This window comes from Cetorhinus maximus, chromosome 14 (assembly GCF_964194155.1).
Source record: "Cetorhinus maximus chromosome 14, sCetMax3.hap1.1, whole genome shotgun sequence".
Lineage (NCBI taxonomy): Eukaryota > Metazoa > Chordata > Chondrichthyes > Lamniformes > Cetorhinidae > Cetorhinus > Cetorhinus maximus.
Window position 1 is genome coordinate 97,607,287 of NC_135892.1, and position 121,896 is coordinate 97,729,182.

General features: G+C 41.5%; 2 protein-coding genes and 1 non-coding gene across 3 annotated transcripts; 2 read left to right on the forward strand and 1 right to left on the reverse strand.

The window, feature by feature from the left end:
• Window positions 1–3,011: 3,011 nt before the first annotated feature.
• Window positions 3,012–26,520, reverse strand: LOC144689850 (glutaminyl-peptide cyclotransferase-like). The gene is made up of 7 exons (XM_078557289.1): window positions 26,261–26,520; window positions 22,551–22,697; window positions 18,423–18,704; window positions 14,425–14,598; window positions 11,203–11,302; window positions 9,410–9,526; window positions 3,012–3,556 (listed from the first exon to the last, which is right to left on the reverse strand). The coding sequence occupies exons 1-7, from the start codon at window positions 26,375–26,377 to the stop codon at window positions 3,411–3,413; spliced, it is 1,083 nt and encodes a 360-aa protein (XP_078413415.1). The 5' UTR covers window positions 26,378–26,520; the 3' UTR covers window positions 3,012–3,410.
• A 29,068-nt stretch (window positions 26,521–55,588) lies between these two features.
• On the forward strand, window positions 55,589–119,158 carry mocs3 (molybdenum cofactor synthesis 3). The gene is made up of 13 exons (XM_078557290.1): window positions 55,589–55,821; window positions 58,062–58,197; window positions 63,018–63,110; window positions 64,195–64,315; window positions 71,332–71,405; window positions 71,486–71,604; window positions 74,891–74,999; window positions 85,301–85,363; window positions 87,279–87,442; window positions 94,426–94,473; window positions 94,759–94,855; window positions 98,366–98,476; window positions 116,726–119,158. Exons 1-13 carry the CDS (start codon window positions 55,729–55,731, stop codon window positions 116,881–116,883), a joined length of 1,386 nt encoding a protein of 461 aa, XP_078413416.1. The 5' UTR covers window positions 55,589–55,728; the 3' UTR covers window positions 116,884–119,158.
• On the forward strand, window positions 90,904–91,067 carry LOC144690191 (U1 spliceosomal RNA). The gene has a single exon (XR_013578793.1). It is a non-coding gene; the product is annotated as a U1 spliceosomal RNA (small nuclear RNA).
• Window positions 119,159–121,896: the final 2,738 nt, after the last annotated feature.

The following is a 121,896-nucleotide window of genomic DNA, read 5'->3' on the forward strand; positions in this document are numbered from 1 at the left end:
CAAAAAACGTAATACACAAGGAGATGCTTTCCAGTACATGGTAAGGGCCCTGGAAATAGAATAAAAGATTTGCTAGCATTACTGGATACAGACTGTTTGTGGTCGAAATTGCATTGTGCACCATGTTTATTCTTCTAACATTTTAATAAACCTCTTGTCCTCTTTTTAAATTTCTTCACTTAAAATAAGCAGAGTAAATTTCATGCAACCCAATGTATTGTTACTGATATCACACAGTGCAATTACAATTTATTGTTTTTAAATCTCTGTTGTTTGGTAATTTTAGTCAAAATTAGAGGCAAATGCAAAGCAGATTTTTTCCATTTTACACCCACATCCACTTTTTACTAAAGTTAGGTAACAGTAGATAATTATGCCCAACTCAATACTTGTTAAACCTTGCAGTTGTTACTTCCCATTATGTAATTTCTCAAAGTTGGGCTTCTCAATTAGCCATTTTTTCCTGAACACTCTTTCCATTTAATAATGAAGTATAAAAAGAAATGTGAATTGCTGTGTTTAAGCTTAAAAACGAAACATGCACAGAAAATAAAGGCTTCACTGTTGGTTCACATCTTTACAAGCAAATGGACAATTTTTATGGCAATATTGAATGTGAATTCATTTAAAAGCTAGATATTTTAGAATTATTTTCTTTAAGTCCTGTTTACCAAAACTTTGTCCACATGTGGAAAAAGTGGAATCCTCTGGTATGTTGCTGTGAGGTATAGCACATTTGCCCATATTAAAAATGTTGTTGTCAAGCTGGTAAATTCAGAAGAAAAAGGAACAGTGCACCTATCAGAATTTCAATTATGCTTAATGAGACTCTTAAATGCTTTAGGAATGCCTGGAACATACACAATTTATTAACCTCCATTAGCTCACATCATGTGTGAGGAATGCTGTTTGAAATCCATGGTTCCTGTTCAAATTCTGAGATGATAAAAATAAAGTGAGTAGAAGAGAAACATTTTAAAAAGAAGGGAGATGGTGTGGTGTGGGCAAGGAAATTTGGACTGGACAATGCTGTAAGAAGGGTTTGGCAGAGGAGACAAATAGATTATATATGGAAATAGTACAGCTACATACCATTAGGAAAGGAGCTTTACAGAGGGAATAAACTGATATGGGTAGCAATGTAAGTAATTAAGGATTAAAGGCAAACAAAACCTTAAAATATAAAGATACAAGTCGGGTCGCAGGGCACAAGAAAAGAAATGGCATTTCTGTAAATATATTCACAGCAAACAATTGAGAAAGGAAATCATGATCCAAAAAGGTGATATTAAGTGAGTAAGAATAGAAAATACCCTAACTGAATGCTTCTTTTCTGTGTCAATAGAGTAAACCACATGGACACTGAACCTCTAAGTGGCGAGGTTGCGGGAGAAGAGGGCATGGTGAAAGAAATAAAAATTTCAGATAAGGTGTGATCCAGACTTAGCTGGTCTCAAAAGAAGTGACTAGCCTAAAATAAATCAGTCACATCCTAGATACTATCTAGGATGTAAAAAGTACAATTTTGTTCAGTTGAATTATGTCAGCTACAGATTAGATGTAGGGTAGAATGATATTTTTACTATCAGGAGCAGTTCACCAGTGTGGAGTTTTGCCTCATCAGTGAATATTCCCCTTAAGATACATCACTAGCAATGTTAATAGCCCTCACAACTGAGAGAAAGGGATGGCCACTTGAAATAATATTAAGCCCCACAGAATTAGGAACTAGAGTCCTTTCCTATTTTCTGCACTTTTTTCATTATAACATATTAAAGGTAAGTAGCAGTGTTTTTTTTTAACCATGGCACCATAAGTATCATATCATGGGCTGAATTTTGCCCTTGACGGGCGGGCGGGCCCGACCAACTTGGCAGTGGGCGGGCAGCCGATCGCCGCCGCCGAAACGGGCCCTGCCACCATTTTAAGTGGGCGGGCCAATTAAATCCCACCCAGCGTGACGCCCGACAGGAAGCGCTATGCGCTTCCTGTGCGGGTGGGGGGGGATTCCCCAAATGCGAGAGTGCGCTCTTTCGTGCTTGCACGCGAAAGAGCGCACATCTCCCTGAAACTAAATGCTGCCTCAGGGAGATCACTGAAAGTTTTTGAAACTCTAAAAATAGAAAAATAAAAAAATCATTAACATGTCCCCCTCATGTGACAATGTCACACGAGATGGGACATGTTAATAAAGTGCACAAAAACTTTATTAAACTTTTTTAAAACCGAAATTAAACCTCATCCCGTCGGTGGATGAGGTTTCATGTTTTTTCAGAAGCCCGTCGGGGCTCCTGGCCTGCCCACCAACCTTAAGGTTGGACGGGCAGGGCCTTTAATTGTTTTAACTATCCTGTCAATGGCCTCAATTGGCCATCGCCAGGTCGGTGGGTGGACAGCTGATCACGCTGTCCCTCCGCCTTCCTGAATATTTAAATGGGGCGCGATGACATCGGGGGTTCTGCCTGACTTCATCCCGCGTCATTTTCGCGTCAGCGAGCAGGCCCCACCCCCAGCTTGCAGACGGAAAAATTCAGCCCCATGTGTGCAGTCAAAGCAAAGCTCTTCCTATAGATAGATTTTAAAACAGAATCACGGGGTCAGGAAACAGAATTTCTTAACTTGGAAGCAACCCTCTTTCAAACAACAATACTGTTGGTAACAGCTTTAAATAAGAGTGTTGATGAGTCAAATCAGAGAAAAAGCTTTGTGCATGTGTACTTGAATTTATATTGTTTGAAAAGGACTAACGGGATAATCTGCTCATCTCTCTTTCTCTCTATACATTATCTATATTTTAAATTTTTAACTCTCAGGTTTGAAAGAAAGAGTTCTACCAAACTTTAATTACAAAGGTTTTTAAAATTGACTTCATACCATTTAAAGTTATGCTTCAACTGATGCAGTACACAACCAGTGTGAGTTCACATGTTTCAGGTGCATAATTGCCAACATAAAATACTCAACTGATGATGCTTGTCGTGTCAAAATCATACTTACATCCACACAAAATGTATAGTACAACTGTACCATTTAATGCTACCACCACAATGGACAAATGTAAAAATTACAATTGAAATATATATTTTAGATGCAGTTAAATTGTACATGTCACCAAAAGAGTTTCAAATGTCTACTAAACAAAATTGCCAAGAAAACTATCACCGATATGCATTGTTAATAAAGAATGAACACCATAAGCTTTTATTGGTTAGCAACTATCAATATTGATTCAGTCGGCACATTGAATACAAACTGACATTAACTTGGTGAGTAAGTTTAGCTACTTTAAGCAATGGTTTCCCAATTGCATTAAGGCAGCAGGAACTGCTATTTACTGAAATCTGCTTGGCCTGAAGTACTTAACTTGATCATAACCATTCATTTTGTGTACTTTGTATACATTTTGTATACTAGAATCTGAGATACTCCAAGACAAACAACTGCAATATTTTATTAAGGTTATCAATTGCTATTGGATCCAGATTGTTCTCATTGTCCTCCATGCTGTGCCACACTTGGGGGAAAGGCGTAGGTATGAGGTGCAGAATGGGGACACCTATGGAACATAAAACAGTGAAGAATTATTTGATGTTTAGACATTCATTCCTTTTAATGTCACACAGTAGGCCAGAATTTGCTGTCAAAATAATAGTGAGGCTTTAAGAATCTGTTTACTTGGTCAAGAATGTAAAATTCTTGAGAAATTTCACTCACATGCTGCCATGACCTCACAAACACAAGAAGAAGACCAAATGTCTCATGCCGTTCCATGGAAATGCTCTGTCTGCCTCGAGCAATGTCAGAGGGTGACATTTAAGCAGAAATCAAAGTCCTGAAGATAATGAGCTCAGGTACTTTAAATGCTGTGAGACAGACCAAAAAACAAACAACTGCTGGCACCATATAAATCCTGTATTGCAAACCAGTAGGTCATGGGAGCTGCTAATATATCAGATGGCCAGTTGTAATGTTCACAACTGATGCAGAAATAAAAGAAAGATGTGTACTTTTATAGTGTGTTTCATGACCACTGGACATCTCAAAGTACGTTACAACCAATGAAGTGCAATTTTTTTGAGTGTGGCCACTTTGTAATGTAGGAGCTGTACAGCCAATATGCGCACAGCAAACTCCCATGAACAGCTATGTGATAATGACCAGAGAATCTGTTTTTTGTGATGTTGATTTAGAATTGGTCAGGACACTGGGGATAACCCCCCTGTTCTTCGAAATAGTGCCATGGGATCTTTTATATCCACCCGAGCAGGTAAATGGAACCTCATTTAAGGTCTCATCCAAGAGATGGCACCTTGAACACTGCAGCACGCTCTTAGTACTGCACTGGAGTATAAGCCTTGATTTTTGTTCTCACTTGAACATGGAACCTAGTGACTCCGAGCCATGGCTGTCACTATGTCAGTTGACTAACAGAACATAAAAACAAGTTGCAAAACACTAGGCTGCTCTCTTACATAATAGTAATTTCTCACCTAGCTGTCATGCACTTTTTTGAAAGGGCAAAATTGCCTGCGTTTGGGGTTTATGAACAACCAGGGAAACTGTCGCAGCCAGAAGTTGCCTGGAGAAGTTTGGTTAAATCAGGATCGTGGAATAGGAATTTATTTATCCATGTTATCCAATGTTTAATAGAAATGACAGATACCAATGGAGTTATAGACAAACATTTCAAGAGATGTCTGGAGCTCCTCATACCTGGGGAGCACAGAGAACTAGGGCATTTTCAGCCAGAGGTTTTGCTGGATTCAGTTCTGAGCAAGCAGGGTGATATCTAATTCTAAGGGAATGCCATGTGATAAACAACCAAGCTGGAGACAGGCCAAGCCAGTCACTGGGCACAGCAACCTTGCCTAGTAGGCAAATAGGAAAAAAAATCTATCTCCAGATGGTAGGAAGCTGATAACTAAATAACAATATTAATATTTGTAATGTTCATAACAAATTCACAATTTATTCTATGTATTGAAGCTAGGCCAGAGTGACACTACGCATGATGGTGTGCAATTCTTCATCATTCTCAAATAGTTGGTAGCAAGAAACTGCGAAGACTGACGTAGAGGAGTGGAAAAATTGACTAATGTTGACATGCTACTAAGTTTTTCCGAGGTCAATAACTGGCAGTACAGTTACAAAGGTCAATCCCGGGCCAATAAACAATAGTTTGTTGCTGTAAAGCAACTGAGATGGGAAAGTCGAGTGCATTGTGAGCAAGAACTTGACATAATACACAATGTTGGACAGTAACGAATGCACAGCAAAGCTTCTAATGATCAAATTATATTGTTGTTTTGATCATGTCTATATCATAAAGAGAACTTCAGCTTTAGGAGAGTCCAAGTTTGAAAAGAAAACACACTGTAAAGTTTATAAACTGGCTGCTTTGACTTTACTTAGTGCAGCCAACAGATTCAATCACAGATTGAAGCTGCGATGTCAAGAATATTATGATCAGCACAGTAGAGTGTTTTTCATATTCAGGTTGGCAGGGGTTTGAAAGGGAAAATATGTCTTGACTGTGGACAGCAGGAAAAAGGGTTAATAAGAATTACCTTTGACCAGAAACTGAACTGGGTCAGCCATATAAATACTGTGGCTACAAGAGCAGGTCAAAGGCTGGAAATTCTGCGACGAGGGACTCACCTTTTGACTCCCCAAAGCCTGTCCATTGCCTGCAAGGCACAAATCAGGGGCAGAATTTTGCCCTTGATGGGTGGGCGGGCCCCACTGGCTCGGCGGCGGGCGGGCAGCTGATCGCCACTGCTGAAACGGGTGCCGCCGCCATTTTGAGTGGGCTGGCTAATTAAGGCCCGCCGCCCGACAAGACGCACTATGCGCTTCCTGTGCTGGGGGGGAGGGATTCCCCGACTGTCAGAGTGTGCTCTTTCACGCATGTGTGCGAAAGAGCACACATCTCCCTGAGAATAAGTGCTGCCTCAGGGAGAGCATTGACAGTTTTTGAAAGTTGAAAAATAGAAAAATAAAAAAATTATTAACATGTCCCCCTCATGTGACAATGTCACACGAGATGGGACATGTTAATAAATATCACATAAACTTTATTAAAGTTTTTAAAAACAGACGTGAAACCTCATCCCGCCGGTGGATGAGGGTTCATGTTTTTTCAGAAGCCTGCTGGGGCTCCTGGCCTGCCCGCCAACCTTAAGGTTGGACAGGCAGAGCCTTTAATTGGCTTAATTATCCTGTCAATGGCCTCAATTGGCCATTGACAGGTTGGCGGGCAGACAGCTGATCGCGCTGTCCGCCCGCCTTCCTGAACATTTAAATGGGGCGGGATGACGTCAGGGGTTCCCTCGACGTCATCCTGCGTCATTTTCGCATCGGCGAGCGGGCCCGCCCGCTGCTCGCCAACGGCAAAATTCTGCCCCAGGAGTGTGATGGAATAGTCTCCACTTGCCAGATTGAGTGCAGCTCCAACAACACTCAAGAAGCTTGGCACCATCCAGGACAAAGCAGCCTGCTTGATTGGCACCTCCTCCACCACCTTAAACATTCAGTCCCTCCACCACAGACGCACAGTGCACTGCAGCAGCTCACCAAGGCTCCCTCGACAGCACCTTCAAACCTCCAACCTCTGCCGTCTAGAAGGACAAGGGGAGCAGATGCATGGGAACACCATCACCTGCAGGTTCTCTTCTAAGCCACATATCATCCTGACTTGGAACTATATCGCCATTCCTTCATTATAGCTGGGTCAAAAACCTGGAACTCCCTTCCTAATAGGACTGTGGGTAAACTGCACCACATAGACTGCAGCGGTTCAAGAAGGCAGCTCACCACCACATTCTCAAGGGCAATTAGGGATGGGCAATAAATGCTAGCCTAGCCAACGATACCCACATCCCATGAAAGAATTTTAAAAAGGAGGTGAAAGCGAGAGAGTATATCTTGAAAAGGGTGTATTTTAGAGAAGTGATAGCCTGGTAGGTATGCTGAATACAGATAAACCTAATGTGACTTATTTTTCCTAAAAAATTACAATCCATTAATTGAATAAGAAAAAATAAAACTTAATCAGAATGCATCATTTTTAACGTGAACATCTTTGGGCCGGATTTTTGTCACTGAGGCGGGATGCTCAAGTTGGGAAATCTCCCAACTTGACAGACCCATCGTCTTGGAAATGTCCTCCACATGCACAACTTTTGCTCTGGGGGAGGGGAGAGGACATGATCAAGTAGGGCTTGCCATCTCTGGAAGCATCCGGAAGTGACCATGGAGGTGGGCAAGCCTCAGAAATCTGCCTCAGTTTTATGACACTTTGGTCCAGTTCAATAAAAGGCTGTTAGGCCCTCTAATCCTCACCCTCATGCAACTCCCCTCAAAGACACCTATATACCCCATGCCACCTCCATGCTCCCTTATATCCTGATGCCACCTCCATAGTCTCTCACCCCATATCCACTATGAGCAGACCTCAGGAAACATTTGCAGATGAAAAAATAAATACATTTCTACCAATCTAAGAGAGTTCTTACTCATACACACTTGATATTGAAAATATTCTCATTCATGAAATCCATTCAAAAAATTTAAATCCCTCAAATGGTTAATCTGTTGTGAAAACAAAAAAATGTCTATTCACCAACCACATCAGAGATGACTAATAATTTCATAACCTCTTAAAACTATCAAATTAAATGTGAATTCAGCTCCCCTGCTGAGATTAATGGTGTTGGAGCTTTAGAAACTCAGTCAAGCATTCATAATTGGCTCAGCTGTAGTAACAGACCTTGGGAAATGTAAACAATGAAGTTTATTGAAACTACAGAAACAGATGGCTAATGGGTTGATGCTCTGAGCTACACCATATGGCCTGTCAATCAATGCACTCCAACAGTGGGTGTTTTTTTAATGCATATACAGGATGTGGGCATTGCTGGCTAGGCCAGCATTTATTGCCCACCCTTAATTGCCCTTGAGAAGGTGGCAGTTAGCTGCCTTCTTGAACTGCTGCAGTCCCTTGGTGCAGGTACACCCACAGTGCTGTTTGGGAGGGAGTTCCGGGATTTTGACCCAGTGATAGTGAAGGAACAGAAAAAATGGAATCTATTTGAACTTAGCATTAATTTCAAATGGTCCAATTGAGTTTGGGTTTCCCACCTGTGAGATTCACGCCCTGCCTCCTTCCCCTGCTGACTAAAAACAGATCTGTTAGAAATGGGGGTGGGACCTCCACATCAGGGTCCCATCCACCATTTTTAAAGGCCTCCAGAGTTGGCCCAACTCCATGAAAATCTGTCCCAAAGTGTGTATAATTCTAGATTTGCTTTCTACATGCCCAATTGGGGGAGATAGTGATGAAGTGGTAACGCCACTGGATTAGTATTCCAGAGATGCTGGCTCATGCTCTGGAGACATGGATCAAATCCCACCATGGCAGCTCGTGGGATTTAAATTCAATTCATTAATAGAAAAAAATATGGAGCGGAGTTTTACAGCGCTGTCGCAGCCAGGTAGGGCCATAAAATGCAGCGAGCTATTCGAAAGTCCATTGACCTTGGCGGGACCCTAAATTCCTGCCAGAGTAATATTCCACCCATGGAATTGAAAGCTAATTTCAGTAACAATGACCATGAAACTATCATCGATTGCCATAAAAACCCATCTGTTTCACTAATGTCCTTTTGATTATGAAATCTGCTGTCCTTACCTGGTCTGGCCTATGTGTAACTCCAGACCCACAGCAATGTGGTTGACTCTTGACTGTCCTCGGAAATAGCCTAAGAAGCCATTCAGTTCAAGGACACTTAGGGATGGAACAAATACTGGCCTTGCCAGCGACACCCATATCCCATGAAAGATTTTTTAAAAACTTATGTGAAACATTCCACTGATATTTATAGTAGATTAGTTAACAGGCTCTGAGTAAACTGTTTATTTCACCATTTTATCCTTATTTAAAATCAGTTAACAATTTCATTAAAACAACACAAATGTCATCCCATTGTATCAACCAATTTGTTACAAATAATACACTGGTGGCTTTAGCATTGGTTTTACATTTTTCTGTTGCGGATCATTGTAAATAAAGGACAGGAAAGAAAAGGATAAAAACACATTCTGTAGAAATAGGTTCCCATCAATGCACCTAGGTATGTCATGTAGATGTTAGAAGAATAATTCTATTTTTGTGCCAAAGTAATGTATAAAACAATTGGAAAGTATTATAAAACCTTACAGCACGGAAGGTCATTTGACCCATAATGCTCGTGCTGGCTCTTAGAGAGAGTTGACCAATTATTTCAACTCCACTACACTATAAATAGACACAGAGTACAAAAACAAGGAAACAATGCTAAGTATCAATAGATCTATGATTTTGTTACACAGGACAGGGGAAAAACTTTGTCACTAATATAATACAACATACCTCTTTGCAAAAATGGTGTATGGTCATCCTCAATATGCCCAGCTCGCATTTTGGTCCAGAAATATTTTACCTCGTTGGGATGGTTGTTCAGTAAACCCAGTCGATGCAGGCGACGTTCTGTTGGATGACATTAAACAAGTTCTAATGAAAAGTTATTGACCTGAAACATTAATAATGTTTCTCTCTACAGATGCTGGCTAACCTGCTGAGCTTTTCCAACATGTTTTGTTTTTATTAAGCAAGTTGGTTTGGTTGCATTTTATAGATGGCCTGGTAAGTTTCTTGTGAATGTTGGCAGTAGATTGAAGCAGAATAAAGTTTTAATCACAGCATAGAGATATGTGTACTGTTTTCTTGGTATTTTTCACTGATCCTTAATGAGGCGGCAGACAAAGCCCTGTTTGAAATTTCAATGGCCAGCCATTGCACACTGGAAAATTACTTAATAAGGTAATTCCTTCAAGATATTTGGAAAAATTCAAGAATTATTTGTTTTCCACACCAAGTTGTTCTGATCTGGAATGGGCTGCCTGAGAGGATCATGGAAGCAGATTCAACAATAACTTGTATTTAACCTTGTAAAACATCCCAAGGTGCTTCACAAGAACATTATCAAACAAAATTTGACACTGAGCCACATAAGGAGATGCCCTAAAGCTTTTGTCAAAGAGGTAGATTTTAAAGGAGTGTCTTACATGAAGAAAATAAGATAGGGAGTGGAGAAGTTAAGGGAATTTCAGAGCATAGCATTTTTGTGGCTGAAAGCATGGCAGCCAGTGGTGGGAGTGATTAAAATCGGTAATGGTTAAAAGGTCAGAATTGGAGAAGTGCAGATATTTTGGAGGGTTGTAAGGTTGTAGGAGGTTACAGAGATAGGGAAGGGAGAGGCCATGGAGGGATTTGAAAACAAGGATGCGACTTTTAAAATTGAGGCATCACTTAAGTGGAAGCCAGAGAAGGTCAGCAAGCACAGGGATGGATGGGTGAATGGGACTTGGTGCAAACTAGGGAAATGGGCAGCAGAGTTTTCCATGAGCTCAAGTTTATGGATGGTAGAGCATGGGAAGTTTAGGGTTTCAAAGACCTGGATGAGAGTTTCAGCAGCAGATGGGCTGAAGCAATGGCAGAATTGGTGGGGGGAGTGGCAATCAGGGCAGAATTTTGCCCTTGGTGTGCGGGCTCGGCAGGACGGTCAGGAAGCAGACCGCCACCTGCAATTGGCCCCGCAAGTCAATTTCACACTGGCGGGCCAGAGAGCTGCCTCAGGAAGATGAAGATATATGTAAAAATTTAATTAAATAAATAAGAATGTAATGAAACATGTCTCCTCATGTGACTCTATCACATGAGCAGGGGCATATTATCAATGAAATGCTTTTGGAAACATCACCCCACCTGTGGATGTGGTTTCCAAAAAAGTGCAAAGGCCGCATGGCCTTTTCGCCTGCCCACCAACTGTAAGGTTGTACAGGCAGTGAAAAATTTATTTTAATTAACTTGTTAATGGCCTTAATAGGCCTTTTAATTGTCAGCGGGTGCGCTGCTGACTCCAGCATGTGCCTGCCAACCAAAATATTGCGTGAGAGCATGCTAAAGTCGGGAGCACACCTGACGTCATCATGCGTCATTTTACACTCAGTCGGGTCAGGCATGTGCTCGCCCGCCGAGCTAAAAATTTTACATATACAATTCAGCAGGAAAGAGCAAAGCAAAATATAAGACAAGAAACAAATTTGCAACGCGCAAATGTATGACAATCTACATAACTAATATTTCAGTTAATTTATTGTTACCTATTAGCTGTAGTCTTTTATGCCATCGAGCTGTATTCGGAAAATAACTTGGAAACCTTGGATCTTGTGCACCGATCAAATCCAATAACACAAATAGGTCCTATAAAGAACATACGCAATTTTGTCAAATTAGTACATTAGCAAATCAACAGGTTAATTACTTCAATTCTCTGTGACTACCAAATAGATCTTGTAGAATTAAGAAAGAGGTCCCATCTGGTATAAATTCCATCACTAAAATGTTTAGGAGTTGATAAATTGTTTTCGTTTCAGATTAATATCTTCTCTAAAGGGCAGAATTTTCTGCCTGTCGGGCGAGTGGGCCCGACCCAATCTCTGGCAGGCGCGGAGCCGATCCCCGCCAGCAAAGCGGGCCACACAGCCATTTTATGTGGGCGGGCCAATTAAGGCCCTCCCAGCATGACATCTGGTAGGAAGAGCTCTGCGCTTCCTGTCCAGGCGGGGGGGATTCCCTAAAAGTGAGAGTGCGCTCTTTCGCGCATGCGCACGAAAGAGCACACATCTCCCTGAAGCTAAGTGCAGCCTCAGGGAGATCGCCTGGACTTTGAGAAATATTAAAAATAGAGGAAAAAAAATCCCTTACATATGTCACCATCATGTGACAATGTCACATGAGTGGGACATGTTCATAATTTACAGAATAACTTTATTAAAATTTTTAAAACCCTGCGTGAAACCTCATCCCGCCACTGGATGAGGTTTCATGTTTTCTCTATTTGCCGCTGGGGCTGCTGGCCTGCCCGCCAACCTTAAGGTTGGACGGGCAGGTCCTTTAATTGGTTAAATGATCCTGTCAATGGCCTCAATTGGCCATTGACAGGTCGGCGGGCCCGCAGTTGATTTTGCTGTGCCCCCGCCTTCCTGAAAATTTAAATGGGGTGGGATGACGTCGGGGGTTCCACCCAACGTCATCCCGCGTCATTTTACGTGTCAGCGAGCAGGCCCCGTCCCCTGCTCGCCGATGGCAAAATTCTGCCCAAAATCTAACATTTGAAACTTGTTTATTTGTATAATTTCTCTGCTTTCCAATTCTATCTGTCTAGAAGTGAAACCCAGTGCCTTGTTTTTATATAATGGCCTTATTAAGCAGCATCACTATTTTAATAATGTAATTTTTAATAATTTGTTTTTTCTGTACCCTAAATCTCTTTGCATGTCTACCACATTTAAAGAGTTATTTTCCAAAGAGTATGTGGTCTCCTTATTCTTCCCACGAAAAGGTACAACCTCATGCTTATCTATCTTGAAGTTCATTTGCCAATAACTTCCCAATTCTGCAAGTTTATTTACATTTTCCTGTGTTTTGTCATAATCCTCCTCCGTATTAATTGTCCCCTTAATCAAAGTATTGTCCATAAATTTTGAAATGGAACATACATTATTGAGCCCAAATTATTTACATAAACACTTAACAACAGTGGTCCAAACACTAGCCCTTCCCACCTTTTAGCAAAGATAGGCAGCTTTAAATGAAATTACATTAATGCTGGGTTCCTAAAATCAACACAATTAGCTTTGTTTTAAAGTTTTTAAGAGGGATTAGTAACCAAAATTCTGTTGTGGGAAATATGGTCATTGCCTAATTTTGCAATAGATTTACCTGGTAATGCCTAGACAAATAGTAATAATTATCCATTAAAAGCCACAAAGTAGCATCATGTTGACAATGTAGGTAGTTAAAGGTAATTTGGGCTCAATTAAAGAGCGCAGAAATCTCCCTGAGGCACACAGGTGTCTCATGGAGATTAATTTTAAGTTTTAACAGTTCAATAAAGTGTTGAAAAAATTTTTATGACATGTCCCCTCATGTGAAACTGTCACATGAGCTGGGACATGTGCATTAATTTCAATAAAAAATTTTGAGAAACTTTAAAATCATTCATGAAACCTCATCCCGCCTGTGGATGAGGTTCCATGAAAAATGCAAAGGCTGTCTGGGCTCTTCGCCTACCTGCCAACCTTAAGGTTGGATGGGCAGCTCCGTTAATTATTTTAGTTGTTAATTAAATGGCCTCAATAGGCCTTTGACAGTTCAGCAGGCACGCGGCTGACTTGGCTGCGCACCTGCCGAACTGGAAATCTAAGTGACGCGGGGTGACTTCGGGACGCACACCCAATGTCACCCCGCGTCATTTTACACCTCAGCGAGCAGGGGCAGAGCCCGCCCGCCAAGCCGAAGATTCTCCCCCAAGAGTTATCTAGAACAGCATCACTCTGAATTTTCTTAGATAGTCAGGAAGGGCAGCTGAATAACCATATGTTCCCAATGTTGTTTTATATTAAAAGTTAGAAAGGAAACCCTTATGTCATGTAGCCAATGTGTTTGTTTTACTTTACAGTTCTTGCATCTTCCACAATGAGTGGAGTCATGTCTTCAACAGAATAAGACTCTTTGTGTGTGGACATGCCTTTCAGGAGATATAATATTTTAAAATATTTTTGTCATTTTGTACACACTTCATCAATGGCCAGATGGCCTTTTCCCCTTTATTGGCTGTCGTTATTCCACATATAGGGCTGAATTTTGCATTTGGGGGTGGGAAACAGGAATCAGGACTATATGGGTCCCAAACCCACATCCGAGGGGAAACAGCCACTCTTTGGGATTGTCACAGAGGTGCCCCCTTAATTGGCATGGAGACTGGTTCCCTGCTTAATAAAGGGTGGCAGGTGGGCTTTCAAAGCCTTCCAGCTTGAGAGGAGCAGCAGGCTGCAGGAGAGGGTAAATAATTGACAGTGCACTTCATAATGGAGATGCATTCTCCAACCTTTTTAAAAGTGTAAATAAAAAATTGTTCCGGCAGTCAAGCCAGAATTGTGTGGGAGAATGATGAATATTCCCAGTTCGGGGCAACCTTGCTGCTCTCTCACCCAGGCAAGGTGCACCTCCCCACCCCAGGTCCACTCCACCAGCCTGTCAACCCAGGGAGTTAATGTGCCCCCGTCATGTCAGGAAACCATGGGCTGACTGGAAAATCCCAGTCAGCCTGGTTTAACTATGGTTAACAAGGTTTCCTATTGCTATTAATCCATGAGAAAAAAGAAATTTATTGAATTGAACCTTTATGAACACTACTTTAATCTGTAATTGAGAAAAGCTGCCTTATTATTTAATTTTTATTGGCATACATCTTGTCAACTGTCAAGAGGACAATTGTTTCTTGTATTTTTTTTCCTGTCTTGCAAGTGGTCAGTACTTACAATACCATGCAGCTGGTTGGTTTCTGTGGCACCAGGTGGATGTGCCTCCTTCTCCATCTTCTGCGCCAAATGTCGAGAGCCATATAGTGAATCAATATCAGACCAATATTGAAATGCTTCTTCTCCATCAAAAAAAATTAGCTGCAGGGTAAGATCTGGTCTGTCACTATTATCCTAGTTGAAAGAGAAATAATTTAAATGTAAGCCTATAAAAATTTACCTACACTAAAATTTGAATCTCTTGAGGATATGAATAAGCGATATTTCTGCTGAGACGTTTTCAAACATTAAAACTCAATGAAATATTGGAACATAGAAAATGCATGCAAATCACATTTAGAAAAAATAACACCAATCTTGGCTAGTCTCAAAATCATAATACTTTGGAATGTACTGTTATAGGTGCTATTTTAATGTGAGCCTATTTAAATGAATCACTATTTTCATGATGTTACCAATTTAAACTGTGGACAATATGACCAAAAAATTAACTGCTGTTGGGTGAGATTCCTAGGAGAAGTATTTTTCTCCCCAGTTGTTTTGACATAGTAAGATGATAATACATTTGCTCAGGCCTTGGCGTTATTAGAACCATACCCTGAATAACTGTATTCATTATGCTAGCTGTATGGCGGCTATTTACTGCACAAATTAAATACCACTGGCCTTGAAGTACTTCAGGCAATTCTGCCTAATTTCTTATTGCATCACCTATCCATGGTACTGATTGGTTTCAATTTTATTTGTTCATTTTTCTATTCATCTGGTGCATGTTCATTCGTTTCTCACGAAACTGGAAAAGCCTGTCTTTTGTGGTCTTTCAATTTATCTGCAGGTAGCTCTATTTAGTTTTTTAAAAATAATTATAGGATATAGGCATTTCTGGAAAGGCCAGTATTTGTTGTCATTAACAAGGATGTGATTTTTCTGTTTTTTTACCGGATTTCTGTTTCTCTGTTATTACAGTGTGCAACAAGCTCATCCATCACATTAAGTAAAAAAATGTATGGTGGACATATGTTTAAGTTAGCTGAAAAGGGAAGGGGTTTAAAGTATTGTGTATGGACAGTACATTAGACACAAATGATTATACAGGAATTTGGTCAGTTTGAAGGGTTTTATTTTGACTTTGTGGTTCTTTTTTTCCAATAAGTGGTAATGATATACATATGTATTGTATGATTAATCTCAGGAGTTATATTTGTCTTTAGAAATGCCAGGTTATTTCTTCAAATGCTGCTGAAATAATGCACCAGAAAATCCCTTTCCATTTCAAAGCAAATATTTTAAAAAGTCTCCACACTGTGGGAGGGGTTGTCCCCCACCTACATCCTCCCGATTGGTTGCTTCGCTCCCTTGCAGAGCTCACCCATTTTCAAGTTTTTTTCTTTGACTCACTTCCCTGCATTAAGGAGGTGATGGTGACCATTTCCTTGAACTGCTACAGTCCGCGCAGTGAAGATACTGACACACTGTTGTCCGGAAGGGAGTTCCTATATCTTGCGGGAGACAGTAGCGTAATGGTAACATCACTGGACTAGTAATCCAGAGACTCAGGCTAATGCTCTGGGAGCCATGGCAGCTGGTGGAATTTGAACTCAATAAATAAAATTTGGAATATAAAGCTAGTCTCATTAATAATAAAGGCAAAACTATCATCAATTGTTGTAAAAATCCATTTGGTTCACTCGTGCCCTTTAGAGAAAGAAATCCAAACCCGCAGCAATGTGGTTGACTCTTAAGTGCCCTCTGAAATGACCGACCAAGTCATTCAGTTCAAGGGCAATTAGAGATGGGCAACAAATGTTAGCCTTGTCAGCGATGCCCACATTCCAAGAAAGAAAAAAAGCATTGACAATGAAGGAAAGACCATACATATCTAAGTTAGGATGGTGCATGACTTGTAGTTGACTTTGAATATAATGGTGCTCACATGCACCTGCTACCTAGGTGGTGGAGATTGCAGGTTTTAGAGGTGCTGCTGAAGAACCTTGGTGACTTGCTGTGGTGCATCCTGTATTCTGCAGCCGCAGTATGCGAGTAGTAGAGGGAATAATTATTTTAAATGTACAAGGATTTCCAATCAAGCAAACTGCTTTGTTCTGGTTGGTGGTGTGCTTCTTGAATGCCATTACAGTGAAATCTATCCAGGGAAGTGGTTTGCATTCCATTGCATTTCTAAATTGTATCTTCGAGGTGGTGGATTGAGGCTTCAAGGAGTCAGGAGGTAAGCTATAAACTGTAGAATATCCAGCTTGTAATGCCACGGTAATTCAGCATTTATGTGGTTGTTCCAGTTGAGTTTTTGGACAATGGTAAACCCCATGATGTCGATAGTGGGGAACTCAGTAATGGCAATATTCTCTTGTTGGAGATAGTTATTACCTGGTGTAGTGCAATGGTACTTGCTACATATCATCACAGGTCTGAAGTTTGTCCAGATCTTGCTGCATGCATGTTGTACAGCAAATGTCAATTTTGTGCAAAACAAGATCCCATAATTGCAATAGGATAAATAACCAGATAAACTGTTTTAGTGGTGCTCGTTGAAGAATTACTGTTGGCGGTGATAGCAGGAGAACTCCACTTCAAATAGCATAATGGTATCATCTACATCTTTTTGAGCTGACACAGAGGGCCATAATTTAACATCTCATCTGAAAGATAGCAACTCCAGTAGCGCAGCACTGAAGCGTTAGCCAAAATTATTTGCTGAAGCCCCAAAATGCACAAACCCCACAATCTCTGAGAGTCAAAAATGCTACCACGGAGCCATGCAGATTCTACAATACTCTTATCCTTGCAGATTTGTCCAAAAATTTCCCTCATAAAGTAAATCAGTTAATCATGTTCTGGCTTTAGTTCAATTATTTAGGTTTGTTTATCATATATTTGCTATTGTCAAAGGCATCAGTGCGTAGTTTTTGCAAATGATTAATATCTGGTTAAAATTACAGCATATACTTTTATGACAGATGATACATTACTACAGGTATCAATATTTTTTATTAACTATGGGCACTAATATACCCATTCATAATCTTGTCTTGGCAGGCTGTGATGTTAACAGGCTGTATGAATGCAAATGCCACAAAGCACATCTGGGGAGCACCACAGGAAGAGCAAATCCAATTGAAATCCCCTCCTCCTAAATATCTGAATTGGTTTCATCAGCAACGAGTCTTTCCTCAGCTTCTGTCAGACTTCACGGGCAGAATCTTGTGGAGGCAATGAGGGTCTCGGCCACCAGCTGGAGAGCTGGCAAGACCCCCACATCGCCTCCTTTCAGGAAGGTCCACTGCATCCTGTGCCACTCAGGCACCTGGCAGGCCAGTGGTGGGCCTTCCCATGGGATCAAGGACCCCAGTGGGCAGAAGTCCTGCCTGCCGAGAACTCTTCTGTTTGCAGCAGTCCCACGAGGAAGGCGGTGGCTGCTGCCAGTACTACACCCATTGCGACCTTGGATAGAGGAGAGACCCAGATAGAAGTGAGCAATGGCAGGAGTGGGGAGGGTCCTGGGGTGCAGTTCACAGGGGAGGGGTAGTGAGGGGGTTATGGCAGGAAGTTTAGGGGGATTGCTTTCAGTGGGTCCCCCCTTTCCACTGAATGCCTGTGAACCTGGGCTTCCGCACCCCTCCCAAACCAGCACCCTCCCACCCAATTAAATGTTGGCCTGCCACCAAACTTGCCACAAGGGAGAGCACAAGTTTCTGCCAAGCAGTACCTGAGTAAAGCCTGAAATGTCATTATATCATCCTTTAGGTGAACATCTGACACCAGAAAATTTGTTAAAATGTAGAAAAAAAGTTAATTATTTTGATTTAAATGGGACAAAATGAGAATTTTCTTAAAATGTGTTTTTTTTTTGTTTTTAAATTGACATCTTAACAACCTCTTGATATAAATGGCTTGATACATATGTAAAATGTTAAATAACTGAGAATTTTATGTGATACTTTACCAAGTTAATTATTTATGTACCATATATTAAGAAGTACCTTCATCTGAAGAAGCAGATTGTCCAGTGCACGAGCTAGCTCCAACATCATGGCACATGGTACAGCAGAATCAGTGGCACCTACGTACACTCTACTATACCACCATTCATTATAGTATTTTGAGTCATAGTGACAAGCCAGCACCAGCCTTCGCTTAGCTGAGGGATTTAGTGTACTGATGATATTTGAAAATGTGACTGTTCCATAGGGTATCGCATCCTGGAAAGTGTCCTCTTCAGTTACCCAGCCAGCCTGGAGTTCACCTAACCGACTTATGATGTGCTATGGAGAAAACAGAAATTAACAAGGGTTAACCCTCACACAAGCTAAAAAGTAGCAGGTTAAAAGGCATTTTTTTGGCTTTCTTTCTTGATAGAGGCACTAAGTAGGATAGTGAATGTCCAGGGCAAGCACTATTGGACTGTTTCGTTCCAACAGATATGAATTCTTGTGTTCAGCTTTATCGAGGTTCCAGCCTAAAGGAGGGACTGATAAAATGAAAACAAAATTGAAGGGAGACTTTTATTTGACCCCTTTACATGCCTTTGTTAGCTGCCCTTTGCAATTCAGAATGACATTTGCAGTGGCTCAGGGGAATTTTACCTGCTCTCATTTTAATTCATAGACTGGGAGAAATTTTTTTATATTCATTCTTGAGATGGAGGCATCATTCAACATTCCGGGATATAGAATCTTTAGGCGAGACAGGGGAGGGGGTAAAAGAGGAGGAGGCATTGCATTGTTAGTTAAGGAGTCAGTTACTGCAGTAAGGAGAGATGATATCTTGGAGGGGGCATCGAATTAAGCTTTGTGGGTAGCGCTTAGGAATAAAAAAGGGGCAGCCACATTGTTAGGTGTTTATTATAGACCCCCAGATAGTCAGCGGGAAATTGAGGAGCAAATATGTGTATAATTTGCGGAGGTGTGTAAAAACAATAACAATAGGGTAATCATATTAGGTGATTTCAACTTTTCCAACATTAATTGGGATAGACATACTGCTAAGGGCTTGGATGGAGTGGATTTCTTGAAATGTGTATAGGAGAACTTTTTAGGTCAATATGTAGAGGGTCTAACAAGGGACAGCGCATTCTGGGGAATGAAGCCAGACAGGTGGCTGAGGTGGTGGTGGGGGAGCATTTTAGTGATAGCGACCACAACATGGTACAGTTTGAGTTTGTTATGGACAAAGAAATAGACAAGTTGCAAAAAAATGTTTTGGATTGGGGGAGAGCGGATTTTAGTAAAATAAGGCAGGATCTGGCCAAGGTAGACTGGGAACAGCTACTTGTGGGGAATGAGCAAAAAGGAAATGGGGAGGGTACAGGCTCAACATGTTCCCTCTAGGGTGATAGGAAGGAGTAACAAGCCCAGAGAACCATGGATGACCAGAGATATTCAGGATACGATGAGAAGGAAAAGAGAGGCTTTTAGCAGATACAAGGGGAGCAAATCAGCGGAGGCATTAGTGGAGTACAGAAAGTGCAGGGTGGAGCTTAAGAAAGCAATTAGGAGAGCAAAGAGGGGATATGAGAAAGCTCTGGCTGGTAAAGGTAGGGAAAATCCCAAGATATTCTATAAGTATATCAATGGGAAGAGGATAACCAGGGAAAGAGTAGGGCCCATTAGGGACCAAAGGGGCAATCTATGGGTGGAGCCAGAGGACATCGCTAGAGTGTTGAACGAATACTTCACATCCGTCTTCACCCAAGAGAATGAGGATGAAGGTATGGAACTCGGGCTGAGAGACTGTGAGGTTCTCGAGCAAATTGATATAGGGAGTGACAAGGCATTGGAGGTGTTGGCAGGCTTAAAAGTGGACAAACCTCCAGGTCCGGATGATTTGTGTCCCAGGCTGCTGAGGAAGGCAAGGGAGGAGATCGCAGGGGCTCAGACCCAAATTTTTAATTCCTCTCTGGCCACGGGGGAGGTGCCAGAGGACTGGAGAACAGCTAATGTGGTTCCGCTATTTAAGAAGGGTTGTAGAGATAAGCCAGGGAACTACAGGCCAGTGAGTCTCACATCAGTGGCAGGGAAACTATTGGAGAAAATTCTGAAGGAGAGAATCTATCTCCACCTGGAGAGGCAATGTTTGATCAGGGATAGTCAGCATGGCTTTGTCAGAGGGAGGTCATGCCTAACAAATTTGAAGAGGTGACCAGGTATGTAGATGAGGGTAGTGCAGTTGATGTAGTTTACATGGATTTCAGCAAAGCCTTTGAAATGGTCCCACATGGGAGGCTTATAAAGAAGGCAAATGCACATGGGATACAGGGTAATTTGATAAGGTGGATTCAAAATTGGCTTAGTTGTAGGATACAGAGGGTGATGACAGAAGGCTGCTTTAGTGACTGGAAGCCCGTGTCCAGTGGCGTACCACAGGGATCTGTGCTGGGTCCCCTATTATTTGTCATTTATATAAACGACATAGATGACTATGTGGGGGGTAGGATTAGTAACTTTGCGGATGACACAAAGATTGGCCGGGTGGTTAACAGTGAGGTTGAGTGTCTTGGGCTACAGGAAGATATAGATGGGATGGTCAAATGGGCAGGTAAGAGGCAGATGGAATTTAACCCTGAAAAGTGTGAGGTGATACACTTTGGAAGGAGTAATTTGACAAGGAATTATTTAATGAAGGGCATGACACTAGGAAGTTCTGAGGAACAAAGGGCCCTTGGCGTGTGTGTCCATAGATCTCTGAAGGCGGAGGGGCATGTTAGTGGGGTGGTGAAAAAGGCATATGGGACACTTGCTTTTATCAATCGAGGCATAGATTACAAAAGTAGGGAGGTCATGTTGGAGTTGTATAAAACCTTGGTGAGGCCACAGCTGGAGTACTGTGTGCAGTTCTGGTCGCCACATTATAGGAAGGATGTGATTGCACTGGAGGGGGTGCAGAGGAGATTCACCAGGATGTTGCCTGGGATGAAACATTTAAGTTATAAAGAGAGGTTGGATAGACTTGGGTTGTTTTCGTTGGAACAGAGAAGACTGAGGAGTGACCTGATAGAGATGTACAAGATTATGAGGGACATGGACAGGGTAGATAGGGAGCAGCTGTTCCCCTTAGTTGAAGGGTCAGTCATGAGGGGACACAAGTTCAAGGTGAGGGGCAGGAGGTTTAGGGGGATGTGAGGAAAAACTTTTTTACCCAGAGGGTGGCGACGGTCTGGAATACGCTGCCTAGGAGGGTGGTGGAGGCGGGTTGCCTCACATCCTTTAAAAAGTACCTGGATGAGCACTTGGCATGTCATAACATTCAAGGCTATGGGCCAAGTGCTAGTAAATGGGATTAGGTAGGTAGGTCAGGTGTTTCTCACATGTCGGTGCAGAATCCATGGGCCGAAGGGCCTCTTCTACACTGTGTGATTCTGTGATTCTGTGATCTGGCATAACCAGCATTAATTTCTCATCCTAATTGCACTTCAGAAGGTAATCACGAGCCATCTTCTTGAACTGCTGCAGTCCATTTGGTACACCTATGGTGCTGTTAGGAAGGGAGTTTGAGAATTTTAATCCAGCAACAGTGAAGGAATGGCAATATAGTTCCAAATGATGTTGGAGCTGCACTCATCCAGGCAAATGAAGAATTCCTTCACACTCCTGACTTGTGCCTTGTAGATGTGGACATCCTTAAGTCAGAGGTAGCTGGATTCATGATAAGCAAGAGGGTGAAAGGTTTTCGGGGATAGGCACGAAAATGAGATTAAAATCAGATTAGCCATGATCTTATTGAATGGCGGAGCTGGCTCAAGGGGCCAAGTGGCCTACCCCAGCTCCTAATTCATATGTTTGTATGTACCTTAGCTCCATTCCCTTGGTACCCTTATCTGAAAAAAAATATCAATTTCAGTCCTGAAACTGCCAATTGCTCCAGGGCTTTTTGAGCGTGTGAGTTCCAGATTTCAACTAGTCTTTGTGTGAAAAAGTGCTTCCTAATTTCCCCCCTAATGGCCAGGCTCTAAGTTTATGATCATTCCCAGCAGAGGAAATAGCTTAACATTTTAAACACCTCAAATCAGATCACCTTTCATTCTCCATACTCAAGGGAATACAAGCCAACTTGATGCAAGCAAAACTAAGCTTCCAAGGTAGATGAAACTTGAATGGATTATCTGTACTCACCTGGCGCACAGCTACATTTCCAACAGAGCCTGGATATCTCTCCCTAAGAATTGGTCTCAAATCATTATACCACATCAGAGAAATGTTGGTCAGTGATGTAACATTCCGGGTATCGGTCGCAGTCAGGTACTTGGGCTTATGAAGCAGCTGGTGATTTAAAGTCATTGAGAGAATAAGAAAATTTAAAATTTATGCCATCCTCACCAGTTTACATCATTTAACAGGAGTCTCAGGACTATTAACATTTCGAAACCATTTTAAAAATTGCCAAGAAGCTAAGTGTAAGCAGTTAGTAGAGACAGATCCTAAAAGTAGTTCTCTTAAATTAACTGCTAAACAGTAAGCTCTGCTAAAATTATCAGTAGAATCGAAAGGCAGAATACTGCACAATACACACTTTGCATATTACTACTGAAAAATCAACCCAATAATTGTCAAGAGGGCAGTTGTAAGTGACTTGAGGAAATTATAAGTATCGTTTCAAAATCATAAAGAATAGCAGTATCAGCAAGGGAGTAACAAATCTGATATTTAGTTTTGGTTTGTTCTTATATTATCATAAACCATGATTCCATTTAAATTCCTCTACAAGAACTGGTTATTTTATGGCTTCTTCACACTTACAAGGATCCTGCCATGTCCTAATTTTGGAAGTACTGCTGTAATGTAAAGAAAGCTAAATGGACAGGAAGTTACTGGAAAAAAAAATTAACTGCTCTGGAGGCAGTAGTACTACTGGTGACAAATTACTGGCAACAACATAGCCAGACTAAGCTTACAACCCCTTCATCACCTGCCCACATGCGGATGACAGCACGTGCTTTTCAAACTCTAGGCCTACAAAGAAGCTTCCTAAGGCTCAGCGGGAGATCTTGCAGCCAGAAAATGAAATTTTCGGTCACAATTTTAAACCAAATATATGCAACTGGTGCGTGGAAATTCACTGCACGATGTGAACAGGCCTGATTTCAGAGCCCCAATGTATTACACAAAAGCTTCGAGCAGAGAGATTCTACAATATAAAGGGAATTAGCTTAATCATAGCACTCCCCATAGCATTACTATTGGTTAGAGCAGGAACCAACAAAACAATACTAATGACTGCTGGAAATAGTATCCTGATGATCCCAGCAGGATATAATTGCTGATGCTGACATCCATTCAAAATATATGACTCACACTGGGATGTAATAAGGCTGTTTTGTTTCCGATAGTGAGTGCCTGCATACACAGGGCAGAATTTTACATTTGGTGTGTGGGGGCGGCCCCGACACTCCGGAACGTAAAATGGCGTGGGATGATGTCGGGCGTGCATCCCAATGTCATTGTGCTGTCTCGTGATATTTCATTTGGTGGGCGCGCACCGCAGTCAGCTTCCCGACTGCCCCTGCCCGCTCCCGCCAAGCCTGCCTAACCAATGTAAAATCCTGGCCGCAGAAGCCTTACACAGAAGTATGGCACAATAAAGACTACTTCTTTAGGAAGTCATGAAGGAACTTGTTGCTAAACTTCCCCTGTTTATCTGCTTGTACTAGGACAATTAATGCTCTTTTGTTTTAATTGTTGAAGATTTTAAAATACTTTTTGTTTAACTTTTCCTTTCTGTTCTATTTTCTCTTTCTTAATCCAATCTCTTTTTTTTTCTTTCTTTTCTTTTTTTTCCTTTTTTTCTTTCTGTACCTGATTTTACAGTGAATTCACCCATATAACTTATAATTCCTTTTCTATGCTTGCTGTCAATTTCACAATCCTTCAGTCTGATTGGTTAAAGAGATAAGCAGTTGCTTTGCTCATTCACTCAGATTCCAGATGCCCTGTTTTCCTTGCTGTGATATCAGCTCCCACTTTTAGCAACTTGCCAAGCGAAAACTTTTAAAAATGATACATGCAAGGGCAAGTCTAACTAATGGCAGTCACTGTTTTTAATGCCTTAACACAGCAAATTACAGGCAATATTCTCTACATTCAGAATAAGCCACAGTGACAATTATAATGGTTCAGGTATGCACAAACATTTTCATCATAGCAGCAACTGGATTGAATGAGAAAATATGCTGCCCACATAGCCTTAAGGGTTCAGCAAAATATGGAAATTACTGAGACGTGGCATTCTTGGAAATTATCCAGTACCCTAGGCTAATGTAAAAAAGCATAATTCCCCTTGGCAAGAAGTCAAACAATTTCATCTCAAATTTCATTCTTTCAATCCCTATATTTATTAAGAATTTGAGCAAAATAACTTAAACAGTGCCTTAGTTACTCAAATGTAAATTCTTTGTAAACATCCCAAAGAATATATATCATGATGCAATTGAATTCCATGTTAAGTTTGAAAGTGACATACTCCAGTCCCAAATAAAAATCTTCAGTTTAAACAAAGCCAATTACTTATACGTGAGAGGAGAACTAGCCAAGGTTGATGGGGTAAATAGACTAAAAGGTGTGGCAGTAAATAAACAGTGGGAAACATTTAAAGAAGCAATTCAAAATGTTCAACAAAAATACATTTCATCAAAAAAAAATCAGCAAGAAAGACCCATCATGGCTCATTCAGGAAGGTTAGGACAGGTTTAGAGGGGATGTGAGGAAGAATTTTTTCACCCAGAGGGCAGTGGGAATCTGGAGCTCACTGCCTGAAAGGATGGTAGAGGCAGAAACCCTCATAACATTTAAGAAGTATTTGGATGTGCACTTGCGATGCCATGGCATACCAGGCTATGGGCCTAGTGCTGGAAAATGGGATTAAAATAGTTAGGTACTTGTTTGACTGGTGCAAACTTGATGGGCTGAAGGGCCTTTTTCTGTGCTGTAGACCTCTATGACTCTATGACTATTAGATTAAAAGAAGAGGGGTATGATGTTACAAAGAAAGCATGTTCCTGATGTGTTTATTTCTGCCTCCAGTTTACCAGAATTTTAGCAGCTTTGGGCAGCTTGCTGCAGGCAGATGAGAGTATTATTAATATTTAAAAGTTGTGAATCAATTACATCAGTCAGACCCTGATGCCATTTTTGATCAGTATCAGGTAAGTAGGACACAATCCCAGACCTGTCAGTGAAACCTAGCAGAATCACAGCCATAAGGGGCTGAGGTAAATTTGAATCTTCAATTATTTGAGATTTCTTTGTAGACCAGGAGAAGCAGGAGTGCTCCTCCAGACCATTGAATGAAAGCTTAGTCCTCTATTGCCCAGGCCTTCTGTCTTCCTCCCCTCGCCACTTCCCTTGTGCTGCCCACTTTGAACCCTGGCTGTTGCTCCATCTTATCACCGCTGTCCTACTCCCATCTGCTAGCCAAGTCATGATTCCCTCTGGTTCAAGTGGGAGTCCTTGCTGAAACATGAGGCCAGGGATTAAAATGTCCAGAGCTTCACATCTGCCTCAGCCCCACAGTCACAATCACACTCCAAGTTAAAATTGGGGGGGTTTATACTAGTTTCAATCTTGCATATAATGTCAGATTGCTGACAGAAAAAGAAGACAGGATGAATGGGCTTTATTCAAAACCTCCCTTCCCTTTCCTTCCTAAAATATGGTGGGTGATTATTTTAGAGAAGTTATGCCTTGTGACCTTCTAATGACAGGCCCCAGGGAGATAGAAGCTCAGCTTAAAACTCCTTTGCTTTTCTCCATTTTAAAATGTAAAACTACAACCTCTACCTACACATTTGCACCACAATGAGCCCCCAGTCTATAATCTAAAAACCTACCTTTTCTTCTGTCCATGATACCTTATATTGTCCTTGCCCGTGGGTTTGGCAGAAGATTGTTGTCAAATGAAATAAAACCACAAAAAGAGGATAAATCAAGCTCTTGCTACTAGCCATCTCTAGCTGTTGTAACAAGCACACACTTTTGTCTTGCTCTCTCTCCCTCTCTCTCGTCACAGACTAATGTGCAATCTTGTGAGTCTAATCAGAGCCACAGTGCACTTAAAAGCCTTTCTTTTTTATTTACGTCATTCCAGACTTCCTTTGATTGACAAATAAGGAATAAATAAGAGACTATTTTCACCAAGATGTACGATGATCATTGGCTTATCTGTCTTACATTTTTTTTTAAATGTAACCAATCCAAATTGAGCATAACAAGATCTTGGACATTTCAAGCTGTTTCTGTCTCCACTGGGAAAACAACTGACTCCAGCAAAACCAGAAAGATTTTCCTAAAATTAAATGGCAGTACAACAAAGCCGAATAACAAACATTAAGAGTTACAGTTTCTGTATCACAAAGATCAATGAAAAGATCCTGATGAATTATTGTTGTCTCAGCAACAATAACAACAATAAAAATAACAATATGTATTTATATAGCGCCTTTGATGTAATAAAACATCCCAAAATTCTTCAGAGGAGCATTATAAAACAAAGTATGATACCAAGCCACATAAGGAGATGTTAGGTCAGGCTTTGTCAAAGAGGTAGATTTTAATGGGTGTCTTAAAGGATGAAAGCAAGAGGAAAGACAAACAAAGAGCTGTGGGGAAAGAATTACAGACATTGGGTGCAATGCAACTGAAGGTGTGACCAAATACGGTGGAGCAATTAAAATTGAGGATACTCAAGAGGCCAGAATTAGATGAGTACAGATATCTCAGAGGGTTGTGGGCCTAGAGGAGATTACAGAAATAGGGAGGGGCGAGGCCATGGAGGGAGTTGAAAATAAGGATGAGAACCTTAAAATCAAGACATTATTTCACCAGTAGTCAATGTAGGTCAGCAAGCACTGGGGTTATAGGTGAGTTAAGAGATGAGCAGCAGAGTTTTGGATAACCTCAAATTTATGGATCGCAATGTCTGGTTGTTCTCCATCAAGTTTAGCACCTATGGGCATGGGCAATAAGCCAAAAACTCAGCAGAGCAAAGAGCATCGGATGATGCAAAGGTTAGATAAAATGCAGCATTCCTCAATTCAAATGAACAGCATACACTGAAATTAAGTTCTTTCTTTGGCCAATCTACTACCACAAAACTGAATTTGAAATATATTTATCTTGAAGAAGAAGCTTGAATAAGTTCTACTGAAGGAACTAATGACATTTTTCTTTACGTACCACTTTGCTAAATAAATAAGGTTTAGTGAAACAGATAGGGGTAGAAACTGGGCTTCTTTATGGAGGTAAAGCTACAATGAGGCCCAGTTTTTGGACCAATATTTTGTGTTGAAGGACTCATGTAAAACATCTGATCTGAAATTGGGTTGGGTCACATTCGCTGCTGGCTGCCTAAAACTGATTTGTCATCGTCAGTCCCTTGGAGTGAGGATGGCACCTGCCAGGCTGGAGCCCCTTACATATGTAAAGGACCAAATGCCAGATTTAGGTCCCCAGTACTGAGTGGGCCCCAACATTCATCATGCATCCTCTGCAAAAGTCCGAGCTGTCTGTGGAGGCAAGACTGTCACTGGCACCTCACACTAAAAATGTCTATGAAACCAGGGGTCCAGTTTTGTGCAGGCATTGGGTCTCCTGGTTGCTGTTGTCTGTGCAGCCCTGAATCTGGGTCCAAAAATGGGTCCAAACAAAATTCAACCCCAGATCCTTAACATGTATACTTCTGTCAGTGTCATGAATTGCAGTAGATATTTAGATTAGTAGATCTGAGTACAAACTCTCCCCACTTGTGTTGCCAAACTAGAGTCTCCAGTACTCCTTACCAAATAACTGTGAAGCAACAGACCTACTGTGCTTTTTCACACTTCTTCACAAAAACATTTTCACACGAGTTGTTCAAGTCTGGAATGAACTGCCTGGGAGTTTGGTGGATGCAGGTTCAATCGAGGCATTCAAGAGGGCATTAGATGATTATTTGAATACAAACAATGTGCAGGGGTACAGGGAAAAAGCAGGGCAATGGCACTAGGTCATAATGCTCATTTGCAGATACGATGGGCTGAATGGCCTCCTTCTATGCCATTAAAGTTCTGTGATTCTGTAGAATGTGGAAGATCAGCCAGGATTACTTAGGAATAGTGAAATCCAGAGATAACAAAGGCATGAATGAGGTTTCAGCAGCAGATGAGCTGAAACAGGGGCAAAGCTGGATGGTTTCCAGAGATGGAAATAGACAATTTAGTGATTATGCGAATATGTGGTTGGAAGCTCATCTTACACAGAAACATAGAAACTAGGAGCAGGAGTAGGCCATTCATCCCCTCGAGCCTGCTTCGCCATTCATTATGATCATGGCTGATCCTCTATCTCAATGCCATATTCCCGCTTTCTCTCCATACCCCTTGATGCCCCTAATATCCAAAAAATTATCAATTTCTTTCTTGAATATACTCAGTGACCTGGCCTCCACAGCCTTCTAGTAGAGAATACCACAGGTTGACCACGCTCTGAGTGAAGAAATCTTTCCTTACCTCAGTCCTAAATGGCCTGCCCTGTATCCTGAGACTGTGGCCCCTGGTTCTAGACTCCCCAACGAGGGGAAACATCCTCCCTGCAGCAAGTCTGTCTAGCCCTGTTAAAACTTTATACGTTTCAATCAGATCCCCTCTCATTCTTCTAAACTCTAGTGAATACAGGCCCAGTGGAACCAATCTCTCCTCATACGACAGTCCTGCATCCCCGGTATCAGCCTAGTGAACCTTCGCTGCATTCCCTCTATGGCAAGTATATCCTTTCTTAGATAGGGAGATCAAAACTGCACGCAATACTCCAGATGTGGTCTCACCAAGGCCCTGTATAACTGCAGTAAGACATCCCTACTTCTGAACTCAAATCCTCTTGCAATGAAGGCCAACATACCATTTGCCTTCCTAATTGCTTGCTGCACCTGCCTATTTACTTTCTTTGACGGTATACAAGGACACCCAGATTCCTTTGTACATGCACAGTTCCCAATATGTCACCATTTCATAATACTCTGCCTTTCTGTTTTCCACACCCAAACGTATAACTTTACATTTATCCACGTTATACTGCATCTGCCATGTGTTTGCCCACACACTTAACTTGTCTAAATCGCCCTGAAGCCTCCTTGCATCTTCCTCACAACTCACAACTCCGCCCAGTTTTGTGTCGAGAGCACTTGGAAATATTGTATTTGGTTGCCTCATCCAAGTCATTTATATATATTGTGAATAGCTGGGGCCCAAGCACTAATCCCTGTGGTACCCCACTCGTCACCGCCTGCCACCAGGAAAAAGACCCATTTATTCCCACTGTCTGTTTCCAGTCTGTCAACCAACTCTCAATCCATGCCAGTAGATTACCCCCAAACCCATGCGCTTTAATTTTGCCCACTAGCCTCTTTTGTGGGACCTTATCAAAAGCCTTCTTGAAATCCAAATACACCACATCCACTGGTTCTCCCTTATCTATTCTACTAGTTACATCCTCAAAAAACTCCATTAGATTAGTTAAGCATGATTTCCCTTTCTTAAACCCATTCTGACTTTGCCCCGTTAATGCTTTCCAAATGTTCTGTTACCATGTCTTTTATAACAGACACTAGCATTCTCCCCACTACTGATGTTAGGTTCACTGGTCTGTAATTCTGTTTCTTTTCCTCCCTCCTTTTTTAAATAGTGGGGTTACATTTGCCACCCTCCAATCTGTAGGAACTGCTCCAGAGTCTATAAAATTTTGGAAGATGACCACCAATGCATCCAATATTTGCGGGGGCCACTTCCTTTAGGACTCTGGGATATAGATTATCAGGCCTTGGGGATTTTTCAGCCGTTAGCCCCATTAATTTCTCTAGCACCATTTTTTTACTAATACTGATTTTCTTCAATTCCTCTCTCTCACTACACCCTTGGTCCCCTAACATTTCTGGGAAATTACTTGTGTCCTCTTTTGTGAAGACAGAACCAAAATGTGTGTTCAATTCTTCTGCCATTTCTTTGTTCTCCATTATAATTTCCCTCTTTTTTGACTGTAAGGGACCTATGTTTGCCTTCACTAATCTTTTTCTCTTCACATATTTATAGAAGCTTTTACGGTCAGTTTTTATGTTCCTTGCAAGTTTATTCTCATACTCCATTTTCCCCTTCTTGATCAATCTTTTTGGTCCACTTTTACTGAATTCTAAATGTTCCCAATCCTCAGGCTTGCACACGAAAGAGCGCAGAAATCTCCCTGAGGCACTGAGCTCAGAGAGATTCATTTGATTGTGAAAAATGGAAATAAAGAATTAAAAAAATTATTCAGACATGTCCCCTCATGTGACAGTGTTACATGAGCTGGGACATGTCTATGATTTTTAATAAAAATTTTTATTAAAGTTATAAACCCTTCATGAAACCTCATCCTGCCCGTGGATGAAGTTCCATGAAAAATGTGAAGGCCATCTGGGCTCACCGCCTGCCCACCAACCTTAAGGTTGAACGGGAAAACCTGACAAGTACTTCAATGAGTTGATAAATGGCTTTAATAGGCCTTTGACAGTTCGGCAGGCACGCAGCCGACTCCAGTGCGCGCCCACCGAACTGAAGATCGGAATGATGCGCGGTGATGTCGGGACGCAAGCCCAACGTCACCATGTGTCAGCATGCAGGGCCCACCCCCAGAAATCCTCCTCGACAGTATTATTGCTAGTTTGGTTTGTCCAATCCATATGTAGATTAAAATCACCCATGATTACAGTTGTACCCTTATTGCATGCGTCTCTAATTTCCTGCTTAATGCCTTCCCTTACATCTCCATTACTGTTTGGGGGCCTATAGACAACCCCCACCAACGTTTTCTGCCCCTTGGTGTTTCTTATCTCCACCCAAACAGATCCCACATCATGATATTCTAAGCCAATGTCCTTCCTCACTATTGCATTGATTTCCTCCTTTACTAACTATGCTACCCTACCTCCTTTCCCTATTTGTCTGTCCTTCCTAAATATTGAATACCCCTGGATGTTCAGTTCCCATCCTTGGTCACCCTGCAGCCATGCCTCCGTAATTGCAACTATATCATAACTGTTTATATTTATTTGCACTGTTAATCAATCTACCTTATTGCAAATGTTCCGCACATTAAGATACAATGCCTTTAGACTTGTCTTTTTAACCTTGTTAGTCATCTTAGCTTTATTTTGCACTATGACCCCATTTGTTTTTCGCCCTTGTTTTTTTTGTCTTCCACTTTTGCTTCTTATTTTTCTGTCTTTTGTTTCTATCCTTGTTTCCCCCTCCTCAAGTTCCCATCCCCCTGCCATTCTAGTTTAAAACCTCCCCGACTGCACTAGCAAACACCCTCCCCAGGGGCATTGGTCTAGGTCCTGCCCAGATGTAACCCGTCCTGTTTGTACTGGTCCCATTTTCCCCAGAACCGGCCCCAATGTCCCAGGTATCTGAATCCGTCCCCACTACACCATTTCTTCAGCCATGTATTAATCTGATATATCCTGTTATTTCTACTCTCACTAGCACGTGGCACTGATAGTAATCCTGAGATTACTACTTTTGAGGTCCTACTTTTTAAATTTACGTCCTAACTCCCTATATTCAGCTTATAGGACCTCATCCCTTTTTTTTACCTATGTCGTTGGTACCAATATGTATCGTCACCACTGGCTGTTCACCCTCCTCCTTCAGAATGCCCTGTAGCCTCTCCGAGACATCCTTGATGTCAAATTTGATGCCAAGGTTGTGAGCAGACTTGTTTGGTCTCAGACTTTTGCCAGGGAGAGGGATGGAATTAGTAGCTAAGAACAGAGTTTGGACCGAGGACTGAAAGCAATGTTTTCTGTCTTCCCAGTATTTAATTGGAGGAAATTTTCTGCTCATCCAGCGCTGGATGTTGGATAAACTGTCTGATAATTTAGCAACAGTGGAGAATTTAAAAGAGGCGGTGGTGAGGTAGCATTCGGTGTGGTGAACTTACATGTGAAAACTCATGCTGTGCTTCTGGATGATGTTGCTGAGGCGCAGCATGTAGATGAGAAATAGAAGGGGGTCAAGGGTCTATCATTGGGGGACACCAGAGGTAGCAGTGCAGGAGTAGGAAGAGAAGCCATTGCAAGTGGTACTTTGGCTATGTTTAGATACATAATAATAGAACAAGGTGACAGTGGTCTTACTTAGCTGTAAGACAGTGAAGAGGCTTTTGAGGAGGGTCATGTGGTCAGTGGTGACAAAGGCTGCAGACAGTTTGAAAGGGACAAGAAGTGAAGGTTTACCTTTGTCACAGTCACACAGGATATCATTTAAGACTTTGATAAGAGCTGTTTCAAAATGGTGGTAGGGGTGGAAACCTGATTGGAAAGATTCAAACATGGAGTTCCAGGAAAGATGGACACTGATTTGGGAGGTGACAACAGATTTCAGAACTTCAGAGAGGAAAGAGAGGTTGGAGAATGGGTGGGAGTTTGCAAGGACTATGGGGTCAAGGGTTTTTTTTTGAGGAGTGGGGCGGTGATGGCAGATATAAAGGAGAGAGGAACAACACCTGAAAAGGGAGAACCATTAACAATAGTGGCTAACATGGGGACCAGGAAGGAAAGTTGGGTGGTCAGCAGTTTAGAGGGAATAGGGTCGAGGAAGCAGAAGGTGTGTCTCATGGACAAGATGAGCTTGGAGAGGGCAAAAGGAGAGAAATTAGAGAAAGATCTGATTTTCAGAACGAGAGCAGGGGAGCTCTACAGGGAGTTTGGCCCAGCGGATTAGTATTATGTCATAGCCGATGGTGAATGCTGAGTTGTTCAAATCCCAGAGGGAAACTTGAAATAACTGTCATAACCAATTTTTGCAATTTGTATGTTTCGAGATGCAGGCTTTGAATTCAGTTATAATAAGACCAAGTCTCAAGATGTTTTTATAAAACTAAATTAAACATTTATTAATTAAAAGATTGTAAGCACATATATATATCTACAAATTACTCAGATAATAACATCTAAAAAATCCCCTAATTAATCTGACTCTCAGTTACACCTCCATTAAGGCAACAGTAAAACACATAGGGGAGAACTTTAATGTTGGCGTGCCGGGGCGGGCCCGGCACGCCGATGCATAAAATGACGCGTGGTGACGCCAGGCATGCGTCCTGATGTCACTGCGCGTCATTCGGATCTTTCATGCGGCAGGCGCGCGCAGGAAGTGGCTGCCAAACTGCCAAAGGCCTGTTAAGGCCATTAAGAAACCAATTAATGTAATTATCAATGCTGTCTGTCCAACCTTAAAGTTGGCAGGCAGGCGAAGAGCCCAAGCGGCCTTCACATTTTTCAAGAAACCTCATCCAGGGTGGGATGAGGTTTCCAGAAGGTTTTATTAAATAAATAAATAATTTTTTCACATTTCATAAACATGTCCCAGCTCATGTGACACTGTCACATGAGGGGACATGTGTAAATAATTTTTTTGTTTCTTTATTGAAAAATCTCAATATGTACTTCATCTCCCTGAGGCAGCTCTGTGTCTCGGAGATTTCTGCACATGCATGAAAGAGCACAGGCTCTGACTCTCCCTCTTCCCCCAACCTGAACAGGTAGCGCTGAGTGCTACTGGCCTGTGTCACGCTGGGTGGGCCTTAATTGGCCTGCCCACATCCATCTCTGCGCCCGCCTGCTCCCGCTCCCAACCGGCCCGCCCAACTGGGAGAAAATTCTCCCTATACGTTTAAAGAAACTCCTGGCAAAGCACATTCTGAGCAGTCGCATTCAAAATAAGTTTCCTTCTGCCCTGAGTCCTTACAGACAGCGGCTTGAGGCTTACAGGCTGGAGGCTTTCGATCTTAGAATCCCTTTCCTTTTTATCAACAGCCTTCTCTTCCTTTATACATATTTTCCTCTTTGAATGCAAATTTTCATTGTATCACTATGTCTTTTGAACTTTACCTCTTCTAATAATAAATTCTAAAAATTTCTTCTAAAAATAATCTTTCATTGTAGCCACTTTATTAGTAATCCTTGGGAAAAATAAACAAACACAGTTTCTGAGCTTCACCTGGTTAGATGTAATATTTCACTCCCTCTCTTTGTATCCAAGCTACATTAGTTTGTTTAAAAGAAAAATGCAAATTGCCCCCAGGTTCACCTAATCAACATTTCAAACCTACTTCTCTTCTATACATTAAAGTCTCTAGGCCAGCTGGCTTTAATCCAATTAAGACACACACACATAGGCATGGACACCATTAAACTCTATTTTAAAATAATTTCCAATAACACTATAGACATTATTATATCTTCTTGACACTAGTGGAAGGAAGGGATGCAGCAGAGGCAGCTGATCAGATGGTCTCTGTCTTAGTCACAAACACATCCACGAGTTCCATGCATTATTATTGGAGTCTCTGGAATAAAATAAATACAGCCATTCACAAAAAGCCAAAAAGGAGACAGTCAGGGTGCAATCGCAATTAATACATTTATTATTGTCTGTTGAGTAATAAGTGACCATTGCTCCTATTTAAAAACTAAACCACCCTCTTATTCAAAAAGGGGGGGAGGCAGAAAGTAAGAAACTATAGACCAGTTAGTTTAACGTCTGTCATTGGGAAATTGTTGGAATCCATTATTAAAGAAGTAGTAATGGGGCATTTGGAAAGTCAAAATGCAATCCATCAGAGTCAGCATGGTTTTATGAAGAGTAAATCGTGTTTGATTAATTTGCTGGAGTTCTTTGAAGATGTGACAAGCAAAGTAGTTAATGGGGATCCTGTAGATGTAGTATATCTGGACTTCCAGAAGGCCTTTGATAAGGTGCCACACAAAAGATTAATACACAAGATAAGATCACACAGAGTGAGGGTTAATATATTAGCTTGGATAGAGGATTGGCAAACCATCAGAAAGCAGAGAGTCAGGATAAATGGCTCTTTTTTCTGGATGGCAAGCTGTAACTAGTGGGGTGCCACAGGGTTCAGTCCTTGGGCCCTAACTATTTACAATCTATATTAATGACTTGGGATCAGGGATAGAAGGCACTATAGCTAAATTTGCAGATGACACCAAAATAGGTGGGAAAGTAAATTGCAATGAAGAAATAAGAAATTTACAAATGGATATGGACAGGTTAGATGAATGGGCCAAAATTTGGCAGATGGAGTTTAACGTGTATAAGTGTGAGGTTATCCATTTTGGTCGGAAGAATAAAAAGGGGACTTATTATTTAAATGGAGAGAAACTTCAGAATGCTTCAGTGCAGAGGGATCTGGGTGTCCTTGTGCATGAATCGCTGAAAGCTAGTATGCAGGTACAGCAGGTAATAAGGAAGGCAAATGGAATTTTGGCACTTATTGCTAAAGGAATAGAGTATAAAAATAGGGAAGTGTTGTTGCAACTGTACAAGGCATTGGTGAGATCGCACCTGGAGTACTGTGCACAGTTTTGGTCCCCTTACTTGAGGAAGGATATAGTTGCATTGGAGGCGGTTCAGAGGAGGTTCACTAGATTGATTCCAGAGATGCGGGACTTGTCTTATGAGGAGAGACTGAGCAGTTTAGGCCTATACTCACTAGAGTCTAGAAGGATGAGAGGATATCTAATTGAGGTATATAAGATGCTAAAGGGGATAGACAAAGTAGACGTGGAGCGGATGTTTCCCCTTGTGGGGCATTCTAGAATAAGAGGCCATAGTTTTAGGCTAAGGGGTGGTCGATTTAAATCAGAGATGAGGAGGAATTACTTTTCTCAAAGGGTCGTGAATCTGTGGAATCAGAGCCATACGGGTCATACAGACTCAAAACGTTGACTCTGTTTTTCTCTCTACAGATGCTGTTAGACCTGCTGAGTTTTTCCAGCATTTTCTGTTTTTGTTTCAGATTTCCAGCATCCACAGTTTGGATAGCAATCTTGGATAATGGATAAGGAATCATACCTGATGGTGCCTTCCAGCACAGGCCCTACTGGTGTTTGTGAGGTCAATGGGATGAGACCTCAAGTGAATGGGTCAAAAGGGTGGAAGCACCACTGTAGATATATCTGAGCAAAAGAGCTAATTCTTCAGGGATCCAGACCATTTGGATCCCACTTGTTGGGCTTACATATAACCTTGTGGAAGTCCGTATGCCAATTCCTGACTGAGGAGCAGGAACAGGGACTCCCAGTGAAATTTTCCCTGAAACATAGAGGAAAATTTTGGAGTCAGCGAGTCCTTTGCCACAGTTAAGGCAGGATCTTGACAGAATTTCAGGGCTAAAATCTACAGCTGATTATATAACATTTCAAATCAGCACTCCTACATTAAAAAGGATTTTGTACAAAGTAATGTACTAGAGAACATGACTGATACGCTGTTGGCCTTGTTTTAAAATTTAAATCCAGATAATCTCATTGGAAATTTTAAACAAACATGGCAGGTTAAGGAATCTAATTATTTCCACAAATAGCAAAATTATGAAGCATCAGATTTCATAGCAATTTTTATAATGTTGGATTTTTTTCGTCCATGTCGCCCCATCTCAAGGTATTTCACATATTCTGAAAATGCAGCAGAATTCTACTTTCAAATTAAACTCTTCCAGGGCTGCTGTCACTTTGCAACATTAAGATGACACTTTGTTGTTAATTATCAAAATAGTGTGAAGTGAAAAAAGACATCTTTGTGAAGGGGTAATTGGCAATCTGTTTTGTATTTGTTTGCCTGCACACAATGTAATGATATGAAGTGCATCATCAACTCACTTACGTATGGTGTTTTTGTTACCAGAATTATTTTTTTTATATTCGTTCTTGGAATGTAAGGCCAGATTTATTGCTTTTTAAAATATTTGTTCATGGGATGTGGGTGTTGCTGGCCAGGTCAGCATTTATTACCCATCCCTAATGCCGAGACAGCATTTAAGAGTCAACCACATAGCTGTGGGTCTGGAGTCACTTGTAGGCCAGACCAGGTAAGGACAGCAGATTTCCTTCCCTAAAGGACATTAGTGTACCAGATGGGTTTTTGTGACAATTGTTTCATGGTCATTATTAGACTTTTAATGAACTCAAATTCCACCATTTGCCATGGTAGGATTCAAACCAGAGCCCTCAGAGCATTACCCCAGGTCTCTGGATTAATAGCCCAGCAACAATACCATTATGCCATTGCCTCCCCTCAATCCTTGGTTGCCCAGAAAATGGGTTGTGAACCTCCTTCTTGAACTCTTGGGTAAGGACTTGCTTTCTAGTCCACTTCAGAGAGAAATTAAGAGTCAACCACATTAATGTGCGGCTAGAGTTATAGAGGGCAGACAAGGATAGTACATTTCCTTCCTTAAAGGATATTAGAAAACCACCTGAGATTTTGACAGTCCAACAGCTTCATGGTTTCTTTACAATGCCAGCTATTTATTTTCAGATTGAAAAAGATGAATTAGAATTCTCAGACTGCCACAGTGGGACTTGATCTCAAGTTTATTATAATGTATTAAGAATTATTAGTGCAGGCTTCTGGATTACTAGTCCAACAACATTATCACTACACACTCCTGCTCCCCAAAATAGTACACAGGCTATTATTGTGGCTCTTCTTTGTCCCCAAAGAAAAATAAATGACCATAAAATTACTATAATGAAGTTGCTGTCCCTTTAAGGAATGCTGCTTTGCTCCATTCCTCTCTGATCCTTATAATGTTTACAGTAAATTACTTCCTCAGGTGTTATATGATAGAAACCATATGTGCACTGTGAAAACTTCGTAAGCCATTTTTCATTGAAAGGACTTTGCTCATGAAATGTTTGACCAGCCAGTTTTGATGTGCTTAAAGGGCTCCCAGTTTTTGTTCTTGTGGGGTAAGTTTTATTAATTTGTGCTGACAAAGAGTTTAGCTTGCTAGAAGGACATGTTAGGAGTTTGGATAGCAGCTGAACTGCTCTTACTGAATGGCCATTCATAATTTATGACTTTGACTTGGGTGAACTCAGCCCTGTAAACAATGCAGCATTGGGAATGATTGGGAAGAGGGAGTTGGGAGTAGAGGCAGCAGGTGGTGTAGGGGGCCAGCAAAAGCAGGTACATGGATGCTCTCAATATTTGAGAAAAAGGAGTAGAAAATAATTTGAATGATCCATGTGCTGGAGCAGGTAGGCCCTTGGCTCACTATTCAATCTCAAGCCTTATTTACTTGAGACTGGTATACTGAAGATACCTGCTAGACTTTTCCATGTAGCTTGCCAGTCAAGAGGATTGGAAAGTGATTGGGATAGATGGATGGGGCTAAATGGGGAAGTGATCAGAAGGGAAGGAGGAAGCCAATTAAGGGCCATTGATGGTGCCAGTGGATTTCAGAATTTTTTAAGATACAACTTGCATTTGTGTTACGGTTTTATTATTTAATAATAGCCTGCTGTTAGAGGAATGAAGAGTACATGTGGAGATGAAATGACTAAATTACGCTTCTAGGTGAAGAATTGTAAAACCAATGAATCAAAACAAATTTTAAAAAACTTCTTCCCACACTCTAATCACTAAATACTTTTAAAACAAACACATAAAAGACACGCAATTTTGAAAAAAGAATCATCTTGTCTATAAAACTGAAAATTCAATGTTAGAAATACCTGTAAGTGATTTTCTGGCACAAACCTGGCCCTCTTAGGGCTGGGGAAATTTCCACTTGGTCCTTGGATGCTGAGTATTTCCAGCTCCTGTTGAGAATGTCTTTGTGTGTTGCTTCATAAGAGGTGTAATTTTCACCTTGCAGGTACTTTTCAATCCTCTAACATCAGGCTTCTCTTTGTCCTCACTCCCTCTACCCCATTATTCGTTAAGCCACTGTGTTTCTAGCCACTGGAATTACCTCCCCAGTTCCTTCTTTCTTGCCACCATTCTCCTTTTTCTCAGAACCCTTTTCTTTGCCTTTAGTGCATGCCTGAATCTTTCCCCTATTCCTGTTTCATCTCTGATTGGCGTCCATTGTTGTCTCCCCAATGTTAGATGCTTTGAGACTTCTTCCTGTATGTGAAAAGTGTTACAGAAACACAAGTGTTGCCTGCTTATTGCTGATTAGTAGCTTTCCGATCTGTTGCGAGGAAAGAAGTTAATTCTTATTTCTTGGAATTTGGATTAATGGGATATTTTGAATCCATCAGTACATTAACTGACAGTGGCTATATTCTCTATATTTGGTTTGAGATTTGATGCTTTACAAAGCATTGACATTGGACAAAAATTCTGCTAGACATCCATCCCAATTTAAATAGTATTCACTAGTTCACTCACTCAAGTTATAAGACAATAATTTAAGCAATTGTTAAACAAACTGATCCTGTTTTACAACCACAACAGTGTGCTTTAATGTAGAAGAGTGTACTAAGGAGCTTTACAGAGACATGTTCAGAACAGGAGGTTAAGAATATAAGAACATAAGAATTAGGAGCAGGAGTAGGCAATTCAGCCCTTCGAGCCTGCCCTGCCATTCAATACGATCATGGCTGATCTCATTTCGGCTTCAACTCCAATTTCCCGCCCTCTCCCCATAACCTTTCAACCTGTTACTAATTAAGGAGTGTCCTAAGAGAGGAAAGAAAGACAGAAAGGTGGAAAGGTTTAGGGAGGCAGTTCTAGACCTCAAAGCCCTTAGCATCTAAAGGCAGAGCCACCAATAGTGGAATGATTAAAATTGGGGACGCTCAAGAGGCCAAAATTATAGGAGTGCAGATACCTCAGAGGGTTTTGAGACTTGAGGAGATTACAGAGATAGGGAGGGGTCAGGCCATGGAGGGATTTGAAAATAAGAATTTTAAGATTGAAGCATCCCTTAACCACTAGCCAATGTGGGTCAGTGAGCACAGGGTTGATGGGCAAAAAGTGCTTGGAGCGAGTTAGGACACAGGCAGCAGAGTTTTGGATAACTTCAAGTTTACAGAGGGTAGAGCATGGGAGGCCAGCCAGAAATGCATTCGAGTCAAGTCGAGAGGTAACAAAAGCATGAATGAGGGTTTCAGCAGCAGATTAGGTGAGGCAGGGACAGAGTTGAGTGATTAAAGAGGTAAAAGTAGAAATTATAGTAATGGCACAGGTTTATGATCAGTAGTTTATCTCAGGGTCAAATATCACACCAAGGTTGCAAATAGCTTGGTTCAGCCTCGGACAGTTGCTGGAGAGAAGGATGGGGCTGGTGGATAAGGAATGGAGATTGTGGTGAGAACTGAGGCAGTGAGTCTTCCCAATATTTAATTGGAGGAAATTTCTGCTCATCTGCTGCTGGATGTTGGATAATTTAGAGGAAATCTGCAACAAAGAAGCATTGGAGTGGTCAAGGGAGGTGGTGATGAGGTAGAACTCATTGTCACCAGCATCCATGTGGAAACTGATGTTATGTTTTTGGATGATGTCATTGCGGGGCAGCACCAACACGAGACATCGGAGGCATCAGAGGTAACAGTGTGGGAACAGGAAGGAAGCTATTGCCTATGATTCTCTGGCTACAATTAGATAGATAAGAATAGCAAGGAAATTGATGGAAACTCAATGTTTAACTGAAAGACACTGCAAGTCATCCAAGACTGGTTGCCAGGCAAGCAGTAAGGCAACAAAGATGCATTGTAGGAGTCAATTGAGAGATAATGGAGACACAGAGCTGAATGTCGTCAGTGTATGTGTGTAATCTGACCCCATATCTTGTGAAGATGTCATCAAGGAGTAGCATGAGGAAGAGGGGAACAAGGATGAGTGAACAAATTGATCCTATTCTAGTTCATAGGAAAATCTGTAAACTTTGTCAATGATGTCACAATGTTATGTATTGTTATGATTGCTACTTCTCAGGTCACTCTGTACTACCGAAAAATATTAAGAAAGAACAGAAAACTCCACTTGCAGTAGATAGCATTCAGTACCTGTCGAAACTGAGAAAATGGTCGTCATGTGTTGCACACTGTTCACATTACAAAGATAGATGCAGAAGTAGAAGAATAACTGTGTAGTTTTGTTTACTATTTTGTGTTTTTAGTTTGGAAAGTGTGAATGTTCTAACGTTATGTTTTTCTATGTTTCCCTTTGTGAAATGTGATGGAAAGAGAAAAGAAAGAACTTATATTTAAGTAGAGCCCCATTATATCCTCAAGGATAGAGACAAATGTGCACAGTTTTGGTTTCCTTACCTAAGGAAGGATATAATTGCCTACTGGAAGTGGTGCAGAAAAGGATTACTAGATTGGTCCCTGGGAAGATAGGGATGGCCTATGATGGGTACTTAATTAGAATAAGCATATACTCTGTGGAGTTTCGAAGAATGAATGGTGATCTTATTGAAACGTATAAGGTTCTGAGGAGGCTTGGCAGGGTAGATGCTGAGAACTTGTTTCCCCTGGCTGGAGAGTTTGGCATGAGGGGGCATGGTCTCAACTTAAGGGGCCGATCACTTAAAACTGAAGCAAGGAGGGATTTTTCGCTTAGAGATGTGAGTGAAGAAATTAATCAGAATGGAATTATGTGAATCTTTGGAATTCCCCATTCCAGAGGGTTATGGATGCTCAGTTGTTCAGCATATTCAAGGCTAAGATAGATAGATTTTTGGATTCTTGGGAATCATAAGAACGTGGAGTTGAGATCAAAGATCAGCTATGATATTATTAAATAGTGGGGCAACTTGAGGGACAACATGACCTACGCTGCTCCTATTTCTTAGAGTCATAGAGAGGTTGATAGCACAGAAAAAGGCCCTTCGGCTCATCGAGTCTGTGCCGGTCAAACAAGTACCTAACTATTCTAATCCCATTTTCCAGCACTAGGCCCATAGCCTTGTATGCAAGTGCACATCCAAATACTTCTTAAATGTTATGAGGGTTTCTGCTTCTACCACCCTTTCAGGCAGTGAGTTCCAGATTCCCACCACTCTCTGGGTGAAAAAATTCTTCCACACATCCCCTCTAAACCTCCTGCCCCTTACTTTAAATCTATGCCCCCTGGTTATTGATTCCTTCACCAAGGGGAAAAGTTCCTTCCTGTCTATCCTATCTATGCCCCTCATAATTTTATACACTTCAATCATGTCCTCCCTCAACCTCCTTTGCTCCAGGGAAAATAACCCTAGTCTATCCAATCTCTCCTCATAAAACTCTCCAGCCCATGCAACATCTTGGTAAATCTCCTCTGCACTCTCTCTAGTGCAATCACATCCTTCCTATAATGCGGATTCCAGAACTGCATGCAATACTCTAGCTGTGACCTAACCAGCATTTTATACAGTTCCAGCATAACCTCCCTGCTCTTATATTCTATGACTCGGCTAATAAAGGCAAGTATTTCATATGCCTTCTTAACCACCTTATCTACCTGTCCTGCTACCTTAAGGGACCAGTGGACATGCACACCAAGGTCCCTCTGATCCTCAGTACTTCCCAGGGTCCAACCATTCATCGTGTATTCCCATGCCTTATTTGTCCTGCCCAAGTGCATCACCTCACACTTATCCGAATTAAATTCCATTTGCCACTGATCAGCCCATCTGACCAGCCCGTCTATATCCTCCTGTAATCTAAGGCTATCCTCCTCACTATTTACCACCCCACCAATTTTTGTGTCATCCGTAAACTCACTGATCAACCTTCCTACATTCAAGACTAAATCGTTTATATATACCACAAACAGCAAGGGACCCAACACTGATCCCTGTGGAACCCCACTGGACACAGGCATCCAGTCACAAAAACACCCCTCGACCATCACCCTCTGCTTCCTGCCACTCAACCAATTCTGGATCCAATTTGCCAAATTGCCTTGGATCCCATGGGCTCTTACCTTCGTTGTCAGTCTCCCATGCAGGACCTTATCAAAAGCCTTGCTGAAGTCCAAGTAGACTACGTCAAATGCATTGCCCTCATCTACACACCTGGTCACCTCGTCGAAAAATTCAATCAAATTGGTCAGACATGACCTCCCCTTAACAAAATCATGCTGACTGTCCTTGATTAATCCCTGCATCTCCAAGTGTAGATTAATTCTGTCCCTCAGAATTGCTTCTAATAGCCTCACCACCACTGAGGTTAGACTGATTGGCCTGTAGTTCCCTGGTTTATCCCTTCCTCCCTTCTTGAATAACAGTACCACATTGGCTGTCCTCAATCCTCTGGCACCTCTCCTGTGGCCAGAGAGGTATTGAAAATTGTTGCTAGCACCCCTGCTATCTCCTCCCTTGCCTCACTCAACAACCTGGGATACATTTTATCTGGGCCTGGAGATTTATCTACTCTTAAGCCTGCCAGACCACTTGGAACCTTCTCCCTTTCTAAGCTAATTTCTTTAATTATATCACAGTCCTTCTGCCTGATTTCCATACCACGTCATCCCTCTCACTTGTGAATACCGACACAAAGTATTAATTTAGAACTCTACCTACGTCTTCTGGCTCCACACACAAATTACCACTATGGTCCTTAAAGGGCCCTAGTCTTTCCCTTGTTATCCTCTTACTCTTAATGTACTTGCAAAATAACTTTAGATTTTCCTTTATTTTCCCTGCCAATGTTTTTTCATTCCCCCTTTTTGCTCTCCTAATTTCCTTTTTAAACTCCCCCCTACACATTCTATACTCCGCTAGGGCTTCGGCTGTTTTGAGCCCTCGGTATCTGCCATAAGCCTCCCTTTTTCTCTTTATCCAATGCTGCATATCCCTCAACATCCAGGGTTCCCTGGATTAGTTGGTCCCATTCTTTATCTTTACTGAAATATGGCCCTGTACTCTCCCTATTTCCTTCCTGAATGAGTCCCACTGCTCTGATGCATATTTACCTAAAAGTAGCCGCTCCCAGTCCCTCTGACCAAATCATATCTGATCTTATTAAAATCGGCCTTCCCCCAATTTAGAACTCTGATTTCTGGCCTATCCTTGTCCTTTTCCATAACAACCTTGAATCTGACAAAGTTATGATCAATATCTGCAAAATGTTCCCCCACTGATACATCTACCACTTGCCCAGCTGCATTTCCAAAATTAAGTCCAGGACCGCCCCCTCTCTTATGGGACCTTCTACGTACTGGCTTAAAAAGCTCTCCTAGATGCATTTTAAGAATTCCGCTCCATCTAAACCTATCACACTATAACTAACCCAGTTAATCTTGGGGAAGTTGAAATCCCTCACTATTACTACCCTATTATTTTTACACTTCTCTGAAATTTGCCTACATATCTGCTCTGTTATTTCTCTCTGACTGTTTGGGGGCCTATAGTACACTCCCAGCAATGCGATTGCTCCTTTTTTGTTTTTAAGTTCTACCCATATGGCTTCATTTGAAGAGCCTTCTAAGATGTCATCCCTCCTTACTGCTATAATTGATTCCTTGATCAATATTGCAATACCCTCTTTTACCTCCTTCCTTGTCTCACCTGAAGACCCTATACCCTGGAATATTGAGCTGCCAATCCTGCCCCTCTCTCAACCATGTCTCTGTGACAGCAATGGCATCATACTTCCATGTGTTAATTTGTGCCCTCAACTCATCTGCCTTATTCATCAGAGTCCTTGTATTAAAATAAATACCATTCAGCCTTGCCAAACTCCCTTGTGCCTTAACTAACCTATAATATCTTATGTTCTTAAGATCAGATATTACAACAGCCAATCCTTCTCCATTCATCACTTCTTCCTATCTATGATAAGTGATTCACCCCAAGGTCTCCAAATCACCAAAAACGCCCAAAATGCTGTTACTTGTGTTAATGCTTGCTTCAAGTTATGCTGGTGATGCAGAATGCAAAACTCATCCAAATGTTCAACTTGCTGTTCCTAATCTTCAGCCGCACTTGTGTAAAGAGCCTTGTAAATGTAAAGAGAAGAGAGCTCTTTAAGAATATGTGATGTTGCTGCATAAACAATCTATGCTACTTTTTGTTATGTAGATCAGTTACTGCTTTATATACTCATAAATAAACTTCACTCATTTTTAGTTTTAAAGTACACCTTATTTTCAATTATCCTCACTTAGGGTGCCAAACTTTTGTTGAATTCAAGGCAGTGTAGGAGTGAGGCAAGAGTGCAGCTTGGAACAAGGTGGGGGGAGCAGGTTAAGAATGGAATTGATGTCCACAATATACAGTGTTGAAATCAATTAAACAAAAAGAAAGGATAGTATATTGCTCACACCAACAGTCAGACGACAGAAAATGCTTTCTGTAACCCAGCCTGCATTTCTAATGTGAGTATAATCAAGATATTTACCAAACAGCTAAAAACAGACCTACGTTTTCAAAAATGCACAGGTGGTTATTCTTCCTTATTTTAATACTTTGATCATTGCAATCAACAGAATAAATTGGTATTCAAATCATTTGCAAGCCACATGTTTCCTCAGAATCTTAAAAGTCTTTAAACTTACAAAAAATCAACTGCAGAACCCACTGCACCACCACCACTTACCCCCCCCAACCCCAACCGACACTAACCCCTGCCCAAAATCAAGAAGTAAAAGTAGAATATTCCAGTGGTTTAAAATTTTTAAGAGAACAATGAACCCACACAATGCAGCAGTAGAACCCAACATCCTCACCAGCCTGCTCTATATTGCTTTGTTTTAATAGTAGTTTAATAGAGAGAGGCGAGGTGGGGCGGGAACGGGGGCGGGGGTGGGAGTTGGGGGTGGCGGTGGGGGAGAGACAGTGGCAGCAGCAGTGTACTAGTATTGTCACTGGGCTAGTAACCCAGAGACTGAGGACTTGGGTTTGAATCCCAACACAGAGGGTGGAAGTTGAATTCAATCAATAAAAATCTGGAATTAAGAATCTAATGATGACCAAGGTGTAAAAACCCATCTGGTTCACTAATGTCCCTTTAGGGAAGGAATCCTGCTGTTCTTACTTGGTTTGGACTACATGTAACTCCAGAACCACAGCATTGTGGTTGACACTTAAATAGCCTAGCCACCTCAGCCTAGTTGACCCTGCAAAGTCCTCCTTAATAACATTTGAGGGCTTTTGTCAAAATTGGGCGAACTGTCTCACAGACTAGTTAAGCAACAGCCTGACATTGTCATACTCATGGAATCGTATCTTACAGACAATGTCCAAGACACCACCATCACCATCCCTGGGTCTGTCCCACCAGCAGGACAGAGGTAGTGGCACAGTGGTATACAATCGGGAGGGATTTGCTCTGGGAATCCTCAATACTGACTCTGAAGCCCATGAAGTCTCATGGCATCAGGCCAAACATGGGCAAGGAAACCTACTGCTGATTACCATGTACCACCACGCCCTCTTCAGCTGATGAATCATTACTCCTGCATGTTGAATGCCACTTGGAGGAAACACTGAGGGTGGCACAGAATGAACTCTGAGTGGGGGATTTCAATGTCCATCACCAAGAGTGGCTCAGTAACACCACGACAGACCAAGCTGGCCAGGTCCTAAACGACATAGCTGCTAGACTGGGTCTGCAGCAGGTGGTAAGGGAACAACCAAGAGGGCAAAACGTACATGAGCTCATCCTCACCGACCTGCCTGCCACAGTAGTATCTGCCCGTAACTGTATCCATAAGAGTCACCACCACACAGTCCTTGTGGAGACAAAGTCCAGTCATCACATTGAGGGTACTCTCCATCATGTTGTGTGGCACTCTCACCTTGCTGCATGGGATAGATTTCGAAAAGATCCAGCAACTCAAGACTGAGCAACTATGAGGCACTATGGGCCATCAGCAGCAGCAGAATTGTATTCAACAACAATCTATAACCTCATGGCCCAGCATATCCCCAACTCTACCATTACCGCCAAGCTAGGGATCAACCCTCGTTCAATGTACACTGCAGGAGGGCATGCCAGGAGCAGCACCAAGCATACCTAAAAATGTGGTGTCAACCTGGTGAAGCGACAACACAGGACTATATGCGTGCCTTTTATGACACAGCCGATGGTAAGGGCTGAGTTGTTCAAATCCCAGAGGGAAACTTGAAACAATGCAATGAGCCTCATGGCCGAGCACCATGTGTCCTCCATGGAGAGAGTGGCAATTCTCATGGAGAGGCTCCTCCAGGAGACCAAACAGGGCTTCCTGGGGATGCGCTTGGACCAGCAAGCCCTCACATCGGCATTGATCTCAGCTGGTCAGTGCCAGTGTGGGAGATGGCCTGGGCACCAAGTTTCCCAGCTTGGTGCCCATCCATCTACAGTGAGCAGGGAGGTCCGAAGCGACTTCACATCGGCGCAGCAGCTGCCTGTCGTCTCTGCGGGCTCCTCTCAGGGCGCTCCAGATGAGGGCAGCAGGTCCTCTACCCTTCTGCCAGTGACTGTTGCATCTGATGAGGCTGCAACAACTGGGGAGATCCCAGCTGTGGAACTGGCTGCTCCTTCCCAGGCGGGGCCAGCACAGGCTCCACGTGCCAGAGGATGGCCGCCAAGGTTATCGAGGCCAACAGGACAGCACAGTAAGCAGGCTGTCTCAGATGCCAGTGCCAGCAAAGGGACAGCACCTAGATGTAGCACCCGAAAGCATAAATTTAAGGCACCTTAGGCACATCACGGGTTCTTCACTGGTGCTTTTGTGTTGCCTCGCAATGAGGTCATGATTAGTTGGTGTGGTGTTTAACACCTTTGTCATTTTGTTTCCTTAAGTTCATTTTGTTATATCATTAAATTTAGACATGTGACCAAGGCTGATGGTGCCTCTTTTCCTCTGCAAGTGGATGGTTACCCATGATGTTATGAGTTGTGTCACATTGAGCTTTATTGACAAGGCCCTTAGTTAATGTTCCTATCCAGGCAGATTTAGCACTAAGGATTGAGTATGGAGCCTGCAGCACAGGCTTTTGCGGGAGGTCCATCTGTGGTGCTCTTGCTGAAGGTTCATTGGATTAAAACCTTCCCTGTGTCCTTGCCTCCCTGGAGTATGCCCAGGTCAGCGTCTACCCCTTCAGCATTTTCCTGTGTGTGCTCATCCTCAGATTCACTGCTGGACTCATCATGTGCAGCCGCAGCAACTACTTCTACATCTTCTTCATCCACAGCGTCGCCCCTTTCCAGCGCAAGATTGTGGAGAGCGCAGCATGCAACCACTAGCAGCGACATACGATCTGGGGGGTACTGGAGCGCGCCCCCTGAGCGGTCCAGACATCGGAAGTGCATCTTGAGAAGACCGATGGTTCTCTCCACCACAGCCCTTGTGGTGCCGTGGCTCCTATTGTACCGCTGCTCAGCTTCTGTTCATGGCAGAGAGGCGTCTTGAGCCACTTTCTGACAGGATAGCCCTTGTCACCCAGCAGCCGTCCATCCAGCTGCGCTGGAGCACTGAAGAGACCCGGCACCTGGGAGTGTCTGAGGATGTAGGCGTCGTAGGAGCTGCCTGGCTACCTTGCACAGACTTGAAGAATCAGCATCTCGTGATCACACACTATCTGCACATTCATGGAGTGGAAGCCCTTCCTGTTGACAAAGGCACTGGGCTCACCTGCTGGCGCCTTGATGGCCGCATGTGTGCAGTCTATTGCACCCTGGACCTGGGGGAAGCCAGCAATGGCCGTGAAGCCTCTGGCTCACTCTGTCTGGCTGGCCTGGTCCCAGCGGTAGTGGATGAACATCAATGCACGCCTGAATAGAATGTCTGTCACCTGCTTGACACAAGTGTGGACAGCTGATTGAGAGACACCGCAGAGATCACACACCAAGACCTGGAAAGAGCCAGAGGCATAGAAGTTGAAGGCAGCCGTGACCTTTAGAGCCACTGCCATGGGGTGTCCATCCATATAGTTAGCGAAGATCTCAGGGCCTATCATCTGACAGATAGAGTTGACTGTCTCCCTTGAGAGATGGAGCCTCCTTTGGCACTGCACCTCAGACATTTTGAGGTAGCTGCTTTGCCGCCTGTGTACCCTGGCAGCAGGATAGTGGTGTCTTCTGCGGCCCCTTGCGCCTTGGACTTACTGTTGGCCCTGCACCTGTTGTGCCTGCGCCTCTCCTCCCAAAGATGGCTCCCCAAGAGGCTGAATGTGCACTCCTGGCCTCTTCCCCGTTCTGGCCCTCCCTTCCTCCGCAGAGGAGGTGCCTTCAGTGGAGAACACAACTCCCATTCCCAGCTTAAGGGAAAGCTTCCTGAAACCTGCAAGCCCCAAAAAGGATCTTCACTGAAGAGTGTTGAGCTGAAGGTTGTGAGTTCTATCCAAGCAGCTGGTATGAGCTGAAGTATTTCTGTTCACACAGGCAAGTATCAGTAACTTTCCAAATTAAATATCTGACTGAGCACATTTGTGACCCCACTGACCCCTCTTACCCCACCCGTGGATGAGGCTTATACAAATGTGTCGTACCCGCCTGCCCATTGCGCCCGTGCGATGACCTGAAGATCGCACGGGCCTCGAAAAATCACTGTCAATTGGTGCCTCATGGGCCTTAAGTGCCTCGTTAATTAATGGCGGGCGCACATCAGAGATCATCGCATGCCCGTCCACCGAAATATCGCGATGGTGCGCGGTGATGTTGGGACGCTCGCCCAACGTCACCATGCGTCGATGTGCGGGGCCCGCCCCCCGCACGCCAACGGGAAAACTCTGCCCATAGACACTGACACCACTAAACTCTATTTTTAAAAAATAATTTTCAATAACATTATAGACATTAATCTCTTCATGACAGTGCCAAACAGCATAAGCAGCAAGTGATAGACAGAGCTAAGCAATTCCACAACCAACAGATTAGATCAGACATGCCACATTCAGTCTTGAATGCTGCTGGACAATTAGACAACTCACTGGAAGAGAAGGCTCCATAAATATCCCCACCCTCGATGTTGGGGGAGCCCAGCAGCTCCGTGCAAATGATAAGGCTGAAGCATTTGCAACACTCTTCAGCCAGAAGTGCCAAGTGGATGATCCATCCTCTGGAGGTCCCCAGCATCACAGATGCTAGTCTTCAACCAATTCAATTCACTCCACTCCACGTGATATCAAGAAATGGCTGAAGGTACTGAATACTGCAAAGGCTATGGGCCCTGACAATATTCCACAAACAGCTCTGAAGACTTGTGTTCCAGAACTTGCTGTTCCAGTACAGTTATAACACTGGCACCTACCCGGCTATGTGGAAAATTGCCCAGGTATGTCCTGTACATAAAAAGCAGGACAAATCCAACCTAGCCAATTACCACCCCATCAGTCTACTCTCGATCATCAGTAAAGCGATGGAAAGGGTCATCAACAGTGCTATCAAACAGCACTTGCTTAGCAATAGCCTGCTCACTGACGCTCAGTTTGGGTTCCGCCAGGGACACTCAGCTCCTGACCTCATTAAAACCTTGGTTCAAAGATAGACAAAAGAGCTGAACTCCATAGGTGACAGCATCAAAGCAGCAATTGACCGAAATGTGGCATCAAGGAGCCCAAGCAAAACTTGATTCAATGGGAATCCGGGGGAGAACTCTCCACTGGTTGGAGTCAAAGGAAGATGATTGTGGTTGTTGGAGATCAATCATCTCGGTTTCAGGACGTCACTGCAGGAGTTCCTCGGGTAGTGTCTTAGGCCCAACCATCTTCAGCTGCTTCATCAATGACCTTCCTTCCATCATAAGGTCAGAACGGGGGTGTTCGCTGATGATGGCACAATGTTCAGCACCATGTGTGATTCCTCAGGTACTGAAGCAGTCCATGTCCAAATGCAGCAAGACCCAGACAATGTCCAGGCTTGAGCTGACAGGTGGTAAGTAATATGTGAGCCACACAAGTGCCAGGCAATGACCATCTCCAACAAGAGAGAATCCAACCTTGACATTCAATGGCATTGCCATCACTAAATCCCCCACTATCAACATCCTTGGGGTTACCATTGACCAGAAATTGAACTGGACTAGCCATTATAATGCTGTTCCTATAAGAGCAGTTCAGAGGCTAGGAATCTTGTGGTGAGTAACTCACCTCCTGATTCCCCAAAGCCTGTCCACCATCTACAAGGCACAAGTCAGGAGTGTGATGGAATACTCTCCACTTGCCTGGATGAGTGCAGCTCTAACAACACTCAAGAAGCTTCACACCATTCAGGACAAAGCAGCCCGCTTGATTGTTACCCCATCCACAAACATTCACTTCCTCCAGCACCGATGCACAGTGGCAGCAGTGTGCACCATCTACAAGATGCACTGTAGGAACTCACCAAGTCTCCTGAGACAGCACTTTCCAAACCCACAACTGCTACCACCTAGAAGGACATGGACAGCAGACACATGGGAACACCACCACCTGGAAGTTCCCCTCCAAGACACTCACCATCCTGACTTGGAAATATGTCGCCGTTCCTTCATTGTCGCTGGGTCAAAATCCTGGAACTCCCTTCCTAACAGCACAGTGGGTGTACTTACACCACGTGGACTGCAACAGTTCAAGAAGGCAGCTCACCACTGCTTCTCAAGGGCAATAAGGGATAGGCGATAAATGTTGACCTAGCCAGTGGTGCTCACATCACTTGAACGAATAAAAAAAGCAGATGGAGGCCCCAAGTGTTATGATTCCTCCAGAGTCCTGAACTGAAGCCTGTTCTTTCTGTCGAAGCAGCTCTGAAGCGAAATGAAATTGTCCTGTTCACACAAACAAGTAGCAGTAAGTAATAAACTAAAGTTCTAAAAACTCGCATTAGCAAGCCCACTCGCCCCTCTTATCCCACCTGTGGATGAGGTTTTTAAAAATGTGGCCTACCCATCTGCCCGTTGCGCCCGTGCGATGCACTGAAAATCACATGGGCTTTGAAAAATTGTCTTCAGTTGCTGCCTCAAGGGCCTTAATTGGCCCATTAATTAATGGCAGGCGTGTCTTGGAACTCATAGCGCGCCTGCCTTCTGAAATATTGCAATGGCGTGTGGTGACATCAGGACGCATGCCCAACGTCATTGTGCGTCATTTTATGCGTCAGCGTGTCGGGCCGCCCCCGCACGCCGACTGGAAAATTCTGCCCATGAAGTTTTACCATGGGAATGCCACCTGATCAACTGTTTTCTCCGATACATTTTTGGCATTCAATTGTGGCTTTAGTTAACTTCAGCTGTATCTGATACCTTTACATGCAATCTTGCCATGGTTTTATACTTTATGGAATATTTATTGTTGAGGCTACTTTCCCTTTGTACCTTTATTAAAACATTCAGATTTTAGCTTACTCTCCTATTAATGAAAAGGACATAAGATTTTTTGACTATATATTTAAATAACTTAATTTTTCTTTCCTATTAATTATTTCCATCAACCAGCACATCCCAATCTCCATTTCTGAAACCTTTCTTTATACCTGAAAATTTAGTCCATTTTTACAGCAGGTACCAAGTTGTCTATTGTAATAATTTTCACAACCAAATGAAATCTGGTGATATGATGACTATTGATATGAATTGAGGGGTTGTTAGGACATGGAATGTCCCCACCAGAAACAGTGGCAGGAATAGAATCCATCATGTTTCATATCTGAAATAAAAAAAATAGAGGAGTATGGGGATTGGGATGGCATGGGGAGTTCTTTCTGACAGCTGTGCAGTTACAGTGATGGGCTGAGTGGCTTCCTCCTGTGCTGTGAAATTTTATGGTTCCTACATGGAAATCGGATATCATCTCAGGAGTACTGCTACTGATTAAATCTGTTACTTCCCAACATGTTGAGTAAGGAAGAAATTCTTACCTGCACCTGCCATCCTATCTATTGAATAAGGTAACAAACCCTAATTTCTGACCAATTATCATTGTTTCATAATATACATTGCCTTTTCATTTTAGGTATTGTGGTTGTGCTTCAAATAGGATAAGTGAAATGATTGACAAAACTTCTGGGGTCTAAAGAATCCTCTATACTCCTGGAGCATTTGTCTTTACATGACCCAAGTTTTGATCCTTATAAAATATTTATCAGGTTGGGAAACCTAAAGAGGTTCGCAGCCCTGGTACTGAGATTCTATAATAGAGGCCATTGCCTGATTCGCTCCTGCTTGCGATAACACAAAGGAAGAAAGGGTATTAATTGAAAAGCAGAATACATTGCTCTTTCTGAGGGTATGAAGGCTTGAAGTGGACTGACGACCTCAACCCAGTGCTAGGGTGTGGGATTTACCTGCAGAATGTGCTTCTCTCCCCTGGTGAGCTGGTGGCACACTCCTGTACACCACATCCTGCTGCGATGATGGCTACCCCAGTTGCCAACTACATTGCAGTGCCAGGAGGCGCCCCCCTGGGTGGAGACTGTTGTCAGGGTCGGCTCACTCCTGAAGGAGAGGGCCCGTTTACTGGATACAAATGGGTCTGCCGCACACACACACTCACTCTCTCACTCCCCTCCCCACCACGCACACACACAGCAGTCAGCCTCTTCCTCCCATGCAGCCCCACCCCCGATCTTGGGGGTGTTTCACTCCCAGGCCTCCCAGCCAGCCTCTCGTCCGTGGGGCCCAGGGCCTCGCAGCCAGCCTTTCCTCAGCAGGGCCCTGGGCCTCGCAGCCAGCCTCTCCTCACTGAGGCCCAGGGCCCCCGCAGTCAGCCTCTGTTCCCCGGGGCCCTGGGCCTCCGTTCCCCCACACTTTGCTCCCTGAGCACTGGTTGGAAGTGCGGGAGTGCTACTCCGCAGTGCTCCGGCAGCACTACACCACTGCTGCAGTGTCCAGGGGTTCAACCTTTAATTCCGGGGCAATCTTGGAAATGACAACCCAAACTGGGGCTTAGGATGGACGCTTGAGCTGTGGCAAGTTTTTAAAAGACCATTCCACTGATTCAATATTTGAAGTTTGAGATATGCGTTGAATTGAAATGCTACTTTCTAAACATTAAATTTGTAATTGTTTATAAAAGTGAGATCACAGGAAAAGTGACTGTGTTACTCGATAACAGAAGAACAATGGGGAGAAAACCCAAGGTTGCCAACCGTGATTAAATGTATTCCTGAAGATTTCATCAGATTACTTGCCTTACACTCCAGCCACTAGTCAGCCAATACATCCATCCTTGTGACACATTGCCTACACCAAATACTGCGGTGCTGGAAATCCAAAATAAAAACAGGAAATGCTGGAAAAACTCAGCAGGTCTGGCAGCATGTGCGGAGAGAGAAACAGAGATAATGGGCAGGATTTTGCCCTTGGTGGGTGTTATCGGCAGGGTTGGTTGGGCAACTGCCCGCCACCCGCGATTGGCTCCACTCTGCGATTTCACGCGGGCAGGCCAATTAAGACCCGGTCTGCGTGAATCGCAAGCGGCAGTGCTGAGCGCTGCCTGTACAGGTGGGGGGAGGAGGGAGAGCTGGGCTTAGTGCGCAGTTCGTGCATGCGCGCAAAAGAGCGCTTCAACCTCCCTGAGACATGGAGCTGCCTCAGGGAGATTGAAGCACTTTTTAAAAAAATTAATAAAGACAGAAAAAATTTAATAAAACATGTCCCCTCATGTGAGATGGGACACGCTTTTAATTCCAAAATAAAGTTTTTATTTAATGTTTATTTGCTTTAGGAAACCTCATCCAGCTCATGGATGAGGATTCCTAAAAAACGTAAAGGCCGCTTGGCCTTTTTGCCTGCCCGCCAACCGTAAGGTTGGATGGGCAGTGTAAATTTGAATTTAATTAACTTGTCAATGGCCTTAATAGGCCTTTTAATTATCGGTGGGCACGCTGCCGACTCCAGTGTGCATCTGCTGAACGAAATATCATGCAGATGTTGGGACACACGCCTGACGACATCGTGTGTCATTTTACGCTCGGGCGTGTCAGGCATGCACACACATGCCGAGCGTAAAATTCTGCCCAATTTTTCAAGTCCAGTATGTCTCTTCTTCGGAACTGTCATTACCAAATTGTATGATGCTTGACTGTAAGCCAAACAGCCTTTCTCCCTATTTCCAATATTTTTATATCTGGTAAAATGTTCAAAGAAAGTGAAAAAAATCATTTTTTAATAATGCCTCGATTCTTTTTCCAGGGTTGCACAGAGCAATGTCCTGAAGATTTCTTCAATTCCTGGAGGAGAGCAAGGGATGGAAGTTGGCGTCGGTGGGGAGAGCGGGGTGGCCACCTTGGTAAGGGAATTTCAACGCGGTAGGTGGCCATCTTTGTAAGGGATGCAAAACGCGGCGGTGACCATCTTTGTAAGGGCCTCGCAAAGCGGTAGGTGGCCATGTTTGTAAGGGAGGCACTGCGGGGCGGACGGCCATCTTGATAATATATCAGCTGTTGGTATGCGGGTCATTTCGGCAGATTTGCTGGCGAACCGGCGGCCATCTTTGTAAAGGGGTCATTCACGCGGAGATCGGCCATATCAAGAACAGGCAGCTTTTGGTGTGTTGCACTGTTTCTGGTCCTCCAGCTGAGTTCTGTCTTAAAGTCGGAGGGGCACGTGGCACAGCGCGATTTAAGTAACCGTTTTCCTCCCCGACCATGGAGGCGGAGGTGGAGAGGCTGAGGGATGAACTGCTCAAGAAGGAGCAGGAGGTGGAGAGGTTGAGGGCAGCGGTCGCACGCCTGCATCAGGTACAGAGTGTCCGCTCCATCAGACTTTACTGAGAAGCTATCTATATTTCATCAATGCCCTTACTCCGAGGGAGGATTAAATGCAACAAACGATTTTAATAAATATTGGCAATAGGTTCCTCCTGCTTCCTCCCGATCCGTCTGAAAACTGAAGTTGAATAGATATATTGGGCAAGGTTAAGATTACACACCAAGTCAAGTGGATGGAGTTGAGATACAGATCAGTTATGCTCTAATCTAACGCTGGAATTACTTTATAGAACTGAATGATTCCTGTCTCTATAGTCCTTCCACTGTGTTGTTCAACTGTTTTGCGTGGGAACACCACCATCTGGAAGTTCCCCTCCAAGCCACCCACCGTCCTGACTTGGAAATATATCACCGTTCCTTTACATCACTTGGTCAAAATCCTAGAACTCTATTCCTAACAGCACTGTGGGTGTATCTACACCACATGGATTGCAGCAGTTCAAGAAGGCAGCTCACCACCACCTTCTCAAAGGCAATTTGGGATGGCCAATAAGTGCTGGCCTAGCCAGCAATGCCCCCACCCCATGGATTAATAAAAAGAACCTGGCTGTTGATGGACAAGAACTTAATTTATCAGCAAGACCTAAGCCATTCTGTTTTCCCACCTAAAACACTCCTGTCCCTTTCAGGTTTATTCTTCAGAATGAATTCAGCATGTTTTGCCCTCAGCAGAATTTAAAGCTAGACATCCTTGCCACTATCAAGATTGCCTATTTCAAACCTTAGCATTACCCTTCCTCAATCATAGTGCTACTAAATGCGTTGTCGCCTGCAGAGTTCACCTTGTTGCCTTCTTGAGTTTTGCTCAATGGAACTCATCCTCAACTTGGCTGCTTGCATCCTCTCCCACACTTAAGTCCCATCCTCCTGTTCTCTGTTATCCAGTACATTAGCCACACATAAGATAAAAGCAAAATACTGTGGATGCTGGAAATCTAGAACAAAAACAAAAATACCTGGAAAAACTCAGGTCTGACAGCATCTGCGGAGAGGGATACAGTTAACGTTTCGAGTCCGTATGAATGAATGATGACTCTTCTGATGAAGAGTCATATGGACTCGAAACGTTAACTGTGTCCCTCTCTGCAGATGCTGTCAGACCTGCTGAGTTTTTCCAGGTATTTTTGTTTTTGTTGCATTAGCCACACATGCAAGTTTGTGTTGTGTATTCTGTATTTCATCAGTTACTGTTAAATTATTATTTGCTAACATGGGTGAAAATGCCAAACTACAGCACTGTACAAACTGTAGCAACATTTCATGGAAGTGGAGCTGTCAATGTGGTCAACTCTCACAACTGGACTAACTGATCCAAACCAGCAAGAGAAAGCAAGTCCAACCAACAAGGCATGTTACAGCAAAGGGCAGCTAATCACTTTCTGAATAGAGAACGGGGGTGGATCTGGTGGGTCTCGTTGTGTGAAGCAGTGTTCTTAGTAATTACCTTGAAGTCAAAATACTGTTTAATGTTGCTGGACAAAAACCTAGAGCTGCACTAACATGTGCTCTGTCTAATAAGAATTCCAAACTTTGGTGAAAGAGAAAATCTGGAAAGTTTTTTCCCTAAATGATGTAGATGTTAAGTAAATGTACACGTGAAGTGCATGCAACTTTATTTTGTGTAAAGTGTTTTCTATTAAAGTTAGTGCATGGGACTATAGTGGTATTTGTGGCTTATCAGCAATACTATCCTGTTATCCCTGTGCTTGCAAATCTTAATTGCTCCCTATCTGCCTAAGATGAATTTCAAAACCCTTGTCTTTGATAATTCCTCCATGGTCTAGGCCTCCTTTACCTCTGCAACTTCCATTTTGCTCTATGTTTCTGCATATGCTTTTCAATTCTTTGACTTTTCTGGTTCCCTGATGGTGTAACAATGCAGTGTATTCCATCGTTTCAAATTCATTTTGTGCTTTTTTTCTGTCCAGATTGTATTATGACTGAAAGTATCAATTCAAGTAGGTTTAGACATGTTAAAGTATTCATTTTGGTCATTTTAATTTTGGGTAAAATAATCTGCAATGGATATTAAAGGATTGATGTGCTAGACTGGGCCACATATCATTTTTAAACAAAAAAAGTGCTGGCAGTATTCAGGCCAGGCAGAATCTGTGGAGAGAGAAACAGAGTCAGCGTTTCAGGTCAATCACATTTTTCAGAACATACTTTTCTTCTTCTCCCAGTTTGGTAAATATCTGTTTTCTTTTCAGAACTCTCAGTCTGAAAATACTGTTACGTTAGTTAAGCAACTGACCAAGGTGCCTCCATTGGAAGAAAAACTCCTCTCCAAAGAAGAGATCATGAGGTACAGCAGACAGCTTGTCATTCCAGAGTTTGGAGTCAAAGGTATTGGCGGAGACATTAGAATGAATGTAAATTATATAGTTTCATATATAATGCATTAAGTCTATGAGACCTGGTGGTCATAGTACTGGACTAGCAACCCCAGAGATCATGAGTTAATCCCGCTATTGGAAAGTTGTGCAATTGAACTCAATAAATTTAGTAATTTGTGGCCCAGCAAGTGAAATTGGAATTCAGTTTGGGGAGCTTTGAAGTTCAAAGCTGCTTGAAACAACTCTGGTACAACACATCGGTAATCCCCACTTAGCCATCTGAATCAACATTGTATATAATGGTGCTGGTGGCATAAGTGGACCATATGTAACTGATTATCTTACTATTAAAAGCAAATTTGTTTTCTCCGTTGACAGTTACGTTGTAACTAGTAAATTGTCCATCCCTGAAAAACACATTTCAAATTAACTTTTTAATAATGGATGGTGTAGCAAGATACTGCCAAAAACCTTTTAGTGAGGACAGAGTCCTGTCAAGTTTATCAGGTTGAAGAGCTTCGACCTGCTTCCATGCCTGCTTAAATAACCAATTTCAGAAAGGGATAGTGCGTTTGAATTTCTGCGTGAGGAGCAGACTTCTCGTTGGTGCCTTAACCAGGGTAAAAGATCCATGAGCAAAGTAACATTGCTACTTTTACTCATTATGTATTTTTTGCTTGAAAACAGAATTATGAGGTGCAGCTGCAGAAACTTCCCTATGAGGATGACAAACCTAGAGATTTTGATTAAGCATTGTAGCCCTGTTCTTCTGGAGGACTGACTGCTTGGCCTACATTTTTGATGTGAGAGAACATATGAAATAGGAGCAGAAGTAGGCCATTTAGCCCCACAAGCCTGCTGTGCTATTCAATAAGATCAAGGGTGATCTGTTTGTGTTTCAAATTACAAATTCCCATCTACCCCTATAACCTTTGGTTCCCTTGCCTAACAAGAATCTGTCTACCTCTGCCTTAAAAATATTCAGTGACCCCACTTCCACTGCCTTCTGAGGCAGAGAGTTCCAAAGTCGCACCTCCGATAGAAAAATTTTCCCTCATCTCTGTCCTATCAGGACAACACCTAATTTTAAAATAGTGCCCCCTAGTTCTGGACTCACCCACAAGAGGAAACATCCTTTCAACATCCATCTTGCCAAGGCCATTCAGGATCTTACATACTTCAATCAAGTCACCCCTCACACTTTTAAACTCGAGTGGAAACATGCCCAGCTTGTCCAGCCTATCCTCATAAGATAACCCGCTCATTCCAGGTATCAATCTGGTAAACCTCCTCTGAATCACCTCTAACGCATTTACATCCTTCCTTAAATAAGAAGACCAAAACAGCACACAGTATTCAAGGTGTGGTCTTACTAATGTCCTATATAACTGAAACATAACACCCTTATTTTAATCAAAAACAGTAAATGCTGGAAAAACTCAGCAGGTCTGACAGCATCTGTGGAGAGAGAAAAACAAAGTTAACATTTCGAGTCCGTATGACCCTTCTTTGAAGAAGGGTCATACGGACTTGAAGCTTTAACTTTGTTTTTCTCTCTCCACAGATGCTGTCAGACCCGCTGAGTTTTTCCAGCATTTTCTGTTTTTGTTTCAGATTTCCAGCATCTGCAGTACTTTGCTTTTACCCTTATTTTAATGTTCAATTCCTCTCATAATGAAGGATAGCATTCCATTCACCTTCTTGGTTGTGTGTTGTACCTGCACACTAACCTTTTGTGACTCATGCACTAGAACAGCTAGATCTCTCTGCACCTTGGAATTCTGCAGTCATTCTCCATTTAAGTAATACTCTGCTTTTTTATTCTTCCTGTCAAAGTAAACAACTTCAGATTTTCCACATTATACTCAGATAGGCCAGATTTTTGCCCTCTCACTCAGCCTCACAGAATCATAGAATTGTTATGATACAGAAGGAGGCCATTTGGCCCATTGTGTCTGAACCGGCTTATGAATGGCCACTATGACTTAGTGCCATTCTTCTGCATTTTCCCTGTAACCCTGCACATTGTTTCTATTCAAGTAATCACCTGATGCCCTCTTGAATGCCTGGATTGAATCTGCCTCTACCACACTTCCAGGCAGTGCATTCCAGACCCGAACCACTTGCTATGTGAAAAAGTTTTTTCTCACATTGCATTTGCATCTTTTGCAAATTACTTTAAATCTGTGCACTCTCGTTCTCGATCCTTTTAAGAGCAAGAACAGTTTGTCCCTATTTACTCTGTCAAGTCCCTGCATGATTTTGAACACCTCTATCAAACCTCATCTTAACCTTCCCCTCTCCAAGTAGAACAGTCCCAGCTTCTCCAATGTATCTTCATAACTGAAGTTTCTCATCCCTGGAACCATTCTTGTAAACATCTTTTGCACTGTCTCCAAAGCTTTCACATCCTTCCTAAAGTATGGAACCCTGAACTGTACATAATAATCCAGCTGAGTTCTATCTATACAAATTTAGCATAATCTCCTTGTCTTGTACTCCATGCCACTATTAATAAAGCCTAGGATATTATATGCTTTATTAACTGCTCTCTCCACCTGTCCTGCCACCCTTAATGACTTATGCACGCGTACACCCAGGTCCCTCTACCCCTGCACACCCTTTAGAATTGTACTCCATATTTTATATTGTCTCTCCATGTTCTTCCTACCAAAATGGATCACCTCATACTTCTCCATATTGAACTTCATCTGCCACCTATCTTCCCACTCCATCAACTTGTCTATGTCCTTTTGAAGTTCAACACTGTCCTTCTCACTGTTTACAATCCAGTTTACCTATCTATATCCGTCTGCAAACTCCATATGTCGTCTTCACAACATACTTTCCTAACTATCTTTGTGTCGTCTGGAAATTTAGCTACCCTGCCTTCGCTCCCCTCATCTAAGTCATTGATGTAAATTTTTAAAAGTTAAGGCCTCAGCACAGACCTGCGGGACTCCACTCGTCACATCCTGCCAATCAGACAAAGACCCATTTATACATACTCTATTTTCTGCCAGCCAGCCAATCTTCTATCCATGCTAATATGTTACCTCACACCATGAACCTTTATTTTTCGCAATAACCTTTGAGGTGGCACCTTATCAAATGCCTTCTGGAAATCCAGGTACAGTCCGTCTACAAGTTCCCCTTTATCCACAGCACATGTTACTCCTTCAAAGAACTGTAATAAATTTGTTAAACATGATTTCCCTTTCATCAAACCATGCTGACTCTTTCCGAATACCTTGAGTTTCTCTGTGTCCAGCTATAACCTTTTTAATGATTGATTTTAATATCTTCCCCGTGACAGACGTCAAGCTTCCTGTTTTCTGCCTCCCTCCCTTCTTGAATAGAAGACTTATATTTGCTTCTTTCAAGAATCTAGGGAATTTTGGAAAATTAACACCAACATATGTAATACCTCATTAGCCACCTCTTTTAAGTCCCTAGGATGAAGTTCATCAGGACCCTGGAGACTTGTCAGCCTGCAGCTCCATCAGTTTGCTCGCTACTTCCCTACTTCTCTCCCTCCCACCTCCTGATTTACAGTTATTACTGGAATCTTTTTTATCCTCTATAGTGAAGATAGCAGCAAAATATTTGTTCATTTCATCCACCATTTTCTTATTATCTACTATTAATTCCCCATTGTCACACTCTAGAGGACCAACACTCACTTTACTTACTCTTTTCATTTTTAAATATCTGTGGGAACTCTTGCTATCTGTTTTTACATTTCTAGCTAGCTTCCTCTCAAACTCTCATTTCTTTCTCCTTATTAAGCTTTTAGTAATTCTCTGCTGTTCTTTATATTCTGATCAATCATCTGACCTGCCACTCAGAAGTCATACTAATGCCCATTTCAAGTGTTAACTGGTAGTGTTTTCCAAAGAAGAAATTCCTGTTGTTCTCCTTATCAACATTGTAACTCTGCACTTTTGAGTTTCACATATATTAAAGACTAATTATTCCAACATGTGAAAGAGAAATACACCCAATTAATTAAATTATTGGTGCAGTATTATCTATAGTATACATTTGAAATGCAAACTAGTTTTAGGTCTCCATACGCGTTTTCTTTTTGAGCCAGTCGCCCAGAAATGTGAAAATATTGTCTGGGGAACGCCATTGCAATCTATGGAGAAGCATCTTGCTTCTAATTAGCACACTCCCAAATCATAAACTGATGTGCTACATGATGCAAAAAGAAATTTTGAAAAATGATTTAACCTTGAAGCTTACATAATGGAAAAACAATATGGTAACCTAGCACAAAGGAAAACATTTCTGCATTGCCTCTCCAGAGGCCATGGCCTGAATTCAGACACTTTGCAGTAATTTTTAAAGAAAATCATATATCTATATCCTCATTAAAAAATAGCTGCTATTGTGTGACTCTCGGCATTATGGGACAGGCAAGCCATGCCCCCATCAACATTGAAACACTAACCATAGCATCATTGACAGTTATGACAAGTATTTTGGTTAAATGTGCAGATTTTTATAATTAAATTTCCTATTAGAGGAATTGCACAATATCACATAAGAACTAGATCACGGAAGTAGGCTGTTCAGTCTTTGGTGTTTATTTTCTTTTCCTTTAATCACCTTTCTATTCTTAAATGTTGACATAGTTTTGTTTCAATCACATTTAGTACTGTCCCACATCCTCGGTGTAAAAAGAACCCCAGGAAACCTCAATGTCCCGTGTGCCCTGGTACTGAATTTAACAAATAAATCCATTGGCCCCATAGTTGATACAGTGCAGTTCAGTGATTAAAATGTTCAAACTAACTTAAAATTAAAATACTTTAATGCTTCTAGGTCAGCTGAATCTGTCCAAGAAAGCTGTTCTGATTGTTGGATGTGGAGGGCTAGGCTGCCCTGCAGCACAGTACTTGGCTGCTGCAGGCATTGGTAAGATTATACTCTGGGTTTTGAATTTTGATTTCTTTTCTCCAGAAGGTTTGATTAAGGAGGATTGAGAGAGACTTATTATAGGTCAACAAAACAAAATAAACTTGGATGACTGTGAACCAGTATTGCTTGCATAAGTTGTACTTTTACTTGGGAGTAGGGGTCAAGAGTTTGTTCGCTGATTGATGGGACATGATGCATGGTGGTCCCCAAGGATTTACACTGCCTCTTCAGCTTTACACCACATACATTAATGACTTTTTAAAAAGAATAGGGAGGTGTATATTCAATTTGCAGATAACACTAAGTTGGAAGGCACAAGTGAGTTATGTGCAAGGGAGGGACATCAGCAAACTTAAGTGGGCAAAACTATAGCAGATAGAATTCAATGTAGAAAAGACAGGTCATCTGAAAAAGACAAAATGGAATATTTTCTTAATGGTGAAATGCCAAGAGCTATGATGGAGCAAAGGAATTTGGGTGTCCATGTACACAAACCACTAAAAGCTAGTGCACAGATATAAAATGCAATCAAAAGGCTAGTAGATTTATCTTGAGGGAGCTGGAATTCAAAAGTGAGGATTTATAATTTGATGATAACATATGGGAGTAGATTGCATGTCCATTTCTGACAGAGCCCTTGCTTGTGCACTGGAACAGTGACCATATATGGTAATATTTTATGCCCCCTTTATTTTCCAGAGCTGCTTCAAGAGAAGCAGTTCTTTAGTATGCTGGAATTCTTGTTCATATGGGATACAATGTATTTATATTGCAGGGCAGATTTCACAGCATCAGGGAAACAAGTGGATTCATAATTTTTTTAAAGTAATATCGGTAAATCAATACTTACACCAGTGGCAGCAGCCCTCTCTGAATCCTGAAGTATTCTGTAGAGGCCAGTGAAATGAAAATTGTATCCCTTGCCTTGTGGTAGAGTGACCTTGTTTAGAGTACCTTTTGGTAAATTTAATCTACTAAAAATAAAATTTGTTCAGCAACATATTTTAATAAAACTTGGGGGTGGGGAGAGGCAGGCAAAGCTTTTGTAGGGATATGTTGTAATGTGCGAATGTCAATTTAGGTCGATTGGGACTTCTTGATTATGATGACGTGGAGGTTAGTAACCTACAAAGACAGGTTCTCCATGCAGAGGATAAATTGGGCATGTCGAAAGCGTTGTCTGCAGCGACCATGATAAATCGGTAAATATATTTGTTTATGTCTGTTTCTTTTTCATTTTGGAGTGTTCAAAAAACTTATTTTCTTCTCAGGTACAGCACTACATCACTAAGCCAGCAGCTTCCATAGTTGACATATTTGGCAACATCTTGAATTTAAAAACATTCCTCTAACATTTGTTACTCATCAGTTTTCTCTCTTTACTAAATTTTCTTAAGGTGTTTTTTTCCTTTCTGATAAATGGATTCCATTGGTATAGGTCATCTTCCGTAAGCTCACCAAAGTGAGTGTCTCTGTGCCATTTAAATGTTACAGGTTTCATCTTGTCTCTCTACCAGAGATCCACACTTACCAACAAACATTGCTGAATAGTGATCAAGTGTGGCCATTTTCTTCTCTTCCTTAAACCTGGGGCATTGAGATGAATTGCCATAGCCTTCTGCAATCCTGATTGAGATCAGCTAATTCAGCACACATTGCGAATGGAATCTAAGACCTTTAGTATGTCTGTGACTCAGCTGCTGGCTAAATTAATCTTCTGTTGAAGGGGAGAAGAAATAGTTATGTAACAAATGCTTGTTGACTAAGGAAAGAAAGGAAAAACTTGCATTTACTTGGCAATTTCTGTGTCCTTGGGACTTACAAATGTTTTGCAACGAACAAGTTACTTTTTTGAAGTGTAGTCACTGTTGTGTAGCCAAATGTAGAAACCAATTTATGCAATGTTAAAGTCATTCTATCATTGACACTTAAGTAGGTACATGTGCCCACTCAGGTGGATGTAAAAGATCACATGACACTATTCAAGTAAGTTCTCCCTGGCATCCTGGCCAATATTTGTGTCTCAATAAACATCATGAACAAACAATTATCTAGTTATTATCTCATTATTGTTTGTGGGAAATTGCTGCATGGAAATTGGCTACTACAATTCCTGCATTCCAGTGATGAGAACACTTCAGAAGTACTTCATTAGCTGTAAAGTGTTTTGGCACATCCTGAAGTAAATGTGTGTTTTCTCTTGCGATGCTAATTTGTTAAGGTTACTCTGTGATAGTTTGGCAGGTGTCAAAGAGATTTAGTGTTCAATGACTTAGATGAGAGGAGGGAATGTAACAAGTCCAAGTTTGTCCACGATGGAAAAGTAAGCGGTGAGGAGGATGCAGAGAGGCTGTTAAGGGTATAGATAGGTTAAGTGACTAGGTAAGAATGTGGCAGATGAAATATAATGTGAGGCTGAAAGAAAAAGACTTGCATTTACATCACACCTTTCACAACTACTGGATGTCGCAAAGTGCTTCACAGCCAGCGAAGTACTTTTGAAGTGTAATCATTGATGTAATGTAGGAGACTGGCAGCCAATTTGTGCACAGCAAGCTCCCACAATGACCACACGGAAATACTAGCCTTGATTTTTGTGCTCAAGTCCTGAAGTAGGACTTGAACCACAACCTTGTGACTCAGAGGCAAGAGTACTACCAACCAGCCGTGGCTGACACAGTGTGAAGTTATCCACTTTGGAAGAAAAATAGAAAGGTGGAATGTTTTTTAAAGGGTGAGAGTCTGAGAAATGTTGGTATTCAGAGGGACCTGAGTGTCCTTGTATGAATCAGAAAGTTAACATGCAGGTACAGCAAACAATTAGGAAAGCAAGAGGAGTATAAGAGTGAAGAAAACTTACTGCAGTTGTATAGGCCATGGTGAGACCACACCTGGTACATTATTATACAGTTTTGGTCTCCTTACCTGTGCAGTGAAGAGTCATCAGACTAACTCCTAGGTTGAGAGGATTGTCCTATGAAGAGAGCTTGAGTAAATTGGGCATATATTCCCTGAAATTTAGAAGAATGAGAGGTGATCTCATTGAACATATAATATTCCTAAGGGCTTGATTCTGAGAAGATGTTTTCCCTGGCTGGAAATTCTAGAACGAGGTGATCACCACCTTAGATTAAAGAGTTGGATGTTTAGGACTGAGGTTCGAAGAAATTTTTTCTCTCAGAGGGCCTTGAATCTTGGGAATTCTCTACACCAGAAGGCTGTGGATTCTCAGTAATTCAAGATATTCAAGATGGATATTGATAGTTTTTTGGATACTAAGGAAATTAAGGGATATGGGGTGATGTGGGAAGGTGGAGTTGAGGTAGATTAACCTTGATCGTATTGGATGACAGAGCAGACTCAAAGGGCCAAATAGCCTCCTACTGCTTCTATTCCTTATGTGCTTCTGGTTAAATGCTTAGTGATCCAAATAGTTAAATCTGAGAGAACACAAATGTGTGAGATATATGAATGTTCTAGTAACAATTTTAAGAGTGCAGATTTAAAATTAAGATCTGGGACTTGCCAGTGAAACATAGGCATCCTGTTAAAATTTAATAAGATACACCATAGGAAGCATAATATTCTAAAAAATGTTCCTTTTTTCCACATATTCTGTTCCCACAGCATCTTGAACTTTGCTTTAAAAGCTGCATAATTGTTGCATGTAATTCAAGATATGTTCAATCAGACGGGGATGTGAGGAAAGAGCAAGGAAGTGGGATTAGTTCAGTAGGTCTACCAAAAAGTCAACACAGGCATGATGGACCAAATGGCCTCTTTCTGTGCTGTATGATTTTGGATCCCTCATTGATGAATAATTTCTCTCTCAATTATATTGTATTTTTTAGCTTGTACACCAATCTTAACATACTCTGGAAGAATACTTGTGGAATAGAGGTGTGTCTATCAGTACCCTTAGGGAAACAAAACTTACTTTCAAGATTACTTTATAATAAATTGCAAATGGTTAATGTTGTTAAAACTGTTGCATAACTTAGCAATTAGCAAAATTGATGAGTGCTAATAGTCTAGATGTTTAATAATAATTAGCATATTCTAAATTGTGCCTAAAATTAATACACAAACCTGTTCAGAAAATCTTTTTTCTGACCAAATTGGAAAGTTTGTATGCATGGTTTCCAACATAGGATGGCATGATAAGATACATAATTTAGCTTTTTCTTTTCAGATTGATTGCTGATTTAGAACTCTAAATTCTCCTTAAAATGATTACCAGTTGATTAGGGTTCCATAGTCACTAGTCACCTTTTAGTACTGTGCCTAGATGGCCATTACTTGTGTAAGCCTTGCTAGTGAATGTCAGCAGACAGATTCCTTTGGATTACAATATGGAATGCCTGAATGATGTCCTGTTGAGCGGAGAGCTTGTCGTGGTCTTGTGCAGGAGGTGATGTTAGTTGCAGCGGCTTGAGCTCTGGGTTTCAGAGCTTGAGCAGTATCTGGCATCACTGCGGTGCATCCATAAGGTTGAGGGGTTCATGGATAGCACATTTATAGATGTAGTCACCCTTCAGTTTAAGAGTATGTAGGGAGGGAGGGAATGGGTGGCCACCAGACAGTCAAAAAGGAACAAGTAGGTAGTACAGGAATCCCATGAGTGTATCCTACTCTCCAACCAGTATTTAGTATGCATACTGATGAGAGTGATGATTCATTTGCAGTCAGAGTCAAGTTTATGGCATCGTGGGTTGCTCAGCTGTACACAGAGGGGTACAAGGAAGATTGGAAGAGCAATAGTGATAGTTGATTTGATAGCTAGGGGAATAGATTGGTGTTTCTGTGGCTGCAAACATGAATCCAAGATGGTGTGTTTCCTCTCTGTTGCCAGGGTCAAGGATGTCACTGGCTGCAGAGCACCTTGAAGTGGGAGAGTGAACAGCTGGCAGTTATGGTCCATATTGGTACTTATGGCATAGGCAGAAAGAGGGATGTGGTCCTACAGTCAGAATTTAGGAAGTTAGGGAGGAAATTAGTGAGCAGAACCTCAAATGTAGTAATCTCCTGATTACTGCCAGTACCATGCGCAAGTAAGTATAGAAATAGGAGGATAAAGCAGATGAATGCGTGGCTGGAAAGATGGTGCAGGAGGGAGGGCTTTAGATTCTTGAAATATTGGAATGGCTTTGTTGGAGAGATGGGTCCACCTCCCTAAATAGAGTCAGGACTGAGTTCCTCGCTCGTGCTATTGGGAAGGGTTTAAACTAACTTGGTAGGGGTGTGGGAACCCAGGAGGTAATATCAGAAAGGAATACCAAGGTGCACAGAATACTGGGAGACATAGATAGCACTAGAACAGGTAATAGTAAATTAATAGGTGGGGTCAGAATAAGGGAGAAAGCAATAAAATCTAAACCAGGATTACTGTGCATATATGTGTATGCACGGAATGTGGTAAGTAAGATTGGTGAGTTACAGGTGTTGATTGTCATATAGAAATATGATGGCGTACCTATAACAGAGACCTAACTCAAAGAAGGGCAGGACTGGGTGCTAAGTATTCCTGGATACAAGGTGGACATGAAAGAAAGGAAAGGAAGGAAAGAAGGAGTTGTGGTATTGATTAAGGAGAGCACTGCAGTGCTGGAGAAAGAGTATGACCCAGAAGGGTTAAGACAAAATTTATTTGGCTAGAGCTAAGAAACAAAAAAGGTGCAATTACATTGATCAGTGTAGACTTTAGGCCACCAACAAGTGGAAGGTTATAGAGAAAAAAATTTGTAAGGAAATTACAAAGGCTTGCAAAAATTATAGAGTAGTTAAAATGGGGGACTTTAATTACCTGAGTATAGACTGGGATAGTAATAATGTAAAGGGCAGAGAGGGGCAAGAGTTCCTAGAAAGTGTTCAGGAAAAATTTCTTCGTCGTGTGTTTCAGTCCAATGAGAAAGGCACTGCCAGACCTGGTTCCTGGGAATAAGGTGGGAGAAGTGGATCAAGTGTCAATAGGAAAACATTTAAGGGACAGTGATCATTGTATCATAAGGTTTAAGCTGGCTATGGAAAGGGACAAAGAACAGTCAAGAGTAAGAATAACTAACTGGAGGAAAGCCAACTTCACTGGAGTTGGATCTGGGCTGAATAAATTGGAGTCAAAGGTTGGCAGGAAAAACAGCTACCTTCAAAGAAGAGAGAGTTCGGGCACAGTCAAGTTATATTCCCTCTAAAGGGAAAGGTAGGGCAAACAATGCTCCTTGGATGACAAATGAGAAATTAAGATAAATAAGGAAAAGTGTGCTCATGATAGATGTTAGGTAGATAATACAACTGAGGACAGGCTGAATATAAAAGGTTCAGAGGGGAGGTGAAAAAGCAAATAAGAGAAGCAAAAAGGGAATTTGAAAAGAGACTGGCAGCCAACAAAAAGGAATCCCAAAGTCTTATATAGACATATAAATAATAAAAGGATGGTAAAAAGAGGAGTGGGGCTGATTAGGGACCAAAAAGGGGATTTACGCATGGAGGCAGAGGGCATAGCTGAGGTATTAATGAATACTTTGCATCTGCCTTTACCAAGGAGGAAGATGTTGCCCAGGCCGTGGTGAAAGAGGAGCTAATTCAGATACCAGAAGGGTTTAAAATTGATATGGAGGAGGTATTGGATAGGCTGTCTGTACTTACGGTTGATAACCCACCAGAACCGGATGAGATGCATCCAAGGACACTGAGGGAGGTGAGAGTGAAAATTGCAGAGGCACTAGCCATCATTTTTCAGTCTTCCTTAGACACAGGGATGGTGCCAGAAGACTGGAGAATTGCAAAGGTTACACCCTTGTTCAAAAAAGGGGGTAAAAATAAACCCAAAATCTACAAGCCAGTCGGTTTAACTTTGGTGATGGGGAAACTTTTAGAAACAGTAATTCGGTACAAAATTAATAGTCACATGGACAAATGCTGGTTAATTAAGGAAGACCAGCATGGATTTCTTAAGAGAGAATCAGGTTTAATTAACTTGCTGGAGTTTTTAAGGTGTAACAGAGAGGATTGATGAGGGCAATGCTTTTGATGTGATATACATGGACTCCCTAAAGGCATTTTATACAATGTCGCACAGCAGACTTGTAAGCAAAGTTTATAGCTTATGGAATAAGAGGGACAATAGCATCATGGATGCAAAATCGGCTGAGTGACTGGAAACAGTGTGTAGTGGTTAATGGATGTTTTTTGGACTAGAGGAAGGTTTGTAATGGAGCTCCCCAGGGGTCAGTGTTGGGACACTTGCTTCTCCTGATATAAATTAACGATCTAGACCTTGGTGTACAGGGCACAATTTCAAAATTTGCACATGACACGAAACTTGGAAGCATTGTGAACTGAGGAGATAGTGTAAAATATCAAAAGGACATAGACAAGTTGGTGGAGTGGGCAGACAGGTGTCCGATGAAATTCAATGTAGAGAAATGTGAAGTGATTCATTTTGGTAGGAAGAACCTGGAGAGACAGTATAAAATAAAGGGTACAGCTTAAAAGGGAGTGCAGGAGTAGAAGGACCTGGGTGTATATGTGCATAAGTTATTGAAGGTGGCAGGACAGGTTGAAAGTGTGGTTAATAACGCATATAGTATCCCAGACTTTATTAGGGGTATAGAGTACAAGGACAAGGAGGTTATGTTGAACTTGTATAAGACACCAGTTCAGCGTCAGCTGGAGTATTGCGTACAATTCTGGGTGCCGCACTTTAGGAAATATGTGAAGGCATTGAAGAGATTGCAGAAAGGATTCATGAGAATGGTTCCTTGGAATAACGCTCCACATTATTCTGTAATCTCTTTGAGTTCTCCAGATTGATGCTAGAGATATTGTAATCACTGATGAACAGTCAGTTATAAACCTTTAATTTATTGCTTCTTGAAATAAAATGGCAATGAGGGCTATTAAGGTTTTAAGAGGATACTTTATTTTTAAATTATAAAATTATGGCTTTGTAGTTCAGAAATTGAATAATGCTGAAAAAAGAGACATGTTGCCGAAGCTTTTCATCTTCCACTCATCAGGACAAACGTAAGAATGCCAAGTTTTAAACATCACAACAATTTATACCACAGGGGTAAAGGGTGCTGAGTGGTTGGTACTTACGTAATTACATCATTGTTACATGTCTGCACAACTGTCAATTTAGAAAGGTATCGGACAAACAAATGAGTTTTTAACCTGTTCTGTTCTGTATTAATTTTGAACATTTGTTTCTGGTTTGCAGGTTAAATTCAAATGTTGAGTGCATACCATACCACTTTCAGTTGAATTACAAGAATGCAAAACAACTTATTCGACAATATCCTTTTTATGTTGTTTTTTGTGATTAGGTTTAAACTATTTTTGATTCTTTAGATTTTTCTTAACTCATTTCATTAAATATGACATTGTAGTAGATTGCTCTGACAATGTCCCCACACGGTTTCTTGTCAATGATGCCTGCGTTCTGAATGGGAAGCCACTGGTATCAGCTAGTGCTCTAAGAATGGAGGGACAGGTAAAGAAGCAATAACAAAATATAATATTAAACTTTATTATGTTTATTATGTTGCACATGTTTTCATTGAAAGTATACGGTTGATGTGGATTGAATTGCATGAACATACGAAATAGGAGCAGAAGGAGGCCATTTAGCCCCTCAAACCTGCTCCACCATTCAATAAGATCATGGCTGATCTGTTTGTGATTTGAGTTCCCCATTCTCATCTATCTCAATAACCTTTGATTCCCTTGCCTAACAAGAAGTTATTTACCTTTGCCTTAAAAATATTCAGTGGCCCCGCCTCCACCGCCTTCTGAGCCAGAGAGTTCCAAAGTCTCACAACCCTCAGAGAAAAAATTTCTCCCCATCTCTATCCTAATTCTAAAACAGTGTTCCCTAGATCTGGACTCGCCCACAAGAGGAAACATTCTTTCCATGTCCACCTTGTCAAGTCCATTCAGGATTTTATATACTTCAATCAAATCATTCTTCTAAACTCCAGTGGAAACAACCCCAGTCTGTCTAACCTATCCTCATAAGACAACCTGCTCATTCCAGTTATCAATCTAGTAAACCTCCTTTGAATTGCCTCCCAAGTATTTACATCCTTCCTTAAATAAGGAGACCAAAACTGCACATGGTATTCGAGATGTGGTCTCACCAATGCCCTGCATAACTGAAACATAACATCCTTACTTTTATGTTCAATTCCTCTCGTAATAAAGGATAGCATTCCATTTGCCTTCTTAATTATGTGCTGTATCTGCATACTAACTTTTTGTGACTCGTGCACTAGAATACCTTGATTCTTATGCACTGTTTAAGTAATACTCTGCTTTTTTCTTCTTCCCACCAAGTGAACTGCTTAACATTTTCCCACATTATACTCCATCTGCCACATTTTTGCCCACTCATTCAGTCTATCTATATCCGTCTGCAAAATCCTTATGCCTTCTTCACAAAATATTTTCCTACCTATCTTTGTGTAGTCTGCAAATTTAGCTACCATGCCTATGCTCCCCTCATCTAATTAAAAATATGTTAAGACTGGAGGCACATGTAACAGTGAAGAGATGTTGGAGGACGATGGTGTGGTCAACCATGTGAAAGGCTGTAGACAGGTCGAGGAGGACTTTACCTTTGTCACTGTCAAATACGTGCCATTTGTGACTTTGATGAGACCCGTTTTGGTAGTGTGGCAAGGGCAGAGCTGATTGGATGGATTTAGACTTGGAATTTCAGGAAAGGTGGGTATAAAGTCGGAAGACAACAATGCATTGGAGGAATAAAAACAGAAATGTTGGAAAAACTGAAAAAAGCATCTGTGGAGAGAGAAACATAGCTAATGTTCACATCCGTATGACTCTTAGATGCTCTCTCTACAGATGTTGCCAGACCTGCTTGGTTTTTCCAGCATTTTCTGTTATTTCAGATTTCCAGCATCCACGGTATTTTGCTTTTATCAATGCGCTGAGGGACTTTGGAGAGGAAATAGAGGTTGGAGATGGGTCAGAATTTGTAAGGTCGGAGGGGGTCAGGTGTTGGCCTTTTGAGGAGAGAGGACCTTACCTGAGGAGAGAGAATCATTAAGAATATCAGCTAACATGGATAACCAGGACCCATTTTTCTGGCAACATGGCTGAAGGAGCAGGAGGTGGGTATCAAGCTAAAACAAACGACAATCCCAGTTGTTCACTGCTTTAGATCCTAACATTTAGCTGCATCAAAGTCAGTATGTCATTCCTTAGCACATTATCTGATAACAAAATCAAGGAATTGATATGAGCGCAGGGATAATAACTGTCTCAAAACATTTTTTATTCTTAAGAAGAAATAAGTTAATTAAGTCTAGCATAGATATGTAAAAGTCATGTTGTGTCTGACAACTGTAATAGACGATCTAGTACTCCCTTAGTATTACGCCGAAGTATGAGTTCAAACCATGATTTTTGTGACTCGCACCAATGACGTCTGATCCAAAGGCGAGAGTCCTTCCAATGAATAAAATTGTACAATTTTAAAAAAAAGGTCTTAACTGGTTTTGATAGAGAAGATAAGGAGAAAATGTCTCCAGTGGTCGAAGGGTTGGTAATCAGAGGATGCTGATTTAAGGTAATTGACAAAAGAACCAGAGGTAACATGAGGAAACTTTTTTTTTAAGTAGTGAGTTGTTATGTTCTGAAATGCACTGCCTGAAACAGTTCCTGAAGGTGGAAGCAGAATCAATGGTAGTATTCAAAAGAGAATTGGATGAATGCTTGAAGGGAAAAAAAATTACAGGGATGTTGGAAAAGAGCAGGTGGAATGGTCTCTTGTGCTGAATCATTCTATAATTGTAAGCGTTGGATTATGAATAGATTTGAGTGTGTTACAAGATAGTAACATGTCAAGCAATCAAGGTGACATCAGTGTCATTCAACATGAAGTTTGTGTTCTTGAAATACTTTTCAACTGAGGTGTTATCTATATAAGTAGAACTAAGGATGAATTATTCTTTTGAAATGTATTTTTGCAGCGATGATTGCAGGTTTATGAATTTAAAAAGCATTATGTGAAGTGAAATGATGCTGGATTTTATTTGCTAAGTTTGGCTGGACTGAGATGAGAATGGGCTGGGATGGGGGGGTGATTGAGACAGTTTCTGCTTTTCAGCTTTTAGTATGCGTTCCGTGCCTATCAGAACATGCAGTGTGTTCAGTGGAGTCAGTCCCATGTTACTGACCGTGTCCACTAAAGAAAACAGAGTGTTCATTTTTTATAGCTTTATAAAAGCTTTGCTTTTACAGTTGTGCCAAATTTAACTGGTTCCATTATAGGTTACACATTTGTATAGAGATGAGGAGAAATTTCTTCACTCACATAGTTGTGAATCTTGTGAATTCTCCACCCCAGAGAGTTTGGATGCTCCATCATTGAATATATTTAAGGCTGAGATATTTTTAGTCACTCGGAATATATGGGGAGCGAGTGGGAAAATGGAGTTGAGACAGAAGATCAGCCATGAATCTGTTGAATTATGGAGCAGGCTCGAGGGATTGTATGGTCTACTTGTGCTCCCATTTCTCACGTTCTTATGTGGAACTGCTGGAAAATGTTCGTGTCTAATTTTTGAAAGAGAAACAGAGATAAAGGATTAACTAGTAAACTAGTGTATGGTGCCGTGAAAAGAGTAGGAGAAAAGGTGAGGTAAATTGCTATATGGTTGGGAAAGGATTGGCAGCATAGTTAAAGTATTCATAATAACCTATGTTTGTTTTTAACATGAGAGGTTTTAAATGTAACTTTTTTGTTAATTTTTCAGCTCACAGTATATAATTACAATGATGGCCCCTGTTATAGATGTCTGTATCCAAAACCACCTCCAGCTGAAACTGTAACCAACTGTTCAGATGGAGGAGTCTTGGGAGTAGGTGAGTCTTGTATTGACAACAATTGATTTTAACTACATAAATTCAATGTTACATACTTGGGATGAGAAAACTCTTATTAGACCCAGTGCTCACCCCACTTCATAATAAATTCACCCCCATGAGCCCAACCTTTTTGTCTCCTATGAGAGGCAAAACAAAATAGAGCCTTAAAGTAAGCAATTAAGGAAATCTCTGTGAAAAATTCTTCCCTGACCCTTCTAAAGCAATAGGCAAGTCCCAAGAAGCACTCTTGGTTATTATCCAAAATCTTACCTTACTTTTAACATGTTTTGTTTTCCAAAAGTACACTTAGCACCTTCATGAAGGACTTCAAGGAGCCAGTTTTCACCAGAGATTAACCGCTGAAAAAAAAGCTTCCACACTTTCAACCTCACTTTAATTTAAAATTGTTGCCCTTATTTCTACCCAGCAACATTAGCTCAAAGCAATCTATGTACTGGTGTATTATTGATGGCCTTAGTAATTCTCAACACCGAATCATATCCTCTCTGTGCATCTCCAACAAATCCAAAGCTAAGGCACAAAGTCTGTCTCCATAGTTCAGTTCCTTAGACTAGGATCATCCTTGTCTTTTTATTTATTCTTCCTTGGGATGTGGATATCGCTGGTGAGGCCAGCATTTCTTGCCCATCCCTAATTGCCCTTGAACTGAGTGGCTTGCTCAGCCACTTCAGAGGGCATTAAGAGTCAACCACATTGCTGTGTGCCTGGAGTCACATGCAAGCCAGACCAGATAAGGATGGCAGATTTCCTTCCCTAAAGGACATTAATGAATCAGATCAGTCTTTAAGACAATTGATGATAGTTTCATAATCACCATTACTGATACCAGCTTTTTTATAATCCAGATTTATTAATTGAATTTAGCTGCCATGGTGGGATTTCAACCTGTGTTCCCAGAGTATCAGCCTTGGCCTCTGGATTACTAATCCAGTGACATTACCACTACGCCACTGTCTCCCCCTATCTCTAGGTCAAAAGCCCTCCTGGAAGTGAGAGGGAGATCAAAATTCGCACAATACATTGGGTGAGATCTCACTTAAGTCTTTTATAAATAACGTTGTCCTTACCTGGTCTGGCCTACATGTGACTCCAGATCCACAGCAAAGTGGTTGACTCTTAAATGACCTCTGAAATGGCTTAGCAAGCCACACAGTTGTATTAAACCACTACAAAGTCTACATAAAGGAATGAAACTGGGCAGACCACCCGCCATTGACCCAGGCACCGGAAACGATAATGGCAAACCCAGCCCTGTTGATCCTGCGAAGTCCTCCTTATTAACATCTGGGGGATTGCGCCAAAAGTGGGAGAGCTGTCCCACAGACTAGACAAGCAACAGCTTGAATTAGTCACACTCACGGAATCATACCTTACAGACAATGTCCCAGACACCACCATTGCTGTTGGGGGATTTCTCAATTACACTTCTTGGGGTCTGTTAATTTGCTGAGGGCTTCCTGTCGAATTAGTGTGGCCTAGAGAAAACAAGAGAAAGCCACAAGACCCTGGCTGGAGGCGAAGACACAGTTGATTTTATTATTGTTGCAATGAGAGATGTGGACTACACCAGAGTCACATCTAACGAATACAAGCATGTATCCAGTTTTTATAGTAAGACAATTTCATTCATTGCTATGGCTAACAATACAGCGGAGATAGTAAACAATGCGCAGAGATTGCTTCCCATTTCATATTAACAATTGTACACAGTCAAATTCATGTTACAATGCAGCCGGAGGTAAACTCTGATAAGTATTGATAGCCTGTTAACGATTGGAGGTGAACTCCGATGATTATTGATAGTCTACTATTGTCTACTTACAGATATCTCTCTCTTTAACTGCCCTCCTGTAACAAGTTTATGGGTGTTCACAATGCTCAGATGATTCCGATTATTTTAAACACACAAAATACACATACAACCCACGTCAACATCTGTCCCTGTCTTACACAGATTTACATTATTAACTAGCTCAGCCTATTACCTTTGTTCTCAACTGACCCAGATTGGCTCACGAGCAGCCGGGGTCCGAGCACCGGCACCAAGGAGTTGCCCCTACATACCTTTTCGTCTAGCTAATATCGGGGGGGACCACCACACAGCCAAGGAACCATGTTCCCTGACTAAAAATTCCCCACAACAATCACCATCCTTGGGTATGTCCTGTCCCACTCACAGGACAGACCCACCTGAGCTGACGGCACAGTATGGTCAAGGAAACCTCCTACTGGTTACCACCTACCGCACAAACTCCCTCACCCCCCCCGCTACCAGCTGATGAATCCGTACTTCTCCATGTTGAGCATCAATTGGAAGAAGCATTGAGGGTGACAAGGGCACAGAATGTTCTCTGGGTGGGGGACTTCAATTTCCATCACCAAGAGTGGCTTGGTAGCACCACTACTGACCAAGCTGGCCGAGTCCTAAAGGACAAAGCTACTAGACTGGGTCTGTGGCAGGTGGTGAAGGAAAGAAAAAGAGGTTAATAATCTATTTGACCTCATCCTCACAAATCTACCTGTTGTAATTGCATCTGTCCATGACAATATTGGTAGGAGGGACAAAATCCCATCTTCACATTGAGTGTGGCACTACTACCATGCTAAATGTAATAGACATCGAACAGATTTAGCAATTCAAAGCTGGGCATCCGTGAGACACTGTGGGCCATCAGCAGAAGTAAATTAGTATACAACCACAATCCTTAACCTCATGGCCTGGCATCTACCCCACTCTTCCATTATCATCAAGCCGGATTTTCAACCCTGGTTCAGGAGGGCAATGCCAGGAGCAGCACCAGCCATACCTAAAAATGAAATGTCAACATGCTGAAGCTACAACTTAGGCCTGCTTGCACGCCAGACAGTGAAAACAGCATGTAATAGACAGAGCTAAGCGATCCTACAACTAAAGGATCAGATCTAAGCTCTGCAGTCCTGCGATATCCAGTCGTGAATGGTGGAGGACGATTCAAAAACTCACTGGAGGAGGAGGCTTCACAAATATCCCCATCCTCAGTGATGGGGGAGCCCAGCAGCCCAGTGCAAAAGACAAGGCTGAGGTATTTTCAACTGTTCTCAGCCAGAAATGCTGAGTGGATGATCTATCTCAGCCTCCTCTGGTGGTCCCCAGCTTCACAGATGCTAGTCTTCAGCCAATTGGATTCACTCCACGTGATATCAAGAAATAGCTGAAGGCACTGGTACTGCAAAGGCTACGGGTCCTGACAAAATTTCAGCATTAGTACTGCAGACTTGTACCCCAGAACTAGCTGCACCCCTAGCCAAGCTGTCCCAGTACAGCTACAACACTGGCATCTACCTGGCAATGTGGGAAATTGCCCAGGTATGTCCTGTACACAAAAAGCAGGACAAATCCAACGCAGCCAATTACTGCCCCATCAGTCTACTCTCAATGATCAGCAAAGTGATGGAAGGGGTTGCTGACAGTGCACTCACGTGGCACTTACTCAGCAATAACCTGCTCACTGATGCTTAATTTGTGTTCCACCAGGGCCACTCAGCTTCTGACCTCATTATAGCCTTGGTCCAAACTTGGACAAATGAGCTGAACTCCAAAAGTGAGTTGAGAGTGACTGACCTTGAAATCAAAGCAGCATTTGACCGTGTGTGGCATCAGGGAGCCCTAACAAAACTGAAATCAATGGGAATCGGGGAAAGTTCTCCACTGAGTCATACCTAGCACAAAGGAAGATGATTGTAGTTGTTGGAGGTCAATCATCTCAGTCCCAGGACATCACTGCAGGAGTTCCTCAAGGTAGTGAGCTTGGTCCAACCATCTTCAGCTGCTTCATCAATGACTTTGCCTCCATCATAAGGTCAAAAGTGGGGCTGTTCGCTGATGATTGTACAATGTCCAGCTCCATTCGCAGCTTCTCAGGTACTGAAGCAGTCCGTGCCCATATGCAGCAAGACCTGGACAAAATTCAGGCTTGGCCTGATAAGTGGCAAGTAATATTCATGCCATACAAGTGCCAGGCAATGGAGAGAACCCAACCATCTCCCCTTGACATTCAATGGCATTATCATCAGTGAATGCCCCAAGATCAACATCCTGGGGGTTACCATTGACCAGAAACTGAACTGGACCAGTCATATAAATGCTGTGGCTACAAGAGCAAGTCAGTGGCTGGGAATTCTGCAGAGAGTAACTCACCTCATGACTCCCCAAAGCCTGTCCACTATCTGCAAGGTACAAGTCAGGAGTGTGATAGAATACTCTCGACTTGCCTGGATGCAGCTCCAACAACACTCAAGAAGTTCGACAAGGCCCAGTACAAAGCAGCACGGTTGATTACACCCCATTCACCATCTCCAACATCCATTCCCTCCACCACCAACACACAGTGGCAGAAGTGTGCATCATCTACAAGATGCACTGCAGCAACTCAGCAAAGCTTCTTCGACAGCACCTTCCAAACCCGTGACCTCTACCACCTAAAAGGACAAGGGCAGCAGGTGCATGGGAATACCATCACCTGAAAGTTCCCCTCTAAGTAACAGATCATCCTGACTTGGAACTACATCGCTGTTCCTTCACTGTCTCTAGGTCAAAATCCTGGAACTCCATCCCTAACAGCACTGTGGGTGTACCTACTGCACAGTGACTGCAGCACTTTAAAAAGGTGGCTCACCACCACCTTCTCAAGGGCAATTGGGGATGGGCGATAAAAGCTGGCCTAGCCAGCGACTCCCACATCCTGTGAATGAATAAAAATAAACACTTTCAGGACCTTTGTTTTTTTACTGGTTTCATGACCGGGTGAGGAGGAGTGAACTGGCTCCCTTTTATTCAGCCGCCTTGGTTGGTTGCAACAAAGGTTTTTTTTTAAATGTATTTTCCCTGTAAATGCCTTTTCCAATCCAAATGTATTTGCTTTTTAATACAAAGCCAATCAAACCAGGTTGTCTTCAGTCAAAGAATAAGTTTATTAGTTACTAAACCTAAGAAAAAAAGGACGCACCCACACATAGACACACACACACACACACACGCACGCTCACACACATCTCAGAAGTAAGAAAAGTTAGTGTCCAAATAAAAGTTAAAAGAAATACGATTAAGTCCTTTGCTTGTCCTTGAGGCATAGATTGTTGAAGCTGTTTGAAGTTAGCTGGTTTCCTTTAAAATCCTGGAGTTGAATTGGAGTTCAGGTAACTACTTTTCTAGAGACAATATGAGCTTCAGAGAGAGAGAGAGAGAAATTCCTTATTACCCTTTTCCAGATGAGTTTGATTACTTCTTTCTGTTTTTGGCTTGGCAAAACCAGTTCTTAAGCCTCCTGTTTGTATTTTCCAAGAAAGGAATTTGATTAACATGTCTTGCAGTCGTTTGTGTAGAATAAGTAGCCACATTTGATCTTTCATCTCAGAAATTTTTGATACATTTCAAGATAGTAGAAACCAACAGGAGATGGGGTTATTTCGTGCTCCACAGGGGTTTTGAATTTTGAGTGTCTGTTGGGGTTATCTGACTAGTTAGCAGAATTACCATGGATTAAAGTCCAGCACTTTGCATTTTTAATGCCTTCCTTTCAAGAGTCCCTTTGAAGTGGACCTTGACATCCCCTCAGGTATGAAATTCTATGCTACATGTCAGGGAAGTGCGATCCATATAGGAACTTTCAGGGGAGTGCTCAACTTGCAATACCAGCTATCAGGGGACTGGTGGTAGCCATTTTTGTTCAGTGTCTTTTCTTGTATTATAAAGAAAAACAAGTCCTCTTTAAATAGTTCAATGTGTTTTTGGTTAGCGGGTGAAGTTATAGGTAGAACTCAGTCAGAATTTCCCATCGTGGTGACACTGGACAATAGAAACCAGGATCCTGTTCCCTGGCACTCAACTGACAGATTGAACCTTTATGGAGTGATGAAAGGCCACTCTCCTGTCTCTTCCCTTTCCTGTCACCTTTCATATACACCCACTACACAATACCTGAACTATCTGTACCCGTGTACATGACAATATGTTCTTTCTGATGAACCTCAATAGCCAATGATTCTGCATGGACCCAGATTGGTGGCAGTGATTAAACTTTATTCAGCACAAGCAAGACATGATACGTTACAATATCTGAGCAGTAGTTTACAAATTATAATTGAGAATTATATGACCCTATTTTTGCTTTGATTAAAGTTGTGGTAACAAGTCCCTGCACCCACTGGCCCAAACCCCTGGCTTGTGCTTCGAGTGTCTCAAGCCTTCTACATCATCTGTCTATTTTTAGTGCCCTTTTTATAACCTTTTCTATAATACAAAATCACTAAATTTCTTTGACTTATTGTCCAATTTTAGGGATAGCACATGCACAAGCTTTTGCTTTGCTCAGGTTTCAGTCTAATAACTCCTGCCACCACCTATTCTCCTACTGAAGAAGTCATTCTCAGTGCAGCTTTGGCAATACAAAGAGGTGCTTTTTACACTGGCCTTGATGGCCTGATGATCCCAGCTAAAGGTGCCTCATCCTCCTTATCTGGTCTTGAACCAGGACACCATATAGCGTCTTAACGGCACAGAGGAAGGCCATTCAGCCCATCAGATCCATGCAGCACTCTGTAGAGCAGTCCAGTCAGTCCCATTCCCCCTGCTTTATCCCCCTGCTGGTTAGATTTGTAAAAATGCATCAAAGATTGATTTGGTCACATAACAGTGTTTCTCCCTTAATGCCATGTGTATGTGTCTCAACTTACTTTACTTTCTGTACAATGAGTAATTGTGATTTATATTCCCTGCTTTTACTTCCTGCGTTATAAATGAGAATTCTTGAATCCAATTGCTGTCTTCCCTCATGCTGGACACCATAAATGCTCCTCTTGAAGGTGCAAAATTGAAACTGATGGTGGAAAAGAGAAAGCTGATGCTCTAGAGCCTGCCAAAACTTTGTAGGCATCTTTTCCTGAGGTCAGCTATGAGCGTCATTTCTTGGCCGCTAATTGCAAAATCTGGGCCCTTGGGTATATTAGGATGAGTGGTTTTGAAATTGGCTTTTGAATGGAATTTAAAATATATTCTACTTACATATGAGGGGTAAACCATGAACAAAAATTCTAAAATATTGCTCTTGGGATTGAGAAATGGAAATGCAGTTATTCTAAGGTGGAAGCATACATGAAATTCATGAACAGGATCAGTCTTGACCTTGTGTTGAGAACTATATCTTTTGATCCTGTAAACTGCATTCCTAGATGGCCTTTATAACTAATTATAACAGTCCAAGAACAATAGTGTTCAAAATACCAAAGCTGTAATTTTAATAGAAGAAAGATCACCTGATTGTTTGCAATGTAAAATCACTTCTTTACCTTTTCATTGACAATCTGGTTTATTTTTAAATGCTCTAGGTATTATCAAGTGCTCCACCTAGTGGTTGGGTCAAAATAGAGAATTATTTACAATCTTTTGAGAATTAATTTGAAGAAATCTTTATTGGCATCAATACAAATCAACAGTTACAGCATTAATAGAACAACTTGTTCATTGTGAACTCTCTTCTAACTTGTGAAATGGCAACTTACTAAGACAATATCTGAATTTATTACCTTTCATGCCTTGGAGCTATTATGTTTACTGTACTATGCTTTATGCTTTTCAAGTCTATTATACTTGCCTGATCTGGTTATCACTAGGAGGAATAGAATGGGAAAAGATTATGGTACACTGAGGACCTACTGTGTAGAAGGTAGAGACCAATGGGGTGGTGTGAGGGGCTTTTGTCCTCCTGAACAATTACATGGCATATTTCACATATTCAACATCACCACAGGATGATAACTCCTTTAGCAGGCTTCTCATTTTAATTTAATGAACAACATTTCTGTGATTGTTCACTAATTGACTAAGAAGCCATTTTTATTTTACTTTCAAAGTATTAATTCTACCTCTGTCACCTCTGTCTCCTAGGCCCAACTGTTATGACCCAGTTAGGGACCATTAACATTTAAAGAGAAATCCAAGCACTCAGTGGTTCAGCAAAAAGAACTATATCATGAGGTTTAATGTTTAATGTACCTCTGAGTTATTTACTTTTGTAGAGACCACCCAAAATTATATCACAGTCCTCTGGAACTTTACTTCCATTCTCCCCAGTGGTTCCAGCTATTTGCCTAGGTAAAACTTTTTGTTTAATAACTCTCGACCGCAGATGCATTAGTTATGGTTGCTGTCTTAGTACATCCAAGCTAACTCTGCTGATTGCTTTCTTTGCCACAAGAGCCTGTTAGGATCACTGTAGATTTCTTCCACTATTTGCGAGCTGGAGCAAATCTTCCAGCTTCCTTTCCCTCACGAAATCCAAACTGCGATTCAGCCCTGATCCTTATTCCACATGGAACAATTAAATTAGTATTTTCTTGACTTATGGCTTTCCTATCGCCCATCTGCTTTGGCTATCTTCTCTGTGAGCTGCACACGGCCAGACTCAAACTGCAACCAAGCTGATTACCTCCAGATTCCAACTGCAGCAAGTTTAGTTGCCTTTTATTGAGAGTTACTGTGCATTTCTCCCTTATAGCTTAAACAAATCTTCCAGTCGTTTTTCTCCTTTCCAACTTTGTCTTCTACTGAATATCAGCTCGCACTTGCAGGCTGTCAGCCTAAAGCCCCTAATAATGATGATTCCATCCTCTTCGCCAGTTGAAATGTTTTGTCACTTCTTAACAATTAATAATACACACATACACACAGCTATCTGATTCTGAACCCCAGCTTCCTGTGTAAAAAATCACAGAAGGTTCCTTTATTCCTTACTCTACACCAGAGAGCAATACATCCGGGATTTAGCACACCCTACTTGCAGATTTTTTATGTTCCACTTCTTTTTAACTAAAATGTCCTTTTACATAAAAGCATAAATGTTAAACACAAACATAACACAGAGGTAACTCAAAACAAAGAATCTCACTAAGCTCCACCCATCTCCATGGTGAAGTGACACACATGGCCTGTTTCCAGGTAAAAATACAAATTAACTACCTTTTAATCCAAAGCTTTCCTTAATTCTGGAATCCGCATGAGTAATTTATGCTTTAATGGAATAACTGAAAATGTTGTGTCTCCAGTTCTTTAGCTAAGTAAGCTCACCTGCCATTATATGATCTTGCCCTTTTACTGTGACTTTATCCAATAAACATAATTTACCTTTTGAATTGTAATTAATTTAAGTCTGTGTGGTTTTCCAGCCTCTGGATGTTTACCACGGTTTTTACCCACTGAACTTACATTTAAAATTCAGTTTCTAAAACGAAAAAGCTATACCTCCAAAATATATGAGCTGTGTTGTTAGACATGCATAACACAACCATCTTCAGCTGCTTCATCAATGACCTCTCCATCATAAGGTCAGAAGTGAGGATGTTCGCTGATGATCGCAGTTTTCAGTTGCATTTACAACTCTTCAGATAATGAAATCTGTGCTTGCATGCAGCAACGCCTGAACAACATCTAGATTTGGGCTGTTATGTAGCAAGTAACATTCAGGTCACACAAGTACAAGGCAGTGACCATTTCCAACCGGAGATTCTAACCACCTGCTGTTGACATTCAGTGGCATTACCATCATCAAATCTCCGACCATCAAGTGATCCCTTGGGGATCACTATTGACCAGAACCTTAACTGGACCAGCCACAAATACTGTGGTGACAAGAGCAAGTCAGAAGCTGATTACTGTGTTGAGTGACTCACCTGATTCTCTTTATCCTTTCCACCACCTACAAGGCAGAAGTCAGTGGTGTGATTGATTTGCATGAATCAGTGCAGCTCCAACAGCACCTGAAGCTTGACACCATCCAGGATAAAGCAATGCTTGATTGGCACCCCCTCCATCACCTTAACTATTCACTTCATCCATCACTGACGCAACTTGGCTGAACTATGTACTACGTACAAGATGCATTGCAGCAACTCACCAAGGCTGCTTCAACAGTATCTCTACCATCCAGAAGGACACAGGCAGCAGGTGCATGGGAACATTACCACCCCCAAGTTTCCTTCATGTCTACACCATCCTGACTTGAAAATACATCGCCCCGTTCTTTCATTGTTGCAGGATCAAAACTGTGGATGTAACTTTGCCATGTAGACTGCAGCAGTTCAAGCAGGCAGCGCAGCAGTTCAAGCAGGCAGCTCACCACCAACTTCTCAAGGGCAACTAGTGATGGGCAGTAAATGCTGGCCTTTTCACAACATGCAACTCTCATCCCATGAATAAATAAATTTTTAAAAGTGTAAAACTAACTTTGTTTTTTCCCATGTTGTAGTACCTGGAATTCTGGGATGTATTCAGGCCCTGGAGGTGCTGAAGATTGCATCAGGAATAGGATGTATCTTTTATTTCCTTACCTGTCTTATTGTTTTATTTTGAGGAACATAAACCAAATGTTAGTGTCTCAGCTGCAAATGCAGAATTTAAGACAATTAAAATGCATCTATAAAATGCTGTAGTGCATTGGGGTAAGCCAATGAATAACATCAGTTGCTAAACTGAAAGTGCTGGTTGTATTCTTCACAAATTGCAAGTTGTGATTGAATTTCAGTAGATTTTGCAAGTCTGCAATGGTTTGAGTTTTATTACACCAAAGACACAGTCATAGCAAGAGGGTGGTTCAGGGCAATACTGCCACCATGTGGCAGTTTTCAGCTTTTGGTTGTAGCATCTCACTAGCTTCTTGCCTTAAAATTGTTGTGCAGTTTGAAAACTGAGGGATTAATCTTCTTCACTTTTTTCCCCTCTAAGTTTCCCATGCTTTCCCTATTTTTTTTCCAAAACTGCCTGTTTGATGCGTAAAAATACATTAAAAGATTGATCTGGTCACAGCTGTCTATAAAGGTGTTTAAATTTGCGGCAAAAATAAAATACTGCAGATGCTGGAAATCTGAAATAAAAACAGAAAATACTTAAAAATACTCAGCAGGTTGACAGCAGCTGTGGAGAGAGAAACAGAGTTGGTGTTTCAGATTGATGACCTTTTATTTTTGACTTCTGACTCTTCAGCAAGATTGTTGCCAATTCCCTCCTATATTATAAAACAGAAACAGAAATACCTGGAAAAACTTAGCAGGTCTGACAGCATCGGCGGAGAAGAGCACAGTTGACGTTTTGAGTCCTCATGACCCTTCAACAGAACTGTTGAACAGAACAGTTCTGAGTCCTCATGACCCTTCAACAGAACTGTTGAACAGAACAGTTCTGTTGAAGGGTCATGAGGACTCGAAACGTCAACTGTGCTCTTCTCCGCCGATGCTGCCAGACCTGCTGAGTTTTTCCAGGTATTTCTGTTTCTGTTTTTGTTTTGGATTTCTAGCATCCGCAGTTCTTTGCTTTTATCCCTCCTATATTATCCCCATTTTAAATATGGGAGTCATAGGATGAGAGGAAAATAAAATGCTTTTACTTATAACAACTTTTCTCCAGCTTCTCCCCACTTCTCCTGAAGGTATGGATTCCTTGATGTCATACACTGACACTTCCTCTGCTACCTTACCCAGTTGCCCAATGTTCATGTGTGAAGTCTTGATGTGGACTGACATGTATTTGAACTAGTATTCTTTTTATGAAATAAATAGAATAGATTATGTGAGATAAAATGAAACACAGTAAGGTATAAAAGCGACCCAAGATTACTAATACTACTTCTGATGTTTGATTTAATCATTATAAATAATATTATTTGTTGCAGCATTGGGATACATTAACGATATAATGCAGGAAGCTTGGAATCTCCTGGGAAGCCACTGGGCTGATACCCTTTGAAAATGTCCTATAATATTTACCAAATCAGGGAGTAACATCAAGTGGTGAAAAGTAGGTTCCCCATCCACTTTTTATCTCATCTGTTCAGATCTGCTCAGAAAAAATTTACTTTTTATATTTCACCCCTACTTTCTGCGAGGCACAAACCATTCCCTGACCATGAGGTCAGACTGCTATTGTGGGCAGAATCTATTCAACAGCGAAAGGAAAAGTGCTAATTCAATGCTTCACCCAATCCCTTTCCAGCTTGGACTATCTGATGATTAAGGCAAAGAAAAATGATTTCCTAGCAGATAAAACTGATCTCATGAGGGCTCATATGCATTGTTAAATCGAAAAGCTTTCTTGTTTAAGTAGCTGAGGGGTGCATTTTATCAGCTACCAGCTGTCTGCACAGCTGGAGTCTTTCACTGGGAATAAATTAACCTGTTTACAGTGACAGAAGCATGTTTTCCCAGCATGATCCTTAACGATAACCTCTTCAGCATCTTACAGCCAACAGATGTTAATATTTGATGCTCTGGCAGCTCGATTTCGCACCATTAAGCTTCGACCCAAGCAGCCAACATGTGCAGTGTGTGGTGAGAATCCAACAGTGAAAGATCTGATCGACTACGAGAAATTCTGTGGCTCAGCAGCAACAGATCAGGTCAGAATCCTGTGCTGTCAGAAGATAGAAAGCATTAAAAGAGGTCCAGATGTGAATGGTTTCGTTGTTTTTGAGTGTAAAAACAGAAAATATAGATTGCTGTAATTGCTATTTATTTCTCAATGATATAAACTAATTTTTGTTTCCATTCAATGTTTGAATGTGCTGCAGCATTTGTGGATGATTGTCATTAATTTATTTTATTTTTTTTGCTTTCCTGATATCTTTAATCCCCTACCTCCATTTAGTTTGCAGCTCTGTTTTCCCCTCCTTTGGCTGCACTTAGCACCATTTTCCAGCTAAGATCGAAAGAAGGTAAACTTCCCAGGTCCCTGGCACTGCTGTCCTATACCTGTCTGGGTGCATGGAAGGGAGGAAGTGGGGTGTGGGCAAGTGTTTTTTTTTGGTGAGAAAAAGCATAAGAAAGTCATCTTCTGTTTGTGTAGGTAGTGTGCTTAGTGCCTTGCTTTGGCGGAACACGAAGATCAAAACATGAGTAGGCCACTCAGCTTCATGAGTCTGTTCTGCCATCCATTCCATCATGGCTGATCTGTATTTCAAATCAGTTTACCCGCCGCATCCCTTGATACTTTCCCCTAATAAAAATCTATTGATGTCAGTCTTTAATTTCAGTTGACTCAGCATCCACACACTTTTGGAGGGGAGAGTTTCGGATTTCCACTACTTTGTGTGGAAAACTGCTTTCTGATTTTACTTTTAACTGGCTTGATTTAATTTGAAGATTCTACTCCCCTCTTTTGGATTCTCCCACCATGGAAATTGTTTCTTTGTTTATTTTCTTGAATCCCCTTAAAATTTACCTTTATAAGATCAACCCTCAGCCTTCTAAACTCAAGGAAATACAAACCAAGTTTATGTAATTTGATCTCCGAATTCAACCCTTTAAGCCTCACAAGACATTGTACAACCAAACCATTGTTTCCTTACTTTTGAATTCGACCCCCTTGAGGTAAAGTTAAACATTCTATTAACTTTTTTGATTACTTTTTGTACTTGCAATAGCTTTTAGTAATTTGTGTACGTGGACACCTAAATCCTTTTGTTCCTTCATAGCTCCTAGTCTTTCACTATTAAGAAAATATTCCTACTTGTATTTCTCAGATCCAAAGTGGATAACATCACACTTTCCAACGTTGAACTTCACCTGCCATACTTTTGCCTACTTATTTACTATTTCTATATCCAAGTAGCTTCCTGCTCTCATGTACACAACTTATTGCACCTCCTAACATAGTGTCATTTGAAAACTCAGATATGTAACTCTATTCCTTAATCTGTCATTAAAATATATAATGAAAATTTGAGACCCCATTGCAGATCTTTGGCGAACAATACTTGCAACCTTCCTCTAGACAATCAGAGAACGTTCCCTCTACCTCTATTCTCCAACTCGTACCTTCTCCAACTCGTACCTCCCAACCATTTACCTACCTGTGTCATGGTTGTCTCTAATTTGGTGCACGTTCTTTTTTGGTAACCTATTGTGTGGAACATTAGCAGCTGCCTTCTGAAAGTCCAATTGAGAATGTCCATAGACAGTGGGTGGGTTTAGAAACGATTCACTTGGAGGATTGTGACTAGAAACACCCTACCACTCAGTGATGCAATCTTTTGTTGCATCATGCAGTGTGCCACTGCTAAATATTGTATCTAGCTAATGTATGTGGCTGGGGAGGGTTTCCTCTGGTATTCGTAATGAATTCATAAATACATATTTTATATAAATGGTTATGATTTTACTATACATAGTGAACAGAAGAAATCACCAACTGCCTTCTGGAGCAGGTTCCATACTGTCTTAGAAATTTGTCCCTATGCATGCTGAGAGGATAGTAACATATTCAGAAATTGTAACTGATTGCCTTGTAGATAAGTCACTCGAGCTGATGCAGTTACAGTCTTACAGAGGTTTAATAGCTCAAATGCATTGCTCTGATGGTTAGAGGATAAAACTGCAAACTGGCACATAGTACATTGCTTTTCTTATATCTCTTGGTTTCCATGACTTTGGTTCTGTCCCTTGGACTCCATACAGGCCAATTTCCTGAATTTTTTGAGGAACACCAGGGTCAAGAGGTGATAATTGCTTAGAGATGGAGGGCAAGGCTAGAATACTTAATGATACTTTGTGTCAGTGTTTACTAAGGAGGGGATGCTGACAAAATATCAGAAAGAGGTGGTAGAGCTAATGGATGGTAGAGCTAATTGATAGACAGGATGTACATAGGAACGTAAGAGCAGGAGTTGGCCATTCAGCCCATCAAACCTGCTCCTCTATTCAATATGGTCATGGCTGATTACCCACTTCAATGCCTTTTTCCCACGCTATTCCCATTATCCCTTTACATCATTGACATTTACAAACCTGTCAATCTCTACTTTAAACATACTCAATGACTGAGCTGCTACAGCCCTCTGGATAGAGAATTCCAAAAATTCACCTCTGAGTAAAAAAAATTCTCCTCATCTCGGTCTTAAGTGGCTTCCCCCTTATTTTGAAATTGTGTTCCCTGGTTCTAGACTCCCCAGCCAGGGGAAAATCTTACCTGCATCTACCCTGTCTGTCCCTTTAAGTATTTTGTAGGTTTCAATGAGATTACATCTCATTCTTCGAAACTCTAGAGAATACAGGCCCAGTTTCCCCAATCTCTCTTCATAGAATAGTCCTTCCATCCCTGGAACAAGTCTGGACTTTCGTTGCACTCCATCTTTGGCACTAATATTCTTCCTAAGGGGACCAAATCTGCACACAGTACTCCAGGTGCGGCCTAACCAAGATTCTATAGAATTGAAGCAAGACTTCGCTACTCTTTTACTCAGACCCTCATGATAAAGGCCAACACACCATTAGTCTTCCTAATTGCCTGCTGCACCTGCATGTTAGCTTTCAGTGACTTATTGATGAGGACACCCAAGACCTTTTGCTCATCTATACTTTTTAATCTCTTATCATTTAAGAGTTACTCTGTGCATCTGTTTCTCCTACCACTGGAAGTGCTGGCTATACTTACAGTGGATAAGTCGCTTGGTCCAAATGGCTTGTAACCGAGGTTGCTAATGGAAGTGGGGGTGGAGATAATAGTGGAAAGGCTTGCCATAATCTTCCAATCTTACCTAGCTATGGGAGAGGTGCCAGAGGATTGGAAAGTGGCAAATGTGACACCTTTGTTCAAGAAAGGGTGTAAGGACATTCCTGGTAACTACGGGGTGGTCAGTTTAACATCAGTGAAGGGTAAGGTTTTAGAAACAATAATGAGGAGAAAAAACAGGCACTGGAGGAGGTTTGAGTTAATGAAGGAGATCCAGCATTGATTTGTAAAAGGCAGATTGTGCATGACTAATCTAATTGAAGTTTTTGATGAAGTAACAGAAGGTCGATGAGGGGAATGCAGTGGAAATTGTCAATATGCATTTGAAGGAAGTGTTTGACGAAGTACCACATATTTACCTGGCAGGGGAGAGACCATGATCATGAAGGTGGTGCTCCCAGGACGAGACTAGCCCATTGCACTTCGGGTGTGCTGAAGCCTGCAATGTCCCCAAATGCGGGATACTCGACTGTAAAATTTGTGGTAGTGGGGGACTGCGTTTGCACTCTCCCCTGAAAAAAAAAGGCTAGTTAACAAAATTGAGACTCATGGGTCAGTGTCAGTTTGGATAAAATATTGGCTTAAGGGCTGTGGTAATTGGTTGCTTTTTTTCAGACAGGAGGATGGTAGACAGTGGTGATCCCCAAAGATCAGTGCTAGAAACACTACCTTTTTAAAAATATATATAACTATACATACTTGGATTGTGGGACACAGAGGAAAATCTCAAAATTTGTCCATAATACTAAACTTGAAGGTACAGCAAACAGTGAGGATGATACCAATCATGTGGCAGGACATAGGCTAACAAAATGGGCAGGTAAATGGCAGATGGAATTTCATACGGAGAAATGTGAGGTGTTGCATTTTGTCAGAAAGGACAGGGTAAGGCAATATGGACTTAATGACGCAGTTCTAAAGAGGGTACAAGAACAGAGGAACTTGGGGATTCATGTACATAGATCTTTGCAGGTGGCAGGACATATTGAGAGAGTAGTTGTCAAAGCATATGGGATCCTGGGCTCCATAAATAAAATTATTGAGTACAAAAACAGGCAAATTTTGCTGAACCTCTGTTAAGCTCTGGTTAGGCCACAACTGGAATATTGAGTCCAGTTCTGGTCACTACACTTTAGGAAGGATGTAAGGGTTCCTGAGAGGGTGCAGGGAAGATTCCAAGGGTGAGGGAGTTTAGCTATAAGGTTAGGCTGGAGAACCTGAGCTTGTTGTCCTTTGAGCAAAGGAGATTGAGGGGTGAACTGATAGAGATGTACAGTATCATGACAGGTTTAGTTAAGGTGAACATAGAAAAGCTATTCCCATTAGCTGATGTTTCAAGGACTAGGGGACACAGATTTAAGGTTTTGGGCAAGGGATGAAGGGGGGTTTTGAGAAAAAACTTTATTACGCAGTGGGTGGTAATAACCATGAACTTGGTGCCTATGAGGTGGTGAAAGCAAAGATGATTAATGATTTCAAAAGGGAATTGGACAGTCACTTGAGAGAAATAGACTTACAGGGTTACGTGGATAGTGAGGGGAATGGGTACTGACTGGATTGCTCCATGGAGAGCTGGCATGGATGCAGTGGGCCAAATGGCCTCCTTCTGTTCCATAATGACTGATTCCATGACCTTGTTTAAAAGAAAGTAACATCCTAAGCGAATGCTGGAAAGCCCAATGATGTAGTGTACATTGATGTAGTGTATGAGTGATTGGTTCACAAGCTGATGGCAATATTTTTCTGGATAAAATTTAGAAGTGGATAAAGATAGGTTACAGCAGGTACTAGTTAAGGGAATGATTTTGGGTGTGAGCTGAATGAAGCACCTTGTGTGTCACTGCTGGGGCCCTTATTCTTTCCAACCTACATGAACAGCCTGGATTCAGAAATGCAGTGCAAGTTAGTCAGATTTGCAGATGCAACTTAATTAGGTGGGACAGTATAGTGTAGTAAATCAGGGGCATACTTAGCAAATGGTGAGTTAGTGGGGATTTTGGGAGAAATTTGAACATTGTTTCAAGTTAAACCACTGAGGCAGAAGGAGGAGGCACAGTTTCAAAGTGGTGAAAGAAAAGCTCAGGTCGATGTCATGAGACACTTGTTCACACATCTTTTAAAATTAGATGCTCAGAATGTCTTGCTGGGAGAATCAATGTGATAGAATCCACAGGAATTATTCAAAACTTATATATGTGCAAAATTTACTTAAAAATCTTAGTGTTACCCCAGCCTTCCCTGGTACTTGTGCTTTGCCAATGTTAGTTAGAGGCAGTGCAGAAGAGACATTCATTTGGCCTTGCTTTGATACAATCTCATGATGCTGTACTCCAATGAACAAGGACCTCCAATCTCATTCATTACTACTGTGGGATTTCAATATCCACCAGGTAACAATGGTGGACAAAGCTAATGGAGTTGTTAGCAGTGAAGCTGATTAGTTTCACATCTCTCTCGAGTCCTAGAGTTCACCTGAGATTTCTCTTGTTCTACATGACTAGTACAGAGATTTCCAGAAAGTAAGTGCAGTTAATATCTTGCTTAAAGAAATAAGAATTAAGTATGCTTGACACTAAAGCAATGCAATTGGCCCAGAGAGGGGAACATGCCAGCAACCTGGCACGCAGCTCTCTAACGCCAATTTTCAGGCCTCCTTGCCCCCAACAAAATTCTATCCTGCATTTTTCAGTGAGATTTTTGCAATCTGATTGGTTGAAGAACCTTGTTGTTTTTGTCCTGCTTGTAGACACCTCTGATGTGCTGTAGAGGGCGCCTTGTTGGATCAAATGCTGGATTAGAGCAGGGCCAGAATTTTCAGCTCGGCGAGCAGGGGCAGGGCCCGCTTGCCAAGGCATAAAATGACGCAGGGTGACGTTGGGCGTGCATCCCTACATCACCATGCGTCATTTAGATTTTCAGTTTGGCGGGCGTGTAGCCAAGTGCGCTTGCCGAACTGTCAAAGGCCTGTTAAGGCCATTAATTAACTAATTAAACCTATTGAGAAAGCTGCCCGTCCAACCTTAAGGTTGGCAGGGTGAGGTTTCACAAAATTTATAAATTAAATAAATTTTTTCATTAATGTTCCTTGACATGTCCCAGCTCATGTGACACTGTCACATGAGGGGACATGTCTTAAAATATTTTATTTTCTTCATTTAAATTTTTAAACCTTAAACTAATCTCCCTGAAGCACAGAGGTGTCTCGGAGATTTCTGCGCTCTTTCGCGCGTATGCCGCAGGCCCCCGACTTGGGATGCCTCCACCCCCCTGCCCGCACGAGGAGCGCACAGTGCTTCCGGGTGAACGTCATGCTGGGCAGGCCTTAATTGGTAAAATGGCGGCGCGGACCCAGTCGGGGGTGTTGATTGGGTTCAAGCCCACTCCCACCCGCCCCTGCACAACCCCCCCCCCCCCCCCCCCCCCAACGTGGGGAAAATTCTCCCCCAGGTCTCCGCTCAAAAACCTGTGGAAACCTTGTGGGTAGCTGTCAGCAAGGTGAATGTCGAGCGCTGTCTCTATGCTGCAGACTGAAAATTCTCTTTTTGTAATGTATATGTAAGGATGACTGCTTTGGATACTTTCTTTCTAAATCACCAAGGTATATTACATTGGGTTCTTTATATTATCATGTAACTGTGGGTAGTACTTTATGGTGAGCCCTTTTATCACAAATGACAGCACATTCTTGTACAATTTTAGTTGTGTCTCTTAAGTAGAGGAGGTTGTTACATTGAAGAGGCAAGTCCTATGATTATGTTTTATACTATTAGAAGCTACAGTTAATAGCTCTCAATTTGTATGTCTGAAGTCCTATTAACCTGTTGGTTATTCTGACTCCTGACCTCTTCCATTTCCTTTGCTTCCCAATTCTAGTGTAGGACACTTCATTTGTTAACGAAAGAACAAAGAATAACTGTACAGGTAAGACTGCTGATTTTAACTTCCATACCAAGGATGTAATTTCTATTTTGTTTTATATGTATTTATCAGTAGAAATATTGAAGCTGTATTGTCATTGAAAGCTTCTTGATAATACTACATTTCATGTGCCTAAAAATAAAACAAATTTGTATTATTGTACAGAAGAAAATTTGCATGTTGCAGCTTACTTTAAATATTCATAAACAAATTGTTCACAAGACCTAGCTAAACTGCTCATAACGCCCAGCTAGTACTGTTAAAATGTTTTCTACCCTATCACTTCAGGAATATAAACAACTATTGGATCAAGGTGTTCCTCATGTCCTAGTAGATGTACGTCCACAGGTGGAAGTTGATATTTGCCAGCTATCTCATTCTATTTGTATCCTTTGTTGATTTTACTTTGTTTTGATTATCATTTATGCATCAGGTAGGCTCAATGATGGAATAAAATGAGCATGATGCCTAAAAGGAATGGAGAAAGCAAATAGATTTTCAATTTGGTTTGTGTTGACATAACATTTCGAAATTGTGCACTCAAGCAGCATCATTCTTTTTCTTAGCCTTTTAGAAAATGAAGTTTAAAAATGCAACCAGTTATAACATTACTGTAAGTTTTCTATATTCCATTTCATCTTGATTTGTTTTTCTTTTGATGCAGTTTATATCTAATTGCATTACTCTCTTTATTGACGCTTCTATATTGTAATCAACACAGCTATGCAAAATCTACTTTTGATGACTTTCAGGGTTTGTAAAGGTTATGGGAGGTCTCTTTTCCCCCCCTCCACGGCGGTCTCTTGAGCCTGCAGTTTTGTTCAGTGTAAGAGATCAATAATAATTTAATAATTAACCTTAGTGCTGTAATCACCGCTTCCTTCTCAAGGGCAATTAGGGATAGGCAACAAATGCTGCCTTGCCAGCGATGCTCATATCCCAGGAATGAATTTTTAAAAATCCATTAGACCCATTTTTATAAAGTATTTATTTGATAGTAAAGCAAAAATAACATATTTGAATATAAAGCTAGAAAGTTAAAACTAATACTGCAAAACATTTGAATTTGAAATGCTTATATTTATGATGTTTTTTGATCCTTTAGGTAGTTTCCTCAAATTATTTTATGATGTATCCAACTTAAACATTGAGATTCTGGGAAAACATCTAATTTTGCAGAATAGAATTTTATTTATGTAGTAATCCAGTAACTTCAAGTGATGTCAAACAATAAGCTTGAAGCAATAGCAGGTTTTAGTTCAACATTCATTACGGTTTCCATTGCCAGATTAAGGAAATCACGCAACAGTGTACATCCTTGTCTTGCCCCCGTTGTTGATCTAAACCATTCCATCCATTTTCTATCCACTTTAACAAGTCCCTAAGCGCTATTATAGATGTTTTCCATGTTTGACAAGTCTCCCAGAAATATCATACATCTTCTAGACATGCCATATCACTTCTTGCTAGGCACTGTCAAAGCCTGCTCAAAATCTATGAAGTTGTTGTAACAATGGATGTTGTGTTCTATAAATTTATTGGAAATCTGTTTTAACATAAACAGTTGACCCATCGTATTTCACCCTGATGTAAAACCAGTTTTTCATCATGCAGTACCTCTTCTACGTAACTTTCATTCACCTCTGCAGTGACTTAATATATTCTTGAAAATTGGCATTTTAAGATCATACAAGTGTGAAAAGATTTCAGCATCTATGCCTTAAGTTGCTGTCTTCAAAGGACTGAAGTTAAGAAAACTCATTTTGAATTTGACTTGTTCAGGGTATCATGTTTCTTTGCCTGGGTCTTTAAAATCTATAGGCAGAATCATCTGTTCACGTAAAATGACGCACGGTGACGTCAGGCATGTGCCCCTACATCACGGCACGCCATTCCGATCTTTCGTTTGGCGGGCACACACTGGAGTCGGCTGTGTGCCCGCCGACCTGTCAAAGGCCTGTTAAGGCCATTAATATACAAATTAATCTAATTGTCAGGGCTGTCCGTCCAACCTTAAGGTTGGTGGGCAGGCGACGAGCCCAGGCAGTCTTTGCATTTTTCATGAAACCTCATCCACGGGCGGGATGAGATTTCATGAAGGGTGCATTAAATATTTTTTAAACACTTGATAAACATGTCCCAGCTCATGTGGCGCTGTCACATGAGGGGACATGTGTGAATGATTTTTAACTTTTTTTGTTTTGATGTTTCCGCTTGAATATAATCTCCCTGAGGCAGCTCTGTGCATGTGCGCGAAAGAGCACAGGCCCCGACTCTCCCTCCTCCCCCCGCCTGCAAAGGTAACGCTGAGCGCTACATGGGCGGGCCTTAATTGACTGGCCCATGTAAAATGGTGGCGTGCAGCCGATCGTGGGCAGCGATTGGCTCCGCGCCCGTCCAACGGGGAGAAAATTCTCTCCTATGTGTCTTACTATTGCCTAAATGAAAGTGTAACTGGGAGGTAGATTGATTAGGGGATTTAGAAGTTATCATAGTGGTAATTTGTAGATCTATGTATGTATTTAAAAATAATTTCTCTCATTAATAAATGTTTAATCTAGTTTTGTAAAACCTATAAGACTTAATGGTCTTATTACTACTGAATTCAAGGCAGGCACCTCGAAATTTATACAAACTGCCAAACAAGTTGTGGCAGTTGTTTTAAGTTTCCCTTTGGGATTTGAACAACTCAGCATTTACCATCGGCTGTGCCATAAGAGTGCCCAAAATTCACTTATCCGTGGTTTTAAAAAAAAATAGAAGGCATCTTTAGAAAATGCTGAGAAAAGGAAAAACGCTTGAATAAAGTTTAAAAAAAAGGGAAGGTATCCATGATGATTTCCTGAATCCAGCCTCTTCCCCCACCCCCGTGGCCCCAGCAGCAAGAACTTCCCGTGGCCCCGATTGAAGTCCACCTTCACTCGCGATTAAAGTGCCGCAAGTGTGACAAATTTTACATTTTTCTTGTTTTATTAAACAATTTCTACAGTAAATCTATCTTTAAATCTATTAAAAGCATAGTTTTTTCTTGCCTTTGATCCTTTCTACATGTAAAATTTTAAGATGGCTGGAACCTATCTAGTTGACTCACATTGTAGAGTATGCTTATCGTTCGTGATTTCACTGTTTGCGAAGTTTCGAGGGAACATAACCCTCGCAAACAGCGGGACTTTACTGTAATTTACTTTTCACTCATTCCAAGATTTTCTCCATTATTCAGATATGCTTCTTAGTATTTTTGAGGCTCAATCTTCTTCTGCATTTTTTAATTTCCTTTTTTGTTAGTGTTCCACATCTCCTTTATGTCCATTATTACAAGTACAATTCAACACAGTTGATCACAGATTTTTGTTTTAAATTGTTTTAAGGCAGCTATCATTCTCGTCCTTACTGGTGTAATAACATACTTATGCGCAGAACTAACATCAGCTGAAAAAATGCTGCATGACAGTGCATTTGATTGGAGTTCATTGACCTACATTAATTTTAAATCCTGGATTAAGAGCTGATTCAGTCTGGTTCTAATTTGGGTTAGATGGGAATAAATTTTAATTGTGTTAACATGAATTATGTTAGGTGCTTGTCTTCCATTAATTCTGCTGTACCTCACATTTGAGGAAGCATACATATTGAAACAGTTTCACTGCCATACATTGTAATGGTTGCATTAAATCAAAATCCAGATTTATTTTTGTTTTCTGTTTATTTATTGCTTTACTATTAACCTTATAAACGTTTGTGTGTGGAGGGGAGGAATGCTGGCAATAGGATAGTGGCTTTAAAAGAGCCATTTAATTTGCAGCAGGAAATCTGTATAATTTTTGCATTAATAATGCATATTCTTGTTTTCAAATGGAATGACTACAATACAATTGTTTCCGATGCACAATGTCAGATTTTCCATTGGCTAAATTAGAGGAAAAGAATGTTGACTACATAAAGCTTTTACAGAATAGCATCAACACGAGTAGAAAGAAGGCCCTGGATAATATGGTTGCCTTCCCAGGTACGGTTCTTATTACATGTAAGATACATTTATGATTATTACAACTATGATATTTATTGAGCCTTACACTTGAGGGCAACCGTGAAAAATATTTATTTTAAAGCCAGAAGTTTCATATAAGGGAGCTCCTACACAAAGACTTTACAGTTCTTTCGTCCTCAAGAGCTGTGTAGCATACAATTAAGATATCTAGAAGTACTATTTCTCTCATGTTGGGAAAGTGAAAGCGCTCGTGTATATTTAAGGGGAGTTTTCTTTGTGAATAATGGCCAGATCTGCCCGGAAACGCTCCAGGCTTTCTTTTGTCTATAGTTGTAGTCAAGATGTACAGACTTACTAAGTTGTTTATAATTAGGCAGTGTGTTCAGTAGCAAGGCAAGTTACAATTCTATGTTTTGTATGAGTACAAATTAAAATAAATACATTTTTTGATATAGTACACAATATACTATGTGCAAAACACTTGTTAGGTTTTACACTTAAGCACTTGCTTCAGAATCCAATTTTGCACTTTTAAATTAGCTTGTGCTGTTCTTTTCAAAATTAATTCTAAACCATGTTGCTCAAAATGAACCAAGATTCTTAATAAAACTCAACCCTTGATTACAATGTACTCAATATTTTTTAACAGATGAAATATTTTTAATTTTAGCTGTCTTGATCATTTACAGCATTTTCTTAATTTCTGGCTGCATATGTTATATAGTACAGTTAACTGAAAAGTTAAGCTTCCCTTTTCGTACCAGCAAAATTAAACAGTTTTTAACTATTATAAATTAGTTGGGCACTTATTATTTATTTGTTATGCACCAGTGCTGTTTTGATAAGGATTAGGTATGAACTGTTTTCTACTCTCAAAATGTATGTAAAACTGTAGCCTTTTATACAAGCTAAGTTTAAACAATTATTTCAATAGAAAAGCTTTAAAAACTTGCACATTTACACCATAATCTAAATCTTAAACCACATTTTAAATTGCTGTGGACACGTGCGTCTATTAAAGAAATGAAGACATTTGATGTGCAAGTCTCTCCTTACTCAAAGAATGAGCCTGCCTCCATTCATAGAATGAGGATATCTGGATCTGAAAAGTTTTACATAATTCACATTCATGAACAGTTCCTCTCAAGTAATTCTAAGGAGAACAGTACATTCTTCCAAAATACTGTGTTGCTTTTTGGAAATAGCCAGAAAAGAATCTAGTTCCAAAAGACATCAATTGTTAAAGGAAAATCAGAAGAAATTAATCTTTTTACATTTATATTAAAGATGTATATTTATTGTCCTTTTGGATTGAGAGGTTGACAAGCTGTAATGTATATTTCTTAATGACTTAAAAAAATTGTGTTCCAAATAGATGTAAGTGGGTACGATATGATTGCGATTACGGTGACATGACTGCAGGGTGACCAAGGCTGGCTACTGAATATCCATGAGTACTCGATATTTAGGAAGGATTGGCAAAAAGGAAAAGGAGGTGGAGTGGTGTTTTTAGTTAAGGATAAAATCAGTGCAATAGTGAGAGAGGATATTGGCTCAGAAAATCTAGATGTAGAATCAATCTGGGTGGAGCTAAGAATCAACAAGGGCCAGAAAACATTAGTGGGAGTTGTCTATAGGCCTCCAAACAGTGGTGGTAAGGTAGGGGATGGCACTAAACAGAAAATTAGAAATGCACGTAACAAGGTTGCTACAATAATCCTGGGTGACTTTAATCTACATATAGAATGGAAAAACCAAATTGGCAATAATGTTGTGGCAGATGAATTCCTGGAGTGTGTACGAGATGGATTTTTAGACCAGTGCATTGAAGAACCAGCTATGGAACAGGCTATCCTAAGATTTGGTATTGTGCAATGAGAAGGGGTTAGTTAATAATCCTGTTGTACGGGGCCCTTTAGGGAACAGTGACCGTAACATTTTAGAATTCTTCATTAGGGTGGAAAGCGAAGTTGTCCAATCAGAAATTAGGGTCCTAAATCTAAACAAAGGAAACTACAAAGGTATGAAGCGTGAGTTGGCTAAGATAGATTGGGGAACGTCATTAAAAGGCATGACAGTGGACAGGGAATGGCTAATATTTAAGGAACAAATGCATGCATTACAAGAGTTATACATTCCTTTCTGGTGCAAAAACACAACAGGAAAGGTGGCCCAACCATGGCTAACAGAAGAATTTAAGGATAGTATTAGATACAAAAAGGAGTCATATAAAGTTGCTAGAAAAAGTAGCAAGCCTGAGGATTGGGAGCAGTTTAGAATTCAGCAAAGGAGGACCAAGAGACTGATTAAAAGGGGGAAATAGAGTATGAGAGTAAACTTGCAAGGAACATAAAAGCGGACTGTAAAAGCTTCTATAAGTATGTAAAAATAAAAAGATTGGTGAAGAAAAATGTAGGTCCCTTACATCCGAAATGGGAGAATTTATAATAGAGAACCAGGAAATGACAGAGGAATTAAACAACTACTTTAGTTCTGTCTTCACAGAGGAAGACAGAGATGACTTCCCAGAAATGCTGGGAACCAAGGGTCTAGTGAGAAGGAGGAATTGAAGTAAATCAGTATTACTAAAAAAAATGTTGGCAAAATTAATGGGACTGAAAGCTGATAAATCTCCAGGGCCTGATAATCAACATCCCAGGGTACTAAAGGAGGTGGACATGGAAATAGTGGATGTGTTAGCTGTCATCTTCCAAAATTCTGTAGATTCTGGAACAGTCCCAGCAGATTGGAAGGTGGCAAATGTAACCCCATTGTTTAAAAAAGGAGGGGGAAGACAGGGAACTTCAGACCAGTTAGCCTAACATCAGTAGTAGGGAAAATGCTAGAGTTTATTATAAAGGATGTGATAACAGGACCGTTGGAAAAGAATAGCGGGATTAGACAAAGTCAGCATGGATTTATGAAAGGTAAATCATGTTTGACAAACCTACTGGAGTTTTTTTGAGGACATAATTAGCAGAATTGATAAGAGAGAACCAGTGGATATTGCGTATTTGTATATTCAGAAAGCTTTTGATAAAGTCCCACATAAGGGGTTAGTGTGCTAAGTTAAATCACATGGGCCAGAATTTTTCGCTTGGCGTGTGGGCACGCACCCGACACGCTCGAGCGTAAAATCACTTGTGATGATTTTGGGTGAGTATCCCAACGTCACCCTGCACTCACGCGATATTTCGGTCGCCGGGTGCGAGTGAGATTAGGTACTGCGCCTGCCGACAATTGAGAGGGATATTAAGCCCATTAATGGCGCAATTAACTGGGATTTTTCGCTGCCCGCCCAATATTATGGTTGGCGGGCGGGCAAATTGGCAGGATGAGGTTTCTGAGATTAATTTTTAAAAAGATAAAAATGTTGACACAAATTTCAGCATCCGTAAAGTTTAGGTGACTCATTCTGATGCATGGGCATTTTGTCCAAAATTTTAAATCTGTTTTTATTGAATTTAAATTCTTCAGCTCCGAGTCACCTCTCTGCCTTCAGGGAGCTTTCATCCGCACTCCCCCATGCCCTCGCTGACTTCAGCACTCGCCCTCCTCCCACCCCGACTCCGGCAGTGCTGAGCCTTTCAGCCTTTCACGCTGGCTGGCTGTTAATTGGCCAGCCAGTGTGAAATCACGGTCAGGGGTGTTCTGTTTCCTAGCCGGACGCAGGCGCCCCAATCGTGACTGCCCGCCGACCTGAAAATCCTGCCCGCGGAATTGGGAGTAATATATTGGCATGGATTGAGACTTGATTAGCAGACAGGAAACAGAGTAGGAATAAATGAGTCTTTTTTGGAGTGGCAGGCAGTGACTAGTGGGGTACCGGAGTGATCAGTGCTTGATCACAATGTAGATCGATATTTGGATGAGGGAGCTAAATATAATGTCCAGGATTTTACATTGGTTGGGTGGGCTTGGCGGGGGCGATCATGGAGCCAACCGCCGCTAGCGATCAGCTACGCACCGTGATTTCATGCAGGCGGGCCAATTAAGGCCTGCCCAGCGTGGATTGCGAGCGGTAGCACTGAGCGCTACATGTGCGGGAGGAGGGGGAGTCGGGTCCAGTGCTCTATCGCGCATGCATGCAAAAGAGCGTTTCAGTCTCCCTGAGGCACGGAGCTGCCTCGGAGATTGAAGCGCTTTTCAAAAAAATAAATAAAAACATTAAAAATTTAATGAAACATGTCCCCTAATGTGACTGTGTCACATGCCATGGGACATGTTTTTATTTTTCAAAGAAACTTTTTATTTAATTTGTAAAAGCTTCAGGAAACCTCATCCCGCTGGTGAATGAGGTTTCCTAAAAAACGTAAAGGCTGCTTGGCCTTTTCGCCTGTCTGCCAACCATAAGGTTGTATGGGCAGCGGAAAATTAAGGTCAATTACCTAGTTAATGGCCTTAGTAGGCCTTTCAATTATCGGCGGGTGCGCAGCCGACCCCAGCACAAGCCGGCCGAAGAAATATCGCGCAACTTCGTGATGACGACGGGATGCACGCCCGATGTTACCGCGCATCATTTAACATTCCAGCATGTTGGGTGTGCACCTGCACGCTGAATGGAAAGTTCTGCCCAATATTTCCAAGTGATGATACGAAACTCGGTGGGAATGTGAGTGGTGAGGAGGATGTTAAGAGGTTTAAAGGCGATTTAAAGAGGTTGAGTCAGTGAGCAAATACATGGCAGATGCAGTATAACATGGATAAGTGTGAAGTTATCCACTTCAGTAACAAAAACAGAATGGCAGAGTTTTATTTAAATGGTGATAGATTGGGAAATGTTGATGTACAAAGGGACCTATGTTTCCTTGTACACCAATCACTGAAAGTAAGCATGCAGGTGTAGCAAGCAGCTAAGAAGGCAAATGGCATGTTGGCCTTCATTGCGAGAGGACTTGAGTACAGGAAGGAGGATGTCTTACTGCAGCTGTACTTGGACTTGGTGTGACAGGTTTGGTCTCCTTACCTAAGAAAGGGTATACTTGCCTTGAACATAGTGCAGCGAAGGTTCACCAGACTGATTCCTGGGATGACAGGATTGTCGTATGAGGAGAGATTGGGTCAACTAGGTCTCTCTAAACTCCAGTGGAGTTTAGAAGAATGAGATAGGACCTCATTGAAATGTATAAAATTCTGACGGGGCTGGACAGACTGGATGCAGGGATTGTGTTTCCTCTGGCTGGGGGGTCTAGAACAAGGGGTCATAATCTTAGGATATGGGGTAGGCCATTTAGGATTGAGACGAGGAGAAACTTCTTCACACAGGAGGTGGTGAACCTGTGGAATTCTTTACAACAGAAGGCTGTGGAGGCCAAGGCACTGAATATATTTAAGAAGGAAACAGATTTCTAGACTCTATAGGCATCAAGGGATATGGGAAGAGAGCAGAAGTATGGCATTGACATAGAGGATCAGCTATCATCATATTGAATGGTGGAACAGGTTCAAAGGGCTGAATGACCTACTCCTCCTATTTTCTATGTTTCCATGAACCAATCCTTCTTCATGCCAAATAAGAATCTGTTTTTTGTTAAGAGAAAGCATGCTTTTTGCTTTTTTTTAAAAACATGCTCCTGACTTCAAAGGAGAGATATCTTCATGACAGTTTTGAAATCTTTGTTATGCAAACTGCATGTGTTTGTGAAGTAGCACATTTATGCTTCTTGCAAGGATCAGAGATTTTAAGAGCTTTTTTTGGTAAGCCCCATTTCTTAAATTGGGAAATCAGCGTGTAGCCCTAAGTTGCCATTTATGGGCGTGTTTAAAGTTTGTATCATAACTACATACATGCCAAGTGAACCTAGGTTTAGCCCTTCATCTGGAATCCCTGCAAATAATGCTGAACTTAATCCACTTCACGTATTAAACTATCAAAGTCCATGATTCAGGCAGCACAAGGGTGAATCTGTTTCATTGGTTACTTCATTCTTGAACAGCTGGAGAATAGGATAGCGTTTTTTATCTAAGGAAATAGCTCACGAGAGACTTGACTTCCATATTTTAAAAATCAGCCTGTCAACTGCAAGCTTGTTTGAACCCAATGCCAAAACTCGCCTTGCATTTAGAAGAAAAAATAGCAAATAATGCACATCCATTGACAGACTATGGGTGAGACTTCCTTACAGTTCTTGAATTCTGGCTTTATGTTTTCACAAAAGCTGATTTAATGCCAATTCATAAGGCTTTGAAATGAGTATAGAGTGTAGCAATGTGTTTTCTATCACAGGTCACAACTCATGTTGCCTCCAATGCCTTTTGATGGCTTAACAATTTTGCAGCAAATAAATTCTGCCAGCAACTTCAGAGCAGGTCCAAGAAAGCAGGCTGTGTGATTGTGCAGAAATTTAGTAGAGGAGGATGGTTGAAATTGAGATTCCTTTGTAGTTACAGCCAAGATGTGCTCAAAAATTGTTTTCTCTTCTCCTACAAGTGAAAACTGCAGAAAAAGCATCTGGGTAATTATGTTGATCAAAGTGTTTTTGCTCAAATGCTCAGTGGATACCTACTCCAAGCATAATGAGTGCATGGGGTAGGCATAAACCTAAAACATTACTCATCAATGCAGCATTGGTGATGAGGGCACGTGGATGTTATACTTATAGGTATGAGTTTTGAGTCCTGTCACTCCTGGCGCAGTGTCAATCTTCCAATTTGATAAAACAGCATACTTGAGTTTAAATCCCACATCAGATCAGAGTTTTCTTCAGAATTAAGTATTAATCTTAGTGCCTTTAATGTATTGATAAATTCAAAAGTCATTTAAATAAAATGTTATTGCAATTGGAGGGTTTCACTGGAAAATGGTTAACAAATATTTTCCCAGTAAACTCAGATTAACATCAAGCATAACTGGCAACAATTATTGGTAAGTTAATGGTCCTCATCATATTACTCAAAAACTGAAAAATGGATAAATATTCAATTCGGTTTGCTTGTGAATTAAAAAAAATATCAAATTACCACACTTGCTGACTAATCTGCAACATTAGTCATTGTCTGACTTAAAACAGTCTTGTAATGTTATTAAGTAAAGTGGAACTTTGTATATCATTAGGAGATTGTTGGAGACCTGTGTTGAAATTCTGGACAGCATTCATTTTAGTATTCTATGATCTATATATGTATAATAATAAATTAGCAAGCCATTACTAATGTATATTTCGGGGTTCCTAGGGTTTTATTCCAGGAGATAGTATGTTATGTTTATCTGGCATGAAAACAAGATGGTTTACAAATTACTGTTAACGAGATTAATTGACGAACACTGACATTTCCTTGACCCCAAATTAATGCAGGGATTAATTTATTTCATTCAAAATATCAGATATTAGTATATTGTCATTGATGTTAAACACTTGTTTACTAATATCTTCAACAGTACTGCCTAGATCTCTGTGCATTTGCTAGTAAGTTGGATCAGATCTAATTCCAGGTGGGAGCGTAGTGAATGCATAATTTGACTGTCATTTTTGAATATTGCAAATATGAGAGCCACTTTAAAAAGGCAGAGATATTTAATATGATTTCACAAGACAGGATCCGATGAAGATGATTCTTTGGCTCATTTAATCTCATTCTTCCAGATTAGCAATCCTATTTTTTCCCTATCATAACTTTACTGTTCACAGGAGCAGGGAGCTGAATTTCAGCTATAAGATAGCACCTCCAATGGAACATTCCCTCAATACTACATTGGAGCGCCAATTGGGATTACAAGCTCAAGTCTTGGAGTGGGACATAACCTTTCAATTAAGCAAAGCTGTCACACACTAAGCTTAGCTGTCTTCTAATGTGATTTTGCTTTCCTATCACTATGTTAGCATTGATGAAAACAAAATCAGTGTTGGGGTCAGCTCCTATTGTTCCTCTCCAGTTTCAAAATTAAAAATAAACATTACATGCACTGCAAAGCATTAGCTTGCACGTATGTAACTTAAAAATTACTTGTAGTAAAATTATAAGTGAAAACTCCAGAAATACAAAAAAATATGGAAGGGAAGTATAAAGGAAAACTAGTGCTTAACATGAAGGACAATTGAATGTGCTTATAGGAGCATATAAAGTAAAAGGATACTCAAGAAGTGGGCCACAGGAGCCATTAATTTTAAATTTTTTTGGCATAATTCCTGTTTTTAAAGGATGGTGTGTGAAACATGTTGCATCCTTGTTCAAAAAAGGATAAAAGGGAATTAGAAGCCAATTAATTTTACCTTGGTTATGGGTAAACTTCTAGAATCAAACTAAATTGCAGAATGTTTAGAAAACCAAGGGCTGATGAGTAATGAGGATATGTTTAAAAGATTGAAATATTTGAGGAAATCACGAGAGTCTACAGACACTGGGAATACATGGGAGCACTACCTAAACTTTCATGTTTTAGAATATAATTATCTATCCCTAGACTTCTCTGTCCTTGTGCTTTTGTACTGGGTTTTGTACATACCGGTAACGGACATAAAAGAAAGGAAGTGATGTTGAATTTATCCAAGACATTTGTTGGACAACAGTTGGAGTATTAAAGAAGAATTAATTCACATTTACAAATTACTTTATAGCCAATTAATTGCTTTTTAAGTATAGTTATTGTTTTGTAAGCAAATACAGCAATCGGTTTGTGTATGGCAGGGTCCCCCAAACAACAGAGATAAATGGTTAGATAATCTTGTTTTAGTGGTGGTAGTAGTTGATGCAAGTTTCTGATTCAGGAATGAGAATGCTACTACTGAGCCAAGGTTGTGAATTGGATGCAATTCTGGGAAACCCTATATTAAAGGATATTAGAAAACTGTAGAGTGTAGTAAAGCTTCATTAGAACAATATCTGACATGAGTTGTCAGGAAAATGCAAGAATCTACTATGAAGGAATTCTTGACAATAGACTTAGAAAATTGTAGTATGAGATGACAACCAACATGGTTTTACAAAAGGTAAATGGTGTTTGACAAATTTATTAAGAGTTTTTTGAAGATGTAACTAGTCGGGTAGATAAAGGGTGCCAGTAAATGTAGTATATTTGGATTTCAAAAGGGCATTGATAAGGTGTCACACAAAAGGTTAACACACAAGTTGGGGATAATATATTAGCATAGATGGAGATTGGTTAACGGACAAGAAGAGTGTAGGGGCAATGGGAAATTTTTAATTTGGCAGGCTGTAACTAGTTGAGTGCTTCAAGGATCAGTGCAGGGGCCCCAGCTATTTACAATGACTTAAACGAAGAAACCGAGAGTAATGACTCTTAGTTTGCTGACAATGCAAAGCTTTGTGAGAATGTAAGCTGTGTGGACACAGAGGCTGCAAAGAGGTATAGACAAGGCAAGATGGCAGATGGAGTATAATGATGGGAAGTGTGAGGTTATTCACTTTGATAGAACAGAAAAGTAGAGTATTTTTTTAAAAGGTGTAGAACTTTGAAATGTTGATGTTCAGCGAGACACTGGCATATTCATACAAGGGGGCAAATGGCCATGTTGGCCTTTTTGCAAGGAGATTGGAGTACAAGAATAAGGAAGTCTTGCTACAATAGTATAGGGCTTTGGTGAGACCACACCTGGAGTACTGTTGTACAGTTTTGGTCTCCATATCTAAGGAAGGATATACTTGCATTGGAGGCAGAAAAGTGAAGGTTCACTAACATGGTTCCTGGCATGAGAGGGTTGCCCTATTATCAGAGGCTGAGTAAATTGGCCTTATACTCGCTGGAGTTTATAAGAATGAGAGGTGATCTCATTGCAAGCAACGGGGAGGCACCAAAGGGCCACCCATGCGCTCCATACCTTACCCTCACCAACACCCCCAGCACAGACTTTAAGTCTGCCACCACTTTATTGGACTGTGGAGCAGTTGGACTGCATACATTGTACAATCTCCTTGTCAACATTGGCCATGTAGCAATCACTGCTGGAGGCGTTCACAGCCCCTTGCAATCTCAGCATCCTGGTTTGGACCAGTGTCCCCATGTCGCAGGTTGACAGTGCAGCCATGCAGCGCACTCAGTCCTGGCCATCCAAGGGATGAGCAGCACTCCCCAGGATGGGTCGAGGGTGGTCACACAGAGCCAGGAAAGGTGCTATGTACAGCCATGATAATCACGTCTCCCTCTCTTTCATGCTGCAGGAGGACCACGTCAGGATCATGGATCCTGGTGATCTAGCTGTATGCCTGATGGCCTATAGAGGCCCTAGAAGACGGAAGAGAGAGTGACTGAGGCACCTGGCTGCGCAAAGGCAGGAGCATGAAGAAGGGGCAGCAGGGGCTCCCGCACACGCTGCCCAGGAGCGACGGCGAGCCGTGGCTGGTCAGCATCTAGCGACACTCAGGGTCTATAGGCATCGCCTACCATTGCTGCAGTTGATTGAGAACCAGTGTCGCTGACGACTGCACATGTCTAGGGGCCTGGTGGCTCACATCTGCCACTTACTGTAGGATTTGGCGCCAAGGGGACATGGAGGGAATCCACTGTCAGTGGCTGTGAAAGTGACTGCGGCGCTCAATTTCTATGCCAGTGGCTCCTTTCAGGGCCCCACAGGTGACCTCTGTGGGATTGCACAATCCGCCACCCGTAAATTCATCCCGGAGGTCACGGATGCCACCTTCTCCATGGCACACAACTTTGGTGCATTTCGCCTGGGACCAGGACAGCCAGGATTCAAGGGCCATTGGGCTCGCCCTGATCTCAGAATTCCCACAGGTGCAGGGTGTGATTGACTGCACTCATGTGGCATTCAGGTCTCCACCGTTGCACTCAGTGGACTTCATGAACTCACTGAATATGCAGCTGGTATGCGACCACCAGAAACGCATCTTGCAGGTGTGCACACGGTTTCCAGGGAGTGTGCACGACGCCTACGTCTTGAGTCACTCGCAGATCCATGCAGTCTTCCAGGGTCCACAGAGGCTGCAGAGTTGGCTCCTTGGGGACAAGGGCTTCCCGCAGATGCCGTGGCTGATGACACCCGTGCGGCGGCCTTAGACTGCAGCAGAGCGACGCCATAATGAGGCGCATGCAGCAGCTCGCAGCTTGGTGGAGCAGACCATCGGGATGCTGAGGATGTGGTTCCGGTGCCTGGACAGGTCTGATGGAGCCCTGAAAACAGTCCAAAGAGGGCGTCATGCATCGTTATTGTCTGCTGCGCCCTTTACAGTCTGGTGCTGCAATGGGGAGAGGAGTTGGCTGAGGAGGAGCTGGAGGAGCTGCACGTCTCCTCCGATGAGGAGGCCGCTGATGGGGATGAGGATGAGGGGGTCCTCGGTGGTGATGACGATGTGGATGAGGCTCTCACACTGGCTAGACAAGGCAGGCACACTTGGGAGGCCCTCATAGCTGCCAGATTTGTGGAGGATGATGACGATATGCAGTGAGGTGTCCCTGTAGATCCTCACATCACCGCTGTGAATGTTTGACTCCAGTCTGGCTTATTGCAGTGCCAGTACTCTCTGAGAATGCTCCTGTCATGGAGATGCAGTGGAGGCCCTAATAGTCACTCATTCACAGGAGGATGATGACAACATGCAGTAAGGACACTCCATAGATCTTCAAATAGCCTTTGAGAATGTCTGACTCCTGTCTGGCCGAGGGCAGCTCGCTTGCGCTCCATGATCAGGGTCATCTCAGAGACGCAGCCATGAAACTAGACGCATCTGATGCTGTGTTCGCCTTCACCACCTTAGCCCTTCAGGAGCTGGTACATAGCATCGCTGGTCGCAGATGCTGGTGTGATGGGGGCCAGCCCCACCTTAAAAGGTGCTGAGAGCACACAGAAAGTATGAGAGAACTCTGTGGCGCCTGCCCACTACATTCTGGTAGCAATAACCAGCACCGCCAAGGTGCAGGCATCAGTAATCTTTCCAGGGAGTGTGAGGCTGGACCATCACGGTGGTCTGAAGGCTGCACAGGGGAGAGGCCCTGGACTGAGACACCTGCCTTTTATCTTGTATAGAAAGGTTTCACATCTGAGTGACAAGAACACCGCTCATCAGAACAAGGAGCCACAGGCAGGATGACATTCTTAGGCGTTTATTGACAATAGTGAACAGGATGTACAAATGACCAACACCTGTGGCCAGGCTGTGCAACTACTTTTACCTAACTTTTCTAACCCTGCCACTACGTCTTGGTGCTCCCTGGACATCCACAACACAGGTGGAGGCAGTCTGTGATGACTTTGGTGGGTGTCCTCTGGATAGCTGAGACTTTGAGGGCCCTGGCCTGCTTTCGGGATCCTACTGTGTGGCAGTGGCACCCTCCTCGGCCTGTGAAGCTGGACCTGCGGAGGTCACAGGAATATAGGATTCAGATAGGCCGGTTACTCCCAGAGTCACCTGGGTGGATAGCCCTGGAGCGTGCACCTGCTGATCCTCCTCCCTATGGATGGCCAATGGCCCCTGTCTGACTGTGAGCGGAAGGGATAGCTGGAGTGAGATCGAGCTGCCCAGCACCCCTCTCATGTACACACTGTTGGAGGCCAACTATATCATCAGTGAGCAGCAGTGCAGGAATGACATCCTGGACCAAGATCTACATGGCAGCCGCCTTCCTGCCAGTGTTGAGCTCGGTGCATTGCAATGCCGGCGCTATCACTTCAGCCTGAAGACAGATGGACTCCTCCATCGTGCCTTGCAAACTGAGGAGTGCAGCGGACATCCCTTCCTGTTGTTACCTAGCTTGCCTTTGCTCCAGCAACTGGGACATGACCGAGTCCAGAGGCTCATCATCTGACTCGGATTCAGGAACTTTCTGGCCTCCAGCAGTCCTCCAAGTGCCAGGGACTTGGGAAGTCCCTGCTTCCGCCTCCTGTGGATCAGAAAGTGCGATGTGCTCACCAGATTGTGATCCCAAGGCTACTCTAAAGCTAGGTCCCACTGAGGTGTGTGTCTCTGTGCTGATGGAAGGTGTGGGTGAGAGTTATGATGGGACTTCAGGGAGGATGCCTTCAGAGGTTTCTTCGGAGCTTGATTGGAGGCCCTGGGTCATGGACTCTGTCGGCTGTTTGGCAGGTGTGTCTGCGAAAGCATGGGGAGATAATTAGTGCATGGCAGTGGCCTGTGAAAGAGGACTCATCACTCACGGCATGGTTATCTGATGGATGTTGCACTGCTGGATCCTCACTTGATAGAGCAGCGTCAACCTCACTGTCAGCACATGACCGGTCCAGGCCATTGCCCGTCAGCTGGATGGCTCTGTTTTCGAATTCTGTCAGAACTTAGATTTCCAGCATCCCTCCACCAGTCTGCAGCCTTTCCCTCCTGTTGTGAGTCAGTTTGTCCTGCATGGATAGAGATAGAGAGAGTGTATCAGGACGCCTGCTGGGCCAGGTGATGAGTATGCCTGGCCTGTGTGGGTGGTGAGTGGTCCCATGAACGGGATGAGGACAATGATGGTGTGTGTGAAAGAGTGGATGGTGATGTCCCTTTCTCTGGCAGTGAAAGTCCTGTGGATAGGTTTGTGAATGTGGGAGTTGGGAGTGATGAAGAAAGTGACTTACCCTGGCAGAATGGAGGAGATCATTCATCCTTTTGCGGTACTGCATGGCTGTCCTCCTCTGCAGGGCGTTCGAGCTGACCACCGCTGCCACCACCACCCAAGCCAGGTTGGTGACATTGCTACCCATCCTGTGTCCAGAGCGGGGGTAGAGCAAATCCCGTCGGGCCTCCACAGCATTCAGCAGTCGCTCGAGGGACCCATTGTCAAAGTGCGGGGCTGCAGTCTTTTTGCCTTTGCTGGCTGTGTCTCCTGGACAGCGGTGGTGAGCTGGTGGCGATGAGTGCTTTGCTCGCGGCTGCCTTTTAAAGATGACGGCCGGCATGATGCAACAACGGGGTGATGGCAAGCAGGCGAATGAGCCCGCCCACCATGGAAACGACGTGTTTCCTGGGAATGTGTAAATAATGAGGCGGGTGCAGGAAGATATGGCGTGAAAACCCGCCATTTTCATCAGGGGGTAGGACTCCATTTTACCTGCCTGCTACCACACTTAGTGCTATTCTGGGAAAATTCCGCCCTTTGAATGGATAAGTAGTGAAAGATTGCTTCCACAAGTGAGAAATAAGAGGAAGTTGGGGTAAGTTTATTCACCCATTAGCTTTGTAGAGTCTGTAATTTCAAGTGGTGTTGTATGATTAATATAGTATGACTACATTTTGAAGATGAGCTTTGTTTTAAATGTAACATTTTCTGTCTTTTCCTTTCATGTATTGCAGATCACAGGTGCAAACCTATATTCATTGTACCACTGAGCTAGGACTTTAGTAATGAACAAATCATTTGTGCACTTTTGGGTGTAAGATGCTCCCATATGCTCACTTTATCTGCTTGTTCACACACTTCTTTAAGCTCCCCTCCACCAGACGCTATTCATTGCATATTCCCTAACCTCCACTAATAATTTTTATCTTCTCTAGAGTTTAGAAGAATGAAGGGATCTCATTGAAGTGTACAAAATTCTTACATGGTTCAACAGTGTAGATGCGGGAAGGATGTTTCCCCCGGTTGGGGGAGTTCTAGAACCGAGATATACAGTCTCAGAATAAAAGGTAGGCCATTTAGGACCGTGGTAAGGAGGAATTTCTTCAGTCAGAGAGTGCTAAATCTCTGGAATTCTCTACCACAGAGGGCTGCGGAGGCTCAGTCATTGAATATGTTCAAAGCAGAGGTCAATAGATTTCTATATTCCGATGACACTAAGGAATACAGGGATCATGTGAGAAAATGACTTTGAGGGAGAAGATCAGCCATGATCTAGTTAAATGACCTGAGGGGCCGAATGACCTACTTCTGCTCCTATGTAATGACCTGCCAGAGAAGTACTCAAGTGTGATCGGGGTTGACATATTTTATATATAGCCTTTTCTTTTTAAAATAAGGAGTGCATTTAGGCATAGCAACTGGCACAAACATAGTTTAAAATAGTAATAACTGTTAACATGTTAATGCTGTTAACATTGAGAAATGCGCCATATAGCCTAAACCATACAAAATCAAGCTAAAGAAGGAAATAGTAGGAGCAGTGATGAAAAGCATAGTCAAAGAGGTGGATTTTAAGGAGAGTCTCAAAGGAAAGGGAGATGGAGGGATTTAGGGAAGAAATTTCAGAGTTTAGAGCCTACATGGCTAAATTGTGGGAAAAAAGGAGGGAGGATGCACAAGAGGCTGGAGTCAGAAGAGTAGAGAGCTGTGGATTATGTTTTAGGACTGGTTGAGGTTACAGAGATAGGGTTTAAATCATGAAGAGCATTAAACATAAGGATTAGAATTAGGAGAAAATATGATGGGATGAGCAAAAAAACATGGAAGATGGAATTCAGTGTCAGTAGGAAGGTAGGAGCAGGAGTAGGCCATTCAACCTCCAGGGCCTGCTCCGCCATTTAACTAGATCATGGCTTATCTTCTACCTCAATGCCAACTTCCCGCATTATCCCTGTATCCCTTAATGTCATTGGTATCTAGAAGTTATCCACCTCTACTTTGAACATAATGACTGAGCCTCTGCAGCCCTCTGCAGTAGAGAATTCCAAAGATTTACCACCCTCTGACTGAAGAAATTCCTCCTCATCTCAGTCTTAAATGGCCTGCCTTTTATTCTGAGACTGTATATCTTGGTCCTAGAACCCCCCCTCCCCCCTCAACTGGGGGAAACATTCTTCCTGCATCTACCCTATTGAGCTCTGTAAGAATTCAATAAAATCACCTCTCATTCTTCTAAACTCTAGAGAATGCAAAAATTTTAAGTGGAGGTTAGGGAATATGCAATAAAATGTGTTTGGTGGAGGGGAGCTTAAAGAAGGATGTAAACAAACAAATAAAGTGAGCATATGGACTATCTTGCACACAAGTGCACAAATGATTTGTTCATTACTAAAGTCCTAGCTCAATGGTACAACGAATATAGGTTTGCACCTGTGATCTGCAATACATGAAAGGAAAAGACAGAAAATGTTACATTTAAAATAAAACTCACCTTCAAAATGCAGTCATACTATATTAATCATACAACACCACTTGAAATTACAAAGCATTCCATATTCTACGACGCTAATGTGTGAATAAATTTATTCCAACTTCGTCCTCTTTTCTTCTTGCTAGTGGAAGCAATCTTTCACTAGTTCTCTGCTCAAAACCTTTCATAAGTAGAGAGGTTTTTGATCTACAAGAGAGTCAAATGTTATGGGGGGCAGGCAGAAAAGTGGAGCCAAAGCCACAATGAGATAAATGTGAGGTGGTATATTTTAGTTAAAAAATAAAAGTAATGATTATACTTTGAATGGGGGATGTTGGGTAATGTGGAATAATTATATTCAGGGGTTCAGGTTTACAAGACATGAAAAAGAATCATCTCAAGTGCCAAAAGTCTAATTGGATACTAGGTTTTATGGCAAGGCCTATAGACTATAAAAATGGTGAATTGATATGTAAAGCCAAGTTTTTGGTCCACCAGTAGTACAACACATTTAAAGGCTATTTATGCTGCAGTTGACAACAGTAAGGCTCCCTTTTATTTTTAAAAAGAGCTTGTTTTCGGTTCACTACATGCGAGCTGATCCATTATTGCAGAACCATAATAAATATTTAGATTGCTCTTTAAGGATTAGTATTTCATTCTGTTATGCATGGAGCTTAGTGTAGTCAGTCACCAGTGCTTCAATACAAGTAATCTGATCTCTCAAATCCATGTGACCTGATAGGACTAAAATGCACTCATGTCTGAATAAACTGAATACTTGCTTCTGTTTGGTTAGTCGCACTACATGGGGATAAAATTAAGACTTTCTTTGGAGCATCTTGATGGGTAACCTGAGCACTAAATTCAATCCAATTAATTTTGAACTTTTTGTGGTTAAAAATCGTTCTCCTAGCTGGAAGGTCAGAGTGAACTGGTTGTTAGATAATTAATGCCTTTGAAATAAAGAAAAAAGAGAACGTAGTACTGCAACACATTCTAATTTACCACATATCTGAAAGATAGATTGCCAAAAGTTGCGCTTTCATAACTAGAAAACAATATTTTAGTATAGTTAGTCATGTCAGGATAAGTGGCAATTTTTTTGGAATTTCTATATTAAGCTATACACACAGTGAATATTGCCTATTTGCCAACTTCATACCTTTGCTGGCCGCTATCTGAGGCTGAACCAGACTATTTGCAACCTCAGCTCCTGATCCCATATCCCCTCCATTACCAAGATTGCCAACATCCACCTCTAATACTGCCTGTCTTTGACATTACCTCAGCTTGTCTGTTGCTAAAACCCTTACCATGCATCTTTTAGCTCCAGCCTTGACTATTCCAATTCTCTTCTGGCTGGGCTCCCGTATACCACCTTCCATACATTTCAGCTGACCCAGAACTGTTGCCCGTATCCTAATTTACACCAAGTTGCCATCACCCATAATATTACCCCTGTGCTTGTTGACGTACACTGGCACCTAGTCTGACAGTGCCTCAATTTGAAAATTCTCAGTGTTATGTTTAAATTCCTTCATGCCATAGCCCCTTTCCATCTCTGTAATCTCCTCCAGCCCTATCACCATCCTTGATCTCTGTGCGCCTCTGATTCTGGGCTCTTCCTCATAGCTGATTTTTTTTCCCTCCACCATTGGCAGTTGTGCCTTTAGCTGTCAAGGCCCTCAGTTCTGGAATTTCTTCCTAAACCTCTCTACCTCTATCTCTTTTAAGATGGTCCTTAAAATCTGTCTGTTCAACCAAGCTTTTGGTCACCTGTCCTAATATCTCTTTTATGTGGCCTGGTGTCAAATTTTGTCTGATAACACCCATGTGAAGTGCCTTGAGATGTTTCACTGCATTAAAGGCACTACAGGAGTGCACGTTGTTGTTGCCAAGTGTGCTGTGGCTTGGATAAATCAGTTTGAACTTTCATCACCAGAGGGTGCTCTTGATTTACCTTTCTGTAATGCATTTTAGGTAGCATTTCAGTTTCCCAGGAACACAACCAAAAAAAGGAGTCTTACTCATAAAAAATGATTACATTTGATTTTTTCATAACACAACTTTTTCTCAAAACACTTGGTGTAATACTGTATATATTTTATCAGCAAATTGTTAGTATTTATTATAAGAAAGGGTTGGCTGTGGTCCCTTGTAAAAGCTGCAGTGTTGGTAACAAAGAGATTGCTATTAGTCCTGGCAACAAATTGTGCAGTTCAAAGCATAAATCCTAAATTTTGAGCCATCATTAATAACAGTAAAATAATAAAATAGTTCCTTTTTTCAACAGGTAAAATGCCTAATTCTATTTTTTTCAAACTTCCAGTATATGTTATCTGTAAACAAGGAAATGATTCCCAGAAGGCTGTTAAAATCCTGCAAGAGGTACTTGACAATGAGCTCTCCTCATTATCAGTGAAGGATATACAGGGTGGCCTAACGGCCTGGGCTTGTAAGATTGATCCAACCTTCCCACAGTATTGATTGCTGGAAACAGGAGAAAGGGAAGAAAATCATTTAACGCCATTTTAAAAAAAATAGTACTTAAAATGTATTAGTTATTCAATGTACTCTTAATTCTATGTATGTCAATAAATGCAAGTGGAAAGTTTTTGTCAGGGTTGCTCAGTAACTTGAAAAGAAACCTGCAGATTGTTTCAGTTGATGTGCTAGCCATTTAAGAGTAGATAATGCTGATTTCTGTGTTGACTATATTTGAACTATTTAATAAGGACATAAGCAATTAGTAACTAAATACAAGTGTACGGAAAATCTCCTGGTTAGAGTTGATTCATTTTATTAAGTATCTTATGTTACAGACCAAATACTATGCTACTGAATTACTAATAGCGGAATATTGTGAGAACTAAAAGATTAACCTTTTAGATGCAATTGATATGGCAGCACAAATTAATGAAGCAAATGACCCATGCAGAAATTCTGGCAATGCACGTTTGCTGTAATTTGCTGCTAGGTGAACTTCTGTATATTTTAACAATTGTGATGTTGCTATAAGAATGGGACAGTTAATGTAACAATTCATGTTTTCAATAATGGACCAGATTTATTAAACATGTTTATCCTTGTGTATAATGTAAGTGCTGTCTTTAGGTTCTCCACAAAAAAATATTAATTATGACATGGATTCCATTAATGTAGACAATGACACAACATCTGTTTGACATAATGTTATCTGTTATGGTAACCTCTGTTTCAAAAAAACCCAGCCAGACTAGTTGGCTACATTGTTTTTTTTTAAAGTGCACATTCTTTTTAAATATGTACATGCAGAATTAATTATTTTTCATCAGCATAACATCACAGTAACAAAGTCACTCCAGAGCTTTCAACTTTTTACGATATGAGATGGGTCAATTGGAAGATTTACTGAAAATTTCAAAAGAGAATATTGTATCTGGTGTTTCATAAGGATACAGTTTCATTTTTGAAGCTGATTGAGACTCTCATGATTCTGTTACTTGTGATTGACACTCTCGGTTAATCACAATTGGAAATATCAGTTGTTGCAATCCTTGTGTAAGATTTATTCAGTGAACAAACCTAATGTAATTAAACATGTGATTCTGTCAGATCTGCTGCTTGTTATTATGACACAGCCGATGGTAAATGCTGAGCTGTTCAAATCCCAGAGGGAAACTTGAAACAACTGTCATAACCAATTTTACAATTTGTATGTTTCGAGATGCAGGCTTTGAATTCAGTAGTAATAAGGCCACCGAGTCTCAGGTATTTAAAACTAAATTAAACATATTAATACAAAAAAAGATTGTAAGCTCATACATATGTCTACAAAATGACTAGTATAATAACTACAAACATCCCCTAATTAATCTCACTCCTAGTTACATCTCTGTTAAAGCAACAGTAAAACACAGATCTAAACAAACCCTGGTAAAGTACATTCTGGATAGTTGCATTCAAAATGGGTTTCTTTCAGCTCCGGGTCCTTGCAGACAATGCTTGAGGCTTACAGGCTGGAGGCTTTAGATCTTATAATCCCTCTCCTTTTTACCAACAGCCTGCTCTTCCTTTATACATATTTTCCTCTTTGAATGCAAATGTTCGTTGTATTACTGTCTCTTGAACTTTACCACTTCTGATAATAAGACCCTTTCATAAAAGCCACTTTATTAGTAATCATTGGGGGAAATAAACAAACACGCTGTTTCTGAGCTTCACCTGGTTAGGTGTAATATTTCACTCCCTCTCTTTGAATCCAAGCTACATTAGTTTGTTTAAAGAAAAATGCAAATTGCCCCCATGTTTACCTAATTAACATTTCAAACCTACTCTTCTATACATCAAAGCCGCTAGACCAGCTGGCTTTAATCCAATTAGGACACACACAGAGTTTGAGTGGTTTCTGTGTCTATTTAAAAAATAATTTCCACTAACATTATAGACATTAATATATCTTCATGACAGCCCCCTCCTTATTGAAAAATGAACCGTCAGAATTCTAAAAGATGGCTTAATTTTTATTAACCCATCTTACACTATCACCCATACTTATCTATATACTTACACTATTACATTACCAGGTGCATGCATTAACTATATACACAAATCCTTGCTATCAGCAGAAATCATTCCAGTTCGGTGTCCAGGTTTTAAAATGTCCAATTTTCCCTCTAAACTTCAAACTCTTGATAAAGCAAAGGCAATCAGATTCTCTCGTCTAGCAACATGTATAATCTGTAGATTAAATGGTTGCAATAATAAACTCCACCTGAATAGACTTGCACTTTTGTCTCGAAATTTGTCCAGAAACTTTAAAGGATTGTGGTCTGTATAAACAATTGTTTCCGATGAATTGTTTGCAACATAGATTTCAAAATGCTGCAATGCTAACACCAAGCCCATCATCTCTTTTTTGATCGTTGAATATCTTCTCTGTTGTGTATTCAACTTCCGTGAAAAATACCTTATCGGTTTTTCAATTCCACTATCGTCTTCTTGTAACAGTACAGCCCCAATGCCTATATCGCTTGCATCAACGGCCAACTTAAATTGGTTGGTGTAATTGGGTATTGCCAAAACTGTTCTCGTAATTAGTAGTTTTCAAATTGTCAAATGCCTTTTGACACTCCAGTGTCCATTGAAACCGCTTGTTCTTTTTTAATAGTTCAGTCAGTCAGTGGAGCAACCACACTGCTAAAATTTGGCACAAATTTCTGGTAAAACCCACTCACGCCCAGAAATCTCAAAACTTCTTGTTTTTCAGTAGGCACTGGGAAATCCACAATAGCCTTGACTTTCACATCTTGGAGCCACCTTACCATGTCCAATGGTATGGCTTGGATATGTAACTTGCGCTTTTGCAAATTCACTTTTAGCCAAGTTCATCACCAAATTAGCTTCTTGTAATCGAATGAATAATTCTTCCTTCTCCCACATCTGACTGAAAACTATTAAGTTATCAATACAAACAGCACAATTGCTTAGACCTACAATTACTTTGTTTGTCAGTCTTTGAAATGTTGCAGGTGCATTCTTCACACCAAATAGCATGACTTTAAATTGATATAGCCCATTTGGTGTCATAAAAGCCAATATCTCCTTTGGTCTCTCTGACAACGGTACTTGCCAATATACTTTTAGTAAGTCAATCTTTGGTAAACTTTGATTGTCCCACTTTCTCAATACAATCCTCCAGTCATGGTATAGGATATGAATCCGCTTTTGTTACCGCATTCACCTACCAATAGTCCACACACAGTCTGTGTTCTCCATCTCGTTTCGGTACCAGCACAATGTGCGCACTCCAGTTACTGCAACTAGACTCAATGACATCATTTTGCAGCAAGACGTCAATTTCTTGCTGTACTTGTGATAACTTTACTGATTTTGATCTATAAGCATGTTGCCTTATCGAAGATGAAACTTCTACAGACACATCATTTATAGCTAAATCTGTCTTCCCCAACTTTTCCCACAAATAGGGCTTTGTGACTGCAATAGCTTTTCCAAATCACTTTCACACTTGTTTGGAAGGTAACTCAATATTTCAGTTAAACTTTCAAGTATTCCCTCATCCAATTTGATTAGAGGAAAACCAATTTCAGAGTCCTGCACTTTCACCTCTTTCTCATCATCTACTCCGCCCCCACCGCTAATACCTCTTTTTGTTCCTCTTCCCTGTCAAAGTAATTTTTAAAGCCTATTTACATGACACACCCTCTGCTTCTTTCTTCTATCTGGAGTATTTATTAAATAATTTACTTCACTCAATTTCTTTTCAATCCTGTAAGGCCCACTAAACCTTGCCTTTAATTAGTCACCCAGTAATGCTAACAGACCTAGCACTCTCTCTCCAGCAACAAAATTCTGAGCTGAAGCCTTCCTGTCTGCTTTCGCTTTCATCACTTGCTGTGATATCTTTAAATGTTCCTAGCCAACTCACATGCTCTGTCTAATTTCTCTATGAAGTTTAATACATAATCCAGGAGAGTCATTTCTGAATTTTGACCCACCAATTTCTCATGAATCAATTTCAGTGGTCCCCTTACCTCATGACCATAAACTAGTTTAAAAGGGCTAAAGTCGATGCATTAGGAGCGTCTCTAATAGCAAATAACAGGAATGGAATTCCCCAATCCCAATCCTGTGGATAATCTTGACAGTACGCTCTGATCATAGTTCTTGAAGTTTGATGCCATCTTTCCAAAGCCCCTTGTGACTCCGGATGATAAATTGTTCACTTAAACTGTTTTATCCCCATGTTTACCTTATTAACATTTCAAACCTACTTCTATACATCAAAGCCTTTAGACCAGCTGGCTTTAATCCAATTAAGACACACATACCTAGACACAGACACCACTAGAACTCTCTTTTAAAAAAATTCCACTAACATTATAGATACTAATATATATTCATGACATTATATCCAATGATTTCACAACTTATATCCTCTATACCATTGTATATAAGTAAAATTTATGTTTGTGTGACAGTATTGTACTCCTTGTATTACCTGCATAAGGTGTGCATTTTATTTTTAGAACTGAAGCCTTTGATTAATTACATCATTGGGGATTTTGGAATTCTAAAACTGACATTGTAGAATACGTGTAATGGAAAAATAGAGCAAAGATAATCCTTCCAGTAACTGCCTTGCTTTTTAACTGTTGCTTCCTAAGGGAAAATATACACTGATCGTTCAAAATAATCTAATTATTTTAATCAACAAGGCTCAAAATAAATCTTTAGGCCTCGTGCCCAGCATATCCCCTGGAACTCTTTTGCAGGGACCTGCAAAAGAGCTGCAAGGGATATGTCGGGAACAAGGCCTGAAGATTTATTTTGAGTCTTGTTGATTAAATTCAGTCATGGACTTAATTTACACTGAAGGCCCTAATGACATTATGAAATAGTCCTGTATAGTCCCTATTATGAAAAAATATTTTATGCTGAACAGGATATTGTATTTGTAAAAAAAGGATTTGAAAGTTTTCTACGGTCTGTTATTGTTTA

Bases quoted from the DNA above. Each gene is read 5' to 3' on its own strand.
- LOC144689850 (XM_078557289.1), bottom strand. From the start codon at position 26,377: ATGGCTAGTAGCAAGAGCTTGATTTATCCTCTTTTTGTGGTTTTATTT. The intron at 22,698-26,260 runs GTAGGTTTTTAG...TTAAATCACCAG, and splicing joins TATCATGGACAGAAGAAAAG to CTGCTTCATAAGCCCAAGTA. The intron at 9,527-11,202 runs GTAACAATAAAT...GTCATCCAACAG, and splicing joins TAAAAGACTACAGCTAATAG to AACGTCGCCTGCATCGACTG.
- mocs3 (XM_078557290.1), top strand. From the start codon at position 55,729: ATGGAGGCGGAGGTGGAGAGGCTGAGGGATGAACTGCTCAAGAAGGAG. The intron at 94,474-94,758 runs GTAAGACTGCTG...CTATCACTTCAG, and splicing joins AACAAAGAATAACTGTACAG to GAATATAAACAACTATTGGA. The intron at 94,856-98,365 runs GTATCCTTTGTT...GCACAATGTCAG, and splicing joins CCAGCTATCTCATTCTATTT to ATTTTCCATTGGCTAAATTA.